The sequence below is a fragment of the Brachionichthys hirsutus genome, chromosome 10 (assembly GCF_040956055.1).
Source record: "Brachionichthys hirsutus isolate HB-005 chromosome 10, CSIRO-AGI_Bhir_v1, whole genome shotgun sequence".
Taxonomy (NCBI): Eukaryota; Metazoa; Chordata; class Actinopteri; order Lophiiformes; family Brachionichthyidae; genus Brachionichthys; species Brachionichthys hirsutus.
In genome coordinates this window covers 9067051-9205517 of record NC_090906.1, presented here as the reverse complement: position 1 = coordinate 9205517, position 138467 = coordinate 9067051, and the positions used below count along the sequence as shown (strand labels likewise).

The 138467-nt window shown below is 42.9% G+C and overlaps 16 protein-coding genes and 1 non-coding gene across 17 annotated transcripts in view; 12 read left to right on the top strand and 5 right to left on the bottom strand.

The window, feature by feature from the left end:
- The window catches only part of taf1 (TAF1 RNA polymerase II, TATA box binding protein (TBP)-associated factor), an 11898-nt gene extending 7822 nt beyond the window's left edge, over positions 1-4076 (top strand). Inside the window, exons 28-40 of the mRNA XM_068744222.1 lie at positions 48-146; positions 234-411; positions 512-579; positions 662-784; positions 867-959; positions 1074-1158; positions 1257-1324; positions 1598-1714; positions 2038-2145; positions 2376-2471; positions 2715-2934; positions 3022-3193; positions 3687-4076. Coding sequence (XP_068600323.1) covers positions 48-146; positions 234-411; positions 512-579; positions 662-784; positions 867-959; positions 1074-1158; positions 1257-1324; positions 1598-1714; positions 2038-2145; positions 2376-2471; positions 2715-2934; positions 3022-3193; positions 3687-3903 — 1644 coding nt within the window. The 3' untranslated portion in view covers positions 3904-4076. The remainder of the gene's footprint in view (positions 1-47; positions 147-233; positions 412-511; positions 580-661; positions 785-866; positions 960-1073; positions 1159-1256; positions 1325-1597; positions 1715-2037; positions 2146-2375; positions 2472-2714; positions 2935-3021; positions 3194-3686) is intronic.
- A 3641-nt stretch (positions 4077-7717) lies between these two features.
- On the top strand, positions 7718-7790 carry trnav-aac (transfer RNA valine (anticodon AAC)). The gene has a single exon. It is a non-coding gene; the product is annotated as a tRNA-Val (tRNA).
- Positions 7791-8183: 393 nt separating this feature from the next.
- slc6a7 (solute carrier family 6 member 7) lies at positions 8184-13684 on the top strand. Its single transcript, XM_068744528.1, has 14 exons — positions 8184-8246; positions 9244-9481; positions 9665-9796; positions 10262-10472; positions 10700-10838; positions 10943-11077; positions 11188-11291; positions 11371-11495; positions 11606-11718; positions 11816-11953; positions 12032-12131; positions 12311-12429; positions 13081-13254; positions 13415-13684. The coding sequence occupies exons 1-14, from the start codon at positions 8184-8186 to the stop codon at positions 13574-13576; spliced, it is 1953 nt and encodes a 650-aa protein (XP_068600629.1). The 3' UTR covers positions 13577-13684.
- Positions 13685-15971: 2287 nt separating this feature from the next.
- On the top strand, positions 15972-29825 carry rb1 (retinoblastoma 1). The gene is made up of 27 exons (XM_068743963.1): positions 15972-16081; positions 16427-16547; positions 16927-17030; positions 17549-17683; positions 17775-17813; positions 17919-17968; positions 18151-18261; positions 18369-18514; positions 18718-18795; positions 19242-19351; positions 19439-19516; positions 20395-20482; positions 20588-20704; positions 20780-20836; positions 20934-20965; positions 21117-21193; positions 21283-21494; positions 26015-26130; positions 26419-26573; positions 26690-26835; positions 26935-27039; positions 27125-27238; positions 27339-27487; positions 27589-27619; positions 27727-27869; positions 28325-28371; positions 28485-29825. Exons 1-27 carry the CDS (start codon positions 15972-15974, stop codon positions 28547-28549), a joined length of 2736 nt encoding a protein of 911 aa, XP_068600064.1. The 3' UTR covers positions 28550-29825.
- LOC137899934 (lysophosphatidic acid receptor 6-like) lies at positions 22700-24910 on the bottom strand. The gene has a single exon (XM_068743965.1). It carries the CDS (start codon positions 24480-24482, stop codon positions 23379-23381), a length of 1104 nt encoding a protein of 367 aa, XP_068600066.1. The 5' UTR covers positions 24483-24910; the 3' UTR covers positions 22700-23378.
- An 899-nt stretch (positions 29826-30724) lies between the features above and the next one.
- Positions 30725-36004, top strand: LOC137900723 (short transient receptor potential channel 2-like). Its single transcript, XM_068744853.1, has 13 exons — positions 30725-30739; positions 30839-31531; positions 31631-31831; positions 31936-32100; positions 32223-32397; positions 32486-32686; positions 32769-32931; positions 33016-33108; positions 33655-33847; positions 33919-34046; positions 34125-34197; positions 34278-34389; positions 34680-36004. The coding sequence occupies exons 1-13, from the start codon at positions 30725-30727 to the stop codon at positions 35444-35446; spliced, it is 2979 nt and encodes a 992-aa protein (XP_068600954.1). The 3' UTR covers positions 35447-36004.
- Positions 36005-36570: 566 nt separating this feature from the next.
- Positions 36571-41813, bottom strand: LOC137900005 (ribonucleoside-diphosphate reductase large subunit-like). Its single transcript, XM_068744042.1, has 19 exons — positions 41795-41813; positions 41299-41387; positions 41022-41199; positions 40558-40658; positions 40409-40468; positions 40280-40319; positions 40038-40200; positions 39804-39945; positions 39617-39700; positions 39378-39539; positions 39131-39210; positions 38837-39038; positions 38606-38755; positions 38296-38517; positions 38137-38213; positions 37878-38013; positions 37709-37804; positions 37419-37607; positions 36571-37342 (listed from the first exon to the last, which is right to left on the bottom strand). Exons 1-19 carry the CDS (start codon positions 41811-41813, stop codon positions 37151-37153), a joined length of 2382 nt encoding a protein of 793 aa, XP_068600143.1. The 3' UTR covers positions 36571-37150.
- Positions 41814-42328: 515 nt separating this feature from the next.
- LOC137900758 (THAP domain-containing protein 6-like) lies at positions 42329-44520 on the top strand. The gene is made up of 3 exons (XM_068744893.1): positions 42329-42408; positions 42869-43061; positions 43256-44520. The coding sequence occupies exons 1-3, from the start codon at positions 42329-42331 to the stop codon at positions 43580-43582; spliced, it is 600 nt and encodes a 199-aa protein (XP_068600994.1). The 3' UTR covers positions 43583-44520.
- Positions 44521-44881: 361 nt separating this feature from the next.
- On the top strand, positions 44882-50905 carry rnf121 (ring finger protein 121). The gene is made up of 9 exons (XM_068744617.1): positions 44882-44971; positions 46962-46999; positions 47325-47466; positions 47761-47915; positions 48113-48220; positions 48965-49085; positions 49167-49300; positions 49578-49679; positions 50316-50905. Exons 1-9 carry the CDS (start codon positions 44894-44896, stop codon positions 50434-50436), a joined length of 999 nt encoding a protein of 332 aa, XP_068600718.1. The 5' UTR covers positions 44882-44893; the 3' UTR covers positions 50437-50905.
- A 2187-nt stretch (positions 50906-53092) lies between these two features.
- Positions 53093-56655, bottom strand: nlrc3l1 (NLR family, CARD domain containing 3-like 1). Its single transcript, XM_068744351.1, has 6 exons — positions 56504-56655; positions 55976-56077; positions 55790-55867; positions 55582-55690; positions 55248-55488; positions 53093-55138 (listed from the first exon to the last, which is right to left on the bottom strand). The coding sequence occupies exons 1-6, from the start codon at positions 56653-56655 to the stop codon at positions 53577-53579; spliced, it is 2244 nt and encodes a 747-aa protein (XP_068600452.1). The 3' UTR covers positions 53093-53576.
- Positions 56656-59516: 2861 nt separating this feature from the next.
- Positions 59517-79538, top strand: LOC137900050 (connector enhancer of kinase suppressor of ras 2-like). Its single transcript, XM_068744096.1, has 22 exons — positions 59517-59580; positions 62786-62949; positions 64591-64793; positions 65503-65608; positions 66430-66471; positions 66559-66678; positions 68209-68268; positions 68417-68485; positions 71185-71331; positions 72720-72853; positions 73157-73359; positions 73525-73614; positions 74293-74483; positions 74598-74646; positions 74740-74918; positions 75019-75092; positions 75654-75725; positions 75981-76048; positions 77266-77366; positions 77442-77928; positions 79209-79408; positions 79491-79538. The coding sequence occupies exons 1-22, from the start codon at positions 59517-59519 to the stop codon at positions 79536-79538; spliced, it is 2871 nt and encodes a 956-aa protein (XP_068600197.1).
- Positions 79539-81414: 1876 nt separating this feature from the next.
- Positions 81415-82347, bottom strand: LOC137900286 (olfactory receptor 52K1-like). Its single transcript, XM_068744350.1, has one exon. The coding sequence runs from the start codon at positions 82345-82347 to the stop codon at positions 81415-81417; it is 933 nt and encodes a 310-aa protein (XP_068600451.1).
- A 4798-nt stretch (positions 82348-87145) lies between these two features.
- Positions 87146-92038, top strand: rnf167 (ring finger protein 167). Its single transcript, XM_068744584.1, has 10 exons — positions 87146-87247; positions 88139-88269; positions 88353-88436; positions 88521-88658; positions 88962-89049; positions 89145-89235; positions 89341-89446; positions 89688-89781; positions 90137-90217; positions 90459-92038. The coding sequence occupies exons 2-10, from the start codon at positions 88165-88167 to the stop codon at positions 90851-90853; spliced, it is 1182 nt and encodes a 393-aa protein (XP_068600685.1). The 5' UTR covers positions 87146-87247; positions 88139-88164; the 3' UTR covers positions 90854-92038.
- A 1759-nt stretch (positions 92039-93797) lies between these two features.
- Positions 93798-100761, top strand: srrt (serrate RNA effector molecule homolog (Arabidopsis)). Its single transcript, XM_068744506.1, is given in 19 exon segments — positions 93798-93949; positions 94043-94171; positions 94256-94402; positions 94555-94743; positions 96617-96786; positions 97150-97340; positions 97401-97511; positions 97599-97755; positions 97865-98013; positions 98086-98147; positions 98260-98338; positions 98489-98680; positions 98766-98930; positions 99108-99261; positions 99622-99815; positions 99926-100085; positions 100179-100268; positions 100360-100459; positions 100548-100761. Coding segments are annotated over 19 exon segments (2667 nt in total). The 3' UTR covers positions 100624-100761.
- A 561-nt stretch (positions 100762-101322) lies between these two features.
- On the bottom strand, positions 101323-103478 carry mogat3b (monoacylglycerol O-acyltransferase 3b). The gene is made up of 7 exons (XM_068744476.1): positions 103397-103478; positions 103150-103257; positions 102982-103052; positions 102426-102630; positions 102141-102315; positions 101559-101743; positions 101323-101477 (listed from the first exon to the last, which is right to left on the bottom strand). The coding sequence occupies exons 1-7, from the start codon at positions 103476-103478 to the stop codon at positions 101323-101325; spliced, it is 981 nt and encodes a 326-aa protein (XP_068600577.1).
- Positions 103479-118760: 15282 nt separating this feature from the next.
- On the top strand, positions 118761-128798 carry LOC137900877 (neuronal tyrosine-phosphorylated phosphoinositide-3-kinase adapter 1). The gene is made up of 7 exons (XM_068745023.1): positions 118761-118948; positions 124505-124860; positions 124950-126207; positions 126346-126839; positions 126957-127193; positions 127678-127784; positions 128367-128798. The coding sequence occupies exons 1-7, from the start codon at positions 118761-118763 to the stop codon at positions 128796-128798; spliced, it is 3072 nt and encodes a 1023-aa protein (XP_068601124.1).
- Positions 128799-132030: 3232 nt separating this feature from the next.
- On the top strand, positions 132031-137189 carry atp1b2b (ATPase Na+/K+ transporting subunit beta 2b). Its single transcript, XM_068744401.1, has 8 exons — positions 132031-132121; positions 135115-135243; positions 135326-135433; positions 135588-135793; positions 136370-136429; positions 136609-136635; positions 136829-136924; positions 137022-137189. Exons 1-8 carry the CDS (start codon positions 132031-132033, stop codon positions 137187-137189), a joined length of 885 nt encoding a protein of 294 aa, XP_068600502.1.
- Positions 137190-138467: the final 1278 nt, after the last annotated feature.

Below are 138467 nucleotides of genomic sequence, written 5' to 3'. Positions count from 1 at the left end.
TGCTGACCTTCCACCGCTTTTTTTTTTCTTTTCATTTTAACTCTCAGAAACCACACAAGGCCATCCACCGCAGGCGGACCGACCCCATGGTGACCCTGTCTTCTGTGTTGGAGAGTATCATCAACGACATGCGGGATCACCCGAACGTAAGATCCGTCGGACGCACCCTCGTCAACGTATCGGCGTTTCACGGTTCTCCTCATTTACTGCCGTCTCGTGCGTCTTCCATCCAGACTTATCCCTTCCACACGCCAGTCAACGCCAAGGTTGTGAAGGACTACTATAAGATCATCACGCGGCCCATGGACCTGCAGACACTACGGGAGAACGTGCGCAAGCGAATGTACCCCTCAAGAGAGGAGTTCCGTGAAGCAGTGGAAGTCATTGTCAAAAACAGCGCAACATACAATGGTAAGATTATAAGAGCACGCTCATCTCCCCCAAAAAAAAAAAAACGGCCTCAGATCTCTTTCTAGATTTGGTTAAAGTCTTTGACTCTTTGTTTCTTTAGGTGCAAAGCATCCAATAACGCAGGTCGCCCAGTCCATGCTGGACCTGTGCGATGCCAAACTGAAGGAGGTCAGCGTTGATACGTGTTGGTTCGTATCTTACGACCCGTTTGCTCCACAATAACCCGCTTTTATGTTTTTCGTGTGTGCAGAAGGAGGATAGGCTGGTGAGGCTGGAGAAAGCCATCAACCCCCTGCTGGATGATGATGATCAGGTGGCCTTCTCCTTCATCTTGGACAACATTGTTACCCAGAAGATGATGGCAGTTCCTGAAGTAAGGCAACCCTCGGGAGTCGGGAGCGACGTTCGCGATTAATGATCTGCCTCTTATCTCATGGTTCCTCCCTTCTTTACAGTCGTGGCCATTTCACCATCCTGTCAACAAAAAGTTTGTCCCCGATTATTATAAAGTGATCGTGAGCCCCATGGATCTGGAGAGCATTCGCAAGGTGAGCGTCAGGCTAAACCGTGAAGCAAAGCTCCTTCGTTTTGTATTTTCAGCGTCGGCGGGACAAAAGAAAAAAAGTCTTCAGAAACTCTTTTTATATTTCGTGACTCAACAGAACATCTCCAAACACAAATACCAAAACCGAGATGTATTCCTGTCGGATGTCAGTCTCGTCCACACCAACAGTATCAAATACAACGGTAAACCTGCTGCTATCACTGTTAGCGTGCGTCTCATAAGAATTAGAACTTCTGTACTTTGGTAAAGATGCTGTTTAAAGTGTTTCTTTCTTCCGCAGGCCCAGACAGTCTTTACACCAAGACGGCCCTGGATATTGTGAATGTGTGCAAGCAGACCTTGGCAGAGGTAGGGTTGATTCTGCGTGTCGTCGGCGCAGGTTCTGGCTACGGTGTTGTAGGAAGAGTTACAAAGTAATGCTAGCTATTATTGTTCTAGAACGCTTGCACAGTCGAAGACTCCAAATGCAGGCGTTGCTTCTAAATACAAATAGGAAGGAAGAATTGACCTTCAGCCTTATCAGAGTTTAGCGTTGACCAGATGATATTTATTACTATTATGAGCAGGAAAAAGAAAACGCCGATCAGTATTGTAATAATCGCGTGTTTTTTGTGCCACCAGTATGATGAGCACTTGACCCAGTTGGAGAAGGACATCTCTACTGCTAAAGAAGCCGCTCTGGATGCAGCAGACTTGGAGTGTCTGGACCCAATGACTCCTGGACCGTACACACCACAGGTACTAAAGCAGCCACTGCTAAATGGTGGTTTCCTGGGTATCTGTGTCTGAATACACTGACTGGCCACCAGCTGAGTATAACTCGCCACCCCGTGAAGCCGACACGTTTCTACACGCAGTAGTCTCCTCGGCCCGCCTTGCGCTGGTCCGAGCCCTTCTCTGCACTAACTCTCCTTTTCCAGACATTTGTCTTTCACCTCTTCGGTCTAGTGTCTCCTTTCTCCCAACCTCCTTTTCTCCTTTGCTTCTGCCTTTCTTTTTTTTTTTTTGTCTTGTCCCGTCTCATTATCTGTGTGCGTACTCCTGTGCGTGGCGTTGGCCAGCCTGCTGATCTGTTTGACAGCGGGGCCTCAGGGAGTGTGCCCAGAGAGACCGGCAGCCTTTTCTCTGAGGGACCTCTAGTGGTTGCTCCAGAGAAGAGAGGGGGGCAGGTATGGAGAGAGACAGAAATGAGGCTTTGCAACAACATGCCGCCTGTCCTCAAACTATCCTCAGAGCATGCAGCGTCATCACAGGCTCATGTTAAAGTTTTTTTTTTTTTTTTTTTTTTCTAACACTAGAGCATTTTAGATAAAAATTTCAGTGAAAACGTGGAGTGGTTATTTGGCTTCTTGACGCCGTCGAGAATGCGTTCTCAGATTTACATAATTTTACCCTTCAGGGTCGCCACCTCAGACGACCTGGAGAGGAAGAATCCGATGTGGACATTGAAGGCTTTGAGGAGGAAGATGATGGCAAACCTAAGACTCCAGCTCCAGTACGAAAGAGCAATTAGTTTAAATGTCCTGTAGTTGAGGTCATCAATGATGAGCATGTCTAAAACACACTACCAATACGTTTATATATTTAGCAACTAGCTTAATTTAATTCTATTACAGAGCCCTAATATTCCCATTTGACATGATTATAGTTGTTTTTTCTTCGTCTTTTATTTACGTGATTGCATTATTTTCTACTCGGCTTTTAGGTATTTACCCGTAACCCATCTATCTGTCTCTAGGCAGAAGATGCAGACGGAGATCTGGATGACGAAGACGATGAGGACGAAATGTTGCTTCCGCTGCGCAGACGACTGCATGAGCAGGATGACGATGAGGAGGAGGAAGAAGACAACATAAGGTCTAACCGCCCTGCCCAATCCAGCGTCCTGTACCAGGATCTGCTCATGTCAGACGGAGAAGATGACGCCAGCGAAGAGGAAGGCGACAACCCTTTCTCCGGTGAGTCCAACGGAGGGCTGGAAATGCTTGTAATTTTTCAGAAAGAAAAAAAGCGATACATTTATTGTGTCGTCGTGTGCCCTCCAGCCATACACCTGTCAGAGAGCGGTAGTGACTCCGACAGAGATGTGGATGTGCGTCCGGCGCCTCCACGCAGAGCTCAAGACACGGCGCGCATGGGCATGGATCAGGAGGAGAGCATGATGTCGTACGAGGGAGAAGGGCCGGACGAGCCTCACATGGAAGACAGTAATGTCAGGTACGGTCGACTGCGTTCAGCAATAACAATTAGAAGTGAGCTTTCAGCTGCAAAGGTTTAGAGCCCCTGTTCAGATGTCTGGCAAGTCTTGGAAAAATTAGAAAACAATGATTTACTTTTTATTTTGTATTTATTTTTTGCAGTGGTAAATGAAGTAACAGTAACAGTAACTGTATTTTAGTTTTATCTCTCTGTTATAAAGTTACAAGGATGTCCGTCCACCCATCGATGTTTTCATCTTGTAATAATTTATCGCTCAGATCACACCTCTATGACTCCTGATTCTATATTCAGATTCTACACATATTTTAAACAGGATTATTCGTTTTCCCTTTTGATTTTGTTTGAGATTTCAAAAGTTATTTTTTGTTGTTTACCTCAAAACGTAATTTTCAAGGTGAAACTGATGGTTGGTCGTCATCCAAAGGCATAAACATTCACTGAAGGTTTGTTGTACAGTTGTCGTTGTTTTTTTCCCTTTCTTCTGGCACAGTTATGGCAGTTATGACGAGACAGAGAGCCGGAGTCAGATGCTGCCCTTTAACATGAGAAACAGAGAATACTACGGCATCAGCGAGGAAGAGGAAGAAGAGGACGAAGCCCAAAGAAGAGGACCCGCTGTGCTCACCCAGGTTCAACTCAGTGAAGATGAGGAGAGCGAAGAGTTCAGATCTATAGGAGGAGACAGCGACATAGACTCTGACGTGTAGTTTAATTCCACTCTTTTTATATGTAGTACCAAGAAATCATCTGGTTCCCCAGGACTGTTTGGTGCACTGCTGTGCACGCTGCGGCCATTGTTAATAGCTTCCTTTTGTGCTTTACGCCACAATACAGAGCATTGTAAATTTTGTTTCGCCATTCCTGTGTTGAATAAATGTCTTGATGTGCACATATCTTCATGTGAAAGTGTCTTTTCAGCTTCGGCTGTTTCATTATGTCTTCATCATTCAGATTCTACATTCACGTCTTACTCAGTTTTTCCTGCTCTACTTTCAGCTTCTACCGATATAGACCCCGTCTCTCCTCTGGACATGTCCAAACCACTGAAGTCTGGCCTCTCTGACCTTAGCTCCAAAACAAATGACTGACTAATCCATAATACATATTTGCACAATGACTTTGGTAACCATTTGCTGCCATCAGAGGGAATAAAAGATCAAAAAGAGCTGGACAGAAACTGAGTTGACAAATTTGCAAAATATCAAAGGATGTTTGAAAAGTAATAAACAGTATCAAATATCAGTTGGCATGCTGGAAGACAAAAGAAACAAGTAATAAAAAAATGCTGCTAGGTGAATGACGGATGATCAGCTTGAGCACAATGCTGTCGGCCCACATCAAAGTAGTGAATGTCAAGTGTGGCCAAAACCACACCAGCATTTCTTTGTAACGGTCTTCCTTATGCAATCTGCAGTGCTTAAAGGCAGCGAAACTCTTGTGATAAACGTCAAATTCCTCCAGACCTTTTCAAATTAGATGTTTGATGCATAGCATTCGCTGAGTTCACATGCAATGCTGCAGTCAGCGGTCACTCTACTCTCAGGGATTCGCTTTAGACACCGTCAGGTTCAGGTTCGTGGTGCTTTTCTGACCCAGGCTACAGTAGTCGACCTCTCAGGCGATGCAAAAACACGTCCAGGTACAGGCAGGTATCCTTTAGCAGTGTGCTGAATCCTGCAGGGGCTTTCGGACTGAGACCTCTGCAGTCTTTTAACAGCTGTCGTCCTGTCCGAAGAACCTCTCGCTGACTTCGTAAAGCCACCGGAGCTAACGGGTGTCACGCGTGATGGAGACCAGGTGCTGGACCCCCTTCTGACAGGTGGTGCACCTAATGAAATCAAAAATGTAACTTTTTTTCAGTTGCTATAATAATGTGCAATATTATATCTGCAAAACTCTCCAATTGGAGACTGTATGCACATTTAAGGTAAAAACATTAAGATTTAAAAAAATGAGTTACACAGATGTAAGAATGCAGAGCGCATGCATGGGTGTTAATATCGTCATTTTTCCTGTGAGAAATCAGATCCGAACCTGGTGGAGGGAGGGTGATTTGTGATTCAGCAGGCTGGTATTCGTCAATCTCTAAGCTTCGGCTGTTCCGGACCGCTTGGAGGGAGCGGAGGCTGGTTCTCAGAGGTGACCTCGCCCTGCTAGGCGATGATCCTGCCAAAAAAATATTACCGGTAAAGGTCTTATCTATCTAAAACAGAATTCAAAACACAAAAATCTAAGGTTCCTTTTAAAACAAATGTCGAGCTCGGCCTTGACTTGACAACACGGTGTGGTGCTTTTCTGTAATTCTCTGAGCATCGATTACAGATAAGGTACAGAACAGGGTGTGCTTACTGCACCTTGGTTCTGAGTGAGTTTAAGCAGCTTAAACTGGGTGACTTGTTGGTGAAGTCTGGACAGGCTTGGACTCTGGCAGCCTTGTTTTGACACCGATGTCGATGAGGAAGAGCTCGGTGATGACAGACAAGGGTGCAGACGCGAGGAAGGCAGAGCGTCGGTTTGTTCTCCTGTCTCAAAGCTGTAAATATTTTCAACGGGGGCGTTGAAATGAGATGGAAACGTCACTGCCGGCCCGAGGTCCCTCCATGGTGACGCAGCAGGGGGGGTGAAAACACAGTCCCGCCGTAAACCTGGAAAATATGGGCAGTTTTTTTTTCACTCCAGTCTTCAGTGAATATTCAGTGTATATTATATAATGAAAACACTTTTATATTCACTGGCTTCCTGCATGTGAGCCATAATGTGGACATCTGTGATGTCCGGCAGTCTGAGACTTGTGCTTGTTTTATGGAGGATGTTCCATTTATTGTTATCTGAAATGTAAAAAAAAATCTGATTAACCATATTAAAGACTGTTTTTGAGATGAACATAAAGACTAAAAACAAAACTTACAAATCTATATTTCCTCTTTTTGATTAATGACTCTGTTTCACGGATGCATGCATTTTTAATAACTAGAAAAAGCTTTGTCTGTAGTAGCGGTTCTTTAATCCTGAAGATCAAACTGATCACCTTGAGAACAATCCAAAAACATATTTACATTTCTGTTTCCTGCTTTGATCCAGCTTGTTTATCAGTGACCGACATGCCGCCTCCATCGCTGGACTAGGGTTATCCAGGATGTGTCGACACCATCCAAGAGCAGAATCATTTCTCTCTCCCAGTGCATGCTTCTTTGGAGATTCATATAACCTGTGAGTAATGCTTCATTCATTAAGAGCGCAACCCTCTCCTTCTGTTTTAACACTGATCTGTTACTTACCATCTCTCCTCATCCTGGACATCAACCTCTATATCCAGGAGCTCCACCGAGTCCACGGAAGACTCGTCTTCATCAGACTCGTCGCTGTCCCAGAGGTCTTCGTGATCATGCATCCTGTTAGAACCACATCCGGACTTCAAATGATCCAGCCGTATTCTTGCATCCCTGGCAAACGAATGGCTGTTAGAATGCTGAACTCCTCCTTGCATATCATCTGTCCAGATACCGCATCGAGGATCAGAGCTGCTCCCCAGCCTCACAAAGCTGTTGCTGCAAAAATGCTGACAGTTTGAACTTGGGTCGAACTCCAGCAGTGGATGCTTGAATAGATATTGGCTCTTCAATTGCTCCTGGAGCTCCATTATCTCTATGAACTCCTGCAAAGCTCGCGTCTTCAAAGCTGTCTTCCGGTTTGCATTATTCTACATCAGACAGATGCTGAGCTAAATAGTATTTGTTATATATATATATATATATTAAAAATGCACACGATCCCAATGTGGTACTTTTTCTAGCCGTTCCACGGAAACAGTGCCTGTCGGGGCTGTTCGCTGTCTGTCGACCCAGATTTATTGAGTAGTGGTGTTAAGTATAGACACGCAACAGCTTGGATGGATTTAGAGCAGCATCCTGAGATTATGTGGTTTAAGGAGTATGTGGGTTGCAACAAAGGAAGAAAAAGGAATGGCACATGAAACAAACATATATATATATATATATATATATATATATGTTGGACGATATGGTGTCCTGTGCAGCTATTTTGTGCTGAAATCTAAATAGTGAATGTGTGTGGTTGATTGCTTTATAAAGTTCTTCTGTGAGCTGCAGTCAGGTCCGGTTTCATTTAATCTCTCCTCCACCCATACAGGTGGATAATCTGGAGTCAATGTCTAAAATAAAATGTTCAAATATTCAAAACTTACTTTGTGTTATTAAATACCAAACAGGATGATAAGGAGAAAGGTGCACTTCAAGGATACATTAATATGGATTATTGCCGTTTCCTCGAGATATTCAATATGAGTTCATTATTTAATTGACTTGAATTGAATAAGACTTTTTAAGCACCAACATATTACATTAAAGAGATCATGTCCAATCAAACAACACTGCTAGCAAATGAAAGTCAGGGAGCGTCAACATGTTCCTGTTGGCTGGACTATGTTCACAGACAGGTCGGGTGTAATTTCATGGAGAACCGCCACCACATAAACCCCTACGACGCCTCCGCACACAGACAGTTCCCGTAGTGTAGTGGTTATCACGTTCGCCTAACACGCGAAAGGTCCTCGGTTCGAAACCGGGCGGGAACACGTTTTCCTCTGATGGCTCAATTTTTCTATAGCTTCATATAATTCACACATTCTTTTAAGATAACTGAAAAACATATTTTTGTGATCATTTAATTTGAATAACATAAACGAAGTTCTGCGCCCATCAGCTCTACGGGGGGGGGGGGGGGGGGGGGGGTCGCATAAGCCCCGCCCAGCCTTCCTCTCTCAGAAACAGGTGAAGAGGAGGAGGTATCTCGCCTCCCTGCCCTTCACCTCGGTAACAACGGGCCCGCTTCCTCAACGACATCGTTAATGTTTTAAGCGGACTTCTACTTCAAGCAACAGGATCTAAACGAAGAGGACTTCCCTGCGTGAGATGTGGAATAACGAGCGACGCAGGAAGCTTTGAAGCGACACCTGTGCCGCGCGGAAATGCAAGACCAAAGCGGCAAAGCGGCGCCGTGGAAGCCCCCCCCCGAAGCTGACGCAGCGCAGGTAGGCTTGTTTTTGTGTCCACGTCGAACACATCCCCCAGTGGGATTTAAGGTCTCACCAGGCATGGGCAAACCAAGGCTCGGGGGCCATATACGGCCCGTTGGGCGTTTTAATCCGGCCCGCCGAACTTGTCCAAATTATATTATTAAATTAAACTTTATTCTAATTAAACATAATTAATTTTCCCTTTTCCCTGTAATGCTACCTGTAAAAGGCCAAATCCTTTCATGTAATGTTAGAACCCACTGTGGCCCGCGCGAGTCAAGCCGTTTGCCCACCCCCGGTATGGACTCTGATCTACCCCTGTAATAGCGGGCCGTGTCCCGGGGCCTTCCGGAGGTATGACGCCCAGCGGTCCAACCTGTCCGGCCACATTGCTCTCACCTCTGTATAATACGACATGGCTGTTGACAGTAGATATTGCCTGCGCCTCTGTGTACTTTGTCAACAGATGTGTTTGAATAACTTTTCTCTCAAGTCTTTAAATAAACACGGACGATTATTCATTTTTGCTCGTGTGGATATTCTACGTCACATTCAGATAGGGTTGCGTATTAAAAAAAAAAAAAAGTTTTCTGCATAGTTGTAGCTTTTGCCAATTTAATTAGCCGTTATAATGAAAGCGCCATAATCAGACTTGACCTGATAACGCTCAGGTTGCATGTTTCCGCATTTAGTCATATTTATTTCATCAATAGTACTCGTACTGGTGACAACGCTGACTGACTGAATTAGTCATCTTTAAACATTTAACAATGACGATGGCATCAGCAGGTAAAGGAGAAGCTCTTGTTATATTTTATTTTATTCATACTTCCTCCCTGTTACCTTGCACGAGGAAACGAAGACGCTTCTTTATAGATGGAGGCTTGCAGATCGGACGTCTTCAGTCTGCTTTGTGGGTTTTAACACCTGAGTTGGACAGAGAGAGAGCGCGATTGGCAAGACTTACACAACGCTCTTTCCCTTTCTTACAATGTGATCTATTTCCCGCTAGAATTCGGTACATTCAAACGGGCACATTGCAACTCAAAATGGCCACGACTCGACAGCTGCGCCCGCACCCGACCCACAGCTTCAATCCCAATCCTCGACTCCTGTGCCCGTTCCGACGGCGACCGTCCCGAGGGAGCAGTGGGGCGGGAAGTACGAGTTCCTGCTCTCCTGTATTGGATACTGCGTCGGACTGGGGAACGTGTGGCGGTTCCCATACCTGTGTTATCGCAATGGAGGAGGTAAGAACTCTACAAGTTTCTCTTGTGCTTTAAATGTCCAGGGTGCAGGTCTCTTACAATTTGTCAGACTCGCACTCACCCTACCCTTGGGTGTACCTGTGCTGCAAGTCATTTCACTGAATGTGTACCCCAACCCTCTCCTCCCCCCCATTCCTGAAGATGTCCTCTTTCTGGTCTTTACAGGTGTGTTTCTTATCCCGTATTTCATCATGCTGTTTTTCACGGGTGTTCCGCTCTTCCTCATGGAGCTGAGTTTAGGACAGTACGGAGCAGCCGGCCCTATCACGGTGTGGAAATGCTGCCCTCTGCTCAAAGGTGAGGCTCTCCTACATCGTGCTTTGACACACGCACAATGCGATTCTTCAGCGTAGCCTTTCAGAGATAATGTCAGAAAGCCCTTGTAAACTAGCGGACATTGTCACCTCGCCCGCGTACATCATCCAAACACGTATCTGATAAAGAATCAAGGAACTGTCAAAGAACCAGGAACAGAAGCAAAAAAGGAAGGCGGCGTCGTCACTGCGACATGAATGCGAACGAACCGTCAGAGCCCTTTGGCAACTTCCTGCAGTTCTGTGAAAGGAGAAACAGGAGTGCTCAAGGATGCGCACAATGAGGTGCACCAGCGCGTCTGGGTGTAACTCGTGCTTTGGTGATGTTGCAATGATGATGTTGGTTTAGGTGGTTGTCTGTCTCCTATAATACCTTCTTAGGGTCAGAGACGATCTCACACGGCATCGTTACGCAATAGCACACTTTTTATTCACCCTTGTCTTGCAGGTATTGGTATTGGCATGCTGTGCGTGTCCACGCTGGTGTGTCTCTACTATAACGTCATCATTGCGTGGACGTTTTACTACCTGGGCAGCTCGTTCCAGAGCCCCCTGCCCTGGTCCTGTGAGGCAACAGCCAATTTAGGTCTCTGTGGTAACGGCACAACGGGAAATGGCTCCACCGGTAAAGTTCTCAGCCCCACGGAACGCTTCTGGAAGTAAGTGTCTTTCTCTGCTTTGTAAAAACGCATTCTAACCGGCTTGCTCATATGTACGTGATATTTTGAAATGAATGAACACTTATTTACCCCGTGTATGTAAATTGTGACATCCACGAGGGCTATCACATCGCCTGCGAAGCACTGAAGATTTAAAGGACTGTTTGATGAGACTTTAAAATCATCCTACAATATCGATAAATCAACTGGAGCGTTTTGTCTTGCAGTGAGCGTGTTCTGGGTGTGGTGCACAGCAAGGGCCTCCACGACCCCGGCCCTGTCAGGTGGCCCCTGGCGTTGTGCCTCCTGGCTGCCTGGATCGTCATCTTCCTCTGTATGCTCAAGGGCATCCGCAGCTCTGGCAAGGTGAAGTATCACAAAGTCATCGGTGTCTTCCTCTGGGCCCCCGGGGGGAGGGGGGGGGGCTCACCTCGTCTGCCTAACTGCGTCTGTCCCGTTTGTGTTTTCAGGTGGTTTATGTCACGGCTACCTTCCCCTACTTGGTGCTCATTGTGTTGGTCATCAGGGGGGCCACACTGGAGGGCTCTCTGCAGGGTGTCGCGTTCTACCTCACACCAGACTGGGGCAGACTGGCCAACGCCCAGGTACCTCTGATGAGGGGGGGGGGGGGGGGGGGGTCTGTGAGCGTTATGTGTAAAGAGTTTCTATATATATTTTTCCTGCTTAAAGCCCATTTCTGTCTTCCACGTTGCAGGTGTGGAACGACGCAGCCTCACAGATCTTCTACTCCTTGGGTATCGGAGTTGGAGGGCTGCTTTCTATGGCCTCTTACAATAAGTTCGACAACAACGTCATCAGGTGACTCTGGGCTCCGCGGCGCTGGTTGCTGTGTCGTTGCAGCCACAGTGGGTTCTGTAACCAGGTCTTTTGATTTTAGGGACACTTTGATTATCGCCATAGGAAACTGCAGCACCAGCTTCTTTGCGGGATTTGCTATATTCTCAATCCTTGGCCACATGGCGTGGAAGAAGGGCGTGCCTGTCGGCGAGGTGGCGGATACAGGTAGATGCTGCACCCCGTGTTGTTCTGTAGTCGACTGTATGTTACGTCAAACCTCAGTAATAAGTCTAGATTGCCTTCTGGAAGTTGGTGCATTTTTTCTTCTTCTTCAGGTCCTGGTTTGGCCTTTGTTGCCTACCCAGATGCCCTCGCTCTGCTGCCAGGCTCGGTGTTCTGGTCCATCATGTTCTTCCTCATGCTCTTTATGCTGGGGATTGATACGCTGGTAACTGTTGCATGGATCGGCAAGAGGATATGATCAGGGACGAAGACACGCAAGTCCAGCTCTGTATGCTAATATCCTTCTGTTCTCTCGGCTTCAGTTTGGCAACATGGAGGGCATCACCACTGCCGTACTGGACGAGTTTCCACATCTCCGAATGAACACGCTGCACAAGTCCTTGTTCTTGGGCGCTCTGTGTTTCAGCTTCTACCTGATGGGCCTCCTGCTGGTGACTGATGTGAGTGTTGGTGACCGATTGCCGCGTCCAATCCTCTGTGATCACCACGACTCACGTTTCCCACACTGTCTGTCTCAGGGTGGGATTTACTGGTTCACTCTCATCGACTCGTTCAGCACCAGCTTCGGCCTCATCATCATCGCCCTCTTCATGTGCATTGGCATTTCCTTCTTTTATGGTAGTGCATCCAACATTCACATGAAATCCGTCTGACCCCATTCCTTCAGTCATGAGTACGAGTCTCCGTCAAATCCGGGTTCTGTGCGCTAATATCAAGCTCTATTGATTTACTTTGATAAAACATTGTGATATCTTTCCTACTATTGACACTCACCTTTTAATGAACTTCTCTGTTAGGAGTCAACCAGTTTTGTCAGGATATTATTGATATGATCTGCCCCTGTCCTCCCTGGTGCATCAAAATGCTGCTTTACTTCAAAGCCTGCTGGATTTTCTGCACTCCGTTCCTTCTGCTGGTGAGTAACGCGCCAGCATTAATGTCGATACAGTGTGAGGTCAGCATTGATTATCTATACCGGTACTTAAATGCTTTTGTGGTTGATGGGATTTGTGTAATTGTCAAGATGATTACTGTGGAATCAATGTAAGAACTTCACGGCTGCTTTGATGAAGCTCGGAACAGGTCGTCACGTTCCCGAGAGCCAAATGATTTTTACTTTCCGAGTGCCGTTGAATTAAAATAAGCGCAATTTAGAAACATTATTAGGATTATTCTGTCATGTATGCCTTTGATTTTATTGTATAGAGCTAACATTTAAACAAAGGCTGCTTTCGCCCGTCCGATTCCACTTGATTATTATCATGCGTCGTTGGACTTACAGTCGTAGGGTCATTTGCAAGGCAGTGTCGCTCTGTGCTTCCCCAGTGCATTAAAAACATCACATTAAATGATGCATTTTACAAACCGAGAGAACAAAAGGTGAAACCTCAATCACCAGCTGATTCTCAACTTCCCCAAAGGGATTTGAGTATCTCGGCTTTGACGGGTAACCCGCTGTGTGACGGTCGATCTGAGTTCCCCTTCCCCTACTACTGTCTGTCACGCCTTCTCTTTCTGCTATTGTTGCTTGTTTTGTGTGGCTGTGACTCTTCCCCTGTGGCTATAGTTCATCCTGACCTATATCTTCATCGAGATGTACAACACGTCCCTCCAGTACGGCGACTATACGTACCCGCGGTGGGGTAAAGCCCTGGGCGTGTGCATCGGAGCAATCTGCTGTCTGCAGATCGTCATCTGGGCTGTCGTGGCCATCAGCAAGGAAACGGGAACTCTGAAGGACGTCAGTATTGTCATTTTATCACGGGGTTTTCCCCTCTGCCTGAATCTAAACGTACAACTTTAGACGGATCGCCGCTGCTTCGCCTGTTTAAATCGTGACATCGGCAGATGAAATGGTTCTTGGACGACGCATGGGCGACTGTGTCTTATTTCTCTTGCAGCGTTTTCAGAAAACAATCCAACCTTTGAATTCCTGGAGGGTGAACAACCTGAACAACCCTGAAAGACGAGGGGAGCAACCGGAGCCAGAGAGGGTGGAGGCTCCGTTCACCGTCACGCTCACAGACATGGACTTCACTGCAATGACGTGGGAGGAGGGGTAGCGTGGCCTGATAAACGCACAAACCTTCATTGAGAGACAAGGGAATGTATTGTTACCTTGTTCACCCCAGCTAGGCTTCGGTGGCCAGACTGCATCCTGCAGGGCATTGTGGATGAATTATTTTATTTATACTTTTAAATTTTTTTTTAAGTGGAACTCACCATGATGATTGATGTCGCTCTTGCAGTGTTTCTAATGATCGTATTCATCATTATGCTTCAGCGTCATTGAATAACTGCTAACTGACAGCATCCAGCAGCGACTGAAGGACTGCATTTCATTAAACGCGCACAGGAGACAAGAGAAGAGCTTAAAAAAAAAAAACACAGATGGACCTCGAGCTGACTTCCAGCCTCCCAAACCATTTGGTGCCGACCGCTCAGCCACACCAAGGAACACTTTTACTCCCGTTTTCACTTTTAAATTAAAGGGACTGCTAAAGATGTTGCTAGAATAAATCCAGATTTCATCATGCTGTATGGACTATTCAGTACTGTACCCGCGTCTTACGGTAGAAGACGGATGTCTGACCATCTGCATTTCAAATTCACTCCGAGTGATAAAAAGCTGCTGCACTGAATGCGTGGATTGTAGGCAGCCTTTCATGTTTATAACTATGTTTCTTTGCCTTCATATATAAGTGATATTAGAGGGCTGATATAGAAATGTATGTTTTTGGTCTTTATGTTAAACAGAACTCAGCTTTTACAGCCTTTTGCTATTGATTTCCTCTGCTGTCGATTAGCAGACGCCTTTATGAAGTTAAAGAAATATTTTTTTTTAATTATTAGACAAATTATTGACCATTTATTGGTAAAATAGTTAATGGTATGTTTAAAGTTTGGGCCTAAAGGGAAGACGAGAGAGCTCCCTTGGACAAATGGATGTGCTCTTTTCAGTGGCGGACTGAAATCAAATTAAATGTTTTCATCATTTCAGTTGCACTTCTTTTACAGAAAGGCCTGCAGCCATCTTGGATCTTGACTCAAAAACATTTCAGTGGCAGCGTATTTGTACTCCCTGTATGCTGACAGATTTGCAAAGACTTTCTAGACCCTTGCAATCAAATGAAACTTTTCATTTCATATGTTTGTACAGGAAACACTCTTTCAATGTATTTGTCTGGCAGAAACAGAACTTTAAAAAAGGAAGAATGAAACTTTTATTGTCCTGTTTTTCAATATCATAAAAAAATTGTTCTTTCAACTATTCCTTTTCGCCTTTGTACTCCTTTTTGCCTTTCTCTTGTACACTGATGTGCAAAATAATAAAATATTTACTTCCTGCTGGCTTTATCTTGAAACAACTCTTCTTTCCAATCATGACATATTTGAGTGTCTTGTTTCATTAATTTTCGAGGCGTCTCAGGTTTTCTCTGACTTTACTGAGATTGGCCACAAGAGGGCAACATTTTCACAAAGATGTGGCACAGAAGAGGCATATTTTGTTTAAACGGGCCAGTGGTGATTTACTGAAACTTAAAATTTGAGGTCCATGGCCTAACTAAAATCAATATGATCATTATAATCACCATGCTTAATATTACCACACTGTATATCATAATATTCTACTGTTTATACTGGTGATATCTAGTATATTGAGGATGAAAAGTATTTTTTCTTATATTTAATGTCTTTATGCATCTCTTAATGTTTTTTCGCATACATCACCCATACTCCCCTTGTTTATTTTCTGCGTCGTTACCACAGCCGCTTGCCATCAAAAGTTTTTATTTACCTTCATAATGGCGTTTAACAAATGTCATAGTTTTATTTTAAATATCTGGCGTTGCAGCCTCTGAATGTAGAGCAGGTTTAATCCTTTTAGTGACATCAAACACATTTTACATTTCAATTTCCCTGTATGTCAAAACACTGCGACGTCCGGATGAAAGCCTCCGGCGGTCTCTTTGTATCCAGTCTGTTTGGCGGGATAAATGCTAATGAAGCGGATGTTGCGCATATATTTTCCCGCGTTTTCCTTTGGTGCGTTGGGTTATTGTTTGTTGTGTCGTCACGTGATCTCCTCGAAATAACAACGGAGCTCAGTTCATTCTCACAAAGCGTTGAACGCGAATACGAGCCGGTTATCTCACGCTAGTAACGCGGGTTACTACCGGAAACCTCGGGGGAACGGTTGTTTTAAACGCCGCTGTGGACACGCTCAGTTCAGGACGCGTCACCGGGAACGCCACCGCGCGCTTCGGTGTGACAAAACGAACGCACCCCTCCCTGCGATTTCAGGAAGGCGGATATTGAGGATGCGGAACTCTCGCTGTGGGCGTTAAAGTGGTTTTTAAAAACAAAACGCTGTTTATTCCCACAAAAGTTGTTTTATTTATTTATTTTTGAATTGTAATATATTTGCCCGTTCAGGTGCATTAAGTTAATTCCAGGATGCGACCCAAAAAGCGGAACTCCGGGACGACACAGAGCAAGGAGCCGAAGCCCAGACCTGGCGTTGCCTCTCCGGACAAGAAAGAGAGCCCGGAGTTATCCGTGAAAAAGTGAGAGACGTCGGGTTCGCTCGTTCATGACGTCACTGCGACAGCGAGCTTGCGGTGAATCGTTCGGTTAGTCCGCATTAAGGGTGTTTACACTGTGGCTTGGGTCGGTGCAGGTCTTTCTGGCTCAAGCTATCGACTCCGATCGGCTAATCGGTGCGATCCGAATTCAGGGCCTGCAATTTAGCGCTAATGCTCGACGATAAAAACCTTTCCGCCCTTCAAGTACCCACGCGTGACGCTTCTGCGTGACGCCGAGGCTGTGACACGGACCGTTGCTCCTTCCAGCAGTAGAGGAAGCTGTCCTTGTGTTTTGATGCCCTGTTCCGCGGCTCTCATCGTTTGCAGACACAGAGACAAGGATGCTGAGTTCGTGACTCTGTGCAAAAGCCTTCGTGTGACTGACCTGGTCTGCGATCGCGCCTGGAAGTTGTGGAGATCAGTCCAGGACCCCGTGGAAGACGTCCTGGTGTGTATTCGCTGAGTGTTCGTCCACACACGGGTGGAAATGCAGCAAAGATAGTTTAATGAGACCACGGATTCAGAAACGTTCTGTAATTGTTCAGCATTGTTCTGCTCCGTTTGCAATGGAGGACTAAGTTGCAGATTATTCTGTTATAATCTGGTATGCAAGCATCAAAAGGAGGCTTTTATGGCTAAAACTGTGCATCATCCCTTTTTAGATAAAATCAGTACATTAGATACAATTCCTGCCTTTTTCTCCTTGCACAATATTTACATTTTAGAAAAGGAAAATGTTAAAAAGTCACCCCCCACACACACCAGTATGAGACTTGTTATTACCATGCATTTATTCGTGTTGATTGTTTTTTTAAATGTCATTTTAGGACAGTCAGAGACGGTTGTGGGCTGCGTGGCTGTTTGTCTCAGCGACAGACATGGATGCTGCTTGTTTCACCCTGACTGAGGTCCTGAAAGCAGTCGATCTGAAGTAAGCCGTGCATGAAGTCCGGTTTGTTCTTTGGCAAATGCTCTTTGGGACTCTTAGTGCTTTCAAAATGATTGCATCTAAGACAGGGGTGGGCAAACTTTTTGACTCGCGGGCCACAATGGGTTCTAAAATTTGACAGAGGGGCCGGACCAAGAACAGATGGATGGAGTGTTTGTATGAACTAATATAAATGACACATGAAAGCTATAGCATTAAAGGATTTGGCCTTTTACATGTAGCATTACAGGGAAAAAGTCAAATGAATGAGGTTTAATTACAATACAATTTTATTTAATGATATAATTTGGACAAGCTCGGCGGGCCGGATTAAATAGCCCAACGGGCCGCATATGGCCCTCGGGCCTGGGTTTGCCCATGCCTGATCTAAGAGCAGCAATTTGAAGACATCCAAACAGTTATAATCGTGAATGTACAGCCGGCGTATGGTTTGACAGTCCCATCCACAATTTTGTTATTAAATTTTACCAAATGTGTTTTATGCCCTTTTTCTTTCTTAGTGTGAAGCAGTTTTTAGCCCTTGTGAGGAAGCTGGATGTAAATTTGGATGCTATAAGCACCAAAGTGAACTCCGCTCTGACGCAGCTGGAGAAGAAGTACGACGTGACGCTGGCTCTTTACCAGAGGTTTGAGAAGTGAGTGAACACACGACTGCAGATGCTGAATGAACGTACAACCGTTTCCCCTGCAAAATGACAACTCGTAATAATTCTTGTTACGTTTCAGAACATGCAAGAACATCTTTGCTTTGGTGTCTGATACTGAGTAAGTTTAAAAAAACATTTTTTTTTTTTACCAGATAAATGAAATGTGTGTCGTCCTTGTTTTGCACTTTTATGGTCTTGTGTGATGCGATGTCTCTTTTTCTAGGGAGAGGAAGACCATTCGAAGCTGCTGGACGATGTTTCTTCTGGCCAGGGGTAGGTTAAGCTGCCACACATGACGGAACCGTTTCCGTGCTGGACTGTCTTCTTTCCATCCTTCCTTCTGCCTCCGTTTCGGCTATAGCGCTTGGGTTGGATTGGAGAGTGCTTCTCCGCCGTTCTGTTGTTGCTCGTTGGCGGCCGGATGAATAATAATGACTCCTCTCTGGCGTCTGCAGGAAGGGCCTTGCAGATGGAGGATGACCTGGTGATATCGTTCCAGTTGCTTCTCTGTACGCTGGAGTTCTGCATCAAGCGATGCCCTCCGGACCTTTTGCAGCCTCTTTACAGTGAGCATCAGTGCCATGTTATCCACCGCGGTCTTTATTTATTAACCCTTTTTGTGGCTTTTCATTGTTTAAAGAATTGACTTGGCATTTTTAAATTTTTCTCTCAGAAACAGCCATCAGCAAAGTTCAGAGCCCGCCGACCAGAACCTCTCGTCGCAACCAAAGCAAAGCCAAATCACGACCTCCAGAGCCAGAGGTGGATTTGCAGCTCCTCAAAACCTTGTGCCAAGAAAACGAATGCAATGCCGAAGAGGTCTGCACCCCCTTGTCTTCGTATATTTACGCACAGCAATATTCAATGAGATGACCATTTGCTTGGATAAATCGAGGCGGCGACTTATTTTTGTTTTGCCGAGGCGGTGAATAATTCTCAAACAACAAATGCATCTAATCGCTCTTCCCTCTGTGCAATTTGCTTCACTTTCCTTCTCATTTGTCCCCTGATTGTGTTTTCAGGTGAAGAACGTATATCAGACCAGTTTCTCAGCTTTCGTGGAATCCCTGGATCTCTCGAAATCGGCAGAGTTTCCTCCGGTACGCGTCCGACGCCTGTCATGCCGTTTCTCTTCCTATGTGCTGCGGCCATTGGTTTTAATGTCTGACTGTCAGCAGCTTTATCGCTCTGCTTGCATGTTTGTTTTCACATGTTTTGGTCTCAGGAAAATATGTGGCAAGGATCGGTTTTATTGCATAGGGGGGGGGGTATTACGCTGCAGAGGCAGGATGCTACTGTTTGCTGAAGGCCACTGAACATATTTGTTTTGCTGTTGCGTTGTCCCGGTAACAGACGGGTAGTGTGTGCAGCGTTGTCTCAGAGTCATGAAAGTAATGTGCGCGTTTCATCCTATTAATCGTCCTATGATGGGCCGAGGAAAGAAAGCTGTTTTTGTTATTTACCCAAATGATATTATAACGCAAATGTCTGGGACAATGGACTTCTAGTTGGGCTTTGAGTAACCTCACGTTGATTTTCACCGCAGGTGAATGACCTCAACCAACAGTACGAGGAGCATTACCTGAAGAGCAGAGACGTGGACGGACGGCTGTTTTTTGAGGAAGATGAGACTGTTCTTTTGCCTAAAATTGAGATGTAATTTCGTCTTTGCTCATTTGATGTGGAACTTCGACGATTGAATCATGAATTTAAAGATGCATTGAGTGAATTGTCTCCGTTCAGATCGCAGGTGGAGAGAACGCCAAAGAAGAACCAAGCCGATGACGACGCCGTGCCCGCCCCTCCCCAGACTCCGATCAGGTGAGCAGTTAGCGGTCTCTCCCGTACCTGTATTCACCCAGCGGGAGGAGGACTAGGTCAATCTAGTACAGTAATACCTGCGAACAATATTTAGCTTTGAGATGCGAGCTCGCTTCCAGATACTGGCGCTGGATGTCCGAGCGCTTCACTTGTGAATAATCTTTATAGTAAGTGATGGGTCCAAAGAAAGAAAGAAAGAAAGCGAGTGGTAAGGATCATCATTAAACATGACCGTGGTGTCTGTGGAAGTGATTTGGTCGATCCTCAAACAGAAGGATGCTATCGAAAACACAAAGCCTTCCAAAGGCGGAACTATTATGTCTACGTTTATGTAAGTATACGTGTAAGGTACGATTATTATTATGAAGCGTCTGTACCGCCCAACTCTCCCTCCCTCCACCTCCACACTACACACCGCTGTTAGCTGTTATATAATTTTGTATGTATGTGTGTATCTATATACAATTTAAATTAAATGTTTTTTCCATTGTTATTAGCGTTGATTTGAGTGTTTTTAGACGGCCAGAATGCGAAAAATTGATTTGACGTACGAGTGATTTGTTTTACGAGCTCGGCCCTGGAACGAATTATACTCGTATTACTGTATTTAAATCCCGCTGGTTGCCGAGCTGTCACATGGTGCAGTTTGGATCAGCAGTGAGGGAATGAGAAATAAAGAAATGCAGTCTTACAGTTGACTGTCACAATTTGTATTTGGTAATGCAAATGGCCAAAAGCCTTTAAATGGCAAACTTTATCATGCAAAATGTTGAACTTTAGCTTTTTTCTTATCTGTAAGCTATTCTGAAAACTGTATGTGTTCTTGGATTTACTCCTCAGCGCTGATTGATGATTGATTTTTTTCTTTCTCTCTTCAGAGCCGCGATGAATTCTATTCAGCAGCTGAGGGGTGATCTCACTTCCAGTGGTGACCAGCCATCTACTAACCTGGCCACGTACTTCAAAGTGTGTCTTTAACATGGCCACTAATTCAAGAATTATTAATGAAATGGAATCTTATTACTTTAAATAAATCAATACATGTCCTGGTTTCTGTGTCCTTGTAATCAGAACTGCACTGTGGACCCGACGCAGGACATGCTGAAGCGCTTGGAGACACTCGGACAGGCGTTCAGCCAAAGGTTCGGCCAGGCAGTCGGCCCGCACTGTGTCGTTCTGGGCAGGCAGGTAGGAAGCAGCAACACCCGAGGGGCAACGAGCGAGAACGGCAGTTACCCCCGAAATGTTTCTTTTATTTTCCAGAGATTTACTCTTGGTGTCAAATTATATTACAAAGTCATGGAGGCAATGTTGAAATCGGTGAGTTGTTTGATTGATCTCTTTATTTTTTATCAGTGTCTGAAATGGCAGGTTCCATGTTGAATTTCTGCTTCTTAATTTGCTTTTTGTTTTGTAGGAAGAGAAGCGATTATCTGTGCAAAATTTCAGGTGTGTGTTTTATTTATTTTTTAATCTTTGGAGGTGTTATGAAGCTACCAAGTTGAATGTTTATATTCTGTTGTAAATGCATTCTTTTTTTTTTGTCTGAGTCTTTTCGTTCAAGCATCACATGAACAGAGTATCTTGACTTCCATTTCAGTAAACTCCTCAATGATTCCGCTTTCCACACGTCACTTCTGGCCTGTGCTTTGGAGGTCGTCATGGCGACATATGGAGGTCTGTTATCGGTCAATAACAGATGCAGTTCCATTCTAAATCGGAGACGTGTGACATGTTGGGATAACTTTTTCTCCTTTCCGCTTCAGAGAGCAGTTTTAAGGCTGGTGGATACAACCACGGCGGCGGCGAGAGAAATGTCTGCTTCCCCTGGATACTGGATGTGGTCGGCCTCGCCGCGTTCGACTTCTACAAGGTCATCGAGAGCTTCATCAAGGCCGACCCCACTTTGAATAAAGATATTGTCAAACATTTGGAGTCCTGCGAGAACCTCATCATGGAGAGGATTGCATGGAGGACGGTCAGTTTTATCGCCCTTTCAATGAAAATATATGCAGCACACAAGTTTTTACGGAATGTAAATTTGTAATTGTGCCGTCGGAGCCGACACGGTAGAACATTTGATAAGCACGGAGACTGTTTAATGCCGTCACCAGTTTGACTGCAGCTTCCCTGCTCTCGTAAAACTTGCAAACCTTTGGTTTCATTATATGTAAATTGGGGAAGGACAGCAATGAATGCATGTTTACATGGGGAAGCTTGTAAAGGCGGTCCGAGGCGTTAATCTATTCTCTGGGATGTAATTTAAACTCCTGATACAGTTTTGAAATTTATCCGTAAAACTGTTTGATCAGACATTCATATTTTCCTCTTCAACTCTATTCCTCATTCCTAACTTAATATTTAAGCTGCTCCTGTTCGGTGATCTGATAACACCTTATGCATATATATATATATATATATATATTAGTTTATTTGTAAAAGTCAGAGATAGTAAAATACCCTAAAGGTTTTCTACCAAACTGACAAAATGATCTTTCATCTAAACCATTTATTCTCATCTATTATAGTCTGTAAACACATTTAATACAACTGATATTGAAACCCTAAAATGCCTCCTCACATTATCAGGATCTCATTGATACGGCGGTTTTGGGATTATAGGAATCTTTACCGCTCGGTAGAATAGTTTTGGACTCGTTTGGAGTTTCTACATCATTGAGCCATATTTTGTTATCAGCCTGTTTGACTGCCTTCCTGCTGGGAGTCGTGTTTATGGCTGCCTGTAAAAACCCTACATAAGTTTTTGGAGTTAATCATTGCCTGAATTAGTCCAGCAGCTGGTAGAGCAATCATTATAAATCCTGCTGTACTCATACGAAGGTGTGTCTTGGTATGATAATACCAGCATGATCTGGTTATTACATTAGCTGTGGAGCCAGTATGACTTCCAGTACAAATATTCAATTTGATCCAGCTGGAAAAAGTCCAACTGAATCCTGAATGATCTCTGATCTCTGGATCAAAACGTGTAAAATAAGACCTTAGAAGCTACTTGCAAATTATTTGATTTATTTATTTCTATTCTGTATCAGCCACTGGACCACCTCAAGATTACTGCAACCTCCACTGCGCGCTCGGCATGTTGTCGCTCGCCTGCTCACGTTTCACAATCATTTCCCATAGTGATAATTCCATTCCTGTCAGTGCAGACCCTGAAGCTAAGCCTTGCTGCAACAGGAATGCAGAACGTAGCGCTCGCTCTTGTGGCATTCCTTTTCTTTTAGTGATGGGAGGAATATTCCATTTACACCTTGGCTTTGAGTCGACAGATAGCAGTTAAGGCGGTGCTTACGCTTGCTTTTCCCTCTCGCCTTTACACAATCCGGACTGCAGTTCTGTTTAAACACGCCATAAAGAGCGCGGCGCACGAACAATCGCTAAGGCCTCACCGTATCAGCCAAGTAGGGCATTTCAAACTAGGAAACCTTGTTAAGTCGGCATGCTTTTATTCACATTCGATAAAAGGAGTAAAAGCTGTTACAGGTCATGCTTCCTATAAAGTGCTTGAAAGATTTGGTGACGCTACGTCTACTTAGAAACTGCCAGTGCAACACGTAATAGTTGTAATACTGGCTGAGCACAGAGACTGCCCTGAGGCACATGGCAACACATGGTGTTGTGAATTGTCACTCTGGATAACAGGCGCAGCATTTTTAAAATGAAGAGTTTCAAACATTTCCTTTCAACTCTTGAACGGCGATCCATTCCAGACTAAAGTCTTTGAGGCAGATCGTCTCCGTAGTAACCACTAAGGACACTCTCTGCTCTCGCCTACATTCTCGAGTTCAAGTCGGAGTATTCAAGAACACACAAACTCAACTCTTCAATGCTTAAATCCATGTTAGATTGTTGACTCGTGAAATGTTTTGGACCTTGAAGTTCTCAGGGTCTGGCTTCTGGGTGTTGAGAACGGACTGCCTTGCGTGCTGTCCAACTGTGTCCTGTCGGACATCTTGGAACCGTTGTACCATACTGTGGACTTGCGTTTGATGGAGCTCTGGATGGTCTCCGAGGTGAAGTAGTAAATGACCGGATCGAAACAGCAGTTGGTCACTGCTATACATAGAGCAATGGGGTAGATGGTCCTGACCACATGTTCCGCATCGCATCCCTTCAGGACATTGGAGCGGACCAGGGCGTAAAACATGAGATTGACATTGTATGGGATGAAACAGAAGCAGAAGATGACCAGATGCACGATGATCATCCTTAAGATCTTCGCCTTGTTGAGGTTCCCTCCTCGACTGAGGGTGTTAGGATTCCTCAGTGTCCGCAGTACCATCATGGAGCAGAAGACGTTGAGCAACAAGGGGATGATGAAGCCCACCGTCTCGATGAACACCACCACCTTGGAGAGCTCGGCCTTCCACTGTTTTTTGGAGTAGTTCTCAAAGCAGAAATTTGCAGAGGAGTTGGCGTTCTTCGGTGAGGTGGTATCCAATAAGAATCCAGTGGGTACGCTTCCCGAAAGAACCATCACCCAAACCATGCAGCAGGCCAGTTTGGCATTCCTCTTTGTCCGGACAGCTTGGGAACGGAACGGGTGGACGATGGCTAGGAAACGATCAACGCTGATGCAAGTGAGGAAGAGGATGCTTCCGTACATGTTTGTGTAGAACAAAGCCACGGAGATCTTGCAGAGCACACTTCCAAACACCCACTCCTGTTTGATGAAGTAGACGATCCGAAAAGGCAGGCTGAGAACAAACAGGGAGTCTGAAACGACGAGGTTTATCATGTACGTCGTGGTCTCGTTTCGCAACTTCAGCCTGCAGCCAAAAATGTATGCCGCCACCATGTTGAAGAAAAGTCCAACTAGGAACACCAGGCTGAAGACCGAGCTGTACAGGGGGTACTTGAAGTCATCGCTCTTGTTGCAGTTCACGTGGTACTGAGTGGAGGCTAGTGTGCTGATGTTGTGTATTTGTACTGGGCTATTATACATTTTTAGACCAGGCTAATATGTATAGATTGAAAAACTTAAGACGTTCATGAAAAATGTAACAAACTGCAGTTGGCAAATAACCATTTAAATTGGTTGCTGTCAGATAAATAGTCCTTGAATACGGACGAATTCTCCGTTTGTGTGGTTTCGTGTAATGAAATACTAACATGGAACGTGAAAGCAACTCCACAAAATACCTGCATTAGTATCCAGAGTCATTTTACATCAATGATCCGACCCTGCTCTTCCAACAATCCGCATTGAAATGAAATCTTTTCCCGTTGAAGAGTTGGAGCCTTTTGATAATCCTCAGCTCCGTGTACAGCAGAGTGGCTTTTCCCTTCTCGTGTTGTCCTGCCTGTTCCTGTGAGTATCCCTCGAGGGGGGTGTCGCGATCGTTAATCTCATGCTCCACCAGCTTCCCTCTCCTTCCGACTTGACGTCGGCAAACACGCAGCAGACTAAATGTCAGCCGCTCCAGCACAAAGGATTGGCTGGGCTGTGAAAGTAGAAAGGGAGGAACCTCCTCTGGGGCCAGAGTCCTCCCATTGCTCATTTGTTTGTGCCCTTATCAGAAATTTGAATGAGGCTCTGTCAGCAATGGGTGTGGCCCATAGGACTTTTCGTTTATACAGCAAACTTAAGTGAAGGATTGCTTTAGGTGTTTTATATCGGCATCCCACAACAAGAGAAGCATGGCAGATCTGTACGGAATAAAGTCAACTGGACTTGTAGGAAAAGACAGGAGATTTTTTTTTTTTATCTCTCATCCAAGAGGCTTCTTCAGTTCATTGTACATAAACATGTTGTACTTTATTTAATATTACTGGGGTTGTTTTAGGGTTTTCACTTTTCGTTCATTGAAGCCACATGTGAATCACACAAAAGTACTACATGTGGTGGTTTTACCACACCTAATAAAACGCTGTGCCCATAATACATCGTCGATGGAGCAATAGCATACCGATCACATTTTAGATCTGTTGGTTACAACAGCCGGGCACGTTCGACACGAAGAATGTACTAATAGCAAGTCAATGCCTGCTGCCGCGGTGCAAAGTGCTGAGTAGGGAGCCACACCCGCTTCTGTGTGTGTGTGTGTCTGTGTGTTACTAGTCCATAGCTCAGAATCTAAAGTTTGTATTAAAACTACTATATTTCTTTATAAATGTCATCGGTGATAACTCAGATTTAATACTATACTTGGTGAACAAAGTACACAATAGAGCGAACGCATGAACGCAGCCGCTTCCCTTCTACCATTTCTGCTTCCCACCCCTCCTGCGGTTTCTTCACATCAACTCGCCTGATGTTGCATCACCTCCAGCGATTCTGTTGAGACTGCAGGATTGGTGTTTTGACTATCAAGACGCCGGTGCTGATTGGTTGTAAATGTATAATGATCAGTCAACAAACGGTTTTTCCTTTTGTCCATATTGCGTTGATTTGAACTCAAGTAAACTGTATTAATTATCAATGAATGATTTCAACGTCCGGTCATCCTAAATGCGGGTGTGTTTGTGTCGCTGCAGGGTTCTCCTCTCTTTGAACTTCTGAAGCAGGAGCGTGAGGGTGGAGCAGCAGAGCAGGTGGAGACTCCGGCCAGCTTCAGCCAGCCGCTGCAGCACAACCACACCGCCGCCGACCTGTGAGTTCGCCTCCTGTCCCACGTTTGCTTCACTCGTTCGGTTCAAGTTTTCAGTTATTTTACACGAGCGATTTGAGTTACGGGTTCGGTCCATCGACGATTTATACTCGTATGTCAAGGTATTACTGTATAAACCATTGCTGAACCAAATGAAAGCTGCTGATTTTCATTACTTGTACCTGTTGGCTTTCCTTTTTCTGTTTTTGAATGTCTTCTTTAAAATTTTCTTCACTTTCTAATGAAATCAGTTTCTTTTTTCTAATTTGGGTTCCTCCATTGCTGTTGCAGATATCTGTCTCCCAAGCGCCTGGGCGTTCGCATCCTGCCTCCGGAGTCTCCGGCCACGCCCGGCTCTCAGGGTTCTGCTCAGCCTCTGGCCCAGACAGCCAATCAGAGTCCATGGCTCCCGAAGTCCAACTCCCTCAGCCTCTTCTATAAGAAATGTAAAATGTTTCCAAAGCCTCTCTCGTAGTTTACGTTTCATCGGGCCAGATGGCTTTTTGGTTTTGTGATAATGATTACTAAAAGTTTGTGATTAAATAAGATCCTGCCTTTCTAGTGTATCGCCTGGCCTACACCAGGCTGAAGATGCTTTGCTCCTATCTGCTGTCCTCCCACCCTGAACTGGAGCCCATCATATGGACTCTGTTCCAGCATACTCTGCAGCATGAGCACGAGCTGATGAGGGACCGTCACCTCGACCAGGTAGTCTTTCTCATTTGCTCGTCCTCCTGCGTTATCTTCTGTGACTCGCACCGAGCCGATTGCTGTTTTTCCTCCTCATGCTTCTCATTGTTCTCGCAGTTGATGATGTCAGCCATGTATGCCATATGTAAAGTGAAAAGTGTTGATCTGCGCTTCAAGATCATCGTCTCGGCGTACAAGAACATGCCCAATACCAGCCAGGAGGTGATGCCAGTTGCTGTTGTAATTACACATGTGGTAAAATTATACCATCCTCATCCTCTTCCATGCTTCCCGCTGTTCGCTGCAGACCTTCAAGCACGTGTTGATCACCGAGGGCCACTATGACTCCATCATTATCTTCTACAACCAAGTTTTCATGCAGAAACTGAAAACCAACATCCTGCAGTACGCATCTACCAGGGTAAGACGCCTCCCCCAGGAAAGATCCACTACACAATCGGGTGAATTTGCCCGCATGTGATACTCACTTATAGTCGCTGTTGTGTTTTTTTTTTTTGCAGCCGCCCCAGATTTCGCCAATACCGCAGATACCGCGCAGCCCCTACAAGTTCCCCAGTTCACCGCAGCGTGTGCCCGGGAGCAACAACGTCTACATCTCCCCTATGAAAAGCCCGCGCATGTCCCCAGGCATCATGACTCCTCGCTCAAGGTGAGTTCAAAGCACAAGGTCAATGAGCGCTTAAAAAAGAGAGCAGAAATACAATGTTTATGACTGATGCATTTCATCTGGTGTGTTTTTTTCCTTTACAGAATGCTGGTATCAATCGGTGAATCTTTTGGGGTATGAACCTTTTTAAAGTAGAATCTTCATTTGGCAGGTGTAAATGCAGCGACCCCCCCCCCCCCCCCCCCCGCCGCTCATTGTCTGCCGCTTTGTTTTCTTTACAGCTGTCTAATCGCTTCCAGAAGATCAACCAGATGGTCAACAGCAGTGAGCGCTCCTTCAAGAGGACCCTGGATATGGGCTCCCCTCCAAAGCCTCTGAAGAGGCTGCGCTTTGATGTGGACGGGCAAGATGAGGCTGACGGCAGGTTGGTCACAAATTATGTAAAATTTAAAGTCTTAAACATTCAAACATAATATTATCGTTTGACTTGGAGGATTAAGAGTCATCCAGTTTCTAACTAGAAAAGCACTCGGAGAGCGCAGACCTCCGCCGAGCGGCTCATTCCCCTCGTAATTAGATTTACACCGTCCGTTGAATTATCTTGCTTGACGGATGGACGGACAAACGCCGGCGATTACATAACCGCCGTCTCGGCGGAGGCAATAAAGTTGAAGATGACTCATTTCACAAGCTGCTGAATTCCCTTGAGGGGTTTGACGGGGTGGTGTCGGGCAATTAAGTGGACTGTCTGCTCTTTCCTGCTGCAAACTGTTGTTTTCTGTTGGATGTTTTTTTTTTAAGTCCAATGTTTTCCCACCTGAACGTAAAAGGCTGTTTTTGTATTTCAGTTCATCTCACTTTAATTATTTGAATTTACAGCAAATCAAATGGAGATTCCACTCTGATACAGAAGCTTACAGAGATGAGTGAGTAACATTTTCCATTCAGTTCTTTGCCTTTGGATAATCCCGGTACTTTTCCATGTATTTTGTGGATGTTTACCTCAAACATATATATATATATTATTTTTTTAATGCAGGCTCCACTCGGAGTCGAATGCAGGAGCAGAAGATGAAGGAGGACGCAGATTCGAGGAAAGAGTGACTCCAGCCTACTGAACTGACCTGCACTGTTTATCACAAAGTGAAACACGAGTTTTTCTCTGTGTTTAGTTTTGGTTTTTAGTTTGTATTTAACTTTGCGTGAGGAATAATTTCTGAATATAGAAACCTTGTCCTCTTTTTTTTTTTTTTTGGTGGTGATCCTGTGTTTTAACTGAATAATGATTGAAGTTATTGAATTTCATTTAAAATTTGACAGGTTGGAGATTAGGTTTGTTTTTATGACTGAAAATCTTTGCTTGCTTATAATGAATCTTTGTTTTCATTCATGAAAGTTTTCAGTTAAGAGTCTTGCTTGTTGGATTTCATGATGATAATTCTGTCTTCCACCATCAGGACCTTCATGCCTTTTTCTTTTTGAAGCTCTTTTTAAATTGATGTTTCCTTTATTCAATTATGATGCAACATTTCGGGTGTTACGTCATGGTTACTGTCCTAATAATGGTCAAATATGAGTCTCAGAGGAAAACCAGTAGTCCTTCCCAGGTATTGTTTTTTTTTTAAGTGATATTTTACTTGGGAACTTTATGACTTCTTGGCAATGATCAGTTTGAATCGCAAAAATTAAAAGCAAATATAATTTGAAGAAATTCTACGTGATTTGCACCAAACCAAATTTTGTGCACTCTCAAAATATTTAGTTGCGGGTAATGTTTATCTTTGTAATGTGTATTTATAGTTTTATAGTAACTTTTGTTTCACTTCTGGGGGCTTAAAAAAAATCTACTTTGTACATTGAATACAAACTTCATTTTTTGAAATGTTCTGTTAACTGCAACGTTTACGGAAACTACACACAAGCTAATCTCTGGAAATAGGAGAACCAACTGAAGACAAACAAAATGTCCATAGAACAAATGAATATGTGGAATTCACTGCAGAAAATGGTACTTGAGTAAAATATAGCTAAAAATGTCAAATACCAGAGGTTATATTAAAATGCATTAATATTGTACTTTGCTTCAATAGTTTGTTCAAAGTTTCGTAAATATTTCTTTAGAAAATATTAGTTTGGTTTTGTAATTCTTTCCATAGATGTCAGATTACTTCCTTGGGGAACAGTAAACGGCGCTGGAATATAAGGATGAGCTTCCTGCTAGCATCTTGCTGTCGAGTTCTTGTTTTTAAGAGAATGTTTTGTGTTATAATTTCATACGCCATTTTTTTCTTGGTAGGTTTGTTGCTTTGCATTATTTGAGATTATGTTGACATGCTTTTGAGAAACAATCTGTCATGTTTTGACTGTGATATTGCTTGAAATAAACAGTCTGATATATAATACAACAGATTGTGTTGGCGCACGCTGAAACCGTCTCCATGGCTTTGACGCCGATATTGTGTAAAGAAAACTACTATCTCTGAATAGTAGTGGAGCAGAAGCTAGGCTGACATGAAAAGAAAATACTTCCAGTAAGTACCTCAAGGTTTCAAGAGCAGTACTTCAGTAGCTGGAGTTACTGTGATGCCACAAAATAGTGTTAATATTAAAACCACGTATTCCTGCTGTTTTGGGGGGTGGGTTTACTTTGTCTATTTTTCTAGCATAGTGCTGTAGTTTTGCATTTTATTATTTGTCATATTTTACGATTCATGTTGCACGATTGCATCAAGAAAAATAATTTGCAACACAAAAATAGAAATGTGGTTTTAATAGCTGGACTATCTTTATTGGATATACATGAATTGTTTTTTTTTTTAATCTGAATATCTTTCATGAGTTCTCCTTGTTTTTTTAGATCAATGTGACCTCCTTCCAGCTCCTCTGGGAGCGATGATGACAGCTGCTACCTGTTCAGTAGCTGCTACCTAATTGTGCCGCGGTGCTGTTTCCAACAGGGAGAAGGCAGTTAATTCCTGTTTGAGCATAGATACAGTTTAGTTTGGGCCCAGCCGAGCGTGAAACACTTTGAAACGGGTACACTTTAATTGGTCTTGGCCCGTGGGGGATTGAAGCGTGTTATTGAGTGGATGCTGACACCATACAGGCAGCAGATGATCGTGGGACACGACGACGCACTGCTCTTTTCATAGAATTGCTTGTGGAATCTACCGATATCTCAAAATAACTGGAAAAAATACACTTCACGATTACAGAAATGTGATTTTGTTTTCACTTTTGGATTTCTACTTAGAATTGTCCTTTTTTTCCCCGTCAAGAATGGAAAACCTTACGGTAAGCCGGCATTTTGTTAATTTATAGTTTGTCAAAATTATTATCTAAGATGATTTAAAGAAAATAACATTTGTTTACTGTCTTATCTTGTACCATTAGCCAGAACAATGGCGTGAGATTATGAACAAGAAGCTGCAGTTCCCTCCAGAGCTCATCACTGCCATTCAGGAAGGGAAAACAGAGCTGGTGCGTGGACTCCTGAAGTCCGGGGATGGCATCGTCCGCCAACTCGACGACTCTGAAGACCGCCAGTGGAGGGAAGCCCTTAATCTGTCCATCCGCCTGGGCAGTGAGAACTCTATGGACGCCCTCCTGCACGGAGTCAAGTTTGACTTTCGGCAGATTCACGAAGCCCTCCTGGTGGCTGTGGACACCAACCAGCCCAGAGTGGTGAAGCGCCTGCTGGATCGCCTGGACCAGGAGAAAGGCAACAAGATGGACGTACGTTCCTTCTCTCAAGCCATCTTCGACCACTCCATTGACAACTCCCAGTTTGCCCCTGGGGTGACTCCTCTGACCTTGGCTTGCCAGAAAGACCTGTATGATATAGTCACCGTGCTCACGCAGAAAGGTCACGGCATCCCATGGCCGCATAAGATATCCTGTGCCTGTCTGGAGTGTCGCAATGGCCGGCAGTACGACCTGCTGAAGTTCTCTTTGTCTCGCATCAACACCTACCGTGGCATTGCCAGTCGCGCCTACTTGTCCGTGACCTCCGATGACGCCATGCTGCAAGCGTTCGGTCTGAGCAGAGAACTCCGGAAGCTTTCACGGAAAGAGCCAGAGTTCAAGGTCTGACTCACACACACACACACGCACAGTCTGTATTAAATGTCTGTGACTCTGTGCTGCTGCTTGAACCTGCTGCTGTGGCGCCTCTTTTTCCTGCAGCCTCAGTACCTGAGCCTGGAGCAGGTCTGTCAGGATTATGCCGTTGAGTTGTTGGGCATGTGCCGCAACCAGAGTGAGGTAACAACCATCTTAAACAGCAGCGGGGCCGAAAGCCACGATGAAATGAAGGAGCAGGCCTTTGAAGAGGGAATACCCAACCTGTCACGTCTGCGGCTTGCCGTCAACTACAACCAGAAGGAGGTAGAACGCTGTCGAACCCGCTGGCACTGAGAGCTCAGCTGAATAGTTCTGCATTCCTCATCGATACTTTGCATCTCACCCTCTCTGGGTTTGATTTTGTGCAGTTTGTGGCCCATCCGATCTGCCAGCAGGTGCTGTCATCAATCTGGTGTGGGAACCTGGCAGGGTGGCGAGGCAGTCGTATAGTCTGGAAGCTGTTTGTCTCTCTGGGGATCTTCCTCACCATGCCGCTCCTCTGCCTCGTCTACTGGATTGCACCGAAATCAAAGGTGCAGCTCACCGAATGACAAACTGGTGTTTCTTATTCTGGATGGGCTTTCATTAGATGAGGAAACAGATGTGTGGTTTGATCCTGACGTGGTCACACGTCGTCTTTTTGCGGTTTCTCCAGGTGGGGAAGATGCTTAAGGTTCCCGTGATCAAGTTTCTGGTCCACTCTGCTTCCTATCTGTGGTTTCTCATTACGCTACTGGGAGAATCGATAACAATGGAGATATATCGGGACAAATTTGCTTCCCGGCAGCAGAATATCCTGCACAGCTCCTTCCACATGGTGTGGGTGGTCGGTGGGTGTGCGCTATAATAACTCAACCCCACTGTGGAACAATTCTTCAAGACCGATCTAAAGGTTTACACCCCTGCCTTCTCCTTTAGGATTCTTCTGGTACGAGTGTAAGGAAGTGTGGATCGAGGGCCTGCGGAGTTACTTCCTGGACTGGTGGAACTGCTTGGACATGATGGTGCTCAGCATGTACCTGGCATCCTTTGTGCTACGTGTGCTCATCTTGCTTAAGGGCCACTTTCTCTGCCAAGATCAGAACACGCCAGACGAGTGTGCCTACTTCACCCAGACGGGTGAGAGCAGGCCATTCTCCCAGATTAATCGCGTCTTCATCAGGAAGTGTTCTTGTTTGCTTATTTGGGCGCTGTCTTGCAGTGCGTAAGGACTGGTATCAGGAGGACCCCCAGCTGATTTCAGAGGTGCTGTTTGCCGTGACCAGCATGCTGAGCTTCACACGGCTTGCGTACATCCTACCATCCCACGAGTCTTTGGGAACTCTGCAGATCTCCATCGGGAGGATGATCGATGACATGATGAGGTAAGGGTGCGCTTCATGGTACCCCCCCCCACACTGCACATATAATTACCAAGCCAATAAGTATGTTTTCTCTTTCTATTTTAGATTCATGTTTATATTGATGATCATTGGAACAGCCTTCCTCTGTGGCATCAATAATGTCTATGTTCCGTATGTCATCTCTCCACACCTGGGCAGGTAAGAATGTGGCGTCTTGACCTTCCTGGTTACTGATGCTTCAGCTCAGTGATTCTGATACAAGCTGACTTATTTTCTTGGAGTTAAATGAGACGGATCAACAAATTCTACAGTTCCATAGAGGGAAAACTGACAAATGTATTTGTCAAGGAGAAAATGTCCCGGAGAAGATTCATAATAAAATGTTTATTAAAAATAAATTCTAGATGTAATGTTGCTTAGCATGAAACGTTAACACTGAAAGCAGATTTTTAAATTGGTAAACGTGTAAATATAACAAATAAATATTTCTACTTGCATTCCATATAGATGTCTTGTTTGTCAGACTACAAATAAGTTTTTCTTTTTTTGCATGTGGTAAATTATTTTAACTTGTGAAAACTGTTGTAAAAACCTGCAACAGCTTCAAATACAAAACAAAATTCTGTACTTTTTTTTCCCTGCCTAAGAGAGTGAAGCTAAAATAAATTTGTACTGTGTACATCACAAATGCTAATTAACTTATGACCAGTATCACCACAGTAAGTCTCCACTGCTGTCCTTCAGGTTTAATGAGACGTTTCACTTCTTATTCTGGACCATGTTTGGCGTGGCCAACCACGACTACGTGGACATGCCTCAGTTTGCATTGGCTGAGTTTGTAGGAAGGATTCTGTATGGCATCTTCACCCTCGTCATCGTCATTGTCCTGCTCAACATGCTCATTGCTATGATCACCAACTCCTTCCAGAAAATCGAGGTAATCGAGGATATTTCTGCACGACACCTGCACTTGCAGAAGCACTTGCATCACGATATTTTACATTTCAGGATGATGCAGATGTTGAGTGGAAATTTGCCAGGTCCAAGCTGTACCTCAGTTACTTCAGAGAGGGTCTCACCATGCCTGCGCCCTTCAACATCATCCCCTCGCCTAAAGCTGTCTTTTACACCATAAGGTGTGCATTAATCCTTAAAAGACACACTTTTTTTTCCTCTTTATTTTTTCCCTCAACTGATTTTATATTCTGTTCCAGGTCTATCTTTAAAAAGATCTGCTGCTGCTGCAATTTTAATTCTGAGAGTAAATATCCTCCTATACCTCCTATGGTAAGTGTGTTTAATGCTCACACAGGCGGCGTGTAAAGCAAGTTATTTGCTAATAATCATGTCAAATATGTGTTTTCAAGAATAACAACGATGAAAAGCCCCAGTTGCCTTACCGGCAGCAGGTGATCAGAGCTCTGGTGCAGCGCTACATCGAGTCGGCTCGCAGGGAGTTTGAAGAGACCAAGAGAAAAGGTGATTGTTGAGCAGCTCAATAGTGATGCATGAACGTGAAAGTAATGTCATCCTGTCGACTTCCATGCCTGCTCTGTTTTGCGCAATTACCTTTGTAATATAATTAATATATAATTTAATATAATAATAATAATAATAAAAACTAACTTTATTTATGTAGCACTGGTGCATAATTCCTTCTGTCTTCCTTCAGTGAAATGCACCTATTGTGGATTATACTGGAATTTTCTCTCTGTTTATCATTAAAATCTCTCAAGCTGTATTGTGATCGGACAATTCTCTTCTGTCAGATATCGGCAACCGGATCACTGAGCTGAGCAAAGCCATCTTCAGAATGAACGGCGATATGAAAGTCATCCATCAGCTTCTGACAGACGATGTTCACAGTGCTAGCAATGCACTGAGCAAGGATGGATCCTGTTCACTGGGGAAGTATATCATTGGTGCCAAGAACAATTTCAGAGGTTTTATGAGCAGATACGAAGACAAAGATACGTCCCTAGCGGTGACGGTACATCACGACGAGATGGATAAAGGCGGGTGTTACCCTGATATAACGAAAGAGTCAGACCTGAAACATAATCCAGAGGGTGAAGGTGTAACACATGCACCAAATAAGGCCATAGAATGGGATGTGGTGAAAATGGAGGAGGGCATGGTTAAAAAAGGGCCCAGCGTTAATGTGGAAGCAGACCATAATGGCGATGAAGTGACCACGGAGGTGGTGGCGGGAGCAGCGTGTGTGAATAATGCAGCAAAGGTGAAAGTGGAGGCTGCACAGGCTGAGGAAGAGCAAAGAAAGAAAGCAGAGGGACTCAAAATGGAAAGTGTTTGGGAAAAATCCACAAAGGTGACCCTCGAGCAAGATGAAAGCATCAGTGAATATGCAAACGTAAAGAAGATTAAAGACAAAAAGTGGGAAAAATCTGAGCAGAATGAAAAAACTGGAGCCAAGAAAAAAGTTACCTCACCCACTGGCAGCAGTAGTTCCCAAGACACAGGCTTTGGTTCCCAAGAAGGAGAGGGATCAATTGATGGGATACTAGTCAGACCATAACCACAGTCGCGTCTCATTTATTCAGTCACCTCATCCTGTATCTGATTAGAAGTTACAATTAATATCGGTTAGGATTTTTCAAGACCTGCAGCTTCCTGATTTTGGGTCTGTTAGTGCTCGAGGATAATGATGACTCAGCTGTCTGATGGGCTTTGACAAGGGACCTTGAAATCAGCAAGAAAACTAAGTCTAAAACCAAATTATTTAATGATTACCATCTCGTGACATTTGTTGAGGACCACGCTGTTGGGCTTTTTTGTGGACTGTTTTAGGACTTTTCACAGATTTAAGAGTAAATTCCACATTTTAAGAATTACATTATGAAATACAGCCACCTGTAAAACATTGAATTATCATTTGAATGTTTTTTTTTTTGGTTTTGTTATCAATTATACAAACAAGCCAGCTAAAGCCAGCTAAATTTGCCCACTTGTGCTAAACTAAGATGAGCTACTTTCTTCGTGCTGGGCGGCCGTCTCCTCACAGCCACTGTTCAATACTAAATATATCACAATACATTAGCTTTGAATTCAATGACGCAAATAAATACATCGGTTTCCTGTTGTAACTATTTTCAAGCTGTTTATTTACTGTCTCATGATGCTAATAAATGATTGAGTTTAACGTTTTGAAGAGAGAAGTCATGTCTGAGGCAGGACGGGACTGCAGTATCTCTTTGCATTGTCCCGGATTAGACAGAATTGAGACAATGGATTATCCTCTTAGATCATGCTTGTTGCTTTGTTAAACTGTGAAAATGATAACAGACGCAATGATCCACAGCAGCGCTGAAAAATGAAGCTGCGTATCTGAGGGCTTAACTTTATTAGAAGACGAGATGATGTGGACGTTTTGAATGTCTTTGGCTGGGATGTTTCAGCTGAGCTCTGTTGCGTTATTCGTGCAGCTTTGGCGTTTCCTATCAGTAGGTGGCGGCCATACGCCCTGCTGAGGCGTTATAGTGCAGGTCTCAGCCTGCTTCACCTGCACTCCTCCCTTGAGGTGTGTGTGAGGTGAGCACACCTGGTAATTAAGCCATTGCCTGCAGCATCATCTGTCCCAGAACACAACACACCTCCACATTCAAGCCTTTGTGGAAAAGTGATACCATTTTAATCTCCACCTTTACTGTTATGAAGCCATTTTAAACATACATCAGATACAAATAGCTTTTGCTATTTACAAAGATCATTATGTCATAATTACACAGGTATCCTGTAACAGCCACTTTTCAGAGTGCTGAATACACACCCATTCCTCATTTACTAGTTTCCTCTATGGATGTAAAATATATATTTTTTTTTAAAGAAAAAAGAATGCTCTTCTGTCTTTATATATATATATAGGAACAAAGCATATGTACAGATACAGGCTAAGGTTTCAGAATATTGATAGTTGTGCAGTAAATAATGAAACCTCAATTAATACATATCTAAAGTTACATTTTTCCTTATCTAAAATAAAAACACGAAGCTCATTAAGGTGACTACCGGTAGTACATATAAAAACTACCACCAAGTATAGGATACATAAAAAGGGAAAATATATCTTTACACCCAATTAATTCTATACAAACATGCGTGCAATCCGTCACCAACACATGCCATCAATATTAAATACAAATTTCAAAGGCTTCATGACGGCAGCTTATGTCAAAGAGTTATAACATTGTACTGGAGGGAGTGAAGTTCTTCCTCTCTTCCCTTAGGAGCCACACATCAGGCACTCATCTTTGTTGGTTAGGGAACAGACCATAGCAGCAGCGTTGCGCTCTTTAGTCTCCTCCTCCTCACTTTTGGCCGACTGGGCCTCCTTTAACTTCTCCTTGTTCAGGGTGAACTGAATGGGATTGGCAGCAGGCTTTGTCCGCAGGTAGTACATGCCGGTTTTCAGGCCCTGCAGAGGAAAGATTAATGAAGGCATTAAGGCTGTTTCCTGTTTCCCCCCCCCCCCCCCCCCCCCCCTGGCTTACCATCTTCCAACCGTAGAAGTGCATGCTGGTCAGTTTGCCATAGCTTGGCTCAGCTATATGGATATTCAGGGACTGGCTCTGATCAATGTAAGCGCCACGATCTGCTGCCATTTTGAGGATGGTCTTCTGGGAGATTTCCCAGACAGTTTTATACAGCTGCTTCAGATTATCAGGGATCTCCGTAATCCCCTGTGGGCAGGAGGTTAAATGGTTTAAATGTATGAGCACTAAAAATAATAATTTGACATTGAAGGATTATACAGTAGTAGTAGTCGAAAATGGCGTTCTACCTGGATGGACCCGTTCTGAGCCATCAGCTGGTTCTTCATTTCATCACTCCACAGTCCTCGTTCTGTGAGGTCCTTCAGCAAGTGAGGATTGACAATCTGTTGGGGGGGGGGCACTCAGCAAAGTTTTCTTAAAAGACACGTGGCGTGATTAAAAGCGGTCGGGGCTGACCTGAAACTCTCCTGAGAGCACTCTGCGAGTGTAGATGTTGCTGGTGTAAGCCTCAATGGATTCGTTGTTGCCCAAGATCTGGGCAGTGGAAGCCGTGGGCATGGGGGCCAAGAGTAGACTGTTCCTCACGCCATGTCTGAGGACACACGGGGCAAGGCTGGAGCTTAATCCGTGGGCGGGGGGGGGTACTACTGCCAGATACATTCTATAACATTAGCATTATCAACAACAACATGGAAGACAGTCAGGGAAGACTTACTTGGCAATTTTTTCCTTTAGTGCTTCCCAGTCCCACAAATCTGTTGGGGTTTTATCCCACATGTCGTACTGCAGGATCTAGAATACACAAACGGTTAAACTCAAACTGATTCTACACCCCCAGGATAGATTTGAGACGTGAAAAAAAAACTCCACTCACCCCCTTGCTGACGGGAGAGCCAGCATAGGTTTCATAAGGGCCAAACTCGGCAGCAAGCTCACAGCTGGCCTCCAGGGCAGCGTGGTAGATGGTCTCGAAGATCTGAATGTTGAGTAACTGGGCCTCTGGGCTTTCGAATGGATAACGCATAAGGATGAAGGCGTCGGCCAGGCCCTGCACGCCGACTCCGATTGGCCTGTGGCGCATGTTTGACCTTTCAGCCTGTAAAGCAGGAGGAGGAGATTTTTTTTTAAAACAGAGCGAACATAAAATCTGTCTAAAGAAGCTGAACGCGAGTGAAAAGCGAAACCTCAGGTACGGGATAGTAGTTGATGTCAATAATCTTGTTCAGGTTCTTGACGATAACTTTGGTGACAGATTGAAGCTTTTTGAAGTCAAATGTCCTTTCTGGGGTGACGTACATGTTGAGAGCGACGGATGCCAGGTTGCACACTGCAACCTGAGTAGAAGAGAAAAAACACAAATCACATTTCGATATTTAGTATGTACACCAAATCTATAAGATGCCAACATCTCTCACCTCATCTTTGTCCGTGTACTCTACGATCTCTGTGCACAGATTGCTGGATTTGATGGTGCCTAAATTCTGCTGGTTGCTCTTCCGGTTGCATGCGTCCTTGTACAGCATGTAAGGAGTACCCGTTTCTGTTTGAGACTCAATGATGGCGTACCACAGCTGCCGAGCCTTCACCACACGCTTGGCTCTGCCTTCCTTCTCAAACCTGAGGACAAACCCGGAGGCATGGGACAGATTAGCAACGTGAAACGAGCCATTTATTTTAGAGCATAGTTCAGGACAGTAAAGCTGTCCTACTGAGTGTAGAGTTCCTCAAACGCCTCTCCCCAGCACTCGTCTAACCCTGGGCATTCATTGGGACACATTAGAGACCAGTCCTACAAGAGAAGGGGAAGAGCAAAAGAGTTTTCCACAAACTATAAAGATCCTGATTTAGCAGGACCCTCAAAACTTCAAATCCATCAGAGGGTTGCGGCTTTAGAATATTTAGGTCCAATTCAAATTGTATCCTCTGTGCGATCTGAGTTTCCCCTCACGTCTTCACCTGATTGCTCTCCACTCGTTTCATAAAGAGGTCTGGGATCCACAGGCCGAAGAACAGGTCTCTGGCCCTCTGCTCCTCTTTACCCGTGTTCTTTTTCAACTCCAAGAAGTCAAACACGTCGGAATGCCACGGCTCTAGATAGGCAGCGAAGGCCCCAGGTCTCTGCACGAGCGATCACGGACAGCAATGTCAGGCTCCAGTACAGTGAGTCTATCTCGTGTTTAATCTGAAGTCCTCACCTTGTTGCCACCCTGATCAACATAGCGCGCTGTGTTGTTGTACACCCGCAGCATCGGAACCAGCCCATTGGATACTCCATTAATCTGGGAAAACAAGGCTCATCATTTGTAATAAAAAAACAATTATATATCATAGCTCTTCCATTACTTCTTGACTTTAAACTATGAGCCACATAATTTTACTCACCCCAGCAATATAGCTGCCTGTTGCTCTGATAGAGCTGACGGCCAATCCAATACCTCCTGCTGATTTGGAGATGAGGGCACAATGCTTCAGTGTTTCAAAAATACCTTCGATGCTGTCGTCCTTCATGGATAGCAAGAAACAGCTGCAAAAAAACCCAAAATATTTTGAATAGAGAGAAAAATAATAATAATTCAACAAGAAAGCATCAGAGACTGGGGTGAGTGGAGTCCTTACCTGGACAGCTGTGGTTTGTCGGTGCCTGCGTTGAACATGGTAGGAGTGGCGTGGGTGAACCACCTCTCTGACAGCAAGTTGTAGGTCTCAACGGCTGAATCAATAGCTCTTTTGTGAATCCCAACTGCTACTCTCATTAGCATGTGCTGTGGCCTCTCAGCAACTAAAGAAAAATAGGATAGTTACGAACATCAAACCTATAAATAACCTGATAGAGACGTTTTAGGAAAATCAGATCTAACCTTTGCCATTGATCCTCAACAAATATGACCGTTCAAGAGTCTGTTAGAGGAAAAACACAATTTAAATGTGTAATTCAAATATAATCCTAGTGAGATATCACAAATTTAAAAAAAGATGTGAAAGAGTACCTTGAAGCCAAAGAAGTTGTAGGAGAAGTCTCTGTCGTAAATGATGGCAGAGTTGAGGCGCTGCGAAGAATGGATGAGGTTATGTAAAAAAAAAAAAGACGCTGAATTGTGACATAACAAAGAAAATATATTCATCAAATACGACTCACAGCTTCGTTTTCAATAACAATGTCCAGCGTCTCCTTGGAGATCATGGGAGAGTGCCGTTTATTTAACGGGTTGACGTAGTTGTACAGATCCTCCATAACATCTGCAGGAGCAAAAACAGAGAGCAAGGAATATCAATACCTTTAGATCACAGTCTATGTCGAAGCACTTGGAGCAACATAATGAATCCCAATTTGTTGTTCCCTTGGTGCTTTACGGGGGCTTTCCCACTGCTCCTCGGAATAAGTCAAACACAATGAACATTTCCCCCACAGGTTACAATAAAGATATATCATTTATATAATTTACAACAGTAAATACATATGCATACATATGCTGCACGCAAGCTATTATTTAAAAGCAGTCATAGTATTTATAAATAAAATGTATTTATTATAGTATACACAATCCCACAATTTACTAAAGGAGCAGTACGATTTGGCAGTAACTTCAGTGATGGACTCACCACTGAATACTTTCTTGGTTTCTTTGTGCAGATTGGAAACAGCAATTCGCGCAGCAAGAAGTGCGTAGTCCGGATGTTTGGTGGTGAGGGTGGCAGCAGTCTCTGCTGCCAGAGTGTCCAGCTCCACCGTGGTGACGCCACTATAAAGACCCTGGATCACTTTCATTGTGATCTGAGTCTGAAGGGTAAAGGACAAAGAGTCACACATGCTCAGCATCACACCATTATGTGATGCTGCTTTTTTTATTTATTATTATTATAATGAGTTGGAACTTACAGGATCCACAAAGTCACAATTTAGTCCATAGCAAAGCTTTTGGATGCGAGATGTGATTTTATCAAAAGTAACTCCTTCCTGGCGTCCATCTGAAATGTAGAAACACTATTAGCCCTGAAACATATTCGGTGTTCTAAGTTAAAATCCACGTTACAAGATTCCCTCTAATCAGATCAGATGAAAGCCTGCAATGAACACCTGTCGGACCAGTTATGGCAACAAAAGAACGCCTCATCACTTCGCGCCATAATCACAGTTGCCAATCATAGATTACAAGAACTCTTTCATTGCATATTTCTTATATAAAGGTCACTATAATTAGTTTTGGGGTTTTTTTTAGAAATGTAAAGCTAGAGACAAAAAAGGGTGACGATTAGGTCTCGTATCTGTTGCAATCTGTTTAAAATCATTATCGACGTCGAGTGGCATTTAAATGAAAGAGCAAACTAACATTATCGGACAATATTGACAATGACAGTAAAATACAGTTGGCTACCTCTCTTTATTACGTGCATGTCGGCAGCAGATCAGCTGGTTTTCTATTAGGAGTCGTTGATGCTTTCCGGTCAGCTTTTTCACCCAAAACGAAAATAACTGCAACAAAGTTGCTCTGGAAGCTTTTTTATTGTCGGAGCGATTCGTTGAATCTCAAACTGAGGGCGCCAACAACCCACTTTGTGTATTTGTGCATTGTGTCAGAGGCTCGGCCAATCAAAAAGGCCTCCGACACACGTAGTTTAAACCAATCACATCCCATCACGGCCTATGACAGCTTCCGGTTTTCGTTTCCGGATATACTTCCTGTATTAGAAGTCTCTTCTGTTGTTTGTCTGTAAACTGTAGTCTCTAGTTAGTGGAGGAAGGATTCCGCTTTCTGTGTTCGAATCTGCAGAACGGAACAGAACTTAAATAATTGTGTTTCCTCACGACTAAATGTCTCACGACGGCAGTTCGCGTGCGTCAAGACCGTCGCCATATTGGTGCGGTACTTGTTCTAGATCTTAACCAAACGCTGTGGGCAGCTGGCGAGATGCCACAGTTCTGTGCGGCGTTTGGGTGTTCAAACGAACGAACAATTGAAACAAGGGAACAGGGAATCACTTTCCACAAGTAAGCATGTTATCGGGTCAATTTAAACACTCATTTTGTTAAAATATGCCCGAAAACGACGGGCATTGTGCTGAATAAGCAACTAATTTCTACTTTCCCTTTCCAATGTTTTTAATCCCCGACTTTCAAAACTGTTGTTACCAAAGATAAGAACTCCAAAATATAATAATGTTGGACTTGACCTATTAAAATTATATTAATGGGTAGCGAGCATAGTAGAATAACTTTCTTTCTTCTTTGCCTAAGAGAGTAGAATGATGCAAAAGGTGTCAGTCTTTTTTATTTATTTATTTTAAGATAAGAATTCTCCTTTTTTTTTAGTGGCCATATGTTAGCGTGTCGCGTAGCCTATCAATGGGATTCGTCGTGAGGAAAACCAGAGAAATGTTTCAAATGGTCCATTTTGTCATGTACCCAGTCTACCTGATATCTACTCTGCATTTTCTTTTGATTTTGGAAGATTCCCAGCTGACTCTGATACCAGGAGAACCTGGGAGTTGTCTTTGAGAAGGGAGGGCTTCCAAGCCACGAAGCACAGCGTTCTCTGCAGTGCCCACTTCAGGACAGAAGATTTTGATCGTACAGGCCAGACGATACGCTTGAGAGGGAGAGCAACACCAAGTGTGTTCAACTTTCCACCGCATTTATTGAAAGTGAGCAAAGATTTCTCATATCTCATGGTCAGGCATGACAACTGTTGATATGGGGTGCTCTGCATGGACAAATGTTATTGGCAAATGGCACTGAATATATTGTGAGCTAGTTTGATCATTAAGATTGAGCACCAATATGATCCTTCAGGTTTATTATCATTGTTTTGTTTCTGGTTCCTTTTCGATGTGATGAGGTCGAGAAACCCGGAGGAGCAGCTGACTCCAGACAAGCAGCTGCTGATGTGGATCCTGTGGAGGAAGTGGCTCATGATCAGTCGGCTCAGCCTACCTGCCGTCAGCCTACGGAACATTTCTACGCCCTTCCATCGTCAACAGACGGCCTGAAGAGGAAACTAGTCGAGTTTCAATGTAGGGTGGAAGATCTCGAACGCAGACTACGGAATGCTACAGATCGAGAGAGACGCGTCAAAGAAAGTCTCAAGTCTGTTTTTGAAGACCTGAAGCAGAGGAACCTGCTGAATGAAGAGCTTGAGCAGAGGCTACAGCGTTATTCGGATTAACCTGAGACAATAACATGTTGCCAAACTGCACACGGCTGCTCAGAGGAAGCATCAGAAAGAAAGCTGTAAAAACTGTGTTTTTTTTTATTAGACCCATTGTTGTGGCATCCATCTTCTCTTTACTTTATTTCGACTGTACCCCAAATAATCTATGATATGGCTGCGTAGTGGACAGGGTTGTCGACACACAACAAAGATGTTCCGGGTTTGAATCCCATCTGTGCAGAGTTTGTATGTTCTCTCCGTGTCCATGTGGGTTTTCTCCAGGTTCTTCTCACCTCCAAAAACATGCAATTTAGGTCGATTGATTCCTCTAAATTGTTCATAGGTGTGAGTGTGTGCTTGAGTGGTGGTCTGCAGCATATGCACAACAGTACATTAACAACTAAGACTGCAGAACAAATGCTGCATATTTCTGACAGATTCTAGATTAGACATAAATTAAAATAAAACATGAATGATTGTTTTGCTAGCTAGCAAAGCTACGACAAATAAAGACTTTCATAATCCTCCAAGCCCAGTTTGATTTATCTGGTGGAGTCATCAAAGTAAAGGGCTAATAAAACAAACTTAAAAACAGCCCTTTTGTTCTGTCCGTACAACTTATTCAGAAACCATTATTTAAACTTTGTTTTACAAGTGGAACATATGTGACTGGTTTATATTTAAGAAGCATCAATGACAGATATAAGTACTGATTTAATATGAACGTAACTATTGGTGTGCTGTAAAAAGGAGAAAACTCAACATATAAAGGATTTCAGAGGTGGAATCTTCTTTGGACTGAATTTATTTCCAGAGTGCCATCTTTAAAGATCTTTTCACCTCCTGTGTGAAAGAAAGCCTTCTGAGCTCTTTGCTAGCCATTTGTGTACAATTTAACATAGTTATTTATTATTTTTAACGTTTTTCAATTGCCATTTTACCTGTATTAAAAACTGTGGATAAAAATGTTCTCTGTATTTGTAATTTTTTCTAATACTGCTGACTCTACATCTACTTCGTCATATATAGTGGTATATGTATATTCTGTATACTGGATAACACGTTTGATGGACACTGTGCTGTCTTTAAAGTGGATATGTTAAATAAGATAGTTTAAAGTTAATCCGTTAGTTAAAATTAAGTAACATATTCTCAGTTGGTTTTTGAAAACAGTGTCAGAGTAGGCGTTCTGTCAACCTATCTTTAACGATCCTTTGTTTGGGTTCCTGAAGCGGCGACAGAGTGAGCGCTCCCTCCACTCTGCAACTCTCTCGGCCTATCTCTGACGCTTCTTCGTTTTCTTGCTAGCGCGTCTGGCGGTCGAAGATGGCCGGCGTGTTTGAGGTGGGGGTCGATGGTGTGGAGCACGACCACGGACTGGAGCACCACAATGACCCGAACCAGGTGAGAGTGATGGAACACAACGATGCGTCCTGACTGATTTATTCTGGGGGTACCTGCTGCCAACTCCATTGAATTCTACACGGATTTAGCATACCGCAAGCTGCTAGCCGTATTTTAGCCATCTGGTAGTGCCAAGTCGGCATATTAGCGTTAGTGCATTTGCTTTGTTAAGCAAAACAGCACTAGAAACGCCCTGACAGCGGAGATAGCCAATCAAGTATGACCTGCTAATGCGTTGAAGTTTAGCAGCGCTGGTTCCTTTCATTCGTTTAGAGTAGCTAGCACAGATCGAGCCTTAAAAAAAACGCGTTATCCGAACGCTTAGAGCAGCCGTAGGTTCCCTTCTGGGTTCGATGACGTCACGTAAAGTGACAAACTATCGATGCAAATAACGCTGATGTGGCTGATGGTGTCAAAGGTCACGTGGAGTAACCTTTCTGGGTGGAAGCTAGTAAACAGCTTCCGTTAGCATTTCAGGTGGAAGATGGAAGCTATTAATCTGTTTAACAGGAGCTCAAGACACAGCGTGGACTGAAACCAATCCTGATCAGAACCTTGTTTGGTTCGCAGTTGATTTTAGTGTGTGTGTGTGTGTGTGTGTGTGTGTGCGCGCGTGCGTGCGTGTGTGCCCGGAAGACCTTTCACTGTATGAATTGACAGAAAACATGTTCATGTGCTGAATGAAGTTGATGATCATTTTTAATCAAGAATTATTATTTTTCCCTTCCAGAAAGTGTGAATTGGTATGAAGTTATTTTACTTTTGTAATTGTGAGATGTCTGAAAAGGGAACTTGAGACTCTCGAGCAGAATGATGGTGGTGTACCTGGATCGATAAGCGTATTCATGATAAACTGGATGCAAACCGGTAAAAGGACAAGTAGTTTAACCTGTATTTAATTGTCTTGTGGACACTTACATCACCCTAGTTATTCCTAAGTAAATAATCAAGCCAAACAACTAGGCGGGTGCTGAATGTATTCAGCTTTGACATGCTTGGAAAAGCACATTTTTGCATTAGATGCTCAGTTCACACTTCGGCACTGTCTGAGCCAAGAGGTGACCTTAGTGAGAATCTGAGGAGAAGGCTTGTACGTTTGCAGTTAGCTGTGTTTCTGAAATACTTAAAGGGTTGTTTCTACTTTATTTGCATTTGATTTGGTGTTTACAGCCTTTTCATTGAATCCCTGTTAATTACGTCAAAGTTTCCGCTGTGGATATTCAGAGAGCATTTGCAACCAACCCTTATCGTTACCGTCTTCTGATGTGATGTTTACAAAGTGAACCATGAAGGAGGCCTGTATGGTTCACCTTGCACAGCAACGCGAGTGTCCTTAATACAGGAACACAGGCATTTACCCCCCCCCCCCCCCCCCCCCCAGAGGTTTTTCCTCCTCCGTTTTGAAAGAATCTACGAAAACTCATTGATCACTTTCTTCTACACAAAAAAATCATAAATGCAGTTGATACTCTGCGCAGAAAGTGTCGGCTGCCAATGTTGTGAATTAGATTTAAGGACTTTCAACGGAAACAAGCCCGCAAGGGCTTTTTTGAAATGCTCCTCTTAGACAGGATGTTTGACGTTATTTGTACTGTAATACATGCTACTGTGTGACTGTACTTGTACTCTAACATTCTATCTAATAAATATATTCATCATCATCATCAGATAAAACAAATGATATTAATTATACTTGAATTAAACCTGCTTGGCAACACTGTATTGGCCACGTTTGTCATCCTGCAAAACCTGTCATGAACTGACTGTCGGCGTGTAACCGAAACCGTCTACAGCGCCTAGCGTCTATGCTAAAATGTCTTTAATGTGTGACCGAAAGGCCAGAACGCATAGAAAAAGTTCTGTGTCCTTGTAGGAGAGAACTAGATTAACGTTGTATGTGTAAATGTCCTCAAAATGCCCATGTTGTGATTTTATTGGCTGTCCTACCGCTTATAATGAAATGATTTATTTTGGCTTTTGCTTTCTTTAGTTTGACGTGTCAAATCTTTCACCAGAAGAAAAGTGGAGGTTAGTACACATTTAAATGGGCCATGTATTGTTTTCGTATGATAATGATTAACATTCCTATGAAAAGCATTCTGATGGGAAAAAAACCAGGAACCTGTATAACAGAATAACACTTTGCCCTCCTGAACCTACTTCAGCTTGATCGTCTTGTCTCTCGTATGTATTTGTCATAAGTCTAAACGGGTCAGGTATTTTATGCCGATAGGAGACGTCATTATAACTTTAAGAGCACACATTTCTTATTTGAGAATGCGAAACGATAAATAGTGTGTGTGTGCGTCTTAGATTCGTGACATTAGCTGAGCGTGCTATCCTTTCTCTGCAGAATGGAGCACGCCAAAATGCACGCCAAACACAAAGGCCATGAGGCCATGCACGCCGAGATGGTGCTCATCCTCATCGTCACCCTCGTCGTCGCTCAGCTCGTCCTTGTTCAGTGGAAGCAGAGACATCCAAAGTCATACAATGTAAGATACACAAGCAAAGTTGAGAAACCCCGTCTGGTGCGGGCAAGATAAAAAAGACGTATTACTTTGAAAGCGACCGCTCCCTCACTGGAGAGCGAGGTCTGTGTATTCTTTGCGTGGCAGTTAGATGACATGTTGCACCACCTGCATTTCCTTTAGCTGTACAACCCTTTGTTTCCTCCAGTAATAATAATTAACTGCTGTTATTCTGTGCAGACATTAAACATTGTCATCCATGTCTCTGCTATGATGCTGGTGCTCGGCTCCTAACGTCTACGCTGTGCTGTCTTGTAGCTGGTGACTCTGTTCCAGATGTGGGTAGTTCCCCTCTACTTTACAACCAAACTTCACTGGTGGAGGTTCCTGACCACGTGGTTCATTTTCTCTGTCGTCACAGCTTACGTCTCCTACCGTGCCACTCGCAAGCCGCTGGCTTGCACCACACCAAGGTGTGACCATTGCTTTCACTTGATCTTTTTAAATCAGGGGTCCCCAAACGCCGGGGACCGGTACCGGTACCGGTAACCGGTCTGTGGCGGGAAAATGTTTGGGGGCCGCTGGTGTAAACGGTGAGATCAGCATTTCTATGAATAAGATGATGAATAATGTTCGTGATGTGAATCTTCCTTCTCTTTGGACTCTGTAGGTTGGTGTATAAGTGGTTCCTCCTCCTGTACAAGATCAGCTATGCCACAGGAATAGTCGGTTACAGTGTTGTCATGTTTACACTTTTTGGTATAAACCTCATATTCAGGTATGTTTCAGTGATTGAAGCAGTAGCGTTTAGCTGCCACTAGATGGTGGCGTTCTTTTATTTTTACTTTTGTTGATCACTGAGCCTAAAACGTCTAATATTCTACCGAATCTTTACCAAGAGGCTGAATTTACTTTGAAAAAACTTTATTTTTCATTCGTGGTTGAATTTTTCCCTTGAAACGTAATATAATCCAAGGCCTGTCAGGATTATAGACTTTCCTATCAAACAGAGCCAACAGCAGACCTCAGGTACTACCGTATATATTTAAGGTGACTCTCTATGTGACAAGGAAGCATATGAGAGATCTGTATAAACACAATATATCAGATCCATTGTTCTTGTCTTTCTCCTTTCTTGGCAAGGCCGTATTTCCTAAAGGAAGTACCAATTGGAAGCAACTATTTATCTTCTTTGGTCTGTTTCACAACAGTTCTAAGAATCCAGTGTGAAATAAATCCACTGACAAAAATGTCTGAATGAACAATGCTTTTTTTTATGTATATATATATATATATATATGATAGCTTCTGAGCAGTCGGTTACGGAGCCCGCCTACTCAGTTTAAGGAAACTAGGCTAAAGTCTACGGATCTTCCTTTGTGTCATGTGATGCGATGCCATTGTGCAATCAGTGTTTGTCTTTTTGATAATAGAAAATATCCCGATCTCTTTTGATCAGAATGTGAAACAACGTTAAACTCCATGTCGGCCATGGTTCCCATGCAGTTCCTTGTATGTGCAGGATAAAGCCGGAGGATGCGATGGACTTCGGCGTTTCTCTTTTATTCTACGGCCTGTACTACGGCGTCCTAGGAAGAGACTTTGCTGAGATGTGTGCGGACTTCATGGCTTCAACTGTTGGGGTCAGATTTCAGACACCGTTTCAATGCCTTGCTGTTTGATCGTTTGCTATATTCTGTTTTTGTGTTTTTTGTTTTTTCCAGTACTACAGTGCCTCCGGTATGCCAACCAAGCACCTATCTGACGACATTTGTGCCGTGTGTGGTCAGCCCATCCTCGTAGACGTCAGCGAGGAGGGGATTATTGAGAACACGTACAGATTATCCTGCAATCATGTGTATCCTTCCCCGTGACATGTTTGCATTGTCAGGGAAACAGAAGTTCAGTCAGGGCTTCGTGTTGGAATGAGCTGCTTGGCGGAGGTCTGCGCTCTCTGAGCGCTTTTCTAGTTTATTTTATTTATTCAACATGTTTTGAAACCTTTTGACATTTTCCTTCTTATATTTTTTTCTGATTCACTAATACATTTCCATTTCTGGAGTAATAACATTTTGAGCCAATGCATTTTTTGACATGTCAGATACTGCAGTGCCGAGCCTTGACTCCACACCCAGGTTCCACGAGTTCTGCATAAGAGGATGGTGCATCGTCGGGAAGAAGCAGATGTGTCCGTACTGCAAAGAGAAAGTGGATCTGAAGAGGATGTTCAGTAACCCGTATCCTTTAACTGTTGCTGTTGTCTACGCTGCGTTATTTGAACCATCTTCGCGTCGGCAGGAATGTTTTTTTTTGGTTTTGCCTTCCTCTCCCGTCATGTGAACACGAGCACAAAAAGACTTTCCATGAGATAAAAACCCCCCCACAAAAACGTAGATGTGAAATTGACAAGACGACTGGACAAGAAATGTTCCAGAAATTTAAGCATGCTGAGTCAATGGAGAAAAAAAATTCCTTTCTTGAGATGGAGAGGAATTTTTGATCGGGTTGAGGGAAATTCTTTTAGTGGCATATTTGAAGACATTTAAAACAAGTTATGAAAGAGGTACTGGATGCATATTAGCCCGTTTCTTTCTTTTTATGGTTTAGAGATTAAAGTTGAGGAAACAAAATCCTTCGGTAAAAAGAAAGCGAAAGCAGAGTCTACCCAGTGTCGCCACGCTCAAACCGTTTCGTGCGTGACTCAGACCTGATTTTTGGCTCCAGTGACCTTTTAACCGGAAAGCCACACTTTCTGTCGTGTCTCTGGGTTCACGAGCAAAGCCCCCCCCCCCCCCCCCCCCCGATAACTGAGCTCTTAGCAAAATGAACATTTCCTGTTGAAGATTTCCTTTGTCCTTAATCTTATATATCAGCTGGGAGAGGCCGCATGTCATGTATGGACAACTTTTAGACTGGCTTCGGTACTTGGTGGCCTGGCAGCCTGTTATCATTGGGTTTGTGCAAGGCATCAACTATGTCCTGGGTCTGGAGTGACCTGTGACAGAAATGGACAACCAGCACGCCATGAGAGGATATGCACCTGCCCCCCCAAAGGACTGAGGGCTTAATGTCAAACCCAAGCGCCAATAAAATAGGCGCACAGTATCTGTGTTATACTGGTAATCTCAATTTGGATGTCCGTGTCAATTTCCCAGGATTTACTTCACACATGGGTTTGCTGCTTTTATGGCCAAGTAAAAATTATTGAACTCAGAAGATGTGCTTCTTTTTTTTTTTACTTTTTTTTTTTGTCCCAAGAGTTTGTTACTTAACAGAAAGCTCTCTTTCGGATGGATATATTGCACATGAGTAATAAATATCCAGTTGAAATCGATACAGTAATTCTTTCATGTGACTCCAAAAATACATCAAAGTATCCGCTGACTTCCTCAGAAATGTATTTCCGCCTCTGACCCATCAGTCTGCCTTGGACTGATCCCCCGTCTATTCAATTAAAGTAACATGAGTGTTAGACTGTTTGGAGATTTCTTTTTTCATCAAGATTTCATCCAGCAGTTTTTCCGTAATCCTGCAAACAAACGGACAAAATAAAACGACACACACCGTCAAACGCGATGTTGACATCCGACGTGGAAGTAACTCGGCTATAAAACGACACCCAGATATTGAGGAACACATTCTGAAGTGAGCTCTTCCCCTTTAAACATTTTTAATGCTCGAACGACTGTTAACATTTACAGTTGGTTCCAATGGAGGAAATGACAGAACTAGGAGACCGACATCCCATAATGACGGTGCAACTGTTTTAATGTGAACCTCTCTGTGAACACAGAGTTTATTTGTTTATTATTTTTTTGGGAGCTGGATGTCTCATCCGTGCGTCCTGGGAGTTTTACGTTTCCATGGCAATAATGTTCGCTGGATGACACATGAGGAAATCCCCACAGATCAGAACTCCTCGGTGGTTGTGTGTTGTTGTTGTTGTTGTGATGAGTGGGCGAAGGGGGAAGTGTCTGTGCATAAAAGCCAACCATCTCCCTGTCAGCAACGCAGAGCCCTCACTGGACGAATCACAATGAAGGTTTCATCTGTCGCCGAAGGTAACTGCCCTTCCGGCACAAACACAAACACACATCCATTGTGTTGTTGGTATTCAGACTCTGTGTCTCTGCAGCAGCTTTGGGGTGTGTGTGTCTCCTGCTTGTAGATGGATATCCAGGTAACAGTATTTTTTAATAAGGTGACACTTTACATCCGATATTAGAATTTGTTGTGCCAACGTGTATGATTTGTTCTTCAGTTTCTGAGGGCGGATCGATTCCCAGGATCTTCGAGCACCGGCTGGTCCGTCTAAACGCTGAACCAGGTAAACAAAAAGAAAAACGCTTTTACGCGTAGAGAAATAACCAAATAACTTCCTGTTGTGACGCTGGTTTAAGAGTTTCCGCGGATATTTTCGCTTCTATTTCACAGGAGAGAAACTGTCCCTGCGCTGTGGAGCGTTTACGAATAGCGACGATGACGTCACGCTCATCTACTGGCTGGTCAATGACGCCTTCCCGGAAGACACGCCCAGCAGCGACAGGATAGTAGAATCACAAGAGTGAGTGTTATATGTTATAACATAAGTTATCATAAGTTGTTATGTGATAACATAAGTTATCATAAGTTGTTATGTGATAACATAAGTTATCATAAGTTGTTATGTGATAACATAAGTTATCATAAGTTATGTTATAACATAAGTTATCATAAGTTATGTTATAACATAAGTTATCATAAGTTATGTTATAACATAAGTTATCATAAGTTGTTATGTGATAACATAAGTTATCATAAGTCATGTTATAACATAAGTTATCATAAGTTGTTATGTTATAACATAAGTTGTGTTACATAAGTTATAACATAAGTTGTGGTGTTGGGGTTTTGTTAACAAATGACAGTTGTGTTCTTGAACGTCACTTGAAGCTGATGCATGCTGAATGGTTAAGGACCAATGGGATGAGGCCAAGAGGGTCATGTGACTTAGGTTGGGGAACGTGAGGTTGTTCAATAAAATAGTTATGTCAGCTCACAGTTTGTTCCACGCGAGTCTTTATTGAAAATAAAGACACGACATAAGTTATATGACCTTGACCGAGTAGTCGATCATCGTGGCTGAGCACAGGGTCGTGAAAACGTAACCACGTGACGATGTTTGCCATCTAGAACCACTTCGAGGGGGGGCGCCATCCTGCACAGGAGCTTGCTGTTTAAGAGCATCGCACCACAAGACTTCAACTCCACGTTCACCTGCGTTGTTAAAAATTCTGCTGGAGTGGACGAGAAGCGACTGACCTTTATGAAGGCTTGAAATGCGGGATGAAGAGGAACTACTGAAGCGTCTGTTTCCGAGCTGTTTCACATCTGCAAACTACTTCCTGCTAGAAAGGAGTCATTATAATCTCTGACTTGGCTGCTTTACGTTAGACTGATTGGTAGAATTTATATTTAATGAAAGTTTAGATGAAGAAAATCTTGGAGTCTTATTTTTTGGGGGATGACTCGACCACACAAAGGTTTACTATCTACACAGGCTATGTAACTGTGCTTCCTACTGCTTTGTATACTTTTGAAATGTATACAAATGAAAATTCACAATAAAGAAAAGTCAGAAAAAAATATACGTGCAGCTGAATTTTGTTTGAAACTGTTTATTGTGCCTTTTATTCCATTATGACTCGCATCAGCAGTTATTTACTGGCAGGAAGGGTTTGAGTTCTGTTCGAGGTAACAGCAGAACTACAACTCCAAGAGTGCAAAGTACATTTGATACTGCATCATGCTGTCATTAGAGTTCACAAAGATACAAGTGACCACACAGTGTAACGCTCGTTACCCTCTTAACCCCAAAAAAGTATTCTTCCCCGACATTTGGTACATCAGCATAGCTGAAGTGGTCAGGTTTTAGAAACTGAAATCAGGTGCCTTGAACTTTGTTAAACATGATAAACCCCAGTTAAAGTTACTGCAATCTTTTCTGTAGCATTTCTTAGCAAGAAGCTGCTTAGCTAAGCTATGCGTAAATGTCTAACTTTCATGTCAGGTTTGACGGCAAGTTGCTGTCGTCAGATCTCCAGGACCAAAATGATCGCTTTAAGAGACAGATCTGTGGACGCGTCCTCTGAGGCTCACGCGCCCATCTCTTCCAGGCAGTGGTATAAATTTCTAGTCCTGTTTGGAGACTGATTTTCTCTGATCCTCTTCCTGATAAATGCAGTAGCATCGCCGATGAATGTTGGCCACTTTACAGAAGAGGTGCAGAATGGTTTGAGGAGTTCCAGGTTGGATTCAACAGCCATCCCAAACAGAAACCGCAGCAGAATGTCCAGTCTGCCATCCTCACGGAGAAGGCTTCTGTCAACAGCGCTGACGTAAAGGCCCATCGCCTTGTGTCCCGTTAACCTGCGAGTCATTTTATGTTCAAACACATTCCTTCCCAGGTTTCTGAAAGAGAGAAATGCGTAAAGGGCAGCCAGGTACTCCTGCATAGTGGGGTGAATAAAGCTAAGAACTTTCTCTCGATACAAGACAAATGTCTTTGTGAGGAATTGTGTGCAGAGGCCGCTGTTATTGACTGCCTCTATATCGCAGATTCCTGCCTGGTTCCACTCCTCCTTTGTAATCTTGAACCGGTCTTGTTCTAGCATCTTGAACGCCAATTCTCCAAGTTTCATTAGGAAGTCTCTCTCGTTATCTGGGCTGCGATCCGGAGCTCTAAACCTGCGACGCCCACGTGCGAGTTCGAGCAACAACTTTGTGTACATGTAGGTGATGCCTCCAGGAAGCTCTGCCCGCGACCCCTGCTCCCTAAATGCACGCTGGCACTCCTTAGCAACCAACGAGCAAAACAGCGGCAGGTGGCACATGACGCGGATTGTTCTGAACGCGTCGACGTAGGCAATAACGCGGCCTGCTTGATCCGGGTCTGGAAATCTCTTCTTAAAGTATTCGTCTTTTTCAGGATCACAGAAACCACGGATGTCCATCAAATCGTAGCGCACGTCCCAAGGAATGTAGAGCTTGACTTGCGGCCGAGAAAAGACCACTAACAGGCTGCGGTGGAGCAGCTTCCCTCTAATTAGGTTGACCAAGGTGACATCCAGGGTCGTGGGTTTGGTGTAATCACTGAGAATATCAGTGTCTTGAAAGTCTAGCTTCCCGCCGTACTCGTCGAGACCGTCGAAGACGAGCATTAACTTGCAGTCTTCGCTTCTGTAATCCTCGTCCCTCAGTTTTTTGGTTGCCGGGTAGAGGGTGTGTATTATTCCCAGCAAGGATATCTCAGAGCCCTCAAACTGCCTGAGGGCTCTGAAGGGCATCGGGAACAGGAAAGATACGTGTTGATGGGACCGCTCCTCGGTCCAATCGAGGACCAACTTCCTGAACGCAGTAGACTTTCCCGACCCTGCGACTCCAATGATCAATAGAAAATTCAGGTTTGACTGCTCCAGCAATTCAGCGCTCAAAATATCTCTCGTCGAAAGCAGTTTGCCCGCCGTCTGATTGCTGTCCAGCTTTCTTATGGTCATGACCTCGTGGTCAACATTTGGGCCGTTGTCACACGTTGACGTTATAGAGGGATCAATGAGGACGTCATCAAAGGGCCTCTTCTCTCCCTGCATGGCAGAATCCTCACATTCTTCGCTGTACGTCCTCTTCAGGGTCTCTCTTAAGTCGTGAAGAACTTCATCTGTCAAATACGTGCGTAAGAAAGAAGTGTCAGATTTCTCATTGCCGTTATACGGACCATTCTTTTTTTATTGAGGCTGAATTAGCAGCGACATAAGGAGCCGTCTTACTTCTGATGCACAAAGTCCGGAGGTAACTGACCATCCTCGTTTGACCGATTTCTTCTAGGAGGGCTTTGGTGATTTGCAAAGATTCCCCAAGGTTGTAACACTCAAGCAGTCGGTCCACCATGTCCACCATGTCCATGCTTTGGGGAGGAATGTTGAAAGACTGTGGGTAATGCTGCCACAGCATCATCTTGAATGTCTTCATGTCATCCTCGGGCAGCTTTTCAAGGGTTTTACAAATAGCCTGATTCCAGAGGGAAATATAATTCAGATTTTTCTACTTGACGGCATTTTAATTATTGTTTTTTTAATGGTCAAAACAGGAACAGGGACTGACCTTAAATAGGAATGCCACTGTCAGAGAAGGATGGCTAATTTCATTTTGTTCCTGGATGAAGTCTGGTGTGTTGGAAGTCTTTGACACAATCCTATCTTTGATTTTTACCCTGATGAGGCAAACGTGGAGACAAGTTAATATGCATCGTCTATGCAATCACACACCCTAACATCATGTGTAAGTGCCCAGTCATTAGAATATTTCTTACTTAGAGGCCCGGTTTTCACACTCATCACTGTCGAAGGAGTAGCTACTAGAGAACGAATCTTCTCTTTCCAACTGGATCCTAAAACCAGAATGACAAGAAGACTTGGATTATTGTGCTACAACTACAAGATAGCATCACAATTCTCTTGGACACAATTAAAGGAACACAATGATTACTGGCTGGTACCTCGTGGGGGATCCATCTTCTTCGTCCATACTCTTTGATTTCTCCTCACTCGTCATTGAGCAATAGCTTAGAGCTGGAGATGAGGCTTTTCCCAAAAAATACCTGGAGGAAATGGGAATGACGAAAAGGGCAACTTGTCATTTGCCAGTTGGCCCGCATGAAAAACAACCATAGCTGACAATACCGCATGATAGATACGGTATTTGTGTTTGACATACATTAGCGGACAGACAGACAGACAGATAGCGCCTGAAGCCCGCTGTACAGATTGTCATTCAGAGGTATCCAAATAACGCATTAAACCTGCTTGCTTTGCTTCATTGCTATTATGTCAGAACTTTTCTTAAAGCCAGTGATCAAAAACAAGAATTTTAGATGGAGACATTCATTATATTGAGTAAGATCAGCGTGTTATTTATTCCACTTGGTACTGTACGATATGTAGAAAGCAAGCGACAGGATATGATGTTGTTACTGTCCTAGAATGAGAGAGATGCTGAGGGCTATTTAGTGAGAAACTATCAGTACCACTGGCTCGTGTCCATTGGACCTGGGTCCAGGTCCAGAGAGGGCCTTCTTTCAGGGATGTAGTACAGGCTGTTTTCATTATTTGGCAAATGCTGTCCACTTTCTGACGCCCCAATGGAAGAGCTGCTGACCGGTGTGACGCTCGCCTCCATCAGTCTGTAATCTGCATACAAAAGGTTTTCTGTGCCGGAGAAGTACAAATACGAAATACAGCATTTTAGATTCTACATCAGGCTAGCTAACAAACCAGATAAACATTGTTTTGGATGCTTATCCAGTTTGTGTCACAGTTTTAAGATACAGAAGAGAAAAATGAATGCAAAATGTAAAGTAGTATACAAGCTGACACTAAGATTAATGTTTTTTTTGTTGTAGTTGCTTGTTTGATAGTTACAAGGCAAGAGTGAATCCTGTTTTACTACCAATAATAATCGTCTGTACAACTTACTATTTTTATAAATACATCAGATCGGTACACAAGGAAGGATAAAAACCATAACCAAAGCAATAAAGATTTATGAATAAATACTTCATAGCTAATACACAATTAGCATACCGTATTCATGGTTTAGATCAGGAAGTCGAAGTTTCTTCTTCTTCGGCGGTTTTACCGCACAGACAGAAAAACATTGCAAAGCAGCTGCTGCCACCTGCAGGCCGGATGGGTGAACAACATGACGCCTCTTTGAAACCTCAGGAGGTAGGCTGATATAAATGCTTTGGTTGTTTGTGCTGTATTGTATGAAGGTAACAACTTAAACTGTGTTCCTTATTAACGTCGACTGGTTATCTTTATGTAATAACCATTAAAAACAAAAAAGATAAAAACGCAATACCAAAACCACGAGCATAAACCTCGAGTCTTTGATGGGGGTTTAGGTGAGGGCTCATTGCTGGACGGTCCTTATATTACTAATTTTTATTTTAGATATTTCTGTGATGACGCATCAAATGTTAAATATTCCCGCATGCACGCTTACAATAGAACATTTTTAGCTAATTGTCGTAATTGTTTGTAATCTTGTTTAGAGCTTTATCTGCATACTGTTCTGGCTGTATTTTCTGCACATTATGATTTATTAATTTAAGGACTGGCTAAAGATCGATATCCTCGTTAATTTGTGATTATTTATTAACATCAATACGGGGGGTTGCTGCTTCACATATCCACCTCATTGTAGAAGATAAACTCTTTGAATGAAAGACTCGTCAGACCTAATTAAAAAAACTTTTGTCTTGAGAAATAAAATCCTAACGGGCCTAAATGTGTGTATGCCGGTTATCAGTGCCTTTTATCTTCTGATCTATGGTGTGGAAATCACTTTCAATGGATCGCAGTACTACCGGTACATCCATGCATTAAATATAGATTTACACCCCCGGAGCTGTTTACCAATACGTGAAAATAGCGGGGCGCATCCTCGTGTTATTAGTGATCGCTCCGCTGCGCTTTGTGTGACGGAGGCGTGAGCAGCAACAAAGACAGTGGTGAGTATGAGGGGTGATTAGTGCCCGACGGATTAGGGCGGTAAAGGAATACCTTTTTGTAGGCTGGATTAGTGGAATATGCTGCACTCACATTGCTTCTGAATTCATAAAAATTAAATGAATTTTTTTCCTCCATTTGGATCATCTTTATTTAGTTTTTAGCTTTCTTGCAGAAACAAAAAATGCTAGTTGTGCAATTGTTTGCGTGCTGATAACAAACCTAAAACAAAATAGAATTAACATTTTTGAACGGGCGGACAGACAAACAAATGCCGACGATTATAACTACAGCGCTATACTATAGGGCATGCAATGAAAATAGCCTAAGTTAAAAAACAGAAATACAAAAACAGCAGCAGCAAAAACGAACACAATCACAGTGCAATGGATGATAATGTTGTGCTGTTGGTGTAACCCATAAGTGACACTCACTTCAACTTCATCTTCAAACCTTTCCTCAAAGTCCAGTTTACTTTATTCAACACGCGAACAATACAACCAGCAAATATGGAGGAGCAAAACTGCCACAATTAGAATTAAATATAAATGGAAGTTTGGTAATGAAATGCTACTTCTTTATTTTGTTTTCCAGAATTGTGATTTATTCTATGATGTCAACAATATTCAGATTAATGTTTTTCAGTTACAAAAAATCAGAAGTGGTTTTTATTATTCCCCATAATGGTTAAATTATTAAAAAGCCTGTTTCTCCTCACTAGTTGTGTAGCCATCAGGGCGTGGTCACACACGGATTACGACGTCACTCTTTGACTTCATCTTGCAATAAGTAGCAAATATGTGGTATTTTAATTTCGTTACAAAAATGTATAATGTGCAATTTCCGTGACCCGGTAACGGACAAAGCGGTTTGGAAAAAGGAATGAATGATTAATATTCCATTACATTATACACTCCTGAAAGTTCACGGATGCAACTCTTCCTTAATTAAACTCCCACGTGTGCGTAATTAATTCGCATCCCCAGCTCAGACTCCTGCGTCCTCTTGCGTGGCACTAATCACCCCTCATACACGCTTCTTACGGTGAGGGCTGTGGCTCCATGTCTGTTAGGGAGGATGCTCAGAGCCGACCCAGCCTTCCCAGACGCAAGCATTGAGCGACAGTCTTTGCGTTGCTCTCCTCTGTTCTGAATGGTACTGGGATGTATTTTAGAAAGGGGGGGGGGGGGGGGGGGGCAGCAGCAGCAGCGACCCCCACCACCCTCACCGCCAGCGAGCCTGACATGAATGGCAAGTAAAAGAGCCTCTTTCAAGCGCGCAAACAGCAAAGGAATGCGCGTAAATCTGCTGGCTCTGCGCTCCGGCTCCTCCAAGGGACATTTTTGGACCTGCCTCGTTCTGTTTGTAAACACCCAGAGACAAAGACATAATTTCTACATTGATTTGTTATTTTTATTTGTTATTTTTTTGCCCTTTATTATTATTTTCATTTCAGTCAAGGCGGTGCCTGCTTTTGTTGGGAGTGTTTTCTTCCTCTGACGACCGTGAACGAGACAAACTTCTTCCATGGCTCTGGTTATGGAGCCTGTCAGCAAGTGGAGCTCCAGCCAAGTGGTGGACTGGATGAAAGGTAATAGATTCCGGTAATAGATCCCGGTAATAGATCCCGGTAATAGATCCCGGTATTGCAGTGAATATGTTGCGCTTCGAGGAGAACAGAAACACCTGCTGAGCCTCGGCTGTGATCGACCTGCAGCATCTAATTACATCGTTGAATGGATTCTATCTTTAGACCATTTTCTCAGTGCTGTGATGCGTTATAAAACTATTTCAGACATGCTGCTTTTTAAATCAGCTGTGACTTACTAAATATTAACATTTTGCACACACAAACCTTGGTCAGCTCTGACTTCATGCTTTGCAGGCATTCACAGTGTTTAATGTCAGTCGCAGCATCTTCAGCAGCAGAATTAGGTTGGAATTTAATTAGTTTCAAGTGCAAACGGAAAAGATCCAGTTTAGTGATGAAGCACCTGAAACAAACAAACGATAAAAAAAAGTCAGATAAAACTGAATAGATTAAACATTTAAACGCCATTTTTGTCTGGTTGAGACAGGAGATTAAAGGAAGGCCTCAAACAAACCGACAGCTCATTAGATGTGCTGTTTTCTGTTTGCAGACAAACTCATCGTTACTATCCAGCATGCCCAAAACGCGAGGGGAGACGAGTGCAAAAACGATGAGTGTTTGTCTGTGTAGTATAGTCATTATTTCAGCGCCGGTTTGCAGCCCGTCAGAGATGCTATGGATGAAACCCACACACTGCCTCAACCACCCCCCCACGCACACGCTCATACAGTTAGTCATAATTCTGAGCCTAAAGGCCTTTTTCTGCTGGCTCAGACATGGTGCAGAGAGAGACCTCTTCGACTGTGAGCTGTGTGTCGTCAATTCTACCTGAATCTAATAAATTGGATCGTTTTGGGCTCTGTAATGAACAACCTCATGGAGGATTGTTTTATTTAAACAGATAAAAGAGATACGTGGTGTGGGAAGGAATGGCACAGTGACCACAATAGTTCAAGTGAGATCTAAGATGATTGACAAAAATAAGTTGCTGCACAAGTGAGAAACGTGGGCAGCGAGATGCAGACTGGCTGTGAGAGACGACTCTTCAGCGTCCCACATCTGACAAGTGGAGCAGAGACGATTCTGTGCCCGGAGCCCATAATGGTAATTTAAAGTGAGGGACGGAGTGGGACAGAGGGAAAGGAATCAGGGCGGGTGTGTGTGTGTGTGTGTGTGGGGGGGGGGGGGGTTCATTCTGGTCACACAGCCATTCTTAGCTCCACTGCATTTTGTTGTTAGCATTCACGGTTCCTTTATGAGCATACTGCCTTGTGATGTCACCGGAGGCCAAGTGGGGGTGCCCGGTAACCTTCCCACAATCCCTCTCTCTCCACCCCCTGTTAATGTTTCGAGTGAGCACTGTGCACAAAGAGAAAAGAATTACAGATTTGACTGAACATTTCATCTTGACATGTGCATGGTGGCTGTAGAAACACATATCATAGGCACATTTATTTTAGTGTGGTTCTTACGAATCTGCAGCTGTATGAGGTATGGAACTATTAAACTAATGTAATCTACAGTGGCCATTAACATAATTCATGTTGTGTGAATGTATATCAGTTTTATCTTTGTTGGATTCATCTCATCTGATGCACAGAATGACAGTGCAGCCTTAAATATCTGCTTTACTTCACATTAGCAGTGGATTATCTGCAGTAGAGTGGAGAGCAGGATGTGGCGCCGCACCGCTTTTAATTTATCTTCAGTGATAATCTGACCCCTGCATAAAACGAACAGGGAATCTGATGTAGCGGAGATTACTGTAGCGATGAGAGAAGTATCCTTCATCCAGAGCGGCTTTCCGCCATGTAACCCTAAAACGGGGAACGAGTAAGGAATAAGTGGCATTTCAGCTGCAGTGGGAAAATAACTAAAGCTTAGAGCATTCAAGAACAGATTGTAAGGGCTTCTTTTTTAATTTTTTTTATATATAAGTCACTATAGTGTGTATGTGATGCTTTAAAAATGGAGAAGCTTTTGTTTTTAATTATTGCTAATTAAATCAGCAAATAGCAAAACAGGATCGGAGCTGCCTTATAATCACTTTCTGGAAGGTGTTACATCCTCCCTCCATTCTTTTTTCCAAAATGTAATTGCTCCTACGGTCAGAGAAACGCTGGCAAAAATTCTGAGTCATGGTTACTATAGCAACACAGGAAATAGTTCAAGGAATACGCTGATATAATGAGTCTCAATTAACGTGGTAAAGAAACCGATTAGTTAAGCCTTGAAGTTTCATTGCCAGCCGTGAAAACTCCCTGTGTTTCCCCTCCAAATGTTTAGCTGCCAGCTAGATGTGGCCTGAATGCTTGATCAGGTTTGAAGCAAAGCACGGAGTTAAATGTATATAATTGTTCCTCGGCAATGAAAAGAGAAGATGAGCAAAGAGCTGTCCGTCTATTTTGTCCCCATCAGTGGCTCTCTCTCTCTACTCTCTCTGTTTCAGTTGGTAAAAGGGTAACCATTTATCTTGCAGAGCCCTTTCTAGTGTTACTCACCGATGTAATATATACTTTTATAAATGTGGAAACGGACACTTAATCAAGTTGTCACTCAAAGATGTCCTGTATTTGATGGCGTTGTTCTGTTCGTTTGTCTGTTAGCAGGGTTACAGAAAAACTGCTGGATGGATATTTTTTTTTGGTCTAACTTAGATCCCATAAAATGTTGACAGCGATCTGGATATAAAAAATAAAAATAAAAATCAGGATTTTCCCATTTACATATAAATGAGGCTTTTTCAAAAAATCATGTCTTGTAAAATATGCATTAAATTCTTTCGCCAAAAATCACAGTCATGAAGGGGTCCAATATAAACTATCATGCTAAATGTAACCTGGATTTGATCCAAAATGAGGCCAGGAAATAAATATTACATCTTAACATTGAAAACCACATTTACGTATTCAAAAATCAGTTAAAAATCAACTCTGATTCAATTTACTTATTTGGCGTGTATATATATATACCAAGAACAATTGATAACCTTTTCATGATGATCCAGATCACCTTGTGGATATAGCTCTTTTAATTTACAGCCTGTTCAGAGCTGAAAATACACCTCAGACTTCCTTTCTGACAGGGACTGTTTCACACTAAGCATAACAGAAGTGCAACCTGCACTCACACTTGAGAGGTTTACGGCGTATTTCCTGTCTTCCTGTTCTAAAGGTTGTCCTGTCCTCCTGTGTGTTTTTCTCAGGCCTGGACGACTGCCTGCAACAGTACATAAAGACCTTTGAGAGGGAGAACGTAGGGGGGGACCAGCTGCTGCGAATCACCCACCAGGAGCTGGAGGATTTGGGAGTGTCCAGAATTGGACACCAGGAGCTTATATTGGAGGCTGTGGACTTACTCTGCGCTCTGGTGAGACCAAGTTCCCACTGCGTCTTCCCACTACTCCATGCTGTCACTCTAAAGCTCGTCTCACCACTGCTGTTAAACATTTCTCCTCATCGGAAATGTTCCTAATTCTCTACAGACACCACAAATGTGATGTCATCAACCTTTGAAATAGCGATGGTTAAATTGCTCCTGAAAAACGCACATTTTGGATGTGCAAGAATTCAGCAGTTAGTTTAGACGGCATCGTCCATCAAGTCCGTGAAACAGTTAGCCAAGCCACAGTTATCCAAAAGTAATTATCTCACAGAACAAATGAAACTTCACAACAGGACAAACGCTCTAATTTGTCTCAGTTTTCTAACATCAAGGCAAATCTATATAATCTCAAAATATACTCTATGCTCTACAATGCCCTGTAATGCAATGTGATGTAGTTCAGCAGGATCACAGCAACATAAGACAAGCCAGTGACAATGTGGCTTCCAGTCCGGGAGAGTCTTTGCCTCCAGTGTGGAATGCAGTAGTCCTGATTGAATAATACCAAACAATTGTTTTTTTGCGAAACACACATCATTAAGTGTATTTATTTACTTTCTCCTTTATTTTTTGCAAAAAAATTAAATTTCATCTAATTATTGTTGCAGTAACAGTTGTTTTAATTGTGGATGAATCTTCAAAGCTTGTCTGACAACAAAAAATAAAATAAAATCAGAAAATATGAGGAGCTTCATATTCAGACATACCAAATGGCCCCTCCACCCGCCCCGCCATTTCTTCAGAGTAGCAAATATGAACTTCATAAAAGACAGAGCTGGTCTCTAATGGCAAAATAGAAAAAATGCCAGGCTGTCAAAATTTAGTTTCAACCCCTCTTTAGCACATGCATAATACTTTTTTGGAATTGGTCGTAGGCATGTTGTCCTTCTGTGGCACCCTGCTGAATCCAACATTCAGAATGCACACGTTGGTTTTATTTATCTGTAAGGAATGATCTTAACCGATTTCATGGTCGGATACAAAACTGTTCTTGTGTGGTGGTGCTAAATGTGAAGAGAAACGGAATGAAAAGTTTAATGACATGGAAAAGATTCTGCGATGTGAGAGAATTACGAGGTGAAGAGGTCGGAGCAGAGACGGAGATGTTGGGCTGAGAGACACGTAGATGGAGGTTTAGCGAAGCGAGGCCACAGATGCTATCTGAATCGAAAGTCCTTGCATCGCTACACAGGGGGGCCTTGACTCAGTCCCAAAGCTCTTTACGTAACTGGGATTTAGTTTAAGTCTCTCAGGCACTGCTGTATTAAATATGATTAGTGCCCCTCCTGCTGCACTCTTCCCTTCCAAGAAATTCTGATGTGACAGACACCCGCAGGCCCGACACGTGCAGTTCTCTGGTCAGGGTGATGAGTGTGCTGCTATCCGTAGACACGCAAAGTGACAGCTGGAGGGGATCGGGGCCCTGACGACGGGTCAGTGGGCATCATTCCTCACATGTTTAAGCAGCATCTACTGTCGTGCGACAACGTGGGATCCTCTGCCAGTGTTTTTTTTATATATATATATATACACAGAGAAATGCTGGTTTCAGCTTCACACTGGCAGAAGACAAATCAAACACAGACAAAACTGGTCAAACAAGGGGATTTACTTTCTCTCCTCTAGAATTATGGACTTGAGACTGAGAATCTGAAGACCCTTTCTCATAAGCTGAATGCATCCGCCAAGAACTTGCAGAACTTCATCACGGGCAGGCGCCGCAGCGGGCATTACGACGGCCGAGCCACTCGCAAGCTGCCCAACGACTTTCTTACATCTGTGGTGGATTTGATTGCTGCAGCCAAGAGCCTTCTGGCGTGGCTTGACAGGTGAGATTTGCAAAAAGGTTAAAAAAAAAAAAAGCATGTTTAAACACTGTGGACACACACATACGTGCAGATGGACTGCAGCAGATTGAATTTTCAACTCTGGATTAAGATGGTTTTGATATGATGGACTTCTTGGATTCTACATTTTCTTTATATTTGACTAAATTTGGAAATAATTCCCAACCATTCCAACATATATAGAAAGGAATGAGGCAACCACCCGGTGCATTTGGGGATTTTAGTGTGTTTTCACCATGTTCAGATTCATTTTGTTTCTTATATTGTGTACATGACTGATTAGCTGTCAGAAATAAGTAAAGGCCTTATGTAAGTCTGTATTTGTGGTGTCCAGATAGACACAGCGCAAGCCTATTTATACAGTGTTCTATTGCTTCCTACTCTGTGGGATTGTGCCAGTGTGTGTGTGTGTGTGTGTCAAAGCAGAAATAGACTGCAGTTTCTTTTCCAATAAACTCATCATGCAATCTGCACACAATCTATATCCAGAGTTTGCTCTTGGTCTCTGAATGCATCATTGTATGTTAACAGAAGAAGAGAAAGAGAACAGAACGGAAAGAGAACAGTGATTTTTCAGGTTGCATTTAGAAATAAGGCTGGTTGTGTGTACTGATGTCCATGACTGTGTTTGCACCACAGATTTACCAATGATTTAATCTCAACGGATGAATGATCTAATGGTTCATTCCAGGTGCTCTTTCTTTTTCAGGTCTCCATTTGCAGCGGTGGCAGACTACTCTGTGACCAGAAACAACGTGATCCAGCTCTGTCTTGAGCTCACTACAATTGTACAACAGGTAATTGTGTAAGAGCAATGTTACAACTTGTAATCCACACCCAGTAGAGCTTTGCTACACGATATTTAGTGAATTTACGGTACCGTACATGGCAGACCAATGTTCCATCAGTCATGCACAAACCCAAATAATATCAAACATGGCTTTTAAAACACCAGATTTTCCCAGATTTAAGTTGAATTGTTGCTCACCTTTTGGATAACTCATATGAAGCATCAGATGGAATACACAAAAAGAGGGAAAATGAAGACACTGCAGATCAGATTAAATGTGAGAAGTCAGTTGACCATGAAAGAGCAGTAAATTATGAGGGGAAAATACACTTGATACTAGGTTTTAGTGCTGTCAAGCGATTAAAAATGTGTGCCATTACGGTAATTCATTATGATTTGTAATTAATTAATCTATTTTTTAATCTCACCTAAAAATTGCAGAGAAAAACCCCTCAACTTGAGGCATTTTTGTTTAAAGTCATTACATTATTGTGGCAGATCAAAAAATTAATATATAGAAAAAAACTAAATAGGACTGTAATTCATTAATCGCAATTAACGCGATAATTTGACACCCTACTAGGTTTCTATGGATTTAAAAGAAAGATTTAAGAAGGAAAATGAAATAAAGTGCAGCAGAGGGAGAGACATGCCTCCGCATTGGTGATTCATTTGTTTTGTGTTGTGCATAGCTGTGTGGGAGTGTTGGGGGTTATAGGTGCCAAGCTGCTCGGTTTTTGCTTATATCCACCTCCAGAAAAAATGCCAATAATAGCTCCATTTTGACACATTCTCTTGAGGTAACAGTGCTCTCTGAATGTTCCCCAGGACTGCTCTGTGTACGAAACCGAAAACAAAATCCTGCATGTGGTAAGCTGCTGACTTCTTTACACTCGGTTTAATGTCAAAGCAGCTATAATGTGCACGTATTCATCTATTCATGTATTCCCTCTCCAGTGTAAAACGCTGTCTGGAGTTTGCGACCACATTATTTCTCTGTCATCGGATCCGATGGTGTCCCAAGCAGCACATCTGGAGGTTGTGCAGCTGGCTAATGTAAAATCTACAGAAGGACTGGTATGAATGTAATTTTTTTTTCATTGGGCATCCTTCCATAGGCTTTTTGTTTGTGTCATTAGATCTAGATGATGATTAATAATTACAATTAATAATGACACAATAACTAATAATGTTAAATGATGGAGAAACCTGTGGGTTCAAACCCCAGAGATGGAACAGATGTTTGTGTATGCAGAATTTTTGTTGTTGCCGTGACTGTGAGGTAGGCTAAAAAACACATATGGTATAGAATTGCACCGGCAACATTTACGTTACAATTTTTATCATACTCATCATTGGTATGAGCAATGATGATTAAAAACAAATGAGGCAAAGACCACAGAACAATGGGCGGAACTGCATGCCAGTGTATTTATACAACGAGGCTTTGATGCTGACAAACAACCCAAACAAGTAAAACAGAAAGCAGCATTAATTCTAGGTGAAAACTCTAAATTCTCAAAAATCTGGAACCATTTTGATTGAAAGGCTTTTAAAAAGATTTTTTTTAACCAAACTGATCATGTTAATAATATTGGCAGCTTTGGCTCCCCCCAATAAGGATCAAAAACTAAAAATATGATAGTTAACTTTGAAAATTCAGAGCATCATTTTCCAGAAACAGTTCTCCTGTTATTGAGGTTAATACAAAGACCTTCCTGCTAAAGGTTTTCATCCAGTATTTAATTGTCTGTCTCAAAACTGGGTTTTGCTGAGCTTGTGGGCATATGAGTCATGGGATACAAGGCAACATGAAAAGAACATGCTGCCCATTTTTAAATAGGCAAAATATAAAATACTTTCTTTTGTATTTAGGTCTTTTTTTCTAAAAAAAAAACCTGGACATTGTAGGATTTAGCAGCACAGAGGACATATTTACCGCTGCCGTTCAACCGTCAAACACTTTGCTGAACTCCATCTTTACAATGACCTTCACTCAGGCTCGTGGTCCCCCACCCCCCCACACAGAGGCAGGGGGCATGGACGTTCTCTCAGCCATTCAGTGAAACTTGAACACAGCAGTGCACAGAGTTGCCTAGCAATAAACCTCTTACAGTCATTTTGAAGACAGGCATGCTACATCTGTGTGTGTGTGTGTGTGTGTGTGTGTGTGTGTGTGTGCGCGCGTGTGCGTGTGTGTGTGTAATGCACTTCAGACCCCTTTTTTTAATGACTATTTAGACTTTTAATGAGTTGAACCTTTGTTCAAAAGGCTAGCATTAACCTCAATCATTCCTCATGTTGGAGTCAGCCTGCTAAAGGAGCGTTTGAATGAGACTCACTGCATGACATTAATTCAGATTATGCTGTTTATACTGGAAAAACAGATCCCTGTGACATTAGTCACCTCGCTCATTTTTGGTTAGGCAAACTCAAATATGAATAAATTCACGTCTTCGATAGCTGATAAAACGAATTGAAATAAAGCTCCTTTACTCATTGTGATTTAATAAGATCATTGCATGTCGTGCAACTGGCCAAGATGTATTGTGTTACATCAGGTAGCTATAACATTCTAACATGTATATTTCTGCTATCTTCCCACAGGGCATGTATATCAAGTCAACATATGACGGTTTGCATGTGATTACCGGGACAACGGAGGGAGTAAGTGCGAGACTCTTGTTGTTTGCCTCCAGTGTGTGGATTTTGTCTCTCTGTTCATTCATCTGTGTGTTGGTGGAGTGGTCGTAGGATGTGTCGTGACAGCGGGATGGAGCAGCAGTTAATGACTGCCTCTCTGTCTCTCCATCAGTCCCTGGCTGACCGTTGTAAGAAAATCCATGCGGGAGATGAAGTCATTCAGGTTAATCATCAGACGGTGGTAAGACTTTCTGTTTTCACATTGTTGCATAAATTTGTATCTTTTTTTTTTTTTTTTGCCATTTTACTTTTGTATTTGCAGATTGTTTAAGCGAATTCCATTCATACACGGAGAACTATCTTCCAGCCATTATTAAGATGTTGTCAGTCATGGTGTTTGAGTTTGACCTTTTATGCCAAGCTGTGAACAATTTCAAAATGTCTTCTCAGTAGAGCACAAGTCAGACAAAATAATTGGCCTTTTACTATTTTCTTTGCCAACAAAAGACGAGATAAAACTGGAAAAACTGGAAGTCTACACAGCATTGTATGGATTCAGTGTAAATGAAAGCAAAAAAAAAAAATATCCCCTGGTGCGAAATGTATATATAGCACCCTTTGTCTGAAATAATTGCTGCTTGTGTGTGCAACAGCACGACATCTGATAATTGCACGTCTCACGTCAGGTTCATTTCAGTCAGTCAACTCACCCACTGAATGCAGCCATTTCGGTAAAAACTATGTGGAAATACAGAGTTGATTTTGGTGTCAAGACTCTTTCTGCTCACTGTGAAGCGTCATTTAAAAGCTGCCAAAAGTGAGAGCAGGGAGGTGTCAGTGCATTCTCCTGCATGGAGAACCAGAAGAAGTAGACTGTGTCATGATAGACCTGAATAGAGTAGATCTTTCCATCTGTCATTGCCATAAAGACACCTATTAATGCATTCATGTGTCTTGCTTTCATTTATAGTTTGACTGATGTGCACATTTACGGAGTTGAATCTTCATTGGCGTCTGTTTGCACGTCTCGCATGAGTTAAATGTTGGCGCTAAACGTCGCGTATATTAATTTATTTCGTTCTAACTGGTGAAGCAGTTAATGTACTCCATGTTGTCAGTATGTGGTTTGCTTGACGGTGGTGAATCAAAGAGGTCCTGCTGTGCACGTCATCCTGCAGCAGCTGAGTGCGTTTGAGTTTTGACAGCTCAAGTGGGTGACGGCATTATGTAAAACCTGGTTCACTCAGATGTCGGCTAATCCAAAAGCGCAATGTCAATCACAGAAACTGCCATGACTAGTTTAGATTCTCGTAATACATGTACATTGAAATTAGTGCAGCCTATAGAACAGATTTTTGACGGTTGGCCGTTCGCGATCATCCTGTTAGTGGGGCTTTAGTGAAGAGGAATTCTTTGCAGGAGCAACGTCTGATAGTTGAGCGATGAAAGAATGTTCACTCCTCATAGACGGGAGGAAAAATAGATGTTAAGCAAATAAATAAATAGATGGGCTAGAGAGTTCAAATTCAACTGGGGACCTTTGTGCATGGAATTTGAACGTTCTCCCTGTGTCTTGTCGATGTTCTCTCTCTGGGTTCTCCAATGTCTTCCCACCACCAAAAACATGTAATACAGCTGCAAAGTCTAGACTGACTGCAGGTACGAATCGGATTGGTTGCTTGTTGGCCTGCCTGACCCTGTGATGAACTAATGACGTTCTTATGCTGTTACACAGGATAAGGGCGGGGCTACAGAAAATGAATGAATGAATGAATAGATAGGTATGATTAATTCATAAGACACACATGCATATCATTATTGAACAAAGAGATGCCAGATACATTTCAGGCATACAGTTTCTAATTATGGCAGAATTTCAGCAGTAAGATGGAGACCAAAGTTCCTTGGATTTGTGGATTTCCGTAAGAAGCAGATGTAAGAACAGCTTCCGAGACTAAGGAAGTGAAAGAAGAAGAAAATCTCCAGATGGAAAAGCTGCCATGAAAATAAATGAAATGAAAATAAATGAAAATAATGAAACAAACTCGGAATGCGATTAAAGAAAAAATGAAAAAACAAACAAACCCAGCATGTCAGAAATAAGAAACTTAAGTCAGCAGTGATGGAATGTCTGGTTCAGGACTGGTCAAGTAAAAAGGGAAAACATTTTTTTTTTTTTTTTTACCAGAGCAGTAGATGATAAAAAAAATAGGCGTTTCACATTTTTTCTGGCCACATAAAACACAAGCATCAAGGCTTTGGATGAAAAGTGTCTCTTTAATGCCCTTTCTGCGTTAATCATTTCTATGTAGTTTCTGTCAAGGTGAAAAATATCATGGAAAGGACCAAAGTGATGGCCAGCCAGCTCATAAAAAAAGGCTCGACTTCCCATACAATTTGGAATACCGTACACAGAATGTTCCGCAATTCACTCCAGGCAGCCAAGCAAGAGAGGATATTTGTTTTCCTCAGAATGGACCTGGCATATTTAGTTCAGCTGCAGACAACGTTTCTCTGGATTGGATGTTTTTTGTGCCAAATGTCATCAAAACTGAGTTGCTGGTTATTTAAAATGCATGACGCTGCTTAAACCACACCGGGGCTTACCTCATCATGGCAGTGGCTACAGAATGCTGATCACTTGAGGCGTACAAGATGCCCTCTGGCATCCAAGTGTGCAGCCACCATCTTCATCAGCATGATTCATTGAGGCTGCAGGCCAAATCAGTATCCAGCATCAGGATCCATGTCTAATTAAAATAATGACCACAACAGCAGCTTCCATTATCTGCCTGTTTAGAACACTTCAGCATGGAATGTAGTATAAATATAGGAATAAATATCGGAGCATCAACTCATTATTTGTGGCGTCTGTCTAAAGTTGATGCCTGTGTGTCGAGGAAGCCCTTCTGAAGCTGGGGCGTGATGCTTTCTGCCTAGGTGGGCTGGCAGCTGAAGAACCTGGTGAACTTGTTGCGTGGTGACCCCGCCGGTGTCACCCTGACGCTGAAAAAACGCCCACAGAGCACGCTCACCTCAACACCTGCTCTGCTCAAGAACATGCGGTGGAAGCCGTTAGCTCTGCAAGTATGATGACGGCTTTCCTCCACACAGACATGTTTGTGCGCGTTTGTACGTCTGTATGTCCATGCTTCTGTCCTTGCTCGTGCTAAAAATAAAACTGCGCAGACTGTTGACACGAGGCACCAAAAACCCCCAGATGAGCCTCAAATAGACCAGATATAAGACAAACAGAAGGGTGCAAAAATGAAAGTGCCGTTTTTAAGAAGATGCTGCTAAACACAGGATCTGTGGGAAAACACAAGCTTTGCTCTTGAGAAACGTTTCCAGAGAGCTGTTGCATCCACCTGTTCTCCTCTAATTGGTTTGAGGTTCAGGCATCCTCCAGTCACAAATTGACGTTTCAGTCCTACCTGGCATCTGTTGGCCTACTTTGGCCAAGGCAGTTGTATTATTAGAAATATGTGCCTGAGCCAGAATGGATGGAAAAGAGAAGGACGTGTATAAATGTAACACAGCCTTTCTTTGAGTCCGAGGCCAGAGAAAATGTTTCTCCCCCCCTGAGGCGCTGTATCCTTCTCAGCCCCCCCCCCCCCCTTCACATGAAATCACCATCCTTCCTCCACCTGAAATAAATTCTCTATCCTGCTGACATTTTTTTAAGGACAGAAAAAAAAGAGAGGAAAGGACAAGGAATCTGTAATGTCAGTCCAAGATGTGATCTAAAAGTAATGACGTCAAGGTTGACTTGTAGAAAAGATCATCGCTCCGTTGAAGCCGTGCAGCTGCTCTGACGCACGGACGAGTTTAATGATGGCGTGCGTCTCCTCATAAAGCAACGCTGGCATTAGTCAGCTGTGAGTCACGCAACATATTAGCATAGCTTTAGCAGTGAATCATTTGTATTAAATCGACAGAATTGAATACACTACTTACTCATGCGGAGGCTCACAAGTGTTTTTGGAAGTTTGTGATTTATCGCTGTATAACGGCCGTCTTGTCAGCGGATCGCTTATCTCTGAATATTCAGCAGGCCTTGATGACTTCGCCACTCGTTTGTCTGATTTCATAAATGGAAAGATAAAAAAAAACCAAAATCTTGTTTACTTCTTTTGGGATAAAGGTATCATGGTGTGATAAATCTGCTTGGACGGGACACCATGTAAGGCTGTATCCAGATCTTCCATGACCGGAATGAGCAGAGGGACTGGACTTTACTCCGACACGTTTTACTGTGTGCACCAGATAGAACTGGAGCATCAGACACGTCCACAATGCTCCTCATTTCACGGTTGAGATGCTCAGAACTGAACAAATAATGTCTGCCTGACAAACTGACCGAACTGCTGTAAACTCCACATTTCCATTTTGTCAATCTCTGTAACTGTCGCCCCCTCTCTCTGTCTGCTTGTCTCTCTCTCTCTTTGCAAATGCTCACACATCTTCACACACAGCCCGTCTTTCCTCAGAGCCCCAGCAGCAGCGCTGCCACGCCCACCAGCACTTTGAGTACTCCGTCCCGGAGGAGCAGTTGCGCCCTGCAGGACCTCTACATTCCCCCTCCTCCTGCAGAACCATACACCCCCAGGTGAACACACATGTTAAAACACATTGCAGTCCACACGTCACATGGACTCCCATTCAGTGTTACATGTGCATGGTCTCCAGAGGATGAATCCCAGCATCTTTGATGAAACACTATACTTTGTGTTTAAATGGCAGAATACACAAAAGCATATATATATATACTATTGTTTTGTCGATTTTTTTCCCACCCTCTTACTTGAAAATGACATGGCAGCTGCGTGACGGCTGAAGATGTGAGGTGTTCTTCCCACAGGTTACGGCTTCACTGATATAAATTACTGTTTGCTTTTCTGTTTTTTCACAGGGATGACAAAGGAAACCTGGCCGATGACGATCCTCAATTGGACGTCCACGTTGCAGAAGGATCGGAGTCACCAAATTCCTACATGGACCAGGAGTGCCGGGGGCAATTTCCTCTGGTGGAGGAAGATTCTATTCTTTACTGCTACGAGTACGACCAGAACCAAGAGGCGTCATCAGTCCGCAGGGGAAGCACTCCCACTTATGGTGAGACTCGTCCGACGACCCTCCGCTGTAACCGTCAGAGCTTAAACCTGGTGAATGTGACATGTACGGTCTCTGGAAGTGTTTTTAGACATCTATGACTGTGTGTGTGTGTGTGTGTGTGGGCAGCAGTGTAATATTGATGTTCCATGCACATCCTTGCTTCAGGCAGGCTCAGGCCCATCTCAATGCCACTGGAATACAACTGGGTGGGAGACAACGAAGACCCGGCTAAGATGAAGAGGCAGAGCAGGAGAGGTGAGTGGGAGGTGATGGGAGAGAGAGAAAAAAGGGAGGAAGAGAGTGACAGAGGGAGCTGAGGTGAGTAGGTAGCTATCCCATAATATCCTCACTATCTCAGATCTCCAAGCCAGAAGGATGAGCTGGCCCGTCTCCTCCATATGCTCATAATCTATCGAAGCTCCTTCCTCCCTTCCCTCGTTCTCTTCCTGCATCTCTCTTTCTCCCTCTCAGATATGCAGATCGTCCAGTTGCTTTGACAACTGGATTGATATATTCAGAGATGTTCACATGTCGTTGCTGCCTGCTAACCAAGGTGGTGAATTTAATGGGAGGAGACTCGGATGCATTATTTTAGCCTCAAACGATGGCTTGAGTGATGTGTTTGTGCTCTCTAGGGATAGGGCTGATATTTTGCTCCTTTGGGCTTTTCACAAAAAAGTGATGGAGCTATATTTATCCCCAGGACTAATTATTTGGGAGTTTTGAGGCTTTCCTGCCTGACGACAGCCTCTCTCTGTAGATTCTAGTGCCTTTCAAATGGTCTTTGTTCTTGTCAGCATTCATTGATCACATAGAGAGATGTGGTTAAATCACATGCAGCAGACTGTTGTTGCCTCGCACCAATTAATATGTGGTTTATAGTCACATCTATGGTCCAGACAGAACATTGAACAGCATGTTGTGTCTGTGCAGAGAAATCCCTGCTTCGGTTTGCAAGTGAAGATAAATCCTCGGGGGAGCACTTCCTGCTGGGACGCAGCCTCAGTCAGAACAGGAGGAAGACTGAGCGAGGAAGCAGCCCCACCCATTATACGCTTGTCCCTGCCCTCCAGATGGAAGTCTCGCTGTCCACATCCAGCTCCGACTCCGCCTCCCTCTACCATGTCAGTCCCTTGTGTCTGAGATTATTAGATTTATTCATTATAAACTATATAGTATATAGCAGTGCTGGGATGGTGTGCCTGTTGTCATGTTTTATTTTTTATTTTACATGGCAGGTATTTGAACGATCATCGTTGCTGTCAAGGTCAAAGAAGAAGAGTAAAGGTAAACGTACCTCTTTAAGGAGCTTCACTTGCTTTTGTTGGAGTGCTATCTAATTCCCCTGCGTCTCCCGCTCACCCCTCCTGGCACCTGTAGCCGGAAGCCCCATGTCTTCGTTCAGCAAAAGGCGGATTTCTTGCAGGGACTTGGGTCAGGGGGACTGTGAGGGATGGCTGTGGAAGAAGAAAGATGCTAAAACCTATTTTTCACAGAAGTGGAAAAAGTACTGGTTCATCCTGAAAGACACCTGCTTGTATTGGTACATGAACGAGGAGGTGAGTGTGTTTGCATTTCTTTATAAAGAGTTGTTTTTGCAGCATAAGGTTTCACCTATTATGAGACACTTTGATTTAACGCTGCCTTTGCTTGTCACAGGATGAGAAGGCGGAGGGCTTCGTAAGCCTCCCAGAATTCAAGATTGATCGTGCCACAGAATGCAGGAGGAAGTAGTGAGTACACTTTTACTCTGAATACCAAGGATAAAACTTCTTACTTTGATATTGCTTTTTACATTTGGACTTCAGGAATAAAAATACATTTGATTGATGATATATAATCATTGGAAAGTCTTAATATATTGTAACTGAGGAGTGATTTCCTCGAACAGCAGAAAGAATAAATCACCCAAAGGGGTACAGCCACTAGTGGTGGTGGCGGCTGATCACTCTGCTTAGACAGATGAGGCTAATTTACATAAAGCTGATATATTTCCAAAGATTGGGTGGACTAGATAACATAAAGAATGGCAGTATTCAAAAACTCCTTTTTGTATTTAATAAAGAGATGAAGTTACATTTAAAGGTTTAAGCCTTTTTAATAACATACAGTTCCCAGTAACACTCCAAGGAGTCTATTTTATGATGCAAATTCTTGCTGGATTTGTGTCAGACCGAATTAATGTGCGTATGTGTGACCTGTGCCTGTTTATCTCGTCAGTACTTTGCATTCATATGTTAATCAGCGCTATACATGCTTACACGTGATTCAAAATACCCTCCGTTCCCTTTCAGTGCTTTCAAGGCTTGCCATCCGAAGATAAAAACGTTCTACTTTGCGGCGGAAAATGTCGACGACATGTCCCGGTGAGTTAATGAGGCTGTGATTGTAAACTCCCCTGATCCCACATCTGAGGCCTTGAACATTTGAACTCCTGCTGGGTGCAAACTGAATCTTCCTCCCGGCCACCCACTCTTGTTTTTAAAACAGAGCAGTTTTGTCAGGCGGTTGGTCAAACAGGGAAACACACAACAAGCAAGCACGTTGTGTTTTTGGCTGTCAAGCTGCTGTGCATCATCAAGACTGATCACACCCCCCCCTTCCCCCCCCTTCCCCCACAGGTGGCTGAGTCGTCTCAGTATGGCTGTGGCAGGCTATTCTGAGCAGGAGAAAATTCGTCTGGACCAAGGTGAGATCTGTTACAGACTTAAATTGCTGCAAAAAAAACCAGCCTTTGTCTTTGCAGGTCGACAGTTGCACGAAAGTATAGGTGGACACACGCTGGTAAGGAAGCAACGACGAGTCCGTGCCTAATCATGTTGACTAGCCGTCACTTGGTGAGACTTTAAATTTGCCATCGCACTTCACAGCTGTGATTTTCCACAGCTGTGAAAATCACATCTCGCACAAACCCGCAAACAAGCAGCTGACAGCTGCCGTATATGAATACAAAAATAGATATGATCATTAGCTTCCCGCTCAATAGATCTCTGTATGTTTGATGTGTCTTTACTGCAACACAATTGCGTTGAAGAGAAGAAGACCATTAGATAGGAATATCAAAGTCTTCCCTTTGGTGTTAGGAGGTTGTCAAAGCAACAGGGGTTATATGGAAATACACACAGGAAACTGAAATGAATAAATCATCTGTTATTATTTTAGCTTTTATTCTTTTACAAATGTTTTCACCTTGTGTAATGCCAGTCAATTACCTGGAAAAAAACCCAACCTTTCTTGATATAGATAACTAAATGAATAGATTTCATTTCAAGATCAGCACCAGAGCCCTTTTTGACACTTCTCCTTCACACCTGATTTGAGCATCCCTTATTTATTATATTGATTCTGGTTTTAGTGAGTGATGGTATGCTTATTTATTTTATATTCCTGTCCTTTGACTTCCAGCAAGAGGACAGGAAATAACATAACTATCCTTCTCTGCTATTTTGAGGGGCTTACGTAGAAATGCTGCAACGGTGGTGAGATCAGGTCTCTCATTGGTCGTACGCAGAGTGGGCTTCATCCTATTTCTAAATCAGACCCTCAACACCTCCAGAAGCTTCTCACATCTTAGAATCCTCCGTCCTCAACCTCGTCTTCAACGGTAGACATGCCTATATTTGTTTCACACCCACGCTACGCCGACATCGCGGGTACACCTTTCAGAACGCACACCGATGTGCAGCCTGAGGCAGCAGTCGCTCTTGAATTGTACGTGTTTTATGGTTTGTTGCTACCTTTAAACTAAAGTCTCCCAAAATACGGCGAGTCTAGATTTGTCAGATCTCTGCAGGAGATTATGTCGCTGGTGTGAGGCTGAGTGCTCGATTTAAATTGAAGGCCACAAGAGAAATATACATTTTGTAAAATGACAAAATTGTACACAAATCTGTTTGTTCGTGACAGATTACTGGAGCGAGAGTGACCATGAGGAAGTAGAGCTCCCGCCAATGCCCAAACAGGACAGCCCGCCACCACCTTACGACACCTATCCCAGAGCGTCCTCAGTGAGTCAACCTGAAGTTTGCCTATAGATATCCTGCTAGTAGCCGTTTATTCATTACCTGTGCATCTGTGTTCAGGCGAGTCCTTACCTGGAACCGAAACGTGGCCATCTCACCTCCTCCGATACGTTTCAGTCTCGCTCCTCTCACGAGGAGTTCCACTCCGAGCCCCAAGATGGCGGCGGCAGCAACCACAGCGTCTCTCCCGTGCAAAAGCCGTCCAGCCACCGAAACTCATGGCAGGATCAGATGGAGAGCAATGCAAGGATGCACTACCTCCAGACGTTTCCCGTGGAGGAGACGCTGCTGTCTGAGGACAGAGACCAAATGGCGATGGAATACCGAAGGCAGTCCACCCTTCCTGCCCAGCGGAGCTTGCTACAAGAACAGTACAGGGCCCTGCCTCTGCCCCTTAGGGCCAGTATAGATTCAGATGCAGGCGGGAAACCCCGCAGCTTCACGCTACCCAGAGACAGTGGGCTACACGCTATCCTGGCTGCCACTGCTGCTGCGTCCAATCAGAGAGAGCCCCATCACTACCACCGGGACCAGGGCAGAGACGCAGGTCAGAACATCCTTTCACATGCGCCACGGACAGACATTTACACAGTACAGTCTATCACACTTAACGGAGTCGGACTACGGTGTTCACTTGTCGTTCGTTATTTGGTCAAAGCTGCTAAGAGGCAGTCGGACGCAGCGAGTGTCAGAGGTTGAACACTCGCTATTACGGCTTTATTGGATTGGATCTGAAGCCAGCCAGTCATTCAAAGGCCTCCAGGGGGTGTTGTCAAAGTGGGATGAAATTCACTGGCTTATTTGATTGTGATTTATCTCGGCAATCCACTCTCTCTCTCACACACAATCACTCTCCTCTTCCCTCTCTCTCTCTTGTCCGATCGAGATGTCATTGTGCCTCTTGGCAGAGTTTGAATGGTGAAGCAAGGAAGAATCCTTTCAGCCCGTGTTAGCGTTCTGAACAGGATAAAGAAACATGCCCAAGGGTCCTTTCTTCCTCCTGTCCTCATTTATCCACTGCTCTAACGTTCGCTCTCTCTCTCTCTCTCTGTCGCCGACTGTAAAGAGGAGAAAGGAACACAAAACAGGCTGAAAATAAAGCATGATGGATTTCAACGCTTGGCCCCAGAGCTATACGGGACATACCAGTCCTCCAAAATGCCAAGTAGAGCCACCAGCAACACTCAGTGCTCTATTTTAGTGTGGCAATCACACCAACAGAGGGCAGTGTAGGTAAACGGGAGACAGGGAGGCTCCCGGTTGATGATGAGAATAAGTTAGGACATGTAATTATTCAGAAAATCACATTTCTGGGACATGCATACATGAATACATATTCTGTCAAATATTTGAATACGTGCATATATCTCCTACATTCTTTTACTATATTTTAATATCTGGATGACAATAAAGTTTGTCTAAGTCTTAATTTATCAGGAAATTCACATGAAAACTGAACAGTAATATTTTAGTTTTACAGAAAATATCCTGGTTATTTTCTGCTTTCGCTCTCAAGTTGTGTATTTTCGAGTGTCTTTCCGACCACTTGTTTCCGCAGCATTGGCTCTGCAGGATTTCATGGTGGGCCGGTAGCATACAGGCGCTTCGTGTGACTGTGTGGGCGGAGAGAGGTTTCCTACAGTTCCATTTGCCGGGGGTATAAGAGATTCGCTGCACAAATTACACAGTTTAAAAAAGGAAGAATACCGTTTGAGGAATGATTTGTGTGTTCGTTGTTCACTTGTATTTGCTGTAAAAAACAAAAAAAACAAACTGTCATCCTGGAGTTCAGTTTAATGAAAACCAATCGTTTCCCTTTCTTGTCAGGTCATGGACGGGACTTCAGGATGCAGGCAGACTCTCTGGGAGATTTGTACCGGGCTCTGGAGCAAACAAGTCTGTCCACCTCGGCTGACCACAGATCAGCCAGCCGCTTGGAGTACAAGCGTTCGTTCGTCCGCCGAGGCAACGACCCCCTGCTCAACGACAAGCTCCATCGCCTCCGAGTCCTTCATAGCTCGCTCAAGGTAACATGTTTTGAGCATCAGCGTCTCTCTGCAAGCTTGCTGTTTTTTTCTTACTGACTTATCTGATGCCTTCTCCTTACAGAAAGTCCCTCTTCAAGACACAAACCAGTCATTGGGTTTTTTAGGGTGAGGATCAACGTGTCAACATATCTACCTGTGCCTCACGCGGCCTGCAACTTCCCGCTGGAGATAAACGACTTCAAAAACCTTTTTAGCGGCTTGGCTGTTCGTCCACTTTTTCTTTCTACTGCTATTTCAAACTGCTCTCAAAAGGCAAATAGATGTCTGACTTGAAACGACTCATAGACTCGCCGGGATAATGACAGGGTTGGAGCACTTTTTGGACTGAGAAGACATTTCAGAGGACTTTATGATTCATGCATGATCACTTCCCCTCCCTTCTTGTTGAATCACTTTTGCGCATTCGGCTCGAGTTGTGTACGTCCACTCAGTAAAGTGCACTGGAGGAATTAAAGCTATTTTGGATGTATACAACGTTTCGTTCTGCATGTGTGTGATTAAAGGGTTTATTTGTTCTAGGAGTGTAAAGGGTGTTAAGCGCATATATATATATATATATATATATATATATTTAATATTGCATTGCTACCACATCAGTGAGTACACAATGTTTTGGGGTACTTATACGAACTGTAAATCAAGTGCTGTGCCTCAGTGATTGTGAATGTACATTGTACGTTTCCAAGAGAGATGACGGAAGATAATAAACAGGGTGGAAAACATGTAACGCTTGGCAATAATGAACTAGTATTGTAAATATCAAAATATTTTTGTATGCATTGCATGCCATCTATCTTAATGTTTGTAAAAAGGTTTTGCATTTCTAAGTACGTTTGTTCTGGAGAATACCGGTGTCCTTCCCCTTCCCCCCAACCACCACGTTGTGTTTAAGACTTATTTTACAAGTTGCTCCCGATAAATTACAGACATTGTTTTTTTCAAGTGTTCTACACATAAAGAGGAAAAGCCTGTATTTATTAAGTGTTTAATGTACAAGCATGCTTTGTATAACTAAAACGCAAAATAACTGACATTGAGCAAGCGTGCCATGTAGCTATGTTAGTTTTTTTTATTGAATAAAGTATGGATGGCGAAGGCACACATGAAGAGTCACTTTGATGGGTTTTATTTCTGGAAATTAAATTTTACAAGAGTATTTCAGACAAAATAAAGAGGATGCCACAATAATCTGTAATTATAATGCGTATCGGCCACATCAGGCATCCTCAGTTAGAATATTCTAACTAGGAATAACACAGAAGCAAAAAAAACCAGAATGCTAGTGCACCATCTGATATGTAATCATGTATAGATTTGACCAAAAGGTAATGTCATATTATCATATGATAAACCTGTGTGTGTGTGTGTGTTTGTGTGGAAAAAAAACAATAACTCTTACAACAACTCCTGTTTTACGATGACTCCTGGACTGCTGTGAGGTAAGATTTGCTACAGACATAAAACTGATTCCAATACAAACTGTACTCTGTGAGGCCCACTTACAGAATATCTGCAAACAAATCTTATTTTTTTAGAAGTTGGTTGGAATTTATGTGGCATTCTTTTGTTTTCATCTTAAAAAAAGAAAGAGTCGATGGAACTTATTGCCTGAGGCTTCAAGTGATTTCCTGCAACTCAAGGAAGAAAATAAATTGTCAAATTCAATAATCATGCATTAAAAAAACCCACTTGTGTTGCACTTCAGATTTTTAACCATAGCTTTTATTTACACACTATGTAGGTGAAGTCTGTTAATTAATCACACGCTATTAAAAAAGGAACACTAAAGGCATTATGAGAATATCCACTTCATCAAGAGTGACAGTACAAAAAGCTCTTAATGCATGAACTTTAATATAATCTGAATGCAATCAAATATATACTGAAAGGATATTTTTTGCCATTAGCAGAGTGGTTTGAAATCCAATCAGGTGCTATAAATGTCATGTCTGCATTTGAACAGTGACCCCCTGCTCTTGCACACTTTACTGGCTGGATTTTCTCCTTGTGGGCAGTTTCAGTAGAAGAAGTCTTATCCTTTGAGTACCAAGTCCATACAGCAACGGGTTAACGACGGGCATAATGACGAGAAAGTATAAAGACAGAAAAATGCGTGTTTCAGCGGCTACATGACTCATGTCCAATCTAGTTTGGCCAATTTCAAACAAGGCTCCAGCGCTGTAGCTCATTAAAGACAATAAATGCGGTATGCAAGTCCTTAGACCGTTTCTCGTGGACTCGCTTCTTAATTTCAGACACACTCTTAAAATTTTCACATAAGAGAAAACAATCATCAGTAGTTGTGGCACAATCAAAACCAAGATAAAAAGTAATCCCACAATGCTGATGTATGACACGCTTGTACATGATTTTTTGACCAGTTCCATGTTTACGCAGTATAGTTTTGGAATGAATTTGCCGCAGAAACTCAGCCGTAAGGTTAGCGAGAATAAGCATCCAAACGTGATGCATGGCCAAAGAACTGCCAGTGCAATAAGCTTGCTCATCTTTGAAGTTGACATGATGCTGTGGTAATGCAGCGGATGACAGATGGCAACGTACCTGTCATACCCCATGACAGCCAAAACACTGAACTCATTGCTTCCATATGTGTGTAAGAAATAGACTTGAGCCTTACACCACGCCACGGGGACTTCATGCGTCGCAGACATGAGCAAAGACATGATCGCAGGTAGCAATGCAGTACTGCCGTATATTTCATTGAGGCATAACATGCACGTGAACACATTCATTGGCAAATGCAACTCTTTGTTTTGTTGAATGATAATAATGAACAGCAAATTCAAGATGACAGTAATCACATACAAAAAGAGGAATAAAGTAAAGAGCTCCTTCTTGTGGTTTTCCAAGACAGCGTATGCGGTCATTGTGAATGTTAGTGTTGTTGTGTTATCCATGTTTCAAGATGATCCTGCAAAGGAAAAAAAGACATTTCACCTGTTGAGGATAAACGTGTCAAATGGCATGCATTTTTCAAACTGGAAAAATCCATAAACAAAATAAAAATAAGTATGGAAAAATCGAATAACATTTTATTAGAAGTAAAACAAATATTAAAGTAAAGTAATACTAAGTGTTTGATTGCAAAGAAAAAGCATCTAAGCTTTATGTCACAATTTCAGGCTTTGTGTATCTAATGAGAAGCATGCAAATATCACATTGATATAAGTTAATAAATAAATACAGTTAATAAAATGGCTTGCATGTCTACCAGAACATGTGCACAGAAACAGAGTCTCAACTACCTGAGCGGTCCTCTTCATGTGGACTGTGGAGTGCATGAACCTTGTGGCTTTTTAATTCTACTCAAAGGGGCTAGGGGATTGGTGTTACCAAGGTTACCAAGTTGTGAAGTCTGAAGGCCTTCAAAATAATAAGAATAAATATGATATGATATGATAGGATATGATATGATGTGATATGATATGATATGATATGACATAATAATATATGGTAGTGATGTTCCCTCACAGCAAGAAGGTCATGGGTTCAAATCCAACCTTTCCGTGAGGAGTTTGCATGTCCTCCCCATATTAAAGTATTAAAAGATTTCATGTCTGTCGCTGGTGCAGCGCAGGGGCGCCGTGGATTGCACTTTTGCGTCAAATTAAGAATTTTACAGGTTCAAATCCAAGCTTTCTGTAAGGAGTGTGTGTGTGTGTGTGTGTGTGTGGCCTGCGATGAACTGGCGGCTTGTCCAGGGTGTAGCCTGCCTCTCGTCCCTAGACTGCTGGGATAGGCTCCAGCACATGACCCAGTAACGGATAACACGGTTAAGAAAATGAATGAATGAATAATATAAGCACTCTGGAGAATTTAACTCTGCTATAAGTCTATGAATATCTCTCACCAAAACAGTTTTATTTTTTAACAACTTGACTTTATGGTTGCCTTTAACTAGCTTATGTACGAAGGACTTTTAACGGAAATGCTCCTCTTAGACCGGATGTTTGACGTTATTTGTACTGTAATACATGCTACTGTGTGACTGTACTTGTACTCTAACATTCTATCTAATAAATATATTCATCATCATCAGACTTGATCACATCATGACTGAAATGCATTTGTACTTTGTACTACTGCATTTCTTTTAAAATGTGAAATACGACTATAATATACTACCATAAAATAAAGCGGAAAAGGGGTAGTAGATGAATGAATGAATGAATGAATGACTGAATGAATGAACAATAGTTGTTTTCAACTGTGATGATGCAAGTTTTAAAAAGACAAGCACATTCATTAGAGGTTCATTATTTCATTCCTCTAGAAAGCAATTAGACGGCGCTGTTTTGCTACAGTTGAGAGCTCTTGAGAGCCCGTCTGGGGAATAGATAGACGCAATGAAGGATTAACAGTAATGACGTCCCTTTGGAGAACACTGATGCAACTTTGATGAAACTTTCTCTGATGGGCCGTCACTTTTGACCTATAGAAAATCTGAACTTGCGTTGGACTCTCATCGCAAGTGTTAAATGTGGCCATCGGTACCAGTCAGCTTCATTCTAGCAGCATGCATGTGTATAAATAACCAAGAATAAGACAAACATGTTGGACGGAGCTGTTAGTTTTTATTAATCTGCTATGAGAACAAACTAAATCCTTTATGAGGAGATATCAGGGCTGATAATGCGATAATGTGCTGATAAGGTGAAGTTTGGGTGAGCTTGTTAAGGCAACTGAATGAACCTGGATAGTAAAGTAAAGTAAATTTAAACTGTAGACTATTATTTGTTTTATATGTGAGCCCAGACAGCAACGATGGTAATGGATGCAGAGTTTCATGAGGTGTCTGAGCTGCAAGTCTCAAATACAACCTCTCAGACATAAAAAAAATCAATTTCACGAGGACAAACATTCACTCTCCAACAAAAGTCTCAGTAAAAAAAGTCTTCTGCTCATATGTTTCTCTCGCTTCTCGATATTTGTGCAAATACCAAATTGGAGAACCATGTGACAATCACACTTGGCTAGTTAAATGGATTATCAAAGATTCAAAGCATTTGCTTTAAAATATGTCATCTTGGTTTATCCTTTCTTGTAAAGGCTGAACATTAAGTTTGTGCGCTAATTCTGCTGATAAAATCCTCCCCGACAAAGTCGCTCTCCTCTACAGGAAAAGGTGCATCGGTGACAGTTTGTGAGAAAGTTCTCGATGCGTGACGGAGACAAAGCCTGCCGTGTGCTGCCCTGCTCTGCCCTGAATGTCAGACAGCGTTGGCATTTAAATTTGACCATGTGTTTTGAATCAGCAGAAAGACGAGCACTTTCTTGGGAATGCTTCGCTCTTGTCTCGTGACGACATTTGGCCCTTGACTTGAGCACAGTGCTCCAGGTTCCTTAAATTAGATTAAGAGAAGCATGCTCCCTTTATGGATAATTCCATATAATATAATCTGATGACTAGTACACTGCTTCATATTAGGGTCTACCGTCACTCCTCCCCTCTGTCTAATATACAAAGAGGCCTGAGCCAAAGCCGTTGTCAGTTGCAAGAATGGCTTCTTGTGGCGTTGCTTTGGTGCTCTTGGTTGTCCTTCTGCTGAACGGTAAGTCTTCGTGTGATATTTCTGCACATTTTAGCAGCTCAAATCTGCACATTGTTTCCACTGTGAGAAATTACAGGTGATGGATATTGTCTTTTTTTTGAATACATAACATTACAGTCGTGGGGAACGAGGCAGCGTCTTTTCCTTTTTCGTGCCCCACTCTGAGTGGAGTGTGCAGAAAACTCTGCCTCCCAACAGAATTGTTCTTCGGACCACTGGGATGTGGAAAAGGGTTCTTGTAAGTTTAAATCTGCAGACACAATATATTAATATACCAACATGTTGTGAGGCCTTTATTTATTTGTTGGTAAAGGTGTAACACATGACATCTGGTTCATTCTCAGGTGCTGTGTGTCTCATTTTCTTTGAGAGGTACATGTCATGACTGAGGAATCACGTCTTCACCGCGGCTACGCTATAGAGGACATGCTGAAGACCAGGCAGACGGAAGATGTTCATGTTGGCTTTTTACTCTGATGGAACCGCTTGGATTTCTGTGTGTAAAATTAACCACTATTTTCCTTCGGTGATTTAATGCAGCAGAAGTGGCTGAAGTAAATTAAAATGCTACTAATTTCATTTGCTTTTTGGTATTTTCTTCATCAGATATAATGATTGTGGATCTTCTCGGCAAACAACAGATAGATCTAATGTTGCTTGAACATACTAACCATGCTATTGAGTATCAACACTGGAAAAGGACAACATACTGAGTTAATTTCTAATTTAGCAGCCTGATATTAATAGACAGCAAATGGCAGTGTAAAACATAGTCCTCACTATGCAAAATGAACAATGTTTGCAGATTGTAATTCAGCATAAGCCCACAATTTTACATTCTGACTCTAAAGAAATATATCTTCAATTGATCCTCTTTCTGTGAATTTCACTGTGTCACGAAGAGCACAAAGGTTTGTGGTTGTCGTCATTGACCTCGCCCTGGATGACTGAGAAGCTACACAGATCATTTCACTCTGAAATTCACATATTTTCCATTGCAGACAATGGATTTCATAGTCACTTACTGGAATGTAGTATGAGTAAGTTGTCACTGTAGTTTCAAACTGGCTTAATGTGTATAATTTTACATGAGTCTGATTCATGACTATAAATGTATATTCAGTTCTATATATTTAACTCTTCTTTGAGTCATTTGATGTGGCATGCCTTCTTACACCAAATAAAGTAATACGCGAGTAATGTAGAAACAGACATACACACAAACCCAATAATAATTCAATGTATTTGCTTCTGGGTCAACTTAAACAGCAGCAACAAGCTCATGGTAATATGATCATTCTTCACATTAAAAGTCAGACATCATCTGGCAGCTTTTAAGTGTCCAAACGTCATGGCATCAGTTTCCATGCACAAATAAGTACAGTTTATATTGTGTAACTTGTGATCATTAGTGAGTACTGGGTATAATAGTCACTGACCAAAAGATGTCTGCGGTATTTGGTGTTAAAGCACGTTGGTTCATCTTTCACTACACAGCCATGCTGCAGAGACTGATTGATTAATTATTACACGGATAATATCAGAATCATTGCAGTTTTTTTTTAAATATCATATATTGTCAGGATGCCAGACTTAATAATTTAAAGCTTGAAGCCAGAAAGTTTGGAAAAGAACACAATAAATTAGTGCTTTTTAGGGGCCAGTGAATGTTTTAGAAATATACCTGCAATTAACTGTTCCTAATTAAAGGCAAATTAATTCATGCTGTATTAAAGTCCAGGTGTCAGTTTACAGTCTGATTACAGCACTAGACTACCTGATTTTATTATTTACTGGTTTATATTGATTTCTATAAGCATTGATGTTGGGTCATTAAATTAAACATAATAAATATCCGCTATCACTCAATACAATATCACAATTATAGATTTTTGTTTCATTCACTAACTAAACCATTTTACATTCATTTAAACCACAAGAGGTCACTGGCGTCAATGAGACATGGGCCAGCACGTTTATTTGGCCTCCTTGCCACTGGTGGCGCTGTGGATGAAAATTCCCTGTGAGGCAAATCGCAATATGAAGAAGAAATGAGCAGCGAGAAGCAATAACAAGCTCGCAGCTGCGGGGTAGTGCTCCGATAGGAAATCGAACACGGAAAGAGTTTTCTTTCCTGTGGAAAAAACATTATTGTTTCATAGACGAGTTACTTTGTGTGACACAATGTACGAGGGTTATAAAGAAGCCATCTAATCTGTCGCGGAGACATCGTAACGCTTCATTGGTATGTAATGCTAACATTTGCTAAATGTAGCCAAACGTTAATCCTTCCTGTGTTTATATTTTTGGAAAAACATAATAATGGATTATTGAAGATGTTACGACGCATTATAAATGAAATATAAGTGTTTTATATCAATCTTAAACGAAGTAACAGAATTATTGTGGATTTAATCCACCACAATGTGAATGTTTGCGTGATAACAATGCCAAGGTATGCTGCTACCAATCTTATATCAAAACAGTAAAATATCTCGACGACTGGTTTTATTTTATATATTGTTGTCTATTGTGTATAAGTAATAACTGTGATTTACCTATCCTAGTAAACAGTACTTCAATCCACTAAAAAATTGTCAAGAATAGGACTAATGAAAGCAAATAAGTATTTTCCAGGAAGTGGAGAGTGCTATGTAACAGGTTTAACAGCTTTCTTTCTGCTGTCCCATATTTATTTAATAAACGAACATTTGATCTTCACATGAGGGTTTATTTATGAAGGTGCCAACAAGAGTCAGAACACTGGTTTAATTGCTTGCATTTTTAATATTGTTATATATTTTTTAAGTATCTTTAAGTTTTGTGTCTTGCTTGCACGTTCAAACACTGAGCATAGCACATATTTTCCCTTCTAATGCAGTGGACTTTTAAAATCAGATTCTCTTTACATTAATAAATTCATTTAGAATAATAACAACATATATTTAGGATTAAAATTGATATTTATGCCAAATTATGGGCCTCCAAATGTTCATGATGCATATTGACAATCAAATGTAAGTCGAGACAGAAAAAGACACGTTCAACTGCACGCTCCAATCAAAACCATGATCTCCTGAGACGTCTGCATGGGGGTAGAGCAATTGATTGTGACATGTGATCGTCTTTTTCACAGTTTAGTGCAACTGTCAGCAACCAAGGATGAATCACTTTGGAGGGTGGTGCATGGGACCTCGATGGAGTGTCTTCGCACTGTTATTTTGGAGCGTAATCATTCCCTCAGCTACACACGCCTATATCTATGCTGTAAGTAATCTTGGACCTTTAGCTCATGGACTTCAATAAATGATGATTCACTCAAATTTCCCTGTTTGTGTATTTTTTGGCAGCATCACGGCAATACAACTTCCTTCTTGTTGTTTGAGGACCTGCCTGCCTTGTTCGGCGCCTCGCTTCCAAAGGATGGGCTAATGGTGAGTAAGGGGGAATGGAATGCAAAGAGAAAAGAATAAATGATGGTCCATGATAATGAGAGCTTTCTTTTCTTTGTGTGAAAGGGAAATTTGGTGGAATCCCACCCATTGAATGGCTGTACACCAATAGAACCTCCTCCTTCATTGACACCATCAAGTGACCCAAACGCCACCAAGTTCATTGTTCTCATCAAACGCAATGGTTGTAATTTTGATTTAAAGGTCAGTATTTTGTCTTTTTTTTGTGTGCACATAAATCTATTGGTAGTATTTATTAGAGACAGTCCAATGGAATTTGTTTCATCCTGATGCACATGGTTTGTATGTGGGATATACCGGGTGGATATCTGGGGGATTGGTGTTACCAAGGTTACCAAGTTCCTCATAAATGAATGATCAGTTTTATACTCAGACGTCTGTTCTGGCTTTGGCTGTATTATGAGCACTTGTGAAACGTTGTTGGTTTTGAAACGGTCCTATATCTGTGAAGTGAACTGTAACCGATGTGTCTGAACTTATTTTCAGGTCTTGCACGCACAACAAGCTGGGTACAAGGCAGCGATCGTTCACAACGTTAACTCAGATATTCTGATCAATATGAACTACAGCAATGGTAATAAATGTAGACAAAATGAGCATATTCATACAATTTCACTTTAAATACTTTTAAGTTGAATTGCTTTTTGTGTGTTGTTCTTTCCTCTCCAGAGTCTATTGCAGAGCAGATTTTCATCCCCTCTGTATTCACTAGTGAATATGCCTCCAAAGTTCTTACGCATTTAATAATTCCGGAACAAGGGTAAGTGAAATATCTCAATGCGTTGAGCAAGATATCAAACGTTATGCTTTGCTTTGCACAGACAGTAGGCATGATGGTAGTGGGTTTCTTTTTCTTGGCCTGCAGGAGCTATGTGATCCTTAAGCCGGAGTTTGCTTTTCCACTCTCGTACTACCTTATTCCCTTCACTGGAGTAGTTGGCTTGATCATCATTGTGATGTTTGTTGTCTTGGTAAGTTTGTATACCGTACCATACGATACCACCTTGTGTTTTTTCAGTGGGAAGCACATGATTTAATACACAGAATCTGTTTTTTCACAGAATTGAAGGCTAAATTATTCTGCCATTTCCACTAAACACACTAAAATATCCAAGTTTAAAATAGCCTTTTACCAAACTGATGCCCTGAAACTCTGTTATCCACATTACCTTCTCACCAATGTATCTATCTGTAATGTTTCGCGTGGTTTAGATGGTAAGATGTGTACAGTACAGAAAGAGGATGAGGAAAAATCGTTTGTCCAAGGAACAGCTGAAGCGGATTCCAACCCACAGGTTCCATAAAGGTAAAAATCATTTTCACTTTGCTTTTGTGGATCACTTACAATAATAATAATATTTTAATTGCATGCGATTTTGAATTATCTGCAGAGCTTTTTACGAATTGAACAGGTTCTTACGATAAATTGTGACTCATTTGTACAAAACAAAATATTATGAAGACCAAAAACTGGGAATCAACTTGACTTGTTCAAGTTTCTTTGGACATTTCGCTTCTCATCCAAGTGGCTTCTTCAGTTCTAAATGACTGGTAGAGAGTCCAGATACTTATACTCCTGTGGGAGCAGAAAACAAAGCCCTGCTCCAATATAACATATTCTTATTGTTAAATCGTCAAAGTTTATATGTTCTTAATTTCAGGGGATGACTATGACGTGTGTGCAATCTGCCTGGATGACTATGAAGAAGGAGACAAGCTGCGAATTTTACCTTGCTCTCATGGTAAATGTTTTATTCCTAAGTGATTATCATAAATACACTTATTATGAACCTTGTTGGGATACTGCATAAAATACTTAAAGCCGATGGTATAAATATGTTGATACATTGTGGTACACAAACAGTAAGACATCCTCATGAAACAAACGCTAGTGGCTTAAGGAAGTGACGCAACTGTTTCTGGTACAGCAGCATGCTTTTGTACGTTACAAGGAACAATCCTCTGAATGCTTCTGTTCTGCAGCTTACCACTGCAAATGTGTGGACCTATGGCTCACAAAGACAAAGAAGACGTGTCCCGTATGCAAACAGCGCGTCACTCAGAACAACCCGGAGCACTCCGAGTCTGATTCTGAAGAAGACGCTCGAGAACGTAGGGTGGCAGAAGGAGCCCCGAGCGAAGGGGACTCCGAGCGCACGCCGCTGCTCGGCTCTTCCAACCAAGGGCAACCACCAGAGAGCCCACGGGCCTATACGGGCCCCACCACCACTGCCCAGTGCCTGGCTTCACCTGCACGCTGCGACTCACCCATGCTGAGCTATGACGACTCCCTCCCGGAAGACACTGACTCAGAAAGGGATGACGCAGAAGAGGATGACACCTCTCGGCTCATTAGTAGGGATGGGGTGGATGTCTGATGGCTGGAATGGAGCTGAAAGTAAATTTAGTTTGACCTATAAAAAAAAAAAAGGCGGGTCTGCGTATCATCAGGCGTACTGTTATCACACTGTACTTTAAAAGAGTTACAGGGTGGTGGTTAGGCTGACATTTGTTGTTCCAGAGAGATTTTTTTTACCCAGTAACAGGAGGTTTACTTGTGTCAAAACACAACGCAGCGCTGGCAATGATTGGTTAGACCGAAATCCATTAAGCATCGACCCCACTGCTTAACACGCATTCACGCCGGTAAGCCCTGTTTGTCCAAAGACAACCTTTGTAAACGCATAGAAGTCATAACAGAATAATGTCACATGATCTAACTGCTGGTGCTGCGCCTAAAGAGCAGGCCTGGGGTGACTCTAGAGACGCAGGGCAGGCTTCAGCTGGTGCTGCTGAATGGAATCATGTTTGGCTTTAGTGCTTCTCTGAATCATCATTGTTTTATATCTTTACTCCTTCTTCCCGAACGTTGAATCATTTCCGATCAGTGAAGTGGAAGGGAAATGTTTCTCTTTATTTTACATGGCTCCCTTTTCACATTTTCGGTGTTTCTCATAGCAGAATGTTTGTAAGTATGTTATTCATTATCCACTGTTTCAATGATGCTATGTGTTCAGTTTAAGAAAGCGATGTTTTAGCTTTATCCAGTTTGTTGCATTCAACAAACTCGGGGTTTCTAGCAACAAATTAAAGGCCCAGTTGGTATTGTAAATTAATACCATAATGACAACAACATTATTTTAGATGAATTTCATTTAACCAGATTTTTGAACATTTTCTTATTTTTCTTATTTTTATGAGCGACAGAAGGATTACATGTTGAATCGTGGAACCCTGGAAGTATTTGTAGAAAGAAAGCAATTCCTTATGTTGGCCTTGATGTCCACGTTAATGATCGGTTGAATATTTTTGAAATTGAAGGGCTACTTGTAGCTGATAACTAGCCGGCTGACACTTGCTAGATTTGCACCTTTTGCTCTGCGGTTGTGAAGTGAGATAATGTTCTGTTGTTCTGTGTCATGACGTGACCCTGGATGGGCTTCATGCTTGATTTCTATGAAGTGTAATTTGCATAAATAAATGCACACTGTTTACTGTGACCTAATAATCACACCTAGACTTCTTGTTTTAATAAATATAGTCTTATGTTCTGTGGTATCAAACTTTATTGTCACCTGATTTAACAGGGAGCATTCCATATGTCTATAACACAGAAGACTAATAAAAATGGCAAAGGATTCATTCAGTAAGTTGCATTTGATAAATGTTGGTGTAATAACTGGGGCAATCAAATAAACCATCTTCTGATTTGACTGAAGGTGTATTTAAAAAAGTTTAGGCTTCTTCACAGCTTTGTGCTGTAAATAGAACAGTTTAGTTATTGTTTTTTTACTTGTTTAGAATTTATTTTGTTTCTCACAGCTAAGTGTTACATTTTGAGTCAAGTTTTAGTTGCAGCAGGTTGGATAATTCATTGTATGTCTAGAAACAGTGTAAAAAGCTGATTTTAATGTCATTTGTGGAAGATTAAATTAAACATTAACATTAAAATGGAACTGAGGTACCATACAGTATGTTGTGTCCAAATGCAATAAGACAAAAATACAAAGAATCCAACAACTCACTATGCTACTAGCATATCTGTCATTATTTAATACAAATAGATGATAAGGACTAAAGCAATATATAATTTCAATGGTTTTGTAGTTATGGTTCTGTATATATTTTATTTAACACTACCAAATAAGATTTTGCATTCTATGCTCAGAAACCCACAGTTTGAGAATCTACACACCTTAATGAATAAAAATAAATAAATAGAAATCCTAAAAGTTTTTTCATTGGGCTGAGTGTCTTAGTGGAAATAAAGGTATTTCCTCTTGGTGTTATTACAAAATCAAGAAGTGACCTCAAGCATGTGACTAGTGAAACTCGTGAAAATGAAGCACAGCTGAGGTCAATGACTGGTGACGTGAAGTGTAGTTTGACAACTTCACAGAGGGGAACGAGGACTATCCAGTTATTTTTTTCTCTCTCTCAACCATCTGCCCCTTCTGCTGAGACGTGACAAGAGCCTGATGATTTCTTTCATGATATTAAAGTACTTCAAACTCCTACTTTGCAACACAACATTGTTCAAACTCACAGAGCAGAAGAAACACAGAAGGAAACTGATCCGGAATATACCTAATCATGGCAGACAGTGTAACACAAAGGGGAAATGAAAGGCAAACAAAGGTTACATTCTGAACGTCGTTCTGAATTTCTACCAGTGGGTGGCAGTATTTGTTTTTAGCTCCTGCAGCAAAGAAACGAAGAAGACAAAGACAAGGAAGCAGGACAAGAGAACCGCAAAGCTTATCCACGCATATATTTATATTAATAATAGTAATAACAATTTATCAAAGGTGGGTATAGTGGTGCTAATTCCCTGATAAAAATAACGGATGCTTTTTTGTGTCGCAAAAATTCAAGTTTGCCTGCATTTCTAGCTGCTAAGAATTAGCACCCTTGCTAACATTAGCTAATTCTAGCCCTGAACGATAACATAACTTAATCAATTTTCTAAAACTTGAAATGCCATGCGTTTCAAGTTTCTATCGTAAGTTATTTGGCTGTATGACTCTTATGTCGCAAGAAATTAAAATAATAATAGTATAGCGAAATCTATGCTAGCCGTGCTTCTGGCGTCACATTACACTTTGTAGCTACGCTTTAGCAACACGATTGCCTCCTCTCCACTAGCGTTTATCGAAGCAAGGTAAATAAATACGTAATTTACTGAAAGTTATATTTCAATTGTATCTCAAAATCGCTAGTCGGGTGATCAGTCAATCTAGTCAATGTAAGACAGATTGCATTGTTTTTTTTTTATAGTAGCAAAACAACACGTGTTTCAAATCTGCTTTTCCCTCCGGATAGATGGGAGACAGTGATGATGAATACGATCGCAGGAGAAGAGACAAATTCAGAAGAGAGAGAAGTGACTATGATCGGTCAAGAGAGAGAGAGGATAGGCGCAGAGATGACTGGAACGACAGGTAAAGAGACATTTCAAGCTCGGAGGGGCATCGGTCTCAAATTTTGGGGAAACCTAAAATCAAAAAAAATTCAGTCTTTGTGATTATTATCTCTGTGTTTGTTGTTTTCTGAAACTATTTTCCCAGGGAGTGGGACCGCGGCAGGGAAAGGCGTAGTCGAGGAGAGTACAGAGATTATGACAGAGGTCGTAGAGAGAGATTTACCCCGCCGAGACACGACATCAATCCGCAGCAGAAACGCATGAGGCGAGACTGGTGAGATCAGCAGAATCCTTATTCCACAATCTTGGTTCCTGGAATCTGCTGTTCGTTAGAATCTTTTTAATCTGTCCTTGGCAGGGACGACCACGGTGGCGACCCTTACCGTGGCGGATATGACTTGGGTTATGGTGGCGGGGGGGGCCCCAGCTATGGTCCCCCGCAGCATTGGGGTCATCCTGACTTGCATCTCATGCAGCCTCATCATGGCGTCCCCATTCAGGCAAGGTGAGAGATGGAATCGGGCTTGAGTTTCGAAGTTTAACCTTGTTTTAAGGATTCAATGTTAGCTTTTCAATAACTGCTAGAACTATTGCACACAAAAAATAATGGTTTATCCAAATATCATCCAACTTGTTCATTTTCTTGTTCATTTTCAGGCTTGGCAACATCCATGATATGGACTTGGGTCCGCCCCCTCCCTTAATGAAGAGCTTTAAGGAGTTCCTCCTGTCTTTGGAGGATTCTGTGGATGAGACCGAGGCAGTGAAACGTTACAATGAGTACAAGCTTGACTACCGCCGGCAGCAGATGCAAGAATTCTTTTTGGCTCATAAGGATGAAGAGTGGTAAGATCTCCATTGCCTTTGTTATTGGAGTCCTTCTAAATATCACGAGCTTTTAGTGTAGTGTTTCTTTTGATTGTGAAATCTTTGATTGTCATCTCTAAATTTGATGCAGTTAATATCCTTTGGCTTTTATTTCATTATCATTATTATTATTTTAGATAGTTGATTGATCAGGTTGGGCCTGATCCTGTGGTGGGTGGAATCGTGGGGCAGTATAAAGGCAGTAATAATTGGAGTACAGGGTTCCCCCTAGAAATCTGATCCACCCTGGAAGTATAACAAAAAAAGACCCAGATATTTTTATTTGGTAGATGATGCAACACATTTTCGAACGCATTCTCTCACACAACTAACTTAACATTCAAGGGGCGTGGTGCTGTTTGGACTATGGGGTGCCCCTGAATATAACGGTAGGGTAAACACTACAGTATTTTAGGATGCAGGTGAAGGCAGCACAACGATCCTTATTTTCAGGGGATTATACGCTAACGAAGATGAGATTATTAATAAAGTACCGGTGTTCCATTTTTACCTTGCGTTCTCCTTCTCTTAAACTTCCACCCATGTATTAGGACCAGGCCCCTTATCAGTGTTTATTGACAATGGCTTTTGTTTCTGTGCTTGTCAATTATAAGAGAGCAAAATCAACCCAAATTGAACTTTGGTGCACATATTACTGTTTTCTTAGATTTAAAATCTGTAGGAGTTCAGACTTAAGTTTCCAATGATGTTAATAAACGTACGTTTTGCCTGACTTGCTCAGACTCGCGTCTTTAGCAGCGTGACAATTCTACCTTCTGCATTATACTGTCAGGTAAACCAATTACTTGTCTAAATGATTTCTTTTAAATTCATTTGTTGTGGTTTTTTAAACCAAAAAGGCATTCTCGCTTATTTGGGTTGATTTTCTTTTCTCTGTCTTTGTCAGCATTTTAAACTTGTCAAGATTCCCAGTTGTGTAATGCCTGTTAACCCTTGTTACACTTATTTCACAGGTGTCATGCACAATTGATCTGTTTTTGACATAACCATTCCCCCTCCCCCCCCCTTCATTCCTACTGCTACGTTGGCAACATATTTTTTGAAGATCATCGGCAGGATTCGATCTCAGACAGCAAGGGCATGCACTGCGCACAATGCAGTTGCTCTTAGACAAACAGTACCAGGGATCTTAGCTAGACAGTGAACAGTGTTCATCGCGGGAAGATTTTTTTTTTCTTTTACGTTTGGATCAAATCCAATGCCAAAACCGAATTTGTGTGCATACAGACACATCAATGTGGTGAAGTGGAGCGCATTTCCACAGAAGAGACCCCTCTCTGTATTTATTTGTTAATAAACAAGCAATAAACAACTGAACAAAAGGTAACTGTAGTCCACTCAATAATCAACTTTTTTTTTATTGTGAAATTCTGATTATGTGATTTGCTAAAGTCTTTATTGAATCTGCTGTGTGTCTCTTTTGAAATAATTATCTACAGTCACAAGGTCAAAGCATGTTTACCCTGAGAGGCCTGACACAAAGAGTCGGCTACACAGAACGCACAGATACCAATTTCCCTTGTGATGGTTGACTAGATGCTTTAATTTCACTGACATAGTTTGACTATTTGAACTTTTTCCAACAAACAAAAAAAACCCATCTGGATTGAAACAATATTTTATTTCTATTTAGTTTTTTTTTAATTATTTTACATATTTTTGACTGTTTAATTATAGGCATGTGAATCACAGTGTTATTATGTGACACCACTATTGTAACCTGAATATGTGATATGCGGTTTTTTAATTCCTGATCCCAACCCCCCAACCCCCCCACCCCCCATCATTCCTTCCCCACCTTCTTTTTGTGAACCCCCGACTCTGGACACAGGTTCAGGTCCAAGTATCATCCAGATGAGGCCAACCGACTCAAGGCAGAGGACCAGAGCGCCCTGCATAACCGTCTGAATGTCTTCATGTTCCTGTTAGAGAATGGCTGGTATGATAACGTCTCCCTGGACATCGAACAGACCTCAGCCATCATCAAGGTTCTGGATGCCGGTGAGACAACAAAATAATAAACTGCAATAAAAAAAATAGCAATGCATAATGACTACTGACTTACCCCTCTATAGCGAGTTGTGTAGCAGTGGTGGAAATTGTTTATCTGGGAAACAGAAGATTTGGCAAAAGAATCCAGCAGGTCACTCGCCGCCGCATTAGTTTAGCAGCAGCTTTTGTTTCCTGCTGGAAATAGGATTAGATGTTCTGGTTTGCTCCGGCGTCAAGTTTCATAGTTCCGTATAATCCTGCTGCTGCCGCCATTATTAACTAGTGAGGCATGATTAACAGGACAGAACAAGAAAATAGGTGAAAATGACACAAACCACTTTGTGCTCAGTGTCTCGCCCCTTCTGACTTCAGCTGTGATAAAGATGGAGGGAGGGACCGATCACGACCTTCGCATATTGGACCTGCCATCTGGAGAGGAGGAAGAAAGGGAGAAGCCGACATCCAATTTAGGGGTTGAACCTCCTAAAAGAGAACACTGCAAAGCGCCGGATGGTGACCGCAAGGCCTCGGCAGAGAAAGGCAAAAACGAGAAGGTAGACGGAGTTTACTGTGTTCAGGAGAGATCCTACAGTCCTGTGTTGTTGAGCTCGACTGTTTCACAGGTGGAGAGCAACAGCACCGACACACCTGGCTCGGCCGAGGGGGTGGAAGCTAAAGAGAAGGCAGAGAACGCAGCCCCGAAAGAGGGGATGCCTGAACCCAAGAAAGTAGGGGTGGCATTTCTGGTATTAATTTCAGACGATAGACAGAAATAACCCATAATGTTTGTCCTCATTGCTTTCACTTTTGTTGTTTATCAGCCAAGAAGAAAGAGGAAGCGCAGCGGTGACAGCGACGACGAGGCCAGCGCCTCAGAGAGCGAATCGGACTCCGACTCCGACTCAAATTCCAACTGCTCTGATAAGCCCGTGGCCAAGGAAGAGGGGGACAAGGATGAGGAGGAAGATGAGGCTGATGGTGAGGAATCAAGATTCAAGATGGAGCCTGGTTTTTAATTTTCAGAGAGACACTGGTACAAATATTTGTGTCTTATAAAGATGTTTGCTTTGTCGCTCTTCTAACGAAGGAGAGGAGAAACCAAAGGAGAACACTAAGGAGGAGAAGGTGGAAAAGAAGCCCAAAGATGACGCCCCCAGACCGCGGCCCCTCCACAGGACCTGCTCTCTCTTCGTGAGGAGCATTGCGCCCTCTATTTCCAGGGCTGAGATTATTTCGGTGAGTTGAACAGTCGGTCCGGCGAACAGTCCCGGTGAACTTAAAAGCAAACCCATTTTATTTTCCTCTCAGCTTTGCCGGCGATATCCTGGCTTTCTACGCGTCTGCTTGTCCGACCCCCATCCTGAGCGGAGGTTGGTCAAACAAAAACGACTTGATTTCTTACTCTGTTCATGGAATCGATTTAGACTTGCGAGCGACCAAACTCAATGACACGATGCCTGAATGAACTCTGTTCTGCTGCAGATTTTTCAGACGGTGCTGGGTGACGTTCGACCGCGGTGTCAACATTAAAGAAGTTTGCTGGAATCTTCAGAATATTCGCGTGAGTGTTTCGCACATGTTGCAATCTAGAATGTAGCAAGTTAGTGTTTTTTTTTGTGAGCCACGAAGATTTTGACCGTTTACAGATCAGTTCCTTTTGGTGCTGGTGTTTTCTGCTCCTAAATAGCATTTTATATTCTACCCTTCACAGCTCAGAGACTGTGAATTGGCTCCGGGCGTGAATCGAGACCTGGTCCGGAGGGTGCGTAACGTTAACGGCATCACGCAGCACAAGCAGGTGCTCCGCAACGACATCAAGCTGGCTGCCAAGCTCATTCACGCCCTGGACGATAAAGGAGGCCTGTGGAACAACAAGCTCCAGGATGATGGGCAGAGCCGGGAGGTGCGGGTGTTTAAAATTACATTCAAGTTCAGCCGCTCGAATAAATTAGATCTAACCGGATGCATAATTCATCTGATTTCAAAAGTTGACAGCTCAGAACCCCATCATGAAGAATATCACAGATTACCTGATAGAGGAGGTGAGCGCTGAGGAGGAGGAGCTCCTGGGTTCAGGAATGGACACTGAGGATAACAACAAGGAGGGGAACCCTGCAGAGATGACAGTGGAGAGAGATGACAAACTAGCCAAGGTTTGACTTTCTCAGATATCGCCATAAAAGCAGCACAAATATCAAGTCACATTGTTACAAGTCTCTTTTATAAAGCATATTTTATCCTTTTATATACTCCGAGTCTTGCAGGCAGCTTTGCCAGTTGGCACGTAAATAGTTTACGTTCTATCTGTCGTCCCTGTTTTTTTTCCCCAGGTTTTGGATTGTCTGATCTTGTATCTGCGCGTTGTACATTCTATTGACTACTACAACACATGCGAATATCCCAGCGAGGATGAAATGCCCAACCGCTGTGGGATGATCCACGTGCGTGGGCCCATTCCTCCCAACCGCATCACACAAGGCGAAGGTCAGTGTGCCGCGCGCGTGCGTGTGTGCTATCTAGCATGGAGGAGTGAGAATGTAATAGCTTTCATGTAAGAAATCTGTGTTCTCGTTTAGCTTTGCCAAGTTGAAAAGCATCTTTCATTTATTTAATCTTTTTGATTTCTCAAAGCTGCTTGAACCCTACATTTTTATGTAAGTCATTTAGATCAAATTTTACCCATGCTAGATGCTGGGTTTTACTCTTACATGTGCACGGTGTAATTTTTAATGTTGGTATAATTTTTCCATTTCTATTTATCTTGAAAATATGGACTGTGGAAAAATGTATTTTGCACTATTTGACACTGGTGTCTTCATTTGTTTTTCTGAAAACTTTCAACAGTGCAACAATGGCAGAAGATGATGGAGGAAAAACTGAGTCCTTTGTTTAGTGTTAAAGAAATATTGTCTGAGGAGGAGGCGGTAAAAATGGGCCGCAAGAATCCTGGGGACGAGGTTGAGAAATTTGTGTCTGCCAACACTCAAGAGTTGGGAAAGGACAAATGGCTCTGTCCTCTAAGTGGCAAGAAATTTAAGGTCAGTTTTAGATTGAGTATTCGGGACTTTTTACCAGCATTCTTGTAGTGCGACTTTTGTTTGGCTGCCTCATTTTCGCTTTATGATCACCCTTTCAAACGAATTTCCAGGGGCCAGAGTTTGTACGGAAGCACATCCTGAACAAGCATGGAGACAAAATTGAAGAAGTGAAAAAAGAAGTGGCGTTCTTCAACAATTTCCTGATGGATGCCAAGAGACCGTCACTGCCTGAGGTTAAACTTCCTCCCCTCCCGGGCCCAGGAGGTCAAGGTCAGCAGAGCTTTTCTAGATACTCATAGTGAAAGATTGGAATCCTTGGCTGATTGAATAGTTTGCTGACAACCGTATAACCTCTTTCTTCAGGTCTGCTTTCTCCCGGCATGCCGTTTCCTCCTCAAGCTCTTCAGGGTCCGATGGCCTTCGTTCAGCCTCGTCCACCGCTGATGGGCTACGGTGACGCAGACCGTTCTTTTATTATTCTGGTGGAAATGTGTTTCACTCCGGTCTGCGACCTCCTTGGTCTGATTTTTGGCTGTTTCAACAGGTGGACCTCCTTACCCCCCCAACCAATTCGGAGGAGGCAGAGGCAACTATGACAACTTCCGCGGGCAAGGTGGCTACCCGGGGAAGCCAAGGAACCTGAGGTGAGAGCGCCGTATGTTTATTTAGGTCTGTTTATTTATTTAACCTTTGATTATTTGTGTTCTCTTCCTGGGTTGTCGACCATCTCAGAATGTCACGAGGTGACCCTCGTAATATCATCGAGTACCGTGACCTGGACGCACCTGATGACACCGACTTCTTTTAGAGCGTTCACCTGCTCTTTTGAGTATTTGCTCTTTACGAGTATTTTTCCTTCTTGCTATCTGGAGTCGATTAGATTATTGGTTTTCCGAAACAATTTTAGCAGACTTGTTCTGTAAACTATTATTCAATAAAGTTATGCACCGACTTATTCAATTCAGTGTAGATTGTGTGTTTGTTTGTTATCCAGATGTGACATGTTTCTGTGTACTCTGGATTTTCTGCCCCACTTCTGTTTAAGCAGATGGGAGGGAAAGTCGCCCCCTACTGGATAAACCTTCGAATTTCATGCAGGTTATAAATTCTGTAATTTAACTTGACAGACGTCCAGAGAAACCTCACAGTGGTGAAGAGACGTCCAATAGAAGTGTTAAGTAGTAAAACAATATCAACATGAAATATGAAAGCCGCCATGTTAAAGTATTCCCAGCATATAGATCACGAGAAAGCAAGTATGCAAACACGTTTAGCTGCGTGTCCATCGCTCCTCTTTATTTACTTACATTAGAAATGCTCGAATCCTTCAGTGGCTTCATGTGAAATAGAGTTTACCAAGTCCTTTATATTTTCATGTTCAGCGTAATCTTTTCCAGACACATTCATGTTAAATAATTTCAAATACAGTCACAACTTGCAGTAGGAAGCAGAAGCCCCTTCAATAGCAGAAAAGGAAACAGCCACGTCGTTCATGCAGAAGAGAAATCTAAATGATCTGAAGCTTATGATTTGCAGAAAGACCACAGCTGACTTTGTGTTCATGGAATAACTTGGTCAGTCCGTCCACGTAGAGCCTGTGATAGTGGTCGATCTCCTCCTCAGTCGGCGTGACGCTCTTTGGCACTGAGATTGGACTTCCCACTGGAAGAAGCGGTGTTGGATCAAAAAAATAGCACAGAGCATGAAATCCAGGCTTCTTGGAGTCGGGTAAAAAATACTCACCGACAATGGTGACGGGAGTTCTGTAAGGTATGAACATCATGCTCTCGCCAACAAATAAGCACGGGGCAAAACCCAGAATCACTTTGAACAGGTCCTGTAACTTTCGACCGAGACTGCCGTCTGAGAAAATCACCTGTTTAAAGAGCTCGTTCTCTCCGAAAGAGTAAACAGGCACCAGATCAGCCCTGAGGAGGATCGGCAGAGGTCACATCAGTCTCCCACAGTGGACTGCTCGGTCTTAGTGGTCAGGTACTGGTACTTTAAATGTCTTTCAATGCATCTTGCTCGTAGTTCTAGTAAATTCATATTTACATAGTGGCTAATTAGTACATAGTAGGATTTTAGTACATTTGAAAACTGGAACCTCATACAATGAGCTACGTAACAGAAATTATTTTATTTTTTGCTTCTACATGTTCATTGAACTTTGAACAGACCAAACAAATCACACACATTTCTCTTGTCAGCGTTTTGTCATCCAAGCAGTATTTCTCCTTAGGATATATATCTTGGCTGTAGTTTTACCTTCCTCCAAAGATAAATAATTGCACACTGATATCTTAATTCTCTGAAATTCCTTACCCAAACTCGAGAGCAATCCTGACAAATCCTTTCCTCTGCTTCACAACCACCGTGTTGACTCCAGGGGAGGAAGCCAGAGATTCAGCAGCACCCCCGATCACAATCACTACGGCATTGGCTTTGCCACTCTGAGAAAGGAGGTGGGCAAGGCTCGGTTTACTGACCGGACAGAGACCTGTACCAACCACGGAAGGCAGAAACATCAGTTCAGCTCAGCTGCTCGGGCACTCGGGCGTCGTTTAAATGTCAGATTTGATGGTCAATAGACGAACATCTCGTGCGTACCTCCACTCATGAGATACTCTCTGAAGATTGGCAGTCTGAAAAGTCCCGCCAGAACCACCAGGGTGGATTTCAGCCCGGGAAATGTTTGAGCAAAGCCACAGCTCTCGGTGCCGAAGCAGGCGAGGGCCCCGATGCTCATGATGCCATGTGGATGACAACCCAGGATGTAGTTCTTGTTGGGGTTCAACTCGGCTGTTTTCACCAGCTGAGCAAGGAAATTGTGATATAATAGTTCATTTATAGTTCAATCCTGATCACTAAAACCATCTGGACACTGTTCAAAATGTAAATAACAACAGAATGTGACCCGCTCTGGATCAGGTCAGGATTTTTGTCCATAAATTTTACTCTTAAATTTAATTTTTCCTGTTCTGAGCAGATCTGGATGGACTATTCGCGAAGCTTTTTTGTTTCTTAAGCTCGAGCTCTAGCTAAAGCAGCTTCAAGAATGTTCTTCTCATGGGCAGCCATGTTAAAACGCTGCTACACCAAAAAAACAAGTCCATTCACATTCAAGTTCATTCAGCTCAGATCAGTCTCACAATCTGCAACTTACTGTGATTGGAAAAAAGTCTCTGAGGTGACTCCAAACCTTCCAATTCCTCACAAATGCTGTCCTCCTGCCACCTGATTGACATCAGACAATGTTCATGCCGCCCTCAAACAGCATGTTTTATATAATATAATATAATATATATATATAATTGTTGTTGTTAACTTTGACCTCTTTCAGGGGTCTCCCAGTCTGTCACCAGCCAAACAAAGGACAGGACGGAGAGCGGCCACAGCGAAGTAAACATGAGATAGACCATCAGGATCACACAACCCACTCCTGAACAAGGATTCATACAACGGGGGGGGGGGGGGGGGGGGAGACTTATCTTAGATGGCTTAGCTTTAGACTCTATCGGCGAGCTAATGCATATTAAGTTGTAAATGTTCATTAAATGCCATTTGCAGTTGTAGCTTACCTAAGAAGAGGAAGCTCAGCACCCATTGGAGAATACTCACGACCTCCAGCAACTCCTTCCCCCGCGACTTTCTTTTAGTCATTCCTGAAATAGGAGGCCGTAACTTTTCACTTTTGGCAAGCAGCGATATCTTAAACTGTAAATTCATTTCAATGGAGACCAATGAGTGTAGAACTCCTGCACACACGAGCAGACAGCAAACCGAGACGGTAGGATGTTTAATTAGCGTGCATTAAAACTTGGATGATCACCTTTTGAATGCCTCTGGCAGTAAAAAAACTTCACAGTTTATGGTCATATCGCAAAGAAATATGAAACATAATGCTCTACCTTATTAGAGGTTATTCCAAATTAATTTTTGAATGGATGTAGAATCGCCAGCTCAGCAAATGCATGAAGAGCAGCGTGCACTTTGATCAGATCATGTTAACTGCTGATAACAAATCCACTCCCCCCAATACTTTGACACGTGCAAGCAATGTCTGAGATTGCCATGAAAAGTCCTTCACGCACTGGATCTGTGCAGCATCCTCTGCAGCAGTGTCGCTATGGGACGATGGTATGCGATCCTTTTCACGTTTGAGCACTTTGGTGGCTATAAGTCAGCCTGAAAGGGACAAGACAAAATACACTGCGGCTGTTTCCCCCACATGATAAAATGCAGGAACTGGTATTATCTCACACTTTCTGGGTTAAGTTGTTTTAATACATTTCATTAGGTGCAATAAATGTGATTCTGGCCCCCCGATGACTTCAAATTCTACACATTCTCTCGAGTGAAAGGAGAATTCTCGTGAAATATCCTACCTCCAAAAACTACCAGCAGGTGTTTTCACAATAAAAGTCTTTATGGCGATGAAAGGAATCTGTACCTTAAACTATAAAGTCACTTTCAAAGCAAAACATGTAAAACCGACATTCACACATAAACACCATGTAAAAGCCTTTCTTTACATTATTACGCTTTTCCCTGAAGAGGGGCTGATAAGAAAGCTGCAGCCTGCACACCTGCAAAGCTGATTCCCCATTACCCTGGCTAATTACCTCGGGGTTTTGATTGGAGGGGAGCTGTGGCCCGTTGCAGTGACGTTATCAATCCTCACCAACCAATAAGGAATGTAAAACTTGTCCCGCCTCTAGCAGGTGCAACAGAGCCAGACAGCAAATTGGGCAACAAATGAGAAATCTCTTCAGTCTAAATTTGACCACGTTGAATCAGTCACTCCAAGAGGTAGGCGTGATGATGATGATGATAATGATTATTCATCATCATCATCATCATCACGTGAACTTTAGCTGGCGGGTCCAAAGATTTCTCTGATAATAAATGAACTGTAATCAGTGCCGCTCCTTTCCTCCGGTGTCCCGCGGACCTGAGGGGGCGTGTCCGTGCCGGACAGGTGGTCGTGTAACACCTTTGGCTTAAAACGCCACATTTGAGTATTTAAGGATAGATTTTTAATTCTAATTCCCTTAAATTTAACGTAATCCTGTGTTTTCTTCCCCTCCGGACCCGATACTGGTTCCTCCACTGACCCAGTCTGAACCCGTTTCTGTTTCTCTCTCCCATTTTCTGTGATTTAAATGAAATCCAGCTGAAAAGAAAATGTCATCGTGTCAATATTTCTATTACAGTTTAGCCCACTTAAGGTCTGTTCGTACCCGCGGGTTTATTCAGCGCGAATGTTACACTTAATGTTTTTTTTATTTTTATTTGTAATCCCCTATTACGTCACCGAGCTGATTCTATAGCAGACACTTTCGCTTGGTTTTGGTTCCATCCGGATATTTGTTGCCCCCACCAGGGAAGGGACCGCATGAATATTAATACGGGACGCAAACAGCGCGAGGATGCCCTGCGCGTAAACCCACACAGCTGCTGCTATCTCTGCGCATTTTCCGCGTGTTTTCTGTCCGTTCCACGCCCGGAGAGCGCGTTTCCCTTCACGGACGTCGTGTGGGAGGCTTTTTTGGGTTTTTTTTTATTTTATTTGATATAAACACCAGCATGGCGACTGTTATTGGAATATTCCGTCGCGTCACATGGAAACGCATCCAGGCTTTCGATCAGACCTCGCACCGGCCATGCTGCACCGAGCTCCGGTAGTGACAGTCCCGCTGCTGATCCTAAAACATGGAAGACCTTCCACGTCAGGAAAAGGCGTCATCCCGGCGATGCGCGTCTGAGTAGCCGATTCCTCATCTCCACGTCAATTGACACATCTGGGAAAGGATTTTTCTTCTTCTTCTTCCTCCTCCTCCTCTTCCTCCCCTCCGTCTACCAAAGACAGCTGTGTCATCAACAAGCGGCGTGGTGGTGTTGTTGTTGTCTGATCCGTCGTCTGCCTCTGCGCCAGCCTGGCTGAGGTAGGTTTTACGCACCTTCATTAACGTTTACTGCGTCGGGTTTTGTGCATCACCTGCTCTCTGTGACCCGTCACTGTCCAAAACGCGCCGCCCGCTCGCTGAGCAGCGGAGGGACAGCGCGCCGCAACGCGGAGGAGACGACGGCGTTTTTACGCGTAAACGTGGAACACGCCGTCTTGACAGCGAGCCGATGCGTTTTCGCACGCCGAATTATTCAACCTTGAAGCCTCGCAGCTCGTGGCGGTGAATGGGAGGCCTGCGTGCGTGCGTCCCCCCATGCGACCCGTACAAGCCCGTGTTTTAGTTCGGTCGTGACAAGACTTTATGAATATTTCACCAAAACAAAAAGCCTTCAATCAGCTGACCGGTGATGCTGAAGCATGTGGAGGTGCGTGATTCATCCCCACGGAGCCCACGGAGCCCAGCGCCGCGAGGCCCTGATTATGGATAATGTGAGCATATCGGGGGGGGGGGGGTGTTATTTTTATTTTATCGTGAGCGCGTGTGAAGCGTATTTTATTTATTTATTTATTTTTACTCTGATTGTGAATACACTGGTGATGTGCGTGTTTGTGCGCAGCCAGGTGAGGATGTGTTGGCGCGTCATTGAGGTGCGGGAGAGGCAGGCGTCTGGATGAGGGGAGCCATGAGTTCGCGTGTGTGTGTGTGTGTGTGCGCGTGGAAAACACGTCGGTTAGATACCCAACAAAGTGCCGCAGTATCCCGCCTTAGATCCGTTGTGACGATCCAAAAGGTGCAGCGAGGTTGCGAAGTGGAGTCAAATTAAGGTTCATCAACAATGTGTTTTAATCCTCTATTCACACCCAACCATTCAGAACAGCGTCACCCACACACACAAACACACACACACATTCCTTCTTCACTTTTCCAAAACGTCCTTGTATTTATTCAGATGATCTGTGTATATTATTTAACGTATCTCATCCAGTATCACTTGGCTGTTTTACTTGGCCGGAAATATTCCATCAGAACTAAATGGACATTTTATGTCCCCCAGAAGCAGGTCTGTTCGTCTGTAGGCTGAAACGTGAGCATGAAAAAAGGATTGGGTGAGAATAAAACAAATCATTACCGGGTACATGACAAGATTCCCCATTTTGACCATAAAGCTCACTGATGATTTGTGTTTAGGGACGATGATGATGATGATACGACACTTTCCGCCTGAAAGAAAGCCATATAAAATGAAACCAATTGCATGCCAGTCTTGCTTGACCTTGGAACTGACTATGACAAAAGTGTTTCGGTGCCTGGCTTTGAGTCTCGCTCGCAGATACAGGTGAAGAGAGCATCGCATGTGACGGTGTCTCCTGCAATGTTTGGTTTATGTGGGGGCAGACAGAGGAGAGCAGCGGTGGTGGGAGCCGCTGTGATTTCGGGGGTCATTGAGTGCAGGCTGGGAGCCACACACACGCACACACACACACACACACACACCGTGCAGCGGAATGCAGACGAAAGTCAGGGCTGCCCACAAGCTGTCGCTATAACTGTCGTCACTCACCTGGCGATTACAAATTCGATCCAGAAATGTGATTAAGTCAGAATTCTGCTTGCTCTATGTGGCAGCTCTGCCAGTGTGTGGGGAAAAATGTGAATTTGTTTTATTGGAATTTTTCATGCTAATTCAGGATGTAGAACCTTTTTTAAAATTATGCTATAAAACAACCTCGAACATTGGGGGGGAAGAATTCATCTGAGCTTGCGGTCGTGCAATATTGATGGAAAGACTCGACTATACTTTTCACTAAAGGATAAAGAAGTCTGACCATATTTGAGTTTATCGGGGAATTGGATGATTCTAAAAATAAATCCAGGTTGGAAGATTGAATTCACAAATATACTGGAAGGGTGAGGGGGGAGGCCCACATTGGGGCGGGAGAGGGACTGATGGATGTGCAACAGACATGGCGGATGCTGACATTTAAAGCCCATTTCTCTATAGTCAAGTGGGGGGGGGGGGGGGGGGGCAGTAATGGATTTTTGTTTGCTTGTTATGGATTTCCTGGTGCATCTAAACAGGCTGTTTCCATAGAGTTTGAGCAGCAGCAGGTCAATTGGTCGGTAAAAGTAATATCATTTGCTACTACTGCCCAGACGAGCAGGTGAATCTAGATCAATACCACTACGTGCACGTGTGCGAGTCTGTTGTTTCCCCATTTTGATTTTCTCAGCTCTGTCAGAGAGAGCGATGGAATCAGAAATGATGGAGGAAACACTGAATGTGAGCGAAGCCGAGCCGGTGGCTTTTCCACACGTGCACGTTCACGTCCCGCCAGTGATCGTCACACCGAACCGGTTATTTGTCCACAGGAGTAATTTGCTTTGTTTACTCCAAGTTACCTCCGAGTCAGTTAGAGGTCATCCCTTTGCGGTTTGCATTAAATCTTGCCACGGTTTTCTCTCCCACCCCTCTGTGTCCTTCGCCCATGTACTCTTATATTGCATGCTTAGTAAAAGTGCTTGAGCAGCCTTCTCAAGCTGAAAGGATTAGTTGATCAGTTAATCAATATGTCGATTGACAGAATGACAGTTATTCTTATAATCAGCGTTATCTGCAATGCGCGTTCCAGCTTCTCAAATGGGAGAATTGCTGCTTAAAAAAAAAAAAAAAAACATTTATGTTTTGAGTTTTTTGATATTTATTTAGGCAAAGCAAGATGTCATTCCCCCCCCCCCCCCATTAATTTTCCATCCTATTGATTGCAAGAGGGACCATCCTTTGGCTCGAGTCAAACCTTCACAGTAGACCACCCGAAGAGGATTTACTGCTTCTGAGCTTAATGCGATTCAAGTGATTGCACAATGTGATGAAGGTTGCCATCACTCCTCTTCCCTTCTGTCATGTCATTATTTCTCAGTGTAAGTCAAACACTAGACTCGTGTGAATATAGTGATGGCAGCTTATGAGTCCATGTTTGAGTCTGGACAGACAGACTAGTTTGCATCGGCAGAGAGATGCTACTAGCTGAGCTACTATTAGATTTGTGCAGACCTAGTAATTATTTGAAAAATAAAAATAATAATGACCAGTCATTAGCTGATGATTTATTGTCAGTGCAGCCTTTTTTTTTCTTTTTTTTTTTTTTTTTTTAATAAACTAAGAATTTGCTTGTATCAGTGTAATCCTTATAATAATATGTCGGTTTACATCTGGAGACATTGTTTGAGCATTATGATGTTTTCTTTTTTAATCACCAGACTGAGCAATCTATTGATAAATTGGCAGAAGACTTTGACAGATGGTATTTTGTGGGGTTTCTTCTGGCTAATTAATTGTCTTGCTGACAATGCATGTAAAAAAAAAATTGACAAAGGGAGCTGGAAAATGCAATTTATGGCTTTTATAAACTGAGAATATTGCAGTTGAAGGTACAAAAAAAAGGTATGCAGTCCATTCTAGTGTAATATTTAAACACGGGTTTAAATACCACCAGACAATACCACAAATGACAACCTCCAACTGAACCTATAAGAAATATCTTTCACTAATATAGGTAAAAAGAAAGTTGTACTGTGGATTAAAAATATCATTATGATGTGTTGTGGAATGCTGTGCGCAATTTTAAAAATGCTAAATTTCAATATCTCATATCTCATATCTACTTGTGTTTTTATTGATCTAAATGCACTTGAGTTCATGTTGATTTCTAATCAGGCCTAGAGGTGTAAAGGTTCACTCTGATTAAAGGGCATGCTCTTTACCAGCGATGTCCTGGATGCAAATCCTGCCTTCGACATTCTCAGATGTTTTCCTTTGTCTTTTCTGGCTTTCTTTTTTCAGAGTAGGAAGAAAAAAAACACCAGAATTGAATCCCATTAGACATTTTCAGCTGAGTCTCTAACTCTAAATTCCCTCTCTCTAAAAAATATCATAAAGCCATACAGTTTGCCCGTAGTTAAAAAAAAATTGTGAAATCTCGTAGCGTTTTTCTTTTTTTTTTTTTTAATGCAATGCGATGAATAAAGGGACTGAAGAGAACAACATGTTGGCACCGTCTAAATGGACAGACGTCCCCTGCACTGACAGAGGGAGGAGGAGGGATTATTTAGCTCCACAGATGACCACTGACGTTTTGATGCGTTATTCTGTGGCTGCGTCTGTCGGTGGACGTTTTTGGCTCGCTGGATGCTCCATATTTAAGAATTGTTATACATGTGTGTCCCGTGACAAAATTCTAATGAAATGCTTCCTTCAAATGTTTGCAGCCATCCTACGGCATCCACTATCAATCCTGTAGGGATGTGTGGTGATGATTTCCTTGAGGGAACTCATCTTTGTTCATTTCTCCTTTCATTTTCTCCTCAAACCTTTTAAAACTGCAAAATAAATAAAGGTCCCAAATATCAAGCTGGGTTGTGTATCTGCACATCGGCTCCATCTTCCATGTGGCTTTTGCTAAACAAATCTAATATGTTCACATTGTGTGTGTGTGTGTGTGTGTGTGGCGGGGGGGGGGGGGGGGGGGGGGGGGGTTCCCTCGAGAAGCCTGTAACAAAATGATTTTACTATCATTTTATGACAAGAGTAATTTACAAGATCTGGAGCGTGTACTCTGGACCATACATGTTAAGACATATATAAATAGAAAAAGGTTGTTCAAAATATCAGTGTGATAAAGACCTTCAAAAGACCTTGAATAAAAATAAATCATAATATGGCAGTGGGCATATTTTTCACCAATAGCTGTGTGAAAAGTAAGAAGTTTGCTCCCAGTTTTGTTGCTGTAACATGTCACCTGTTCACACTGGTTTTTAAACTGGTGTGGAGCCTAATGGTTGTACGGTAGGAGCGTCTCACAGAGTTGATTAATTGTGACATTCCTAAAGGTCACAGTAAACCAGCACAAACCTCGGCTCCAGCAGCATTGTGGGAAATAGATAAGTTCACACTGTGACTTGGAAATGCATGTCTGAAAGCAGAGCGACTTAAGCATGTGTTGTAAATGTCAGAGCAATTTTCATTTGTACTGATAAGAATCCCAGCTGCCTGCCTTGATGGTAGAAAGAGGACGACGTGGTATTAAAACAAGTTGTGGGGGGGGGGGGTCAGGAGCACCAAGGTTTGGTTTCGCTGGATACTGAGAACTGAACCTGCAATGACCCGCCTATCTGACTTCTCTTGAGCAATTATTTTTAGTTGGCTAATTTTATCCTTAGCCTCGTAATTTTCAAAATTGGCTAAATTGCATCGAAAATATTTGTTTTTAGCAAATTAACAAAAGGCTCAAAAGATTCAAACGGAGTCAGACGGTCGTAGTTCTCATTACAGATGTGACACCGTACGAGTGTTACTCTCCATTCTATGGATGCGAGCATGTTTGATGTCTCAAAACAAGCCGAATCATCTCCTTGGAATAATTGGTGTTTTTCCAACGGCCACGTTTGCATCGTGTCCCACCCACGGTGCAAACCCACAGACGGTGCTTTATCCGCCATCGCCTGCCATTAGTCCCAGTTGGTGCCTTTTCATTCTTTAAGTGTCGGGGAACAGCAGGAGTGACAGAAATAGCAGCTCCTCAACTCAAACCCTGAGTGGAAAACCTGCCAATCACACCTGCAAGACCAATGAAGCTGTACATTTGACCACTTCCCACTTTTCAGCTTGGCGTGCTGATCCTTGAATAGATGCATAGATGCATCCGACTTGCTGCTTGTCCTCTATTCTCACTAGTGCCTGATATAATAATAATAAGAAGAAGCTGGCATCGTGTACGGTGTCATTCCCCATCAAAATCGCTACTCTTGGATTGCTGTCATGCTACTGAACACAGTGGGAAGCAGATAGGCCGGCTGTACAAGATGAGATTTGTATGAAATGAGGCGAATGAGTGGGAGAGCTGTGTGTGGGAGTGGGCGTGTGTGTGTGTGTGCGTGCTTATAAGCAACCTACGCCGTGAACAATAGTAGTGGGATGGGTCATGTTTTGGAAAACAGGCCTGTTCCTGTTCCTGTTTCTTTTTTTTTACTACTACCAACCAGAACCAGAAGACGGGCGGTTCAGCGAGTGTAAAAGCATTTTAAATTCTTTCTTGGCTTCTTAGACTTTTTTTTACTTCCATTATTTGTGAATTGAATTTTAATGGAGTTAAATGTTCCTGTTCCATTTTTTTCTTCCATTTCGCAGCCTTTGCAGTTGAGACTTTCACAGGCAATTCATAAAAATAAATAAAAAAGACCTTTGGAAAGATTGGAGCCTCATCCCCGACAAGCTTTCAGGCAAATCAGATGTCTGCGTTCAGAGTGAAGATCAGCTTATCTGTGTTTTGCTTTGGGCGAGTGGGTTTTGCTTAATTGTGGCTGAATAGTTGATTAGGTTTGCAATGCGGAAGCAGGTGCAGCTTACAGTGCCACCGGCTATTTTGTATTCAGTTTCTCTGTAGCTCCTTTAAATAAATCAAAACTGTAGATTCAGCAGTGGGTGGGCCTGCTGTGTTCCATAAAATAGGTCCAGGCGTAGTTCAGCGAGGGCTGCCGTCCACGGACTGTGAAGCCTTGTCAAATCGCTGGAGGTAGGAACGCCATGTGCTGTGTACAGATAATTTTAAACATGCAGTCCCGCTTCACAGTGAATCACACCATCACAAATATCTGACAGACCGTCTAGACTCCTCTAGACTTTTTTTTATGATCCCATTATTATCTTTTTAAACTTTCCTAAAAACAGACGCGCATCCAATATTGCTGGGTAATCCACATCTAAAAGAAGTCAGATCTTGGTTGGAGAGTGATGCAGGCTCAGTGAAGCGTGTGCAGCTGCAGAGCGGAGCTCAGGCACGTGCACAGACATACTGTAGAGCGCCCCCCCCCCCCCAATTCTCTCTCCTCTCCCTGCAGCGCTATATCTCAGTCTGGGATTCAGCACAAAGAGGAAACAAAGAAGAGACTTATTGTATGAGATCTTGTATTATTTTTTTTTGTCATGTGATGGAGGAGCGGTTGCTTATGTGTAGTGCTAAATAATGTTTCTGAAAGGCAGGTTATAATCTGAGCATCCCAAACACAAAGCCAGATTTCCTTTCTGTCTTCTGCTTGGTGTTATTCATGAATTGTTGGTAGGCCTGTCCTCGGTGCTGCTTTTGACTGATGCAAGACATTCCATAGTATTTTAAGCCCCATGTGTATGACAGAGAAATGAAAGACTGCTTTAAAGCATGTCCGGCGCACTATCAGGGCTTGTGGATCTGGTAAGTATTCACCTGAGTGCAGTGGGTCACCTTGATTACTGCAGAAGATGAAGGCAGGGGAAAGCTAAGTGGGGAAACTGGACTATATCCTCTAGCTGGCTGTTTTTTGACCAACGAGCTAATGGCACGTTATATCGTTTGATTAATTATATCCCACCATGAACCAATTGGGATGCAGATACTTGGGCGTGCCCTTGAAGTACAGCACATTTGATTTGTAGTGCGTGACTTTAAAACAGTTGACTTTCTCATGGAACTTTCTCACACACAACAACAACTGTTGCGTTTTGGTTCTCTTCTCCCATGTTTGCGCAGGAATAAAGAAAGGCTTTTCGTCCGTAATTATTTTATTATTGCTCTCTTCGTATCTACGGGAACATCACGTACATCCATAGAAAACACGTTACTTTAGAGAGAGAGAGCTTCCGCCAGATTTTCTTTACAAACTGTCGTAAACCGGAAACAGGAAACAGGAAGTAAACATAAAGTGCACAAAACAGTCGCAAAATAAAACTACATTTTCATACATGTCATTTACAATAAACAATAAATAGAACTGAAACGAGAACGAGATCACATAATCCAACAACAACCAAGCATTGAGTTGGTACTTCAGATTCACAAGTTTGCCTGTTCTCATTTCCGTGAAACAAAAATGGATTATCTCCACGCGTTTATGTTGGCTAAAGGCTGTGGTAGCACAGTGTTTAGGGAAACAGGAAAAGCTTTTTGGTGGGCTATTTTTGGTGATGGACCATAAAAGATTTAGCGGTCACTTAGTTGCACACCTGTAAGAAGAAGATTCCATCCAACCTATCCTGTGAGTGTAGTTTGTTTTTTGAGTTGAAAGGTTTGCTGCAGCGTTCTGTTCAGGTTTCAAACACTTTAGTATTTTCACCCTAAACATAGGAAAGAGTTCACACAATGCCTTTGAGCAACTAGAATGCATCATAAAATATATCCCTAGTATTTAGGGGACCAGCTGGTATATTGAAGAAAATAAGAGGTGAAGCTCTCTAAAAACATGTCGGGTCAGATTTCAGGAGCAGATTTGACCTCAAGCTAATGCATTATTGAGGGCGGGGGAGGGGGGGGGGGGTGTATATTCATATTGTTTGTTTCATTTTAACTAGTGTGTAATTGTCCACCAAGCAGGAAATGGTGCACGAAAGGGCCTCTGGTATGAGGTAAGCTGGTCAGAATGCAATCTTTTCAGGGATTCTGGTTTGAAAGCACACACAACTCTTGAATTTGAGAGAGCAGAAGTGAGGAGGATGGAACTAAGAGCACAACGTGAACTGTTTGCCCCTTCCTTTGGTGGGAAAGATGTACATTAAAGTCGCTTTCACACCAGAGCGGTTTGGTTTAACTCAGATAGTCCGATTCCTTAGGGAAAATGAATTAAGTTGTCAATGACCATGTTTCTCATTGCCCATTTCATTTCTTCAGACATGCAGGCACATCATTTCATTAATAGCAAATGCAATATTTGGCAAATATAATGTACTGTAAGAAAAGCAGAACTCCAAACAACCTGCGGCGTCACTGATTATCATTTCTTCTCTATAACTCTTACAGGAGAACGTATGCAGGTAGATACACTTTACATCAAGGGGACAATAGAAATATTGATAACGATCAAGCAGCTGTTATGAAAGCTTTGAATGCGTCACCGTTCCTTTGTCCTAAATTTTGAAAGGATTTTGAAATTGGAACATTTCTGGAGAAAGTCTGAGTGGCCCATGGTGTGATTCAGCATCTGACTGAATGGCTGGCGTTGAGCCTCTCCTCATCGCAGGATGAACTTCTGTGAACTAAAAGTGTGTGACGTGCAATAATCAAACCTTTTCAAGTGCACAGTTAGAAAATAAGCCAATCTTCGTAGGTGCTTTCCAATCTCTCTGTTAATTTTGGTTGATTGAAATATTCTACTTTATGAAACGTGGAATATTTAACATGATGTGTAGTAACACACAATTGACCATTACTGAAAAATTATTTCCTTCTACCTTTAAATAATACAATTTATTTTTTTGGACATTATTCTTTTAGCATATATTTTTGAGCAGACTCGGGGTATGACAGCAGACTGTATAACATCCTGAATGTGCAGCATGCAGCTCACTGTACTAAGGATGTTAGCAAACACACGCTACATCCATTTAGCTACATTGTGGATCAAGTGTGTGTATGATGAGATTGACATCCTGCTTTGTGCATATTCAGTAGCTAAGGAAGCGATGCATGGCTGACAGTGTTGCTAGGAGACCACACACAGCGACGAGCGTGAGAGGCTTGATTTCACCTCCATCCCCCATTTTTGTAGACTGGGCTGCCTTTCACTGTTTTCCTATCCTCTCCATTTGCTCCATTCTCGTGTTCCCTTCTGTAAAGTCCTGTTTTTTGCCTAATCGTATTTCTCTTCAGCCAGGTTAATCCTTCGGTGATTCCGTATATATATTGCCCCCCCCCCCCCCCCACCCCACCCCATTTTTCACCATGCCCTCCCCTCTCGTCTGTTTCCCGCTGTCTCGATCCCGCCTCTCTGCTGCGTGTGTCTCATGAACATTTTGCTCTGTCCTTTCGTGCTCCCTCCTCTCTCGTTCTGTCTCCCTCCTTGTTTCTCGAGGCTGAAATGCATCGCTGCATCTGGCTGGAGTGCAGGGACTGTTCTGAATCAAGTGGCTGCGGGGTCAAGTTATGATGCTGTACAGCGGCGGGCAGAAATATGCTGTGGTATCAAAGGGAAGCTTCATAAACCTGCATATTGGTACAGTATCTTGTGTAACAATGCAGAGCCTGTATCATTCATAAAATGAACATCTGTAGATAAAATCCTTCTGATTTTGTCACAGATTAATCTACATAAATTGCACTTGTTTGCTATTTAATTCAGCCTTAAAAGGTTGCAGAACTGAACATCTTTCACACGAGAGCATGTTGGACCGAGGACTGTCTTTTTAGATGAAAAGGAAGAAGATGCATGTGTATAATGAACAAGATGTTCAGTCCCCTTCAATTGAATTCCATCTACTCTATTTAAAGAGCATTCAAAGGCAAAAAAAAACATCTCATGAGTTCAGCAAAAATAAGGGCAGCTTGTACCTAACAATATCTCCTGTTGAACCATGTCTGCAAAACGCCAAGGGATAATGCAAACACAAAGTAATCAATTATTTAACAGCATTTTGGAAGATACTGCATGCCATAGAAGCGTTGTCAGGCCCTTCTTTGTGCAGCGTTACTGCCTCACTCTCAGCGATGTGCAGAACATCATTTGCTGAACGTGCATCAGCCTGCTGCATAAAGCTACCCAAACATGTGAACTAAGTGCTAGTGAAAGACCACTTTAATCATTTGAGGAATATTATCTTCCTCCAAAATATAATATCTTGATATTTCGCGTCACAATATTTCTATATTTTCATCATATTTCCTCCGTTTACTAATGCATATATAATGCTGAGCATTTGTAATTATAGCTTCAGATTCTGTGTGCACGTTTGTCATGACGGATGGATGGATGGATGGTGTGATGTGTATGCTCATGCACATGAGAGAGTAGTCTGCAGCGTTTCATGCAGATCCAGCTACGTGACACATTGCACCATCTCCCTCCCGGTTCTAATGAGAGACATTCAAACAACTCCTGACCCTATAGGTTATTCGGATTTAAATTGACTGACTGATCACAGACCAAGAGGAGTGTCTTTTGTACATTTTGTGTTGACCTGTAAGAAGGATGTTTGTAACCTACCGGTAAGTTGATTACATAGATATAATCATTATGCTTAGTAATTATTCTATTGCCAATACAGTCTCCCGATTCTTTAATCACACAGCAGGTCGCATCTTGTAATGCGGCAGTAGCAGGACTGCCAGATCCTAGAAAAACGCAAATCAAAGCTGGAGTTAACCAAAGCCCAGCCCACTGTTGCAGCTACGTAACCTAATTTAACATCGAGCCAGCACGCATGGCAGCGGCTGCGGTCGGGGTTGTGGTTAGGGCCGTGACATACGAGAATAACAGTATCCATGCTGACACGCTGGATGACACGCTGGGCCACAACAAAAGAATCACACACAGCTTACGCTGCTCAACAGATTCCAGGTGACGACGTCCGATGCTGCCTTCGTGGCTTTTGTCTGTAGTGAAATATGGTGGAGGTATTGTTCTAATAGTGAGGCTGCAGAGCAGTCGGTGGCAAATGGGATTTAAATCGTCCTGAACACGTGCAGAATTTGGTGAGCTCTTACACCACTGGAATACATACATGTCATGTATTTTTAAAGGGTCTTTTGTGCAACTTTCAGAACTCATTAAACAGGATTTACATGCAGTTTCATTATTACATGCAGTGATTTCAGAAATAAATAGAAAATGTAATAATTAGTTTGATCATTTTTGTTTCCTTTAATGTTTTCTGCTCTGTAGGGCAGAGAAAACGTGTTTCGATACAATGGTTGACTATAGACTTTTAGTATTTTATGGAAGTACCATCTTAAAATATTACAATTTCTTGAGATGTAACTTGTGGTTACTGTAAAAAAAAAGAAATAATTGAAGAGATTAAAAAGATTTTTATATACAAACTACACAACAAGACCAAGATGATTAGTCGTTAATCGGGGTATGAAAGGTTGGTAGTTTTCCTTTGGATTTTAATCATCTTTATATATTTTTGATGAATGTAAAGCATTCTGGTGACAAATAGTTTTAGAATTTCTGCACTCTAAAAATTCAGTTGATTATCATAAAATCAAATCTGCACATTAACCCATCATGAGTATTATTAGTAATCGTAGACAAAATAATTCAAATTCAGCTAACACTTAAAAAACTACTACAACAAAAATCTTAATTTTCTGTTAATGCATGTGTAATAATATAATAATAATATAATAACATACTATAACTTTCTGGTTAAACTTACAAAAATGTCTTATTTTTATGTGACTAGTGTAGAATCATGTCTCTCACGTAAAGTATTGTACTCATATTTATGCAATTCAACTACAAAGTAAACTATTGTCACAAACAGCAGCGATCACGTTTGCGTGTCCAAAAAAAAAAAAAAAGCCTTCAATGTTTGTTTCTGTTTATGACGGGAAAAAAAACTGGAAACGTGTCATCAGCTGACAGCTGCACTTCCCTTTGCCAATCGCATTCTGCATATTCTCTAATGTAGAAACACGGCTGGGCCCTTCGATATCTGCCCCACAACACGCGTGACTTCTTATGGGGTGAGCCGTGAGTGGGAAGCTGTGCATGCGCTACATATGACAAACCATATTACTGTCTGGCTAGCAGGCAGGCTTAGCTGTAGGCCATCCCAGGGACTACGGCCAGAGAGGCTCTGCAGCTGACTAACCATAAGTGGATGATGAAAATATAAATAGTTTTCATGTGATGAAGTAGAGGTTTGGTTAAACAAAGTGCATTCTTCATCCTCATGCATCACTGCCTCCCTGCTGTGAAGGCTGCCAGTTGGATAATTGGGCAGGGTGGTTAATTGCTTTGACACTGTGAGCACGATGAGCGATAGCCCTCCAACGGTTCTGCCAGTTAAGTTAACTTTTATTTATTTGAATTTCAAACGTGCTTCTCCGCTTTCCGTAAGCAATCCCCGTCAATCCCTTCAAGTGTACGGGTGCTGGGAAGCTGTTCAATATGTCTTTGGTAATGCCTAATGAGATCAAACATTGCCCCTGTTCCCCTGCTTGTTTAGGTGAGTCGGAGGAGGCTGCCTGTGACACACGTCCCCGTCTGCTGAGTCTTCTTCTATACCATGAGCTCTGGCTCGGCCCAGGATGTGGCAGTCGAGCATTTCCTGCGTGACATAGAGAGGAGGAGCAAGCGGCTACACCGTGCTGTGACAGGCTGCGAGGAGGAGAGACCACGCAGCGACATGAACCTGCTGTATCGCAAAAGTCGCTTGGATTGGAGGCAGAGGGACCAAGAAGGAAGCAAAAAGAAGTGAGAGGCTCGGCTCGAAGGAGCATCCCATGCACGTGTGCAGGATTATGTTTTAGCAGGCGTGAATGAGTTTCTTTTCAAAATCTTAATTCCAGGCAGATGAAGTTGTAAGAGTTTCTTGAGCATATTTGGAACATTTGCATAACAGAGAATCATAATTCTGTTAATTTGTTCTGTGGATTAGTAATACGTTCCCAGACTATAATGCCAACAAAATGCTCAGAGGGCAAAAAGGAAGCAAACATTGAAAAAGAAAATTAAACATAATCGACTGGCAACTAATTAAATTATCTGAGTTCAAAATGTGATTCTCTTGTCTTTACATTACATATTTTCATCAGAGCTTCTTTTCCCTTAAAAAAATTTTTTTAGTGGGGTGAATTGTTTTAATTCACAGCAATGTCTGCTCTGAATATGTGATAATGTAAAAAAAACTATTGATTGTTTAGTTTCATTCAGAGGTTATCAGGATATAACAGCCTAAGAATGAGACTAACAAGGAGGAACGTCTGGGTGACTGTAACACAAGCTGCAATCAGCAGACACCACCCTTCTGTGCTTTGTGACACTTTGTAGGTAAAATCTGTCTTCTGATTGCATATCCTAGTCGCTGCCTGTGATTACCATAATTTGCTGGTGTACATTTACATTTATTTTGGGATTTATACCACAAATAATCTTGTTTAAATGTACTTATTTAACTGTGAACCGTACGCGGCGATCATGACTCTGAATCTTGCTACCATATTCTTAGCCTTCTGGCTCACAGCTGAGTAAAAGGGTTCTCTGAGCTGAGCAGACCAGAATTATCTGCTGTTGTCAAATTCTATCCAAGGTTCTTCCCACTTAGCGGAGGAGTGAACAGTGTTTCCACTGAACGGGCCTCATGGGACGGATTGTTCCAGATATTAGTCAAACCCTGTGGTGCAGGGAAACAGAATTATTACTTGTTAAAATCTTAAAGGACTTTATTTGCAGAATACTTGTGCTAAAAGTCACAGAAAAAAATACTGTAAATATTTCTTTGCGTTTACATCTTCAGGTTCTTTGAAGTGGATTTTGAACATAGGCATTATTACCTCTGCCGAGGCGGAGGTTATGTAATCGCCGCCGTTTGTCTGTCTGTCTGTCCGACTGTCAGCAAGATAACTCAAAAGGATTTGGACGGATCTCGATGAAATTTTCAGGAACTGTTGGGAACAGACATTTTTACATTTTGGTGATGATCCAGAAGAGATCCTGAATTATGGATCAGTTTGAAATGTTTGGTGCGATTGCAGAAAATGGAGCTTCAAAATTTGTTCCTCAATATCGCGGTTGATTATTGACCAATATTTAAGGGATTTGACCCAGTCATGTAGGGCGAGGGCCTCTATCTCACCACTGAATATTTCATCTGGATCGGATCCAGAATGACAGTAGGAAAAAATAATATATTTTAACATTGAAAACCTCATTTAAGGATTCAATAATCTATTAAAAATACACATAGACCCTGATACCCTGAAAGATACCAAGAACAGTTTAGAACCTTTTGGTGATGATCCAGATCACCATGTGGACGGCGTAAATCTATTTGAGGTGAATGAGCAGCTCGGCGGAGGTCTGCGCGCTCTAGTTTTTTTTGTAGGTATTCTCAATACTTTTTCAAGCACACCTTGCCTGCACTGTTTCAACTGAGAAGTAAGTAGTTGTTCACCAGGGTTTGTGTTCAAGGCTCTAATTTCTCCATCACTACGACTCATTGAGCCGAAGTATCAGTACAGGCTTCTCTCTTTGGACGTCATCCAGCAACAGAGTAAACATAACACATTAAAACGGGGTCTCCTGCTAAGTACCTTTCAATAATAATAATGGTAATAATGCCTTTGATAGTAATTAAATATTAATTTAAAGTGTGTTTTGCACAGACCTGTTAAAATGCACTTGCGCATTAAACCCAATTTAATTATGCTCAAATTAAATCAAGTGCGCCATAAAACTGGCATGAAATCATCCCTATTTGATGACAGGATTATTTAATCTGCCTGGGGTTTGTGGGCACGGATGTACTGTTCGCTGTGAGTCACCCTTGATTTTCTAAATTCCACACTGTGTGCACTATTTGTGCTGCAGAGGGAAGAAGTGCATCAAAAACAACTTTTCAGTTTGTTCACGAGTGCCATCCAATGCTCTCTGACTCGTGGCAGTAATTGGAGGTGCGCTTGTTGGCGGCAGAGACAAACATCATGGCAAAATCAAGCCAGTAAGAGACGCAGGGTATCGAGTAGGACAGCAGGACATGACTGGTGATGATAGAAAACAGGGCAGGGTCGGGGATGGAAACCAAATAGATTCGAGGCAGGACCCATGAAGACTGCAGAGCTGAGTGAGAGTTTGATAAAGGAAGTAGTATAAGGTGGGAAAAACATTTGAGATCTAATAACCAGCAGGAGAGAAATTGTCTTTATAAAAGTGAGATGGCTGAGGAGATACAGAATTTTAAATGGAATGGGTGAGTGTTTTTTTCTTTTAAGTTTCTCATGGTGATTATATAAACCAACTATTTCCAGTAATGATGATAGGCGAAGAAAAAAAATGCAAAGGCACCAGTGTTGAAGTTTGTATATGTGAAAAATATTTACATTTTATGACTCTTCTGTAAAAAACAAAATAAACTTTTTTTCTGTGTAGATGCATGCAAGTGTTTCCCAATGTAACTAAATGTAGTTTTATTTGAATAAGTCTTTTTCACTGCATGGCGTTTAAATTTGATAATAATTCGTGAATCATATCTGACAATCAATTATTGCCGATGGTTCATGGTATTTATATGAATAGATAAAACAGTCTTTGTCTAAATTGAAAGTCGGTGCTGGAAATGACTGCTGCCTTTCAGACGGATAGAGACACATGCATTGATTGGTTGTGAAAGTTATTTGTGTTGTTTAGTAGTCACAAGTGGAAATCTTATTTTGGTTGCTGGTCACTTCAAAGACACACACACACAACTGGAGTTCACATGCCGGTAAGCAATACCACAGTAATACTGTTACAAGGATCAATAGACAAAGTTTATGATTCATCGCTTTGAACAAAGCCTCCAAGGAGTTTTAATTTGAATGTTCTTTCTCATTCCAGATCAGTTTAAAGCAAAACGAGAGATGGCCCATTAGTTATGGCAATGAATGAATTAGTGACATCATGATGCAGCATTTTACGTCGTGGAGTGACGTTTCTAAACTTAAAACTCAGTTTACAGGCGTGCAGACGCGTAACCGTTTTTGGAGATGCGTGTGTAACACGGCCTCAGTGCCAGCTGCTCAAACGCAACCCATTTAAAACTCGAACAAGAGATGACCTAACTGCTCGTATTTATCCTCAAGCCAGACTGGAAGTTCTCCGTTTTTTTTTTTTTTTAACAGATCGTCTCATTCAGCTGTTTAAACTTAACCTAATCTTACAGTTTGCCCCCAAATCAGTAAATTAGAAATGGGACAGTGGTTGCTAGGGGCAGAATGATTTAAACTGGATTTCTTTATCACTACAGTCTTAAATGCTGTTGGGAATATTCCGCACTCTGAGGAAGAAGTTATTAAAGGCCAAGGCCATAAAGGACCAGCTTAAGATTTCCTTGGCAGAGACAAGGATGTACAATTCTCCCTGCTTCTTTTTAGTGTGCATGCAAATCAATATGTAACCTTCATCTGCTGCCACATAACAAATACAGAAAGTCTTACAGACAGGTACATGCCTTAAAGGTATGAAAAGCAAAACAAATCTCAATCTACTGCTTTAAGAATCAAAAACTACATTATGTGCAGCATGTGATGAAACTTTGGCAGTGCCACGCCCACCTTACTTTGCCTCTGATTGGCTGAGTTTCATGCCGGTAGTTCTCACGCAGTCAAATTTATTTCCATAAACACCTCAGACCGAATCACTTGTTCCCCTTCTGGGCCCACTTACCCACAAACTTGATAGAAATTCATTTTGTTTAGCAGCGTTCCTCTGTTCATGGTCTGGAGCTAGAAATCACACGACGACGACAATCCTTTATAAAAAAAAATTCACATTTTTAGATTGAAAGACTCTTCCTGTTATCAGATTGAGCTGCTGATGCTCTGTTCTGGGCTAAATATGGCCCTGTAGTGACTATATCGATTGAGAAAAGTCACAAGTGAATCGCCACAGCAATTCAAGGGCATACGTACATGCAAAAAAAAACACAGACTCAGCAACACAAGCACTGTCTGACATAATGATTTTGTGTTCGCCACAAAGAGCAGCCTCAGTTCTGAAACTTGCAATGTTGACTGCAAATTGTAAGCTGTGATTTCCTCCCTCTGTGCTTCACCGCATCACAGGGATGAACTGATCCAAAAGAGAGCGGTAATTGACCCATAGTCATATGTCACCATTATGTGTTATGATGAATCTCTGACACAACAAATGCCCATGCATGCAAGCTATTTAATGACACACTCAGTATTACAGTTTCCCGCAGCCTCAAACATGTTTGCACAGATTTGCTGCTGAGATGAGCTCCCTGTGACTTCGTGGTTGCAACACAATCAACACAACTGCAGAATAAGCTAAGAATGATGAAGCCGTGGTTTCTTTTTTTGCATCGCTGCAGTAAATTCTAATATCCTTTTACTGCTTTTGATGTTATTTCCACTACAGGCAGTTTTTTATTTTATTTTTTTCTTCCTGACATTTTTGCACGAGTACAATCGCTTCACAGCAGCCTTCTTAATGAAAGGTCTATTGCATTGGGAAAGTCGCTCAGCCTTGTTCGATTGAAGTTAGCGTAAAGGCCAGGGGCTTATCTTGTGTTTCTGTGGGAGAGGATACCACAACACGTATGTCCAAAGCTGAAAAACTACTTGAGGGTTATCAATAGGCCACTTTCTAAGCCCTTTGACAGATTATCAAAAATCTAAACGGTTCTACAGCTACATCTTGAACCACTGACACTGCAGCCTGGGCTGCTTTCTGTAAATAACAATAAGCATCTGCACCCAATAATGTTGGTGGAATTAAAGCTATATAATACATTCACACACCCTGCAAGTGCATCACTAAGGATTGCTCCGTTTGGTGAGGAAATGCAATGTTTAGTCAGACGTTTTATTTATTGTTTCAGATCTCGAATCATTGAGGACTTCAAAGACAAACTATAAAATATATTTAAAAAAAATCACAACTGTTCCCATGGTAACGGATTAAAGGCTTCTGGTGTTCTTGAGAGCCGACTACTGATGTGGGTGGAGGATATAAAGATATAAAGAGTAAGGGAATTCCAGCAGCACAGTGTACAAGGAGAGTGTTGTTGACAGGGGAATTGATTTTAGTATTTTTATTGAAAAAAAGGAAGCAGATGTGGAGGAATTCAGATTTAAAGATGTGTGTATGTGAATGATGGAAGAGCTTCCGGAGCTTTCTCTGTTTCTGTCTTTCAAGCCAGCACTTATTTAATACAATGTTTGAAGACCCAAGGGAAGTGTGTAGAGCAAGTGAGGTCATCATAAAATAATTACATGTTTTGTACCCAACCTCATTCCTAAACTGCAGCTCCACCCAAAACGACCCTTCAGCTACTGTTGGCAAAGTGAGAGACTTGGCGTCTTTCCGCCGGCACTTCCGGATGGGTTTCATGACCATGCCAGCATCCCAGGACCTTTCGCCTCACTCTTGTGCCTCTGCCATGGCGCCACGCTCGCAGTCCTGCCATGCCGTCGGTGCCGGGGATACGAGTCTGGAGAACGGAGATTACTCGGACACCCAGTCCCAACATGGCTGCCGCTGCCCCCCAACAAAACCCAAACGTCACCCCAGCACTCGCCTCAGCTCCTCGTCTGCTGACGGCAGAGGACTTTCCGATACGCAGCCTCCGTTCTCACAGTCGAAACACTCAGAGAAGAAGAATGGTAAGAAACTTATTTTTAAGGCGCAAATGTTGTAGATAAACATGACCTTTCTTCTTAAGCGGCTTCTTTTCTCTCTCTCTCTCCAACAGCCTTGAAAAAGTCTGACTCTGGAGATATTGGAGCAAAGAAGGTGCCTCCTTTAAAACCCAAGAGAAGTCCCAGCACCCAACTCTCCTTGGACTCTCTGCCTCCACGTGTGCCTCCTTCTGCCACATCCATGCCTTTCCAGGCAGCAGACTCTCGCCTTCAGAAAGGAGATGGGGACGATGAACCCGTCTACATAGAGATGGTGGGACAAGTGTTCACCAGAGACAGTCAGACAGCCACCCCCCACCCTGTCACCCCTGTGGCCACCACCCCTGACTCTGACTCAGACCAGAGTGAGGCCATCTATGAAGAGATGAAATACCCACTGCAAGAGGACAGGGAGTCCCATAGACACCCCCCAATTAAAGTGAGACACTCCAAACACTTTCATGTCACCCCTTCCTCATCCAGCGGCTCCTCCTCTCTGCCACGCCCTTCCTCTTCCTCTCCTTCCTGCTCCAAACCCAAAGCTGCCGTGATCTCCCATTCTTCTCCCCTGCCTTCCTCTGTCTCCTCCACCCCTGTCCCACAGGTCTTGTCCACGAGTCCACACACCCCACGGGCTCCCACACCCTACTTGCTGCAAGGCAGTAAATCTGAGCCCGAGTCCAACACAAAGATCCCAGCGCCTTTCCCAAATCTTCTGCAGCACCGTCCCCCACTGCTTGCCTTCCCCCAGCCAGCGGCAGCTTCCAGTGGGGTCGGGGTGCAAAACAAAACATCTGCATCTTCTAAAAGTGGAACTCAATCATCCAGCATAACAGCTCAAGCCAGCACTTCCTCTTCAACCGCTTCTAATATTCCGGTATCCCAGTCGAGCTCCAAGGAATCATCGGGAGGAAGTGTAACCCAGCAGGACAAACACGGCAGAGACGCCCAGCTATGTCCTGCTCCTGGACTGAGAGCCAGGAGCCACTCCACACCTCTGCCGCCCTCCTCTAAATCAACTTCCCCTTTCTCCCATCACCACCATCATCCTCATCATCGGCCCTCGCACTACCATCACTACCGTAAGCCAGAGAGAGGAGATTCCCCGGTTCCAAACAAGAGCAGTTCTCAGACTTCTACAGTCCAAACCCAAACATCAAGTACAGTCAGGGAAGCCAAGTCTGTTAGCTTTCTCTTGAAGTCTGACAAAATAGATAGGGATAAGGATAGAGACAAGGATCGGGACCGGGACCGAGAGAGGGATAGAGAGAGAGACAAGGACAGGGACAGGGACCGAGAGAGGGATAGAGACAGAGACAAGGATAGGGACAGAGACAGAGACAGAGACAGAGATAGAGATAGAGACAGGGATAGAGATAGAGATCGGGATCGGGATAGGGATAGAGAGAGAGATAGGGATAGGGGTAGAGAGAGGGACAGAGACAGGGACAGTGACAGACGTAGGGATAAAGACAGGGACAGAGACAGAGATCGAGATAGGGATAGGGATGGAGGCCCACGCTCTTTACAGTTGGATCTGGGTCACTCCACTAGCAGCCAAACATCGCAAAGCAACACCAGCTCAACCCCTACCCCATTATCATCATCCCATCGTCCTCATTCTCGCCCACATCTTCGTTCTCACACTCCTCATGGCCTGCCAGCGTATAAGCCTCCATCCTCAGACAGCCCCTTGCTATGGACCTACCCCTCCGGTGGGTTTCGAAGACCTCCAGCTTATGAAAGCCTGAGAGGAAGCTCGCAGACACAGTCTCTGCAGCAGCCCTCTAGTCTCACCGGTGTAGGTGAGGGGGGATCCAGGAGTAATGGAGGGTCTGCATCCCTCCAGTCCAAAGTTGGCTTCATGCCCTGGGACAGCAGTGCCAGCTTAGCTGCAGATGAGGGACGTTACTGGCCAATGCAGAGGAAATTGTCCTTCAGCCATGGGAGCAGAGAGACCGAGAGTAAGTCAGAGCTCCTTTCAAGTGCAATGCTGTATTGAAAGAAAAAAGACTTTTGGCTGTATTTTTAGTAAAACATTGTTTAAAATATGTTTATTTTCTCTCTATTTCCTGTCTCAGAGGATGAAGGACGAGCGTGGAATGGAAGTGCTGATGCCTTGTTACGGATGGATAAAGAGGACTTGGGTGCGGCATTGCGAGGAGGCCATTCAGACATCCCGGTCCACTACAGTGGTGCCGCCAGTCGGACTCAGAATGAATCCTTGGCCGGTGCGGATAGCAGCCCCGGCTTTAGAGCCCTGCCCAGACCTGGCTTGCCTCTCCCCTGCCAGACATTCCCTGCCTGTCGCAATGGCGGTAGGTAAAAAAGCAAACTATAGCAGAGCTAACCGTCTCTCCTCCATCACATTCCCTCCAACTGAAATTAGCCTTTCCCTAAAAACGTAAAAGCTTACTTTGAAAATGTGCTCATCACTTTTCTCTAAGTTTCCATCATATTTTTTTTTACTCCCAACTACACATTCTGTTAGATAATAGGAAATACCTATAGTTTACAGATTGGAGAGCAAATGAAATGGTGATATAGAAACAAGTATCTGTGCAAATGTGTTTTTACAATTTAAAATAAAAGTGTGCCGGTTGTGTTGATCAATTGAGGGTTATTTTATAGTCATCTCACAGCTTGCAACATAATGAGCACAGGATGTACTAAAATCTTTGTGTCAGTCAGCGCACACGGGTATGGATAGGCATTCACATCCGCGTGTGTGTTAAAATGACAATTATATGCTGGTGTTCTCATTAGCAGGCACATAGTGTAATAATGTTTGCTTCTTTGCAGAACTGGGGCGGCTGGGCCGCTCCTCCTCGGCTGCTGGAGTGAGACAGGTGGGTGGAGGCGACATACAGAGACAGAGCAGTCTACCGGCACGAGAAGCCCTGAATCAGGTGAATATGTTACAACACCTCGCCTTATGATTATAGACTCCATTGACTTCATTAATGGTAATCTTTGAAGTGAGCATTTATGTTGTTCTCATTATGACTTCTCCTTCTGCTGGAGACGGTGCTCCAAAGAGATCTATTTATAGCTTCTAGATATGTCCACTGAGCAAATTCAGGTTATGCCCAGCCTCAGCAGAATAACAGCCACAAAGGTATGTAGGCTAATATGTAATTGGGAAATAAGGGAAATTTGTGGATGACAGAGCATGCTGCAGCTATGTCCTGTAGAGATGAGCTACAGTCTTCTAGCAGCACATTTCGCTCTGATTCTGGCTGCATAGCAAGTGCTGACGCAGTTTGAGTGTGCTGCAGAGACAGTCTTCATGTGGCTGTTTGACCCTCCCTCAGCCGGTCATTAATGAAGCAGTGCTGCATCCTGGTGGAAGTCAAGGGAAAGCGCAGATTTATTCAGCGTGCTAGGATTGACTGTCCCTGGTGACATCTTTGCAGTTTGCTACTGAATTGAAGTAATACCAGAAAACCGGTACATAAAATCACTGACTTGGGGTTTTGAAATGTCTTCAGCTTCACGGTCTGGCCCAATCTCAAGCGTCCTGCAGTCACAGCAGTCCCAATGTGTCCCGGCAGCAGCAGCAGCTTCAGCTCCACCAGCAGCAGCTGCAGTTAAAGCAGCAGCTCCAGCAGCTTCAGCAACAGCACCACCTGCAGCTGCGGTTCCAGCAGCTCGCTCAGCTGGCACAGGGGCAGCCTTCTGCAGGTGGGGGCAGCAGCCAGTCTGCAACGCAGACCCAGAGAGATGGCAAGCTGCTGGAGGTCATTGAGCGTAAACGCTGCCTGTGCAAGGAGATCAAGGCCCATAGGCGCCCTGACAAAAGTCTGTGCAAGCAGGACAGCATGCCCATCCTCCCGAGTTGGAGACGGACACCTGAGCCTCGAAAGACTGGTACGCCACCCTGCCAGAGGCCACAGGCCGTCGTGTGGGACACGGCGATCTAAGGTGGAGAGACAAGTGCCGCACTGATGATTGCAGTCATCGAGGAGAAGGAGGTGGTTGGACTTGTAATAAGATACAGGAGTAAATGTGGATTTAGTAGAGAGAAATGTGCTTTTATTTTGAGACATTTATCTGGGAATAAAGCATGTAATTGGAAACTTTGAACATGTTTTTGGGGGGGTACAAAAAAGTCTTGCTGAAAGAAAATAAATCAATATTATAATCAGACTATATCTTACCACACTGATTTGTACTTTCTCTCTATTACCGTATGTCCTTTTTTGACGTGTTCTAATTGCCAATGAGTTTTTAAACTTAAAATGCCAGATTTAATGCTCCAAATGAAGACCTCAACTCGACAATAAGAGGGTTGTATGTTTTCTGGCCTGTGTTCAGTGTTGCCAAATTTCCTCCTGACTACTTGAGATACAAAGGAAAGCCCGTTATTGTTCCAATACGCAGTTGTCAAAAAACACGCATAGAAATGACTCTGTGGATGAGAGAAGGCAAGGCCCATTGAAGTCGATGGAATGTTTCTTGAAATCGTGAATGCATAATGAGGCGTCTCGGTTTCAGTAGATCGTCATTGTGGATGCAAATAATCACCAACGAGGCGTAAAAGCTACCTACTGTATCTGTTTTGTAATGTACATTTATTTACTTTATGAACATTTCCGCAATTTTATAGCAATATGCTCCCACTTCTGGAGCGACATAAATAAAACTTGTCAACTTAGCCTAACATACATATCTAAGACTTGAATAAGTCATATTTACTGTGTCATTCTCTGCATGTCACAATAGACATACGGTGTTGTAAAAGAATATGTGTAGAGATGATCATGTCTGACTTTTACATCTTCACTATGATAACGTGGTTGTATAAAAAAAAGAAAATTAATATTCTCATTAGAAGAGGTGTCGCGACCGATGGCACATACCCTGCAGTCCAGCCAAATACAAACACAGATCAATGTTTCATCTTCATCCCTCATTGCTTATCCACAGTTGCAGATTAGATTGATACGCCACACAGAAGGAACATGCACTGACCCCCCCACCCATCAACTCAGACTGTACAATATGATGCAACTGATAAGACTGTGAGTATTGATCACCTCAAACAGAATGCTGGAACAATCTGCACAAAACATGGTATATGCGTAGGAGAAATAATCCCCAATGTACTGTAAATAGAGATGTACAACTGTATTGAAAATGTAGCAATGATTTCCATTTTCATACTTGTAATCAATACATATTATGTAGCATAAACTGTATAAACATAACTTTGTTCACTTCTGTTTTTCTAAAAGAATTAAGTACTTTATCTGCTGCAGCCAGTCCACACATTACTTGTAGTTTGACTAACAAACAGTAATCCCATGGCACAGTCCAGCCATTGTTTTTTTTTTTTTTTTACATTTATGCAAGACTCCCTTTAAGCTGTGTTTAGTATTATTTTATTTATGCATTTTTTTTGTACATTAGTTTTTATTTGTGTACAGATTTCACAGCAGCTCATTGTCTTGACACTTTGCTGCTATCCTTGACTACCGGTGTTGTTCATTCAGAAATTATTATTATTCTTATATGTGCTATTGTTACATATTTTCTTTATTTCTGAAAGACACATGAACTGAAGTTTGTACCTTGAAGAGTGAGACCTTCTGTAACAGTATTAAGGCACTTGAATGTTTCTTGGTTGTTGTTGTTTCCTGATAGTTAGCACCAAGATGTACAGTACAGTACCCCCCCCCCCCCCCCCCCTGTGAAAAGAAGACCTATCTAAATGTTTGAGAGTCACTGCTTTGGCCTTTTGTTTATGTTTCCACCCGTTCGTGTTTGATGGTCGAGGGTTTTTTTTTTTACAAGCTTACCAAGTCCATTTTCAAACAAACACAGATCAGGGTGAAGGAAATGGGCAAGTGCAATGCATGTAGAGATTCCTTACGCTGAAAACGTTTTAATACTATTGTGCCCAGTTTAATTTCGGATACGTAAGCAATCATTTTTAAAATGATTCCTTTTCATGGACCGATGTCGAACTCTAGGTATCATTTCCAAAAATAGTTTACAGAAGATGTTGGTTTTGTGTGTCTTCTAAAACAGTGGCCATTATATGAGTGCCATACTATATTGATATGGTAAGATACGGTGTACCTTGGAAATCACTGTAGTGCTATATTTGCATTGATATTGTCATTAAAAAGAAAATTTTATATAATGAACTTTACACAACAAAAATAACTGTTGCTTGTTTTTTTTATGCCTCGTGTTGTCTCATACTGTAGATTAGATGGTTCGAACGTGGACATCATGTTCAATTTCGTCTGTCTGCAGCAGGTGTTGCAGTACCCACAATGGTCATGTGGGGGCGCTGCACTTAGTTTACGCTGCTACTACTGTACTTCTAATAATTTCATCATTGCGTACTCAATCTGTTTCCGAGTAATCCTTTACATGACCCTCAATGTTGTACATTTTTTCTTCTTTTTTTTTTTTTTTTACAAGTTTTGCCTACATAAAGGGATTTATAATTGGAATTCTAACGGGAAGCACTTTTCACTTCAACACACAAATTGAGATATCCCTTTTCATATAGGCTCGATTAATTAATCAAAAAATAATCACCAAGTCTGTATAATTCCTCGCATTATTACCTAAAGAGCTCATTCATCCAGGATTATTATTTTTTTGTCAGGCCCATCTGGCCAGTGGATCTGATCTGATTTGCTCTCATGATGCTCTTTCACACGGAGGGCTTGTGATGAGCGGGATGCGGCGCTGGTGATTGGCCAAGGGGGACAAAGAAGGCGGAGCAACCGTGTAGGGATGGAGGATGAGACGGCGCAGGGGGGGGGGGGGGGCGCTTTACCGCAGTATCACTGGATTTCTGCACCACTCATCAAAACTCTGCGGCATGCAGACAAGAGCTGAGAGGGGGGGGGCAGGGGGACTGTTAGGTTAATGAAGCGGCCCCTTAGTGCTGTTAGTTATTATTAGAAAGGTTACAGTAGTGTTTTATTTAATTCCATCCTTTCCTCATTGAGGTCTCTCTCTCTCTCTCTCTCTCTCTGTCTCTCTCTGTCTGTCTCTCCCCCCCCCCCCCTCTCTCTCTCTCTCTGTCCCTATCTCCATCTCTCTCTCTCGCTCTCTGTGCTTGCTTCACTATTCTTCCCAGTCCTGTTGCTCTAGCGCTTTTCATTTGAGGGTCCAAACTTATATGACAAAATGGCAAAGGACGGAGAAAAGGGCACATGGAGGGATTATATATGGAACTCGAGGACGAGGGAGTTTTTGGGCAGGACGGCGAGCAGCTGGGGTAAGTGCAGCCCAACGGCAGCAATGCAGCATCCCCCCCCCCCCCCGGCTCTGTAACAGGTCTCTGTCAGTCTTTCATTGAGGTTCGACGTGATGCTTCAAGGTGGGAAATGAAATGATGATACGAATTCATAATTGAAGTCGATTCATGTCCCGTCGTGTTTCAGGCAAAGAGATGCTGACTAGCGGCTTAATGCGGCACCGCTCCTGTGGAGGGGGGGGTGTACATTAAACATTAAACATTGCCTTGCTATTCTATATATGCATTAATGTATGGCTGCTCGCTCTCTGCGCAACGCGCTCGGGTGGAGGTTTACGCTCCTGTTGGATCCAAAAATTGCTGCAGCGCGGCTGAAACCGGTTCCAGTGTGTCGCAAAGCGCACCAGATGTCTGCTGAAGTGAACTACACAGGTCTGCGTGTCTGCAGGGCTTATCTCGCGTTCTAATGAGCCTTCAACGTGACGTCATTTCCCACCCCAGCCTCTTGAACGCAGAGCTGCTGCCGTACCCCCGACAGCCCTGCGCCTTGGTGAAATGATAGGGCGCACACAAGACTGTTCTAAAGACACTGGAGCGCTTTAATCTGGGTAAAGCCGAGGGCCAAATGCTATTTGTATCACCTTCAACCCGGCCCCTCCCAGTGAGTGTTACTCAGTGAGGGATTTAATCCTAATCCAGTGACTTCATTGGTTGGGAAGATACCATTTCCCGGATGTGAAGTACGGAAGAGAAAAATGACTTCTGTAGGATCAATTTCTATGTTTAGATTTCCATGGCGACACCGATGTTTTGGTTCTGAAAGAGCTTTCACTTGGTCATTAGGCTCCATGAATGGAATGTTGGGAATCGTTGACTGTAGCTTTCTTTGCTGGAGTCCTCACTCAGTGTACGAATTAATCCAGCTCAGCGTGTCCCGGGTGCTTCAGGGTCTGGTGGCCTTTTTTAAGATGTGCTTGCTAAGGCTTGCAATTAGGCTATTTCTGTAGATCATTACTTAGATGTAGGTCTGCTAAACTTAACGTTTCACCTCAGCGCGTTCTCTAGGTTGGTTGTTCAGATGCAGATCTGAGCAGGATGAAGTGCGTTCAGAGCATCAGATCAAGGTTCCCTTTGAGGATGAAGCACAGAGACGCTTCCTTTTGTGTTCTGGTTTGTGTACAGATAATGTGATCAGGTATAGAAGAAACGATCTGCAGCCGCTTTTTCAAGGTTTGCTGGAGCCTATCCCAGCTTGCTATATGGGGGGGGGGGGGGGGGGGCGGTACACCTCGGACGCGTCGCCAGCGCATCAAGATAGCTCCTAATTAATCCTGTTAGAAAAGAAAAGAGGCTCGACCCGCTTTCTTTACCGAAGGATGCCCGGCCCATCCTGCGCCGGCGGCCTTTTTGTTCTTTGCTTTTAACGGCCGCCTGCAAACCAACCCGGGTTGAAAGAGAGACACTTCATCGCTATCCATCGTCGGTGTGGAACGAGAGGGCAGAGTGAAAACCTAACACCCTCTTTGCCAGGGGGGGGAATCCATCCGGCCTGCAGATGCACATGTGCATATAATAGTCTCCCCTGGGCGGTGTCATATTTTTGGTGAGCACAACAGCCCCTCTGGACGACAGAGGGAAACGCTTAAACCCTTTATTTTATCGCAGCTTGTCTCTCTCTCTCCGGCGCCTCTCTTGCTGTAGTGCCTCCAGCCTGGAGAGCTGACTCTGTATATATTTAATGACTCGGCTTGAGTCTTTTCCATGCAACAGACGGTATGCTGCATCTCATCTCACTCAGCCATTCAGTCATTTTTAACCTCAGATTCCAATACTGTACTTCTAGGAACTATGGGATGAACATTCACACATGCACATCAGGGTACACCGCTGTAATTGCCCCCCCCTGTGGATCAGCTTCCCCTTGACATTTTGTTGCTGCACGCCTGACCGACAGCAGGAAAGAGCTCTTTGCTTGTTTGTTACCTAACGCCGGCCTCAGGTGTTGATGCCTAAAATAAGGGATGTGTCATAAGTGTGTGTGTCTATTTATGCTTCCCCACTCTCTGTGCCTGTGATGTGACAGAACGACTGCTTCAGTTGTTTTTGAGAAACGTAGGAAACAGCATTTAATTGTGTTAATCACGTTGCCTGAGACGCTTTACAGAGACGGTTCATCCAACATCTGTGAACGAGTAAGATGCGACAGAGCCGTTCATTAAGGAGCTTTTATTGTTGATGAATTTGTCTCGCCGTTAATCAAGCGAGAGTCGTGAATATTTCATGACTCCAGCTTCTCAAATTCAGTTCAATTCAGTTCAGTTTTATTTGTGTGATGCCAGAACATAATTTATTTTTACCTCAGGGAACTTTCCATATCTATTTTTACAATTGATATCATGTACATTTACCATTTTGTTTGGGGGGGGGGGCGGCAGGTTATGCTTTGGATTCAGCAACAGAATTTAGTTTGAGGACTGATTCTGTATTCATTTTCTAATTTGCACGTCATTCTCTCTGTCTCTCTCTCTCTCCGTCTCTCTCGATTACTTTACAATTTTGAGACAAATGTGACACTTTATGAGTTTGAAATGGAAATGAGCAGAACTCAATTTCATTGGAGGAGTAGTGAAGTTGAATATTTGTCTGCCAAATGTACAAATTCATACAATATAGTGCATGTATGGTAATATATGTGTGAGTTTATCGTAGTTTTAGAATTATGTTACACGTAAAACAACATCTCTAATGTCCACCTAAAACCTCAGGAAAACGTGAAACAAATCGACTTGAAATGACGGCTTTTCTGGGACAGTGGTCTAAATAAACAGCAAATTCATGAATAATAAGTCATTGATGTTACATCTGCATGATTTAATAAGCTGTATTATAAACTATGGCCTATTTATTTCTTCCGGGATAAGAAACAAGTTTAAAATGCACAATGTACAGTAGGAATAAGGTTTTCTAACATCTTAACGCAAACGGTCGATGTTCTCTCGTCTCTCTGTCTGCAGGTCTCATCTTTCTCTTCTATGTCGTCTTCTACATCTTCTTGGCCGGCCTGTTTACGCTCACCATGTATGTAATGCTTCAGACTCTGGATGACCATAATCCGACCTGGCAGGACAGGCTCGCCACTCCAGGTGCAGTAACCGAAGAGACAACTGCAGGTAACGGTTGTGTCCTGGTACCTTGAACTCCCTGTTGTCTCTCTGTCCCCCACAGGCATGGTGATTAGACCCAAAGCAGACGAGACCTTTGAGATTATCTACGACATACAGAAAACGGAGAGCTGGGACCTGTATACTCAGGCCCTGGACCGGTTCTTGGACCGTAAGTTTGACACTCTGGCAAAGACTCAAATCGTCCTCTGCTGTAGATGATCCGATGATCATGTTACAAATATATATACTTTCACAAGGCAGCAAGATTGCACGTTTTATTTCTTCAAAGAACATACAACCAGTCCCAACCGTTTCCCTTCCAGCCTATAACAACTCGGCACAGGCCCAGAAAAACGACGTGTGCACCCCAGAAAAGTACTTCGTGCAGGAGGACAGCGGCGACGTGAAGAACAACCCCAAACGCTCCTGTCAGTTCAACCGCACCTTTCTGGAGAAGTGCTCTGGCATCGATGACCGTTACTATGGATACCAGGATGGCAAGCCGTGCATCATCATCAAGCTGAATCGGGTATAAAATAGAAAGAGCCATGGGAATCCACGGTGTTGCTAGGAGACATGGAATCGCTGAGAAAATGGATCTGGTTGGGAATGAGGAAGAGAATATCCCAGTAAAAATAGAAGGACGAGTGTCAGTTTCAAGAGGATTTGATCTATCGTTGATTTTTTATCATGGTTTACTGCCATTTTGAGAATTATGTTACACTGCCATCGATTTGAGTCTTAACTAAAATGAAAAGAGTCTCTGATATTTGATTTTTGTCGACAACCTTTTATCCAATCGTGATCAGTGAGTGTGATCTTTAGAAATCTGCAGGATATATCCATCCTGGATTGAGCTGCTTCCCCGTTGCTATGTCATGTCTGAGGAAGAGAAGAATTAAACTGTGTGGTCAAGTACCCCATAAATATATTACATATGTTTTCGTTAGCACTTTATCTTGACCTTAGAGTATAACGAGGTCGAGGAAGGAGGTGAAGAGGAAACCAGCATTGAGCGTTCATTCATAAAAGGCATGTTTTGATTGGTTGCTGCACCTGCAAGAGGGAAATTTGAACTGGGATGTGTTGTCTTTCTTTCTCCAAGGTGATTGGGATGCTGCCAGGAAATGATGGACAAGCCCCGTATGTCACCTGTGGTGCAAAGGCAAGCCTTTTTATTTCGGCCCATCCTCAGTCACCTGCTTGCATACTGCATGTCTGTCACCCATCTCCATTCCCTTTCAAGTCTGTTTTATATTGTTAATTTCGGTTAATATCTGTATCACGTCCCGTTTTGTTCCCGGCGTTCCTTCCATTCCATGATGCTTTGATTTTCCCACTCAGAGATACAAAGTTGGCAAAAATGAATGGGTAAGAATAGATAGTGGGTTTTTTTTAGGTTATGTTCAAATTTACGTAGACATATTGTAGATTGTGGTTGTGTTTATGTGTTTACCGTGATGGGTCTGGCCCAAAGTAGTGGATTAATGTGATTATCTCCCGTCCCACATGCAATACATGGAATCTTTTAGGCTTAACTGATGAAGTTATTTCACTCCCTCAGAGAGAAGACACTGAAAAAATCGGCGACTTGCAGTACTTTCCTCCAAATGGCACTTTCAACCTCATGTACTACCCTTACTATGGCAAGAAAGCTCAGGTACGGCGGTTTCTAAAGGATGCGCCTGAGAGAATACAGTGGCTACGGTACATAAAGACATCCCTGGATCTGTTTTGTTTTGGGGTTTTTTCTGCAGGTGAACTACTCTCAACCTTTGGTTGCCATTAAATTCCTTAACATCACTGCCAATGAAGACGTCAACATCGAGTGCAAGATCAACGCCGACAACATTCCCCTCGGAAGTGAGAGAGACAAGTTTGCCGGAAGAGTGTCCTTCAAGCTGAGGATCAACACTAACAACTAGGTTCACTTCGTCCGCTCGTGAAAACTACTGTCTTCATCTTCTGCAACATTGCACATACACAGAAACAAATGTCAGTGTTCACGCCCTTTATAAGATTGTTTAACCCCCCCCCTCCCCCCCTCCCAGGTTTGGGGGCTGAGGGGGGGTGTTTTGAGGTTGTGTGATGAGCTCAGGCGAGAGTAAAGGAGTGGTAATCCTGTCATTATTTCTGTCTGTGAGCTTTGGGACAAATTCTTTTTGTACATTAGTTTGAGGCGACTTCTATTTATACTGCATGACCAAGTAGAGGACGTAAAGGACGTAAAGGACGTGTTTTCAAAGTTTGCAAGGATCAGCAACCTTATCGCATTATTGCTGCTCGGCGGTGCCAGCCGGGGTGTCGAACCTGTCCGGTGGAGGGCCGAGAGGCTGCAGGTTTTCTTTCCAACCATCTCTCCAGCAGCTGATGTCACTAATGAGTTCCTTCTCTCAAATTGGAGAAGGTGTTGATAATTTAAATCACCTGCTTTAGTAACCGGCTTGAAGGAAAACCTGCAGCCTCTTGGCCCTCCACCGGACAGGTTTGACACCTATCCCTCTATATATAACGATACACAAGTTACAATTCAAAATGTGTATATCTACAGTATTTATATATCATAACCGTATATCAGTACATACATTTTTGTTGCACTTAGATGGATGGATGCAGAGATGAAGCCATTTTTGCATGTGTGTGTGTTGTCTTTAGCGGGCTATGAGGGCAGGAGGCTCCCATGTCCGACCTTCCTGCTGAGTGTGAAATAAAGGTTTCACTAAACCACTGACCACCAGGAGGGACCCCATCGTAATCTACCAGGCCTCAAGCACACAAAGTTTGTGTTTGACACAGAACATACAGTTAGATAGGCATCTCCAACAGAAGTGTGTGTGTGCGTGTGTGTGTGTGTGTGTGTAGGTGTGTGTGTGTGCGTTTCATTCAGCTCTCATTTCATATTGTAGGTCGGGAAGTTGCATACAATGTGCAATATTCATTAAGAGGCATGCATTATGAATGTTTGAGTCCGTTCTTCACATACGAAAGCTTTCATGAAATAATAATGATTATGTGGGTCATTTGATATTCACACTGGATGTTTGACCTGAAAGCAGACTGATTCATAATGCAGGTATCAACTGAAGTACATTAGGAGACTGTCATGTTTGAGATATTTGATTTCCATCCAAACTCAGTCAGTTTATGATTTCACAGAGTTTGCAGGCTTCCAAACAAGCATCTGAATATCAAACGAAAACAGC

Bases quoted from the DNA above. Each gene is read 5' to 3' on its own strand.
- LOC137900005 (XM_068744042.1), bottom strand. The intron at 40,659-41,021 runs GTGAGTCCATCA...TTGCTCCTGCAG, and splicing joins AACCAAGAAAGTATTCAGTG to ATGTTATGGAGGATCTGTAC. The intron at 39,039-39,130 runs GTAGGACAGCTT...GTTTGTCCTCAG, and splicing joins TTTGAGGAACTCTACACTCA to GTTTGAGAAGGAAGGCAGAG.
- LOC137899934 (XM_068743965.1), bottom strand. From the start codon at position 24,482: ATGTATAATAGCCCAGTACAAATACACAACATCAGCACACTAGCCTCC.
- LOC137900758 (XM_068744893.1), top strand. From the start codon at position 42,329: ATGCCACAGTTCTGTGCGGCGTTTGGGTGTTCAAACGAACGAACAATT. The intron at 42,409-42,868 runs GTAAGCATGTTA...TGATTTTGGAAG, and splicing joins CAGGGAATCACTTTCCACAA to ATTCCCAGCTGACTCTGATA. The intron at 43,062-43,255 runs GTGAGCAAAGAT...CGATGTGATGAG, and splicing joins TTCCACCGCATTTATTGAAA to GTCGAGAAACCCGGAGGAGC.
- LOC137900286 (XM_068744350.1), bottom strand. From the start codon at position 82,347: ATGGATAACACAACAACACTAACATTCACAATGACCGCATACGCTGTC.
- rb1 (XM_068743963.1), top strand. From the start codon at position 15,972: ATGCGACCCAAAAAGCGGAACTCCGGGACGACACAGAGCAAGGAGCCG. The intron at 17,814-17,918 runs GTAAGTTTAAAA...CTCTTTTTCTAG, and splicing joins GCTTTGGTGTCTGATACTGA to GGAGAGGAAGACCATTCGAA. The intron at 20,483-20,587 runs GTGTGTCTTTAA...CCTTGTAATCAG, and splicing joins ACCTGGCCACGTACTTCAAA to AACTGCACTGTGGACCCGAC.
- LOC137900050 (XM_068744096.1), top strand. From the start codon at position 59,517: ATGGCTCTGGTTATGGAGCCTGTCAGCAAGTGGAGCTCCAGCCAAGTG. The intron at 64,794-65,502 runs GTGAGATTTGCA...GGTTCATTCCAG, and splicing joins CTTCTGGCGTGGCTTGACAG to GTGCTCTTTCTTTTTCAGGT. The intron at 77,929-79,208 runs GTCAGAACATCC...CTTTCTTGTCAG, and splicing joins GGACCAGGGCAGAGACGCAG to GTCATGGACGGGACTTCAGG.
- LOC137900877 (XM_068745023.1), top strand. From the start codon at position 118,761: ATGAGCTCTGGCTCGGCCCAGGATGTGGCAGTCGAGCATTTCCTGCGT. The intron at 124,861-124,949 runs GTAAGAAACTTA...TCTCTCCAACAG, and splicing joins ACACTCAGAGAAGAAGAATG to CCTTGAAAAAGTCTGACTCT. The intron at 126,208-126,345 runs AGACAGAGACAG...ACGTAGGGATAA, and splicing joins AGAGACAAGGATAGGGACAG to AGACAGGGACAGAGACAGAG.
- atp1b2b (XM_068744401.1), top strand. From the start codon at position 132,031: ATGGCAAAGGACGGAGAAAAGGGCACATGGAGGGATTATATATGGAAC. The intron at 136,430-136,608 runs GCAAGCCTTTTT...TTTCCCACTCAG, and splicing joins ATGTCACCTGTGGTGCAAAG to AGATACAAAGTTGGCAAAAA. The intron at 136,925-137,021 runs GTACGGCGGTTT...TTTTTTCTGCAG, and splicing joins ACTATGGCAAGAAAGCTCAG to GTGAACTACTCTCAACCTTT.
- slc6a7 (XM_068744528.1), top strand. From the start codon at position 8,184: ATGCAAGACCAAAGCGGCAAAGCGGCGCCGTGGAAGCCCCCCCCCGAA. The intron at 10,473-10,699 runs GTAAGTGTCTTT...TTTGTCTTGCAG, and splicing joins CCCACGGAACGCTTCTGGAA to TGAGCGTGTTCTGGGTGTGG. The intron at 11,496-11,605 runs GTAGATGCTGCA...CTTCTTCTTCAG, and splicing joins CGGCGAGGTGGCGGATACAG to GTCCTGGTTTGGCCTTTGTT.
- LOC137900723 (XM_068744853.1), top strand. The intron at 31,832-31,935 runs GTAGAACGCTGT...GATTTTGTGCAG, and splicing joins TCAACTACAACCAGAAGGAG to TTTGTGGCCCATCCGATCTG. The intron at 34,390-34,679 runs GTGATTGTTGAG...CTCTTCTGTCAG, and splicing joins TGAAGAGACCAAGAGAAAAG to ATATCGGCAACCGGATCACT.
- mogat3b (XM_068744476.1), bottom strand. From the start codon at position 103,478: ATGACTAAAAGAAAGTCGCGGGGGAAGGAGTTGCTGGAGGTCGTGAGT. The intron at 103,258-103,396 runs GTAAGCTACAAC...ATCCTTGTTCAG, and splicing joins GCTGAGCTTCCTCTTCTTAG to GAGTGGGTTGTGTGATCCTG. The intron at 101,478-101,558 runs GTGAGTATTTTT...CGCTTCTTCCAG, and splicing joins AACTCCCGTCACCATTGTCG to TGGGAAGTCCAATCTCAGTG.
- rnf167 (XM_068744584.1), top strand. From the start codon at position 88,165: ATGAATCACTTTGGAGGGTGGTGCATGGGACCTCGATGGAGTGTCTTC. The intron at 89,236-89,340 runs GTAAGTGAAATA...CTTGGCCTGCAG, and splicing joins TTAATAATTCCGGAACAAGG to GAGCTATGTGATCCTTAAGC. The intron at 89,782-90,136 runs GTAAAAATCATT...TCTTAATTTCAG, and splicing joins AACCCACAGGTTCCATAAAG to GGGATGACTATGACGTGTGT.
- rnf121 (XM_068744617.1), top strand. From the start codon at position 44,894: ATGGCCGGCGTGTTTGAGGTGGGGGTCGATGGTGTGGAGCACGACCAC. The intron at 47,916-48,112 runs GTGTGACCATTG...TGGACTCTGTAG, and splicing joins CTGGCTTGCACCACACCAAG to GTTGGTGTATAAGTGGTTCC. The intron at 49,086-49,166 runs GTCAGATTTCAG...TGTTTTTTCCAG, and splicing joins TCATGGCTTCAACTGTTGGG to TACTACAGTGCCTCCGGTAT.
- nlrc3l1 (XM_068744351.1), bottom strand. From the start codon at position 56,655: ATGGAGGCGAGCGTCACACCGGTCAGCAGCTCTTCCATTGGGGCGTCA. The intron at 55,691-55,789 runs GTAAGAAATATT...TTGCCTCATCAG, and splicing joins TGTGAAAACCGGGCCTCTAA to GGTAAAAATCAAAGATAGGA. The intron at 55,489-55,581 runs GTCAGTCCCTGT...CTCTGGAATCAG, and splicing joins CAGTGGCATTCCTATTTAAG to GCTATTTGTAAAACCCTTGA.